Source organism: Orcinus orca, chromosome 1 (assembly GCF_937001465.1).
Source record: "Orcinus orca chromosome 1, mOrcOrc1.1, whole genome shotgun sequence".
Taxonomy (NCBI): domain Eukaryota; kingdom Metazoa; phylum Chordata; class Mammalia; order Artiodactyla; family Delphinidae; genus Orcinus; species Orcinus orca.
The window spans coordinates 193,017,213-193,160,266 of NC_064559.1; the positions used below are offsets into that span (position 1 = coordinate 193,017,213).

Sequence of the window (143,054 nt, forward strand, 5' to 3'; positions counted from 1 at the left end):
TGTTGCGAAGATACATTTCATTATTATTGGATTGCATTTCATTGTATTATAATCCACATTAGAGCATACGGTGCTGTTTTCATTGTAGGCTATCACTAGCACCCTATGAAATCGCGAGGCCTGGGTTTGCGGCACGTGCGTATCTGGGCTGAACTGTGCTCCAGTCAGTCGCATCATTATGTAAGGGGCTCACAGCACCCTTCTCATCCCGGAGGACAGCGCCGGGGGCCTTTTCTGCGGAGCCTGGAGTGCCCGGCCAAGCCGGCCGCGCCTGCCACCGACGGGGGTACGAATGACAAAGCAAACCACACACACACACACACACACACACACACACACACACACACACGGCCTGCCAGCTTCCCGCACACACACACACACACACACACACGGCCTGCCAGCTTCCCGCACACACACACACACACACACACACACACACGGCCTGCCAGCTTCACACACACACACACACACACACACACACACACACACACACACACGGCCTGCCAGCTTCCCGCGACGTGGTGACAGCGCGGCGGCCTATCGGAGGAGGCGCGGGCGGGGTCGCTGCAGTCCTGCCTCCTGGAGGTGGTGTCACAGGGGGCGGGGCCGTGGGTGAGCGCGACGTCGCGCGAGGTTGCAGGGGGTGTGTGGGGCGGTGCGGCCCGGGCTCCACGTACGCAGGGCGGGCTGGGCGGCGGGTTTTGCGGGCACCGCGCCTGCTGGACCCGGCGAGCGTCAGCTTCGGGAGCGTCTCTGCCCCCGGGCAGAGGTCTGGAGATGCGGGGATGCCGGGCCAGCGACCGTTCTCACGTAACATTCCTAGAGCCCCGATTTTGTGCCAAGAACCGTGCTAGGTGCTCTGCATCTATTTGTTCATTTACCCCTGCAACGTAGGTATGGCAAAATAACAATTAGAAAAGACAACAAAAAATTTTTTTAAGAGAAAGAAAAAGATGAATGTATGTCGAAAAGAGGAATGCATGTCATTAAAGAAAACTGGGGAAATGTAGCACAGTTGCTGGGTTGGGGGGAACACCCATGGGTCTCATCACCTTAACACAACTACTGTTAGCATTCTATATATTCCCCTTTCTTTCCAGTTTTCCCCCATGGATGATATATTATTACTATTACTGTTGCTTTTATTATTAAGCAGAATAGTGATCATATTAAATATTCAATTTTGTATTCTGTTCTTTAGCTAACATAAGCATTTTTACATGCTATAATTAATGCATCCTTCCTAAATATTTCTGATGAATGCAAAATCTCCTGTCAAGTGGCTGTACCAACTTAACCACTCACCAACAGTGGGACAGTTAGATGGTCTTACAGCACATTTTAAAAACTTACAGGAAGCAGATGCCGTCTTGTTTTGTCCTGGGATGCGTGGACCTCTCCCTGCCCTGTGATCACCCCCTGAAATAAAAACCCGCCCCAAGAAGGAACTTGTGATTTACACCAAATGCATCATCCTCAACTGCTGCTCTTTTATACTGTCGCAAATCTTCAAGGATCACCCAGTGCCTGAAAGAGAAAACCCATTCTCTCTATTATGGCATCCAAAGATGGTCACAATGGGGACCCACCCCTATTTTCCAGGCCTCCTCAGGCAAGCAAGCCTTATCTATTCACTGTCCTCAAACCCACTAGTGCAACCTTATCTTCCCTCATTCCTGCCTTTACTTCTACAGAGAGCATCTCTGTCAGTATTGTTCCTAACTTGTGGTTTCTTGGGTGAGGCTTGTCCATCCACCTAGATGAAAAGCTTCTTGGGGATGGGATTCATACCCTGTACAGATGCAGTTTAGAAAAATGGCAAGAATACCTGCTTTTTCAGACCAGGATTGAAATTCCAGCTTGGCCACTTACTAGCTTGGGCAAGTTACTGAATGTCTCAGAGCCTCTGTTTTCACGCAGGTTTGTTTGAAGGCTTACCAGATGATGAACTCTCAGGGCCAGGCATGCAGTAGGTAAGAGCAAGTCATTTCTGTTAACAGTATACTTGGTTTTCTTCCTTCACCTCTACTCCAGCACGTTGATAAAGTGTCACTGGGCAGCCAAGGATAACATACTCTGTGAGCTCAAAGTTTCACCAAGGCTGTCCGTCATTGTGAAATGCTCTGCTTGGAACTACAGAAAAAGACTTCAGTTGCCAGGGCAGGTTGGTTCATGGAGAAGGATACAGGCAGAACCTAAATCAATATGACTGGAGGCTGAAAGGCATAGGTACATGGTGAGGTCATGGCTCCAGACTCCATGGGGTTCGTCAACCTGAATAGCCCTCCTCTCCATGACTGCAAGTTTCCAGATTACCTGGGCCAGGGACTAAGACAGTCAACTCTGTGAGGTTAGGGGCCGTATCTGTGGTCTTTTCCACTCCTCACTGGGTCCCTGTCGTCTAGGACAGTGCCACGGCACACTGCAGAATGGGTAGGTAAATAATCCAGAGAAAAGATGAGAGAGGCACTGGGGACACATGCCAGCTTTCTGGAGCTCACTGTCTAGCCTGCCATCAAATAGGTTCCTGACAAGGGCATTCCATGTGGAGAAGTGTGGAGTGGCTGGGTGTTACTGGAGTATGTGGCTGGGAGTTACTATTGGGCAACAGACTATCTGAGAGCAGAGGAAGGGCAGAGAGAATCCCAGGGTTGGCCCAAGATGATGCAATCTGGAGGTCTGGGTTCCAGTCCCAATTCAAATGTCAACTCACTGGTGTCCAGAGTTGAGTCACCCGCCCACCCTGTGCCAAGGTCAACTCTGGAGACACTTCAAGCCCTATGTTTAGAAGCAGAACATGTTAGCTCCATTTTACGGATGAGAAAACTGAAGCTCAGAGAAAACAAGGTCATGCAGTTGGTATGGTAAAGGAATTTGGCTTGAGCAATATGAAGCCTTGATGCTCTGGTGCCTGTACATGGCTCTTGATGGTAAGGATTGTTGATCTAATGATTGGCTGGAGTGGGATGATGGGAAAGGCCTCCTTGTCAAGAGCCCTAGGACGGGCCACAGTAAGTCTGCCCTTCTCCATTCCCTTCCTCTCACACCTCCTGTCCCAGCTGGACCCTGTATTTTCCTGACCGACCATAGCCCAAGCCCCTCTGGCTCTAGCCAAGTTCCAGCCTTTCACCTCTGCAACCTGAAAGGACCCTTTGGGATCCTAAGGGCACAGAACTGGGCTGAGATGAGGCCTGACACAGAGCTCCTCAGTTCCCCACACTGCCACCACCAATCAGGAAGCAGGGGAGATCAGCAGTGGCCATTTTACAGATGAGTAAGACAGGGAAGAGGAAATCATTTGCTCTCATTCAAAAGACCAAGGGCCAGACAGGAATTCAGGGCTGTTCCTCCTCTTCTCCTGGGACTTTCTGATGGCCAAGGGGTTGGGATTGGCATGTGAGCTTCAACTGAGCTCAAAATAGCTCAGAATAGCCTGGAGAGAGATCATCACACCCTATTTCACATATGAGGAAATTGCATACCCACCTCTTTCAGCAGCTTCGATCCCCTCAAACCCGCCAGGCACGGCTGGCCCAGCTCCCTTGAGCTTTGTTCCTGTCCCACGTGAGTCACAGAAAAATCCAGACATTGGACGGCCACCTCCTATACGTGTGTCTGTATCCCCCAGAGAGCCCTGTTAATGAATGATGTTCATAGTATGTTTAGAACAGAAACAGTTTAGAAATAGCCCAGCTATCCCACAAAGGGAGCTGGTCAAACAAATGATCACACATCCTTACTGTGGAAATCGGTGTGCCATGGAGAATGACGACACACAGCACTTACTATGTGCAGGCACTCCTCTAAGTATCATATGCATTTTGATCTAATCCTCACAACAGTCCTATGACAAAGAGATTACTACTGGTGCCACATTACAGGTGAGAAAACTGTGACACACACAACTACTGAGCCTGAGCTCTAGAGCCCGCAAGCCACAACTACTGAGCCCACGTGCCACAGCTACTGAAGCCTGTGCGCCTAGAGCCCGTGCTGCGCAACAAGAGAAGCCACGACAATGAGAAGCCCACACACCGCAACGAGGAGTGGCCCCCGCTCGCCGCAACTAGAGAAAGCCCACGCACAGCAACGAGGAGTGGCCCCCGCTCGCCGCAACTAGAGAAAGCCCACGCACAGCAACGAAGACCCAACACAGCCAAAAATAAATAAATAAATAAATTCATTTTGAAAAAAAAAAGAAAAGAAAACTGTGGCACAGAGAAGTTAAGTCATTTGCCTAAGGTCACACAGTAAGTGATAGAGCTAGGATTCAAACCTAGGCAGTCTGGTGGCAGAGCCTGGGCTCTTATCCACCATGATAGTGTTATAGAAAGATTTTTTTCCTGGCTTGGAAACCGCTTATGATATTCTGTTCATGAAAAAAACAAGTTACTAAACATTTGCTATATAATCCCTTTTGTCGTAGGGGAAGAAAAAAGGCATAAATTCACATGAATAGAAAAAAATATGAAAGGATATATGCACAAAGAAGTAGAGCTGGTTTGGGGAGATGATGAAATCGTGGGTGCTTTATGGAAGCTTTATGCACCTTTGCATTTTTGAAGTTTCCTATGGTAAACATGCCAAGCTTGTGCCATAATAATAATGCTAACATTTATGGAGTGTTTTCTACACATGTGACACTTTATGGGCATTACCTCATTTAATCTTCACAACCACCCTGTGAGATCGACCCTGATTTTCTCCACTTTACAGGTAAAGAAACAGACTCAGAGATATTGGTACTCTTACCGAAGGTCACACAGCTAATAATTTGCAGAGTTAGGATTTGAACCCATGTTGCCTGACTCCAAAGCTCATGTTTGTTAAATGAATAAATTATTGGCTTAGCCACACTTTAACCAGGCATGCCCAGAGCAGGATCAAACCCTTGGTGCGGACAAGCTTCCAGAGAGGAGATGGAGGGCCTGCCTACCTCCTTGGTCGCTGCTCATGACTGAGTTTTACAATACTTGGCTCAGGTGAGGAGGGCCTGGTGAGTATTCTCATAGAGTCCTGCTTTTTACAGAAAACGCATGATTACACGTGAAAGCTGCAGTCTCTCTGACTTGATTCATCACACGCGGGGGAAGCCTGGTCACTCAGAACAGGAGGCCACAGTCATGGTACCACTTGCTCACCTTCATTTCCGAAACACAGGTTGCCAAGCATGCTTACATAGTCTCACATTTATAATAACTCTGTGAGGAAAGCAGAGCAGCTCATCTTATTTGACTCATAAGGAAATTGAGACTGTGAGTTGTCTAGTTAATGGAAGGCAGAATTGCAAAGAAGTTAACAGCACAAGCCATGGCGTCAGATGGATGTGGGTTGGGTTCCGACTCTGCTGTTTATTAGCTTTGTGACTTTGGGCGCTCACATCACCTCTCTGAGCCGTAGTTTTCTCATCTGTAAAATGGGAGCGGTGATGCCTGTACTCACAGGCTTGAGGGGAAGAGCAGGTGAAATAATGTATGCAGAATGCTGGGTCCGGTGCTTGGCATTCCAGAAATGGCAGTTGTTAGTCAGTCAACAGATATTTATTGAGCACCTACTACGGACTAAGCATCAGGTGCTGAGGATACAAGAGTCAAAAGTCCCTGGTCTCCTGTTGCTTGGATCTGGGTCAGCGAGGGCAGGAGCATGCAGATACCTGGGTGGAGGGGTGCTTTTGGCATAGGGAGTGGCAGGTGCACACAGAATATTTTCCCCCCAACATTTTGTTATGAAAAATTTCAAACATATATCAAAAAAGTTGAAAGAAATGTTCAGTGAAAAGCCATTCACCTCCCACCTAGAGTCAACAATTAACATTTGATTTGCTTTATGACATTTCTGGCCTAGATCGCCTGTGCTTTTCTGTACTAGGGACCCTGCCTTGAAGATTTGGAGTCACACTAGCTGGAACTGTCATCAGAAAACAGGGGTCTTTTGCAAGAATTAGAGAGGAAGACAGAAAACTCCCCTTTTGACCAGTCTTCTGGGAGAGGCCACCTGTGGGGATCCCCTCCCTTTAATAAAAAAAGCCTTTCTGTTCACTGAGAAGCTTGGCCCTCTTGTCAAGCGGTCCGTCCCTCACTGAGGCAGGATCAGGACACACAGTGGGTTAGGATGCCTCTGTGAGAACCAGCTGCCATCATCACTGAATTTGCTAGCTGGTAAACGCAACCATCAGGGGCTCCAGGCGCAGGAGCTGGCAGCGACTGGAAACCTTTGGTGTTCATCTGCCTGACACTTGGTTTCCCTGGGCTGCCTGGTTTACAATCTGCTGGTACAGGACCCATGCCAACAGGGGTCACATTCACTTATCCCCCTCACAGGGGAGTCCCTCTTTAAGGAAACCCAGCTCATCAGAAGTGCTGATGGCCAGAAAAGGACCAGAAATCAGAACCAGGGCTGACCATGAGGGCTAATCTCTAGAGACCAGGGCACCTACTCCCTTATTTACTGTTGAGATAGCAGAAGCCTTAGAATCCTACATTCCTAGACTTTTAGAAGTGGAAGAAGACTTAGAAGTTATCTGGACTAAAGTTAAGTGGTTCAACACCCAGGTGCACAAGTCAGACTTCCTGGGTTGAAATCCCAGCTCTATTACTTACTAGCCCCATAAACTTGGGCGAGTCACCTAACCTTTCTGTGCCTCAGCTTCCTCTGTTGTAGTAAAGGCTAATAGTCCCATCTCACAGGCTAGTTAACTGAGTTCATACATGTAAAGTGCCTAGGACAGTGCCTAGCATGCTAAGTGCTTAGTAAATTTTAGCTCCCGAAAATACCTAAAGCAAAAGTAACCAGGTAGTGGTTTGCAGCCATTTTTTTTCCTAGGCATGTCTTAACATACTGTGTCATTAATTTTTTACAAAAGTGGGATCGTACTTACACACTGTTCTGTAATTTCCTTTTTCACCAAATAATATATCCTCTGTGCCATTTTTGAGAAACCTTAAAAGCATTTTCCTCTGGATTTTCCCCCATGTTCAGAACAATCATATGGGTGGCAGATCGTGTGTCCTATAGTTTACTTAACCAGTCTTCTACTATTGGACATTTAGGTTATTCTCAATTTTTTCCCTTCTGTAAATAAAGCTGTGCTGAGCAAGAAGTGACTGATGCCCGTGACTGTATGACCTTGGGTGTGACCTTCTGTGTCTCGGTTTCTTCATCTAAAAACAAAAAGACAAGATTCTACCAGGTGATTAGAATCTCCCTTGATCCAGATATGAATCGCATGCCAGACATCTCTGACAAGCAACCATCAGTTTCTGCTTGCATTCCCCTAGTGACAGGGTGCTCACTACCCCATGAATGGTCAATAAAGTATCCACTCATGTTGGGTCAAAATCTGCCTCCCTGCTACTCCTAGCCAAGTTTTAGTCTCTGGGATCCCATAAATTCAGTCTATACTCAGTGGCCAGTGGCTGGCCAGTGCAGAAGGTAAAAAACTTTGATTCCTCCCTCCCTCCCTTTCTCCATGCTTACTATGTATTAGGTCTTCTGCTGAGCAGATGGATGTGACCACAGGATAAGTTAGCTGCAGGTCAGAACTAGATCTCAGGTGCCCTAAATCCTATTCCAGGGGACTATCCTCCATTGTGAGTTGGGCGTGCTAAGGCCGGTGGCCATCCTCAAATGCATTGCAGTGTTCATGCCCCAGGCAGAGTCCTGGGATGCTCTGTGAGCAAGTGACCAGAATGGGGGACAATTTTAGCCTCACCAGGGTTTTACTAGAGCTGGACCCAAGCCTCTTTTCTTTTCTCCCACCTGTCCTTAAGAGATTTAGAAACAGGTCAATTTAAATACAGTTTCAAATAAAAATAATTTCAACTGTGTAGCTCTGAGGACTTAGTTCTCTGTGGGTCCTGTGTCCTCCCCAGGGCTTAGCATTGCTCTTTGCTTTCATTCATTCATTCATTCATTCATTCAATATATCCTTTTTAAGAGCCCACTTGGTGCCCTCTCTGACATGTGGTAAGGTTTTAAAGAGAAATTTTGCCAATCCAAAGCCCCATCTGAGCTTTAGTTTCTCCATTTGTAAAATAGAGGTGTTGAGTTGATCTATTCTTTGCCATTCTTGCAAGATATAGTGAAGGTAAACGAAGTAAGGGGTAGAGAAGGATTCTCATGTTTGGGGATCAAGTGAACGAATGCCCTCTTTTCAGCTGAGCACAGTGCCTGTAGTAGGAATGTAGCAACTACCTGTTGAATGAATAAGTCAATGAATGATTGAATGAATCAGTTAATGTTGGAATAAATGCATTTTTTTCCTCCTCCCTGTCACTGCCCCTCTGCTCCTGTGTTAACTCCATAGACAGGCCGGCAGGGCCAGCCTTGAAGCCTGAGATAAGGCCTTTGGCGGGTGTCTCCCCTATCCCTCCCCCGAGTGGGTGTGGAGCCGAGGTGTAATGCCCGGTGCTGGTGGAACTGACGCACAGAGACGGACACAGGATGGGCTCTAAGTACCAAAAGTCTGTGCGGGGCCCGCTGACCCTGTGGGCCTTTATGCTGGAGGTGACTCTCATTCTCATCTTCTTCTTTTTCACCTCCTATGAAACTTCTGTAAAGGAACAGAAGAAGCTCATGAGGACCTATCGAGGTGAGTGTCCAGAGGGGAGGTGGTCACAGAGGCAAATAGCAGGGGCAGGGGAAGAGGAGGTCTGTGGTCCTCCAAGGGCCTAGGGGCTCCTTTCCACAAAGTCTCCGAGGAAAGGGGTTCCCTCATCCTCTTCCATTCATTGCACAAAGACCCAGCCAACAATACAGTCTCTTCTTTAGGACCGGTGTCACCATCACCTCTTCCATGAAGCCTCCCTTGATTTGTCAGGGCAGAGGGAGGGGCCTCCTTTTCTGTGTTCCTAGAATTCCCTTTGCCAAATGGTCCTCACAATTCTCTGCTTCTCTGCTCCCCCACCCCCGCTTCTCTCTCCTTAAAAGCAATGAATTTCATGTTGTTGCTGGGTTTGGGGGATTTCGTTTCCTTTTTTTGTCTCTTTTTCGCATTTCTGTGCCACCCTCCTTTTGGAAGCTTTCCTCTCACTTAGGGGCTGGGAAGTCTGCTTTCTGCCTGCAAATCCAGAGCCATAAGCTCTGGCTGAAGGGGAATGTAGGATGGTTGTTATTTTATATGCAGCTAAAAATATTCATAGACTGTGATGAGAACAACTCTAAACAAGACAGACATCTACAGTGGTGTGGCTTTTGCTTTTTTTAAAAGTTGAGAGGAGCTTTCAAGTATATCTGTGGGTCAATATGTTGTTTATGATAATGGAAGGGCCTCCTGGAGTGAAGTCCCTGGGACAAAGCTGAAACTTGAGCCTAGTTGAGTGCTTGCTTGTTTCTAATTGATATTAACTAGTTAACTGCAAGCAAAGGGAAGGCATCCCTGGGCCCTCAGCAGTGGAAAGAAGGACAAGGAGATGACTTGGGAAAGGAAGTCCCTATACTGCTTAATGGGCTAGCCCAGAGAGGGCTCTCAGTGCTGGACAAGTGAGACCTGGGCACAATTTTAATTCATTTCAATTTACTTTAATTCTTTTTAATCCGGTACAATGTAATTCAATCCATTCACTCATTCATTCCCTCAACCCTGTATTACAAACCATGTGAGATCCAAACGCATGCTAATCAGGGATGATATTTATTGATTACTTACTAGGTACCAGGCACTATTCTAAATGCTTTACCATAACTCTACAAGACAGGTACTATTATGATCTCCTTTGTTCTTGTGAGGAAACGAGGCACTTAGACATGGAGTGATTTGCCCAAGGTTGTTCAGCTAGCAATAGCACAGCAGATTTAAACTTAGTCAGCCTTATATTTTAAATAGGTAACCAACAAGGACCTACTGTATAGCACAGTAGGTCAATATTCTGTAATAACCTAAATGGGAAAAGAATTTTAAAAAGAATAGATCCATGTATATGTATAACTGAATCACTTTGCTGTATACCTGAAACTAACATTGTTAATCAACTACACTACAGTATAAAAGTTAAAAAATTAAAAAAAAATTAAATAGATTAAATAAATAAATTAAGGGAAAAAAATAAACTTAGGCAGCATGGTTTGAGTTTCCATGTCCTTAACCATGATGCTTCACGACCCCATTTTACAGTAAGGTTGAGTCTCTTGTCATATAATCAGTAGGCGTAGGAGCCAACATTGAAACTTTGTCGTTTGGGTACAGGGTCCCTCTTCTTTACCCCTAGGCTGTGCTGCTAACATATAATAGATATAAGTGTCCTCAGGTGCTCACTTGGTATGGAAGCACAGAGGAGGGCCCACAACCCATGCAGGGAGATGGTTATGTCAGGAAAGGCCTCTGGAGGGAAGTGACTGCCCAGCCAGGACTTGGAGACTCAGTAGGAGTTACCATGTGAAAATGGAGGGTCAAGAGCACAGCAGGAACCATTGTGTGTACACTCATCAGACTGCACCAATCTGGGGTTTAACAGTGCAGTGCTGTTGGAGCATAAATAGGGAAGCAGGGTGTGGTGGACCCATTGCATTGAGTGAGAAGTTTGCCCTTCATTGTTTTGATCTAATAGGAAGCAGGAGTGTGATCAGTTTGGGTTTGGGTTATGGAGAAAGCCATTCCAGGGCTGGCATGGGGATGGAGAAGAGAGCATGACTTGAGGTAGAAGGCCAGTGTGGAGGCTGTAGTGTAGTATGGACCAGGGGGCTTCAAATTTTTCTGATCATGCACACCATTATTCAAGCATGCACCATATTTATACGTACCGCTATATGAATACATTTTGTACATTATTATACATGTACACAACTTAGAAAATTTGAAAGAAATCAAAAGTAAATATAAAATATTTTCAAATTGCTGATCATAATGGTGTCAGTTACTCTTAAGGCAAGGTCCATTGTTACTGTTAATGATAGTGGATGGGACTTCCCTGATGGCGCAGTGGTTAAGAATCCACCTGCCAATGCAGGGGACACGGGTTCGATCCCTGGTCCAGGAAGATCCCACATGCCGCGGAGCAACGAAGCCCGTGCTCCACAACTGAGCCCGTGTGCCACAACTACTGAAGCCTGCATGCATAGAGCTGGTGCTCTGCAACAAGAGAAGCCAGTGCAGTAAGAAACCCATGCACCGCAATGAAGAGTAGCCCCCACTCGCCGCAACTAGTGAAAGCCTGCGTGCAGCAACAGAGACCCAATGCAGCCAAAAAAAATAATAAATAAATAAATGATAGTGGATGGCAATCCATTCCTCGGGGTCTTCTTAACAATTTCAAATTATCTTGCTTGACTTCTTGTCAGATATGATTAGATTGACTTTTTTTTAAACTCTGAATGTGGCTGACAGAGAGTCTGCACGAGAAGTATCACTCTGCCCTTTTGTTTCTGTATGTTTGGCTGCCATTATTGTTCTGCCTTCAATCTGTGTTTTTTGGCAGGAGTTGTTTGAGCCATTAGTCCATTTTGTGAAGGTTAGTTGAGTTAAAACTAGGAAGCAATCTGTCAATCCACTTAATCTAATCCAGTCCCTGTAAACGATAAGTTATTTAAACCAGCCAATTCTTTTTTTTTAAACATCTTTATCGGAGTATAATTGCTTTACAATGGTGTGTTACTTTCTGCTTTAGAACAAAGTGGATCAGTTAAACATATACATATATCCCCATATCTCCTCCCTCTTGCGTCTCCCTCCCACCCTCCCTATCCCGCCCTTCTAGGTGGTCACAAAGCACCAAGCTGATCTCCCTGTGCTATGCAGCTGCTTCCCACTAGCTATCTATTTTACATTTGGTAGTGTATATATGTCCATGCTACTCTCTCACTTCGTCCCAGCTTACCCTTCCCCCTCCCCGTGTCCTCAAGTCCATTCTCTACGTCTGTGTCTTTATTCCTGTCCTGTCCCTAGGTTCTTCAGAACAATTTTTTTTTTTTTTTAGATTCCATATATATGTGTTAGCATATGGTATTTGTTTTTCTCTTTCTGACTTACTTCACTCTGTAGGACAGACTCTAGGTCCATCCACCTCACTGCAAATAACTCAATTTCATTTCTTTTTATGGCTGAGTAATATTCCATTACATATATGTGCCACATCTTCTTTATCCAGTCATCTGTCGATGGACACTTAGGTTGCTTCCATGTCCTGGCTATTGTAAATAGAGCTGCAATGAACATTGTGGTACATGACTCTTTTTGAATTATGGTTTTCTCAGGGTGTATGCCCAGTAATGGGATTGCTGGGTCGTATGTAAACAAGCCAATTCTTAAAAAAGACATTTTTAAGACAATCTGGAAACTGGAATAAAACATGAATATTATATTATATACAGAAATTATTGTTAGTTTTGTTAGGTGTGATAATAGCATAGTGGGTGGTTTTTAACCTATTTAGAAACAGGTTTAACAATTTAACAAATAGTGAGCCCTATTTGTTAGAGAAGCATATTGAAATGGAATGATGTCTAGGGTCTGCTTCATGCCAAAAAAAAAAAAAAAGAAGAAGAAAGGAAACAAGGATAATAAAAACAAGATTGACCCCATGTGACAATCATCAAAGCTGGGAATGGGTACATGAGGTTCATCATGCTACTCACTCTGTTTTTGTGTATGCTTAAAATTTTCCATAATACAGAGGTAAATTAAAAAAAAAACAAATCCCTGTTGTTAGTTGCAACATGACGAATATAGAGAAACACATGTCACCCCCCTGCTCAGTGGCCCAATATTCCCTTAGAACACCTTCCGAAGCTAGGAGACTAAGCTGTCTGACATCCTGAGCAAGTGAGAGGAGGCTCCTGGGTTCATCTCAACATTAAATGCTTGCAGAGTTGCAAACTTCACCAAGTGTCTTTAGGGGTAGAAGAGCCTAGATTAGTGGTTCTCACAGTGTGGTCCCCAGACTAGCCACCTCAGCATCCCCTGGGAACTTGTTAGAAATACCCGGGCCCCCATCCATACTTACTGATCTGAAACTCTAGGGTGGGGCCCAGCAATCTGTGTTTTACCAAACGCTCTAAGTGACTCTAACGCTCATGGAAGTTTGAGGACTACTGGAGCTAGACTGATTCACATCTTGCCTCTGCCTTTTCTTAGCTGTGAGACCTTGGGCAGATCACTCAACCTCTCTCTGCCTCTGTTTTAACCTCTGTCACATGATGATAGTACTTATTTAGTTGTCAAAAGGATTAGAAGAATGAACACATACCAAGACTGATAAAGAGTATTGTCTTTTCTTATGAATAAACTTTAATTTCTTAATTTTGTTAGTAAAAATGAATAGAACTAGAGTGCTCATATCTCTTCTTCCAGCGGCCCCTGTGGATTGCCTGGGGCATCTTCTGAGGGGTGTGATCCCTACTCTGATGACCACTAGCCTGGATGACCTGTGATGAGGCCAAATGGGCAGGGACAATAGAGGAGAAGTGAAGAGTCAGATTCAAGAGCTACTTAGGAGATAAAATCAGCTGTTCTTGGCAAAAATGAGGGAGGAGTCAAGGATGGCTTCATATGTGAGATTTGGCAGATGAAGGAGCCCATTCCTGAGATGAGAGACACAAGGGGAGGGGCAGATTGTGGGATAAAGGAACAATGATATGTTCATTCTGGGCTTGGGATTCAGGTGCCTGTGAGATGCTTGGGGGAAGCAAGTGCATCCATTATCTATTGCTGCATAACAAACCACCCCCAACCTTAGTGGCTCACAACAGAAATCATCTAACTTGTTCCTGATTATGATTCCATGGTTCAGCAATTTTGGCTGTATTTGGTGATGCAGTTCTTCTGTCAGTTCTACCTAGGGTCACTATGCATCTCTAGCCTGGAGGTGGCTGCATGGCCTCAGATAACCTCATTTGCATGTTCGTCAGTTAGTGCTGGCTGGCAGCTAGCCCATGTGGTTCCAGCAGACTAGCCCAGACTTTTCACATGGCAGCAAATGTGTTACCACAGTAAGAGAGGGCAAGCCCCAATGAGCAGGTGCTTTTCAAGCCTCTGCTTGTATGGTGTTTGCTAATGTCCCATTAACCAAAGCCAATCACAAGGCTCAACTCAGGTGGGAGGGGTCTATACTGGAAGCCATGATTCACTGGGGGCCATTACTCTGACAACCTATCACACAGAGCCTGCTTGCAAGCTGCCACATTGGGAGACCATCCTGGGCCCTGCACTGTGGCTACCACCCAGTTGCCCCCATATGCCTTAGAAGCAGTAAGCAGAGCTACTAAAAGACAAGAGCGGCTTTGCCAGTGACATATAAATACCCCCAAATCCTGGTACCTTCTATATCTCAGCCTTGACTGCCCCTTTGATTGGGCAATCTCTTTTTCTTTTCCCAGGCTGCTGCAGAGGTGAGGGTGGGGTGAGAGGCTGCGGGGAAGGGGAAGGCAGCATGGGGCTCCGTGGATGGTCCCTGACAGGGGCTGCAGAGGTCCTCCCAGTCAGTGGTGGGGAGCACGGTGTGGAGGCCGAGCCCAGGGCCTGAGGGACAGAAGCTTGGCCTGGCTTCAGAGCTGTCGATGCTGAAGTGTCTGCAGGCCAGAGGGAGGGGCTAGGGTGGGTGGGGACACAGAGTGAGACTCCCAGGGGCAGCCAGGCCGAAGGAAGGGGGAACAGTCTTGCCTGAAGTCACAGCTAACAAGTGGCAGGTGTGGAATAATAGTTACTAACACTTACCGTGCACCCAGTGCTAGGCTAAGCAATTCAAAGGAGCCAGCGAGCTCAGTACTCACAGCAAACCTCTGAGCAGCTGCTCTTGTTTCAGACCATTTTACAGACTAGCAAGCGGGTACACAGAGATAGAGCCAGACTCTGGACTCTGACAACCTGACTCAGAGGCCCACACGCTTCGTTTGACACTATGGAGAGCGAAGAATGTATGGAGAGGCAGGATGGTATAGTGGTTAAGCCCAGAGAGTCAGGATTCAGCTCTGCCACCAACATTTGCTAGCTGTGTGACCTGGGCTAATTACAGTACCTCTCTGTGCCTCCCTGTCCCCATCTGTAAAATGGGGATAATAAATAGTACCTCCTACATGGGCTTGTTGAAGGTTAAGGCTGGCAGGCACTTGGAAGAGTGCCTGGTATGTGGCGGGCACCATGTATGTGCCTGCTGTTACAGTGATGGTAATTATTGTCCTGCAGGACTCCCAGGTTAGACTTTCTCTAAGTCATGGGACTTTCATAAACTTCTGAAGGCCTGTCTTAGACAGTATGTAAAACTCCCCTCTGGGGCCCGGTTGTTGGGGCCCCTGCAGCAATCCTCTCTTTATCACCCCTGGACACCTTAGCATCATTAGCTTATCAGACCAGCAGCTGATGAGGGGCTCAGCGCAGGGTCTGAGAGGCAGAGGCTGACGCCAGTGGGGATGCCCTGAGCTGGGACCCAGCGCTGAAGTTGGGGTCCAGGTCATGAGACATGGGAGGAGCAGGGGTGGGCCAGAGCCCTGAGAGGCTGGGAGAGGAAATGGGAGGATGCATGGGGTGAGAGTAAAGGGACCCTGAAATCAAATGTGATTTACTGACCAGTTTGGGGTGAATGTGCTCTGTCAACAGCTCCCAGAAACTGCCACCCTAATTTCATCCCCCTGGCCGAAGCACAACCCCACCCTCAAGGACACTGTGGGGTCTTGGGAGGAGGGCCCTGAGTGCCTATACCAGGCAGCAGGCATGGCAGCTGTGCCTGATAAAACTCCCCAACCAAGAGGCTCTGACTTTCTATCTCTAGAGCCCCACGTCTGCCGTAATCCTGGTGCCCTTCCCCTCCCCACCCGCTGCCCCCCTCCTCTGAACACACCAGAGTGGTGAGGTCCTTACAGAGTATCAAGTCCGACTCCCATGTGTTACAGATAGGGAAACGGAGGCCCAAGGAGGGCAAGGGACTTGCCCAAGGTCCTTTAGTGCATTGCAGGCAAACAAAAGCAAGAGACAGCCTAGGCTGATGGGAGGGCACTGCACCGGGAGTCCAGAGCTTGGCTCTGCTACTGACATGCTGTGTGTCCTTAAGTAAGTCACAGGCAGTCTCTGGTCCCCTTCTGTAGAATGAGAGGAAAATGCAAGATCCCCCTACTCATGGAAACTTTGATAAATCTGGACCCTTTGCATATAGCATTGCTGCAAGATGGTGGATGTGTTTGTTTGTTCGTTAGTTTATTTGTTTTTTAACAGCAGTGTTTAAGATTGAATTTGAATATCTAAAGTGGGGTTCGCAGTCTCCAGTTGGCCATAGCCCTCACCACTCCCTAGTACACATTGTACCCTTTGTATACATAGTTTCCTGCTCGGCTCCTGAAGGAATTTGAGGGATCCCAAGAGGAGCCCCTGTACAGAATGTGCCCTGCCCACCCCCATTCCACCCCCATTCCTAAGGGGATGCAAGCAGGAGATGGAAACATGGCCTCCCCCTCCCTTATGTCAGAGAAAAAAGGTGCAAGAAGTTGAATCCTCCTGATCGCCCACTTCTCACCCACTCCAAGTCCCCAGCTCCCGTGGAGACGCCCGGGTCTCCTATAAGCCGGTGTTTGTCAGACTGACCTGGGATCGTCAACACCCACCCAAGTCCTATGTGCAAGATTCTAGGTGTGTGTGTTTTTCAATGAAAGTGAATTTAAATGTAAATTGAAGAGGCTTTGGAGAGATCTGCCAATGAGAGCTTCCTTGTTACCAGAGCCAAGGGTGGAGACCAGGTGAGTTCTTATTGCTGGGATGGTGATGATGGTGCTGAGGTTTCTCCATGTGCCAGGCATGGTGCCAAGCTCTTGAACAAAACATTACTTCCTCTGGCTCTCCCAGCACCCTCCGAGGGGGGGAGAATTGCCCATATTTAGCTGATGAGGAAAGTAAGCAACCCACAAGGCCGTGCAGCTAAGAGGTTGAAACATAAAACCCGCCATTTTTATAGGTCAAAATGGTCAAATGTTGGCAATTTAATATGGTTTAACCTAATAGGGAACGATAGAGGTGGAGTCAAACAGAACTGTGTGACCTCAAAGCCCATGCTTTTTCCTTTAAAAAAAAATTACTTACTGTCCACGTGCTGGTTGTAGAAATTTTTAACGCTGAAAATTTTTTAAAATATAAAACTCTCCTAAACCCAGAGATAATCTCCATGGGGCAAAAAATTCCTTCAAGATCTCTCTCTAGGCATTTGTACACATATGAACACAGTTGGTGTTTGTTGATGAAATAGTCTTTACTATTCTGAGCAATTATGTGCCTCACACTGTTTGATTCTGGCAACCTGATGAGAGAGGTATGATTATTTTTCCCATTTAATAGGTGAGAAAAGCAGGAGGGCAGATAGTGTGGTAGCTCAAGGCACAGGCTCCAGAGCAGAACGTCTAGGTTGAAATCCCAACTCTACCAGCTGGAGCAAGTTACTTAACCCCTCTGTGCCTCGGTTTTCTTGTCTGTAAAATGGTGATAATAACAGTACCCGGGACCTCCCTGGTGGCGCAGTGGTTAAGACTCTGCACTCCCAATGCAGGGGGCCCAGGTTCGTTCCCTGGTCAGGGAACTAGATCCCACATGCCTGCTGCAACTATAAATTTGCATACCACAGCTAAGGAGCCCGCCGGCCACAACTAAGACCCGGGGCAAACAAATAAATAAATAATATTAAAAAAAAAAAAAAAACCAGCACCCACCTTGAAGGATGCTTGTGAGAACTAAATGAGATAGTTTACGTGAAGTGGTTAAAACAGTGTTGGCACTTGATAAACACTTAATAAATGTCGGCTGTTATTAAAACTCAGAGACGTTAAATAACTAGATTAAGCCACACAGCTGGAAAGTGCCGGAGCCCTGATATGACCCCAAGCTTATCTGGTTCCAGAGCCCAAACTGTTATCCATTTTGCAAACCTGGAATTAATTCAAAGCATCCGCCTGTTTCCTTTTGCTGGTCCCCTCCGGAACATTAGCTAAGTCCCTTGCGCTCATCTGTCACAGCAGCCCCTGTGCAGGGTCCGAGGCTGGAAAAGGGGAGGATCGCCCATGTGGCTCTGGTGCTTTCTGCTGGCCCACCAGGTCCCTTTCAGCAGGGGTCAAAGGGAGAGAGCCGTTTTCTGCGAAGATAATTTTGGTTCTTGCCTATGAACCTCTAGACCCGCTTCTGCCCCCTCTTCTGCATGACCTGAGCTAAGTCACCAGCTTCTGTGGCCTTATTTTCTCTCACACATGATCAGGAGGTTGAACCGGATTCTCAAAAGCAGGAGTCAGTACCTTGACTGATTGTAAACTATGTGTAAGGACTTGTCCTGATGCTCTACACGTGTTCATATCATTGTGTTTAATAATAACAATAATTGCTGCATTTACTGAGCACTCAGTATGGGCCAGGCCCTGCATTAGCTCAGTTAAACCTTCCCTCAAACCTGCATGGTATGTCTGTGTTATCCCCATTATTCAGATGAGAAAACTGAGGCTCAAAGAGGGGAAGTAACTTGACTAAGCACTCTTCAATGATCTTCAATGTCCCTTCCAGCTGCCATTCTGTAAAACTCCAATTTCACACAACCCTCCACCTTTTCTGCTTCTCCTCCTCCTTCTCGACATCTCTTCCCTGAGCAGACTTCCAGGATGTTACCATCATGGCAGTCCTTGGCTTGGGTTTCCTCAACACATCTTTGTGGAGACACTGCTGGAGCAGCGTGGCCTTCAATTTCTTCATGCTGGCCCTCGGGGTGCAGCTGACAGTCCTGCTGGATGGCTTCCTGAACCAACTCTCCCTTAGGAAGATGGTCCTCAATCTTTCCAGGTAACTGGACGGCCACTGGATCACTTTTGGGTCCTTGGGAGTCTGGGGCCCAAGAGGGCAGATTCTAGAAGAGCTGGCTTGTCCCCTTCTCTTTCCAGCACCGGCACCATGCAATATTCAGGACTTATTTGTACTCACAAATTACTCATTGTTTGTCTAAAATTCAAATTTAACTGGCATCCTCTATTTTATCTGACAACCCTACGCTGTGACATCACAAGGGGCCCAGATCTACAGCCCACCCTGTATCCTTTCATTTTTGTTGATTTTGATTTCATAAACTTATACAATAAATATTAGTTCAAAGAAAAAATTAATAGAGATTAGACAAAAAGAAATAGAAATCTCACACTCAGAGAGAGAGTCTCTTGAAAAGAAGGAAGTACCCTCAGTCCTCAAATGCTGGTGGACAAGAAATAGTCTTGTCTTTAGTTTCTTTAAATTAACTTTGATTTATTTAGATGCCTTTATAAGAACTAGCAAAATTAACCTGTGTTGCTAGAATTCAGAATAATGGTTACCTGAGGAAGGTGGTGTTTATTGATTAGGAAGGGGCACAAAAGAAGTTTACGTGGTGCAGTAAACATTCTCTATGTTATCCTGTGTGATGGTTACACAAGAGTATATATATACACACAAACACATACATTAAGTTGTACATACCTGCAAAAAAAGTCATTCACACTTAATAGGAGGAACCAGGTAAAATTTTTCTATAAAAATTGTTTTTTGGTTTTATCCAATTCTGAAACTTTGTCTTGCCCAGATGATGGGTAAATCCCACCTTAGGTATCTTGGGGACCCCTTCAAGGCCATTCTACCCTCCCCTCTGAGACCCTACTAAACCTCTGGGCACTGCTGTTAAACATCTCTCCATGAACCAGGCTCTGTGCTGGGCACTTCACAAACATTGTTTGTTTAGCCCTTCCAAGTAGGGGTCTGATGTGGTGTACAGGCAAGGAACTAGACGCTCAGAGCTCGTAAGACACTTGCCTAGGGTCACATAGCTAACTGGTGGAAGTGACTTCAGTTTTAACTCTGTAACCTTTCTCACACACTGCAGAGTGGTCCTGACAAGAAACACAGTGTAGCCAGCTCCCCACGGGCCCTGAAAAAAACTCTTCACCTTTTTTCTTTTAAACCATTTTAGAGCTGATCCCCATGGGGATTCAATAAACCACCCCCCACCCCCCACCCCCCCAGTAATCACCTGGGAAGTGACAAAGGGCATTCTGGGGGAACTCCAATAGGGTGGTCGTGGTCTGGTGTTTCTGCTGCCCTGGCTTAAGGTCACACAAGCCTTTGGCTTCCTGAGCCTGAGTCTCCAGGCATCTCCAGGCTGCCCCCGTCTTCTGACGTCCTGCCTGCAGGAATCTGTCAATCCGGAAAGACAAGAAGAGGCCATTTACAGCCCGAGTGAACGCCCCTGCCCTGCCCTGACCACTTGGGTCCTCCCAGCTGTGACCCCCAATGGGGCTGGCTTCACAGATTTGAACAATGGGCTCCTTCCTGACCTTTCCTGCTCTGGCTGGGCTGGTGGGCGGTGTCCAGGCCTGCCTCTCAGACGGCCCTCTCCCTCTCCTACCGCCTCACCAGCTCGAGGCCTGACTTGGCACTGAATCGGTTCTGCCTTGAGTCACCGATGACCAGTCCCTTCAGGGCGGGGGCCTGTCTTATTCAGTTTTGTCCTCCTTTGTTTTCCTCACATAGTAAGGACTTAGTAAATGGTTATTGGAACAAATATGAAAATAAAAAGAACCCTGAAAGTTGTGATATTTTTAATGCTGTATGTTAAAAGGTCTTGGAGGGCCTATCATAGCAATAACCAACCCCCTTACTTTGCTTGACTCACTTTGCCCTCCCAACAGCTCCATAGACCTTGCCTCTCTTATAGATGAGGACATGGAAACACAGAGTGGTTAAGTCATTTGCCCAAGGCCACACAGCCAGGAAGTGGCTGAGTCAGGATTCCAACCGTGGCAGCCTGAACAAGACTGTCCTAAGCACCGTACTTCACTGTCTCAATACCTCCCTGGTCCCAACTGGCCCCTGAGGTCTGAAATCCTCCCACTGGCACAGAATCTCTTGAATTAGGCTTTTGCCAGTTAAATGAGTGCTCACCCAAAAGATAACATGGCCAGCCACAGTGAGCACTGAGTGACCCTTCATTTCAAATAATTCCTGGCCCCTGTGAGGCTCCTTCCCCATACCTTTGGCCTCCTCTGGCTTTTCCTCTGAAGTCCTTGAGCCTTAAGTAGGACACTACATTGGCAGCAAACAGTGGGAAGTCTGTGTCCAGACTTCAGAACACAGGCTTTGGATCCAGGCCAAATGGGTGGGTTTGAACCTTACATTTGTCATTAACTAGCTGTGTGGCCATTACCAAAACAGTCACCTCTTCCAGTCTCAATGTCCTCACCTGTAAAATGGAGGTACTGAATGGTACCCTGGCACCATTTACAGAGGGCTACCTGGAGGATTAAAATTTTAAATGAGGTGATGTACTTGCAAGCCTGTTATACATAATGCTCAATAGATTATTATTATTACTATTATTATTATTACTATCACTATTATGGTGGTGGTGGTGGTTGTAGCATCATCATCATCAGCTCCCAGGGGGAGGGGTGATCTCAGCAAAGTGCCAGAGGAGGGTGGGTTGGTTTAACCACAATGGATTGTCCAGCTCAGTGCCACCTCCTCCAGGAAGCCCTCCCTGATGAGTCCAGTTCACATTGCTCTCTCCCTCCAGTGAACCCCTCTGGCCTCATGATATTGCAGATGGTTTTAATTGACAGGGTCATGATGTCGCTTTGTGTCCCCAGCCTAATCGTAAGTGTCTTGAAAACAAAAATTGTTTTCTCCTTCTGAATCCCTGCACTAAGCTTGCTCACTTGTCAAGGGAAAGAAGGAATCAGTAATAGCACTGAGTTAGTTCTTTGTGCCAGTCATGGTGTGCGAGCCACACATGCACGACTATTCCTTCTAATCCCCGCAACACTCCCATGAGATAAGTATTATCATCCTCCTTATTTTACAGATGAAGAAACAGGCTCAGTGAGATTAAATAGCTGTTCAAGTGGAAAAGCTGGAACTGGAAGCCAGGCTTGTCCTACTTCCAAACACAGTCTCTTTCCACTACAGGGAGAGGGAGAGAGGAGGGTGGTGGTGCCTGAAGGATGGGCGGGCAGGTGAAGAGCGCCCTCTGTTGAGCATCTGTGAGTGATGACAGTAGAAGAGAAGCCCAGGGCAGAATCCTAGTAGTCAGATCCCAGAAGCGGTCCCGTGGGAACAATCAGACATTCCTATGAGAACTTCGGAGCATCCTCAGTACAGATGAGTGTATGCAGATCAATCAGAGTGTGGCTGCCATCCTGAGGGTGGGGGAGGGGATGAAGGAGACCCCAGACTTGGCAGCCTCCATCCCCATGAGAGCGGAAATTTTGTCTATTTGCTCTCCTACTCCATCCCCAGTTTCTTGAAAAGTTTCAGGCAGAGAGTAGGTCCTCAACAAGTGTTTGCTGAATGAGTGGATGAATGAATGGGAGGCATCCTTCCTTCTCAGTCATCCCTGTCTTGCCCCCTCTCCCCAGTATTCAGATATCCACCATGAGCGCTACATCTGTGCTGATCTCAGTGGGTGTCATCCTGGGGAAGGTCAACCTGCTGCAGCTGCTGTTGATGACATTGATAGAGGTGACAGCCTTTAGTGCCACGAGGATGGTCGGCAAGGAAGTCTTCAATGTGAGTCATGGTGCTGTGAGGAGGGACCTCGGGGATGAGGGCAGGTGAAAGGGGAGGGCTCTGTCTCCATTTGATAAAGCTTCTGGGATTAAAAAAAATTAAAGACAGGCCAAAATGGGGTTGCAAAAGTGTGGTCTATGCTAAACATTTAAACATAGCAAGCAAATGCTATGAAGGCGGTTCCCACGGTAAAAACTGTCAAGGAGGACTTCCCTGGTGGCGCAGTGGTTGAGAGTCCGCCTGCCGATGCAGGGAACATGGGTTCGTGCCCCGGTATGGGAAGATCCCACATGCCGTGGAGCGGCTGGGCCCGTGAGCTGAGCCTGCGTGTCCGGAGCCTGTGCTCTGCAACGGGAGAGGCCACAACAGTGAGAGGCTGGCGTACCACAAAAAAAAAAACTGTTAAGGAAAGAGGTCAGTTCTCAGAGATGGAAAGCCCACTGTGGGCAATGCATTATAAGCCTTTTCCTGCTTTGTTATGGTTTTCATAGTGGTTGTTTTAAAAAGCTGCATTAATTCAAAGCCATCTCCTCTCTTCTCTGCAGCTTCAATGTTTTAGTTTAGCTGGTCCGGGGGAGGGTTTGGCACTGACTTTGAGAGTTCACTGCTTCTCCTCAAAAACTTCAATTCAGCCTGGGTTTGTTGCATGGAAGGGCTCAGGGGAAACTAGAGCCAGAAACCAGAGCTGTTCCCAGTAGAGGCAACTCAAGAAATGAATATTCCAAGCTGACGATTCCTGGGGGACCTCAGAGAGATTAGAAATGCAAGACTTCTTCAGTTCTTACAAGGGAATTCCACAGACTTTCATTTTTATGTGTGACTGAGGGCTCCTTACCATTCATTCATTCCTTTCACAAATATTTATTCTGAGCCTATTGTGTACCAGGCACTCTTCTAGGCAGGGGGAAAATGCAGCTGTCATGGAACTTCTATTCCAGAGGGAAAGACTGCCAATAAACAATAAAATAGGCAAAAGATACAGTGTGTTAGATAGTGATAAGTACTATGGAGAAAAAAATAAAATGAGGAAAGCAGACAGGAATAGCTGTGAGGGAGGATAAAGTGTTAGAGAGGTTGGCCAAGGAAGGCTTCCCTGGGCAAATAATTTTTGAGTAAAGAGCTGAAGGCAGCAGGTTTGCAAGTCACGTGGGTATCTGAGGACAGTGGCAGATGGAAGGCAGGGCCGTGGGAGCGGTCTGCCTCTTTCAGGAGGAGGATTGTGTCAGTGACACTGTTTAGAATTGTTGGCACATGATGATAATTAAAAGCAGATGGGCTTTTAGTGGCTTTAATTGTTTTAAATTCTCTACAGACAATGCATCCCCTTATTGCCTGTACCCAGGGTGGACCACTCCCTCCACCGTGCACTCCAGGCAGTGGAACAGATGGTGCAAAGTGGTACTGACGTGGGAGTATGAGTGTGGGTTTGAGGAACAGCAAGGACAGTGTGTGTGGAATGAGTAGGAGGTGGAGTCACAGAGGTTGTGGGAGGGCAGATCATGCAGGGTCCTGTAGGTCCTAGGAAGAACGCTGACTTTGACATTAAGGGAGACATGGAGGAATTCCCACCCCCCTCACTGGGGGATTCTGAGCAGAAGTATGCCATGAGCTAAGATTTTAACAGGGTCTCTCTGGCTGCTACGTGGAGAAGAGTCAGTTGGGGGACAAGGGTGGAAATGGGGAGACCAGTTAGAAGATTACTGCAAAAATTTGGGAAAGTGTTGATGGTGGCTTAAACCAAGGTGGGGGTCAGTGGAGCGTGGTGGTGAAACTTTTGCCAAACCTGGATATTTGCTGAAGGCACAGCTGACAGGACTTACCAGTAGCCCATGAAGTGAGTTATGAAGGGTTACTAAATTCGATATTCATAAAGCAAAATGAACATATAGCTGGAATTTTCTGAACACTTTAGTTCCGTATTATAAAAATTCTGGCTGCTTCATGGTGCAAAGATCACATCACTCATACTCTACGCAAAATTTGAAATTCTGCCAAAATGTAGGAAGCAGTGGGGTACATGTCCGTGTGGCTCTTCCCCCCCCCCCAAGTGGACTTCAGCCAAAAGTGTTTAAAGCCAACCAGGGGGGAATTCCCTGGCGGTCCAGTGGTTAGGACTCGGCGCTTTCACTGCTGTGGCCTGGATTCAATTCCTGGTCCTGGAACTAAGATCCTGCAAGCTGCAAGACGTGGCCAACTAAAAAAATAAAGCCAACCAGAAACCTGTCGGGAATAAATACACAGCAACTCACGGGACTCCTCTGAAAGGGGGGCTGCTGGGCTGGGTCAGTCTCCTGACTTCAAGTCACGCCTCCTACATGAAGCCAGAACTTTCTCCAAGGAACACGGGAGGTTCCCTCCCTGTGGGCAGAAGATGCTGACACTCACTGTTCCCGCTGGGTTTTGTTGCAGATGGACAACCACATAAGCATGATGTACATCCACGTGTTTGCGGCCTGTTTCGGGCTGACTGTGGCCTGCTGCCTCCCGAAGCCTCTGCCTAAAGAAGCGGAGGACAAACAACAGACGGCCACGAGCCCCAGTTTGTTTGCCATGCTGGGTGAGGACAAGGTGGCGTGGGTGGGCTCGGATCTGGGGTGGGCAAGAGGCTCCAAAAGGGCTCTGGAGGAAAATCTCTCTCCTTTTCCAACCTTCTCTGGGTGTCTGAAGCCCCTCGGTAATGATCCATTTCTTCAAGTGGTATCTGAAGAATTCACATCTTTGAATTCCCCTCTAGGGAACTTCTCTTCATTAATATCCAAAGGAGAGGAGAGGCTCATTACATCTCAGTTTAAATAAGGTTATCCAATCCTTTTGTCCTCAACTTAAAGCAGAGAATTGGACACATGAAGAAAACCGGGCCTAGGAGTGGAGGAAAGAATGGGAGTGGGAAGAGAGGAGTAATAGTGGTGTATCAATAGTTTGAAGAGCTCCAGTAAAAGTGATGAACTTAGAGGCTGGGAGAGGCTTAGAAGAAGGAAATCAGGCAGTGAGATCGCCAGCAGGCAACTGAATACCAGGCCATTGGGCCAAATGAAAGCATCCCATTAATTTTTTAAAATAAGCATTTAAGCCATCACAGGCCAGGGTCAGGAGGCCTGGGGTTTGGTGATTTCAACTCTCTGGACCTTAGTTTCCTTGCCTGTAAATTATGTTAGCTGGGCCCTACCAGCTTAAGAATTCAGAGAGGAGACATGATTTGCCCAAAGTCACAGAGCAAGAAAGTGACAGAGATGAGACTTGCCAGGTCCAGAGTTCTCCTGTCTGAAGTCCCCCTGGCTCAGGCTTTGGAGCAGGAATACTGGTTCCGGCCACTGACCCTCTCTGGCCTCCAGGCACCCTCTTCTTGTGGATGTTCTGGCCGAGTTTCAACTCCGCTCTGCTGGACATTCCGGACGAAAAGAAGAAGGCCTTGTTCAACACCTACTACGCCCTTGCTGTCAGCATGGTGACAGCCATCTCAGTGTCAGCCTTTGCGCACCCTCAAGGGAAGATCAACATGGTGAGGAGGGGGGCTGTCCCTTGGGCAGCACTTGGGTCTTCTAGGCCTGACACACATATTCACACCCAACCCGCCGGCCTCAGTGCCAGCCCCACAGGTCGGGAAAGAGCATATCGGGTGATGGGGTCTTGTCTGCGGCATCGTGGGGCATCAGCCCATCAGCACTGCCTTGTCAAAATGGGCCTGGAACATAGGAGACTGTCAAATGAGCAAAGGCCCTCTGGGGGGAGCGATTAAATCTATCAGCCTTGACATCAAACAAACCCAAGTCTGAACCCCATTTCTGGTGGTTACTAAAGCCAGCTCCCATAAGCAAGAGTCAGCAGAGAAAAGCTGGGGTAGAATGAGTCATCCTCTCCCCTTCCCCGAGGAAATTTCAAGAATGGAATAAGCGGAATCCGAAGTAAAGATCTTTGTTTCCCTAGCCATCCGAACTTGGCCAAGCCACTTAAACTGTTTGAGTCTCAACTGCCTCATATGTAAAGTGGGAATTGAGAGATGATGCACGTAAAGGGCTTCATGCCCAGAGCTAATAAGTACTGGGCAAATATTAGCTGCTATTAACAACGTAGCTGCGAGTCTGTGTGTGAGTTTTCGGGGGAGAGATCCGTGAGATGGTAGGCTAAAGACAAAACAAGGTCCCGTGATGATCAGGGCATGAGGTCAGCCAGCCAGACATGATGGGAAAGTCTAGACAGATGGGGCGGGGCGGGGGGTAGGGGGGGTGAAGGGGAGAGAAGATGGCCAAGGATGACAGGTTAACAGCACTAAGGGGAGGTGAGGGTCCCCACAGGTGAGCTCCATGGTCACAGGGAGTCTAGGATCAGACAAGGTAGTGACATCCAGGGAGGCAGGTGTAGGCATCAGGTCGGGGAAGCCCAGAAGCTGGTCCCAGGGCCCAGAGCTCCAAGATCTGGGTAGAATTGAGAGGGGCAGAGAGCAGTAGCATAAGAGCAAGGCAAAGCCCCAGTTCTAGAGGAGGTGAAGGTCATAGCAGAGACATGACCCAGGAACAAGGGCCAGCTTCTTGGGATGGGGTCCAATAATACAGGGTGACATCGGCACCAAGTAGCCAATAATAATAATAGTAAAAAACAATAATAATGGCTTATATTTGGGGGGCATTTACTCATGTTCTATGCCAGGCATTGGGCTCAGAGTTTTATATATGATGACTCAATTTTCACAATAACCGTATCAGTAGATACAATCAAAACCCCATTTTTCTGGTGACAAAGTTAAAGCACTGAGTGGTTAATCGCCCAAGGACACATCACAACTAAGTGCGAGCATGGCTAGGATCCTGAGTAACTGCACTTTCAGGCTAAATGACTCCCAATCAGGGTGACTGCTCCCTGAGCCTGAGAAGTGGGGTGAGATAAGACCGTTGGTGAACTCTCAGCAGAGGGGAGGGGCTGGTTTCAGGATCAGAGAAGCAGGGAAGATGTTACACTGTTTTCTTGCTACCGGCTTACCAAGTAATTTAGAGAGATCCTGTCCTCTCTATGTCATTTCATTCACCCACAAGCTATTCCTCTGCAGACTCACATCCACAATGCGGTGCTGGCAGGAGGTGTGGCTGTGGGCGCCCCCTGTTACCTGATCCCTTCTCCTTGGCTTGCCATGGTGCTGGGTCTCCTGGCTGGGCTGATCTCCATCTGGGGAGCCACGTACCTGCAGGTAAGGAGCTGGGCAATGAACACCTGCTGCTTTGGCTTCCACCAGGGTCCAGGCCCCTAGAACATGGCGGGCCATCTTGTAGTGCCAAGGGCTGCATTAGGCAGCCGTTGGCACCTTCTCAGTTTAGCTTCAGAGCTTGGGTGAGGGATCCACCCAAGTCGGATGGTGCATTTGTTAAGATCTGGGGAGCGAGTATCAGAACATATTCAAGCTTGCTCAGGAATAAGGGGGATTTGTTAGAAGGTTACTGGGGTATCACTGAACCCAAGGACAGGAATGCTGCTGGGAGCCCAGGAATGGCTGGCACCAGGGATGCGAGTCTTGTGGGGAACCCAAGAAATCCCTGCTCTTCTTTTTTTGCTTTTCCTGAACATCTGCTTTATTCTCACTCTGTAGACTTCCTTCTTCTTCTCCTACTCCACATGGTGGAGTGTCATCTTTCTCTTCAAGAAAGCAGCCAGGTGAAATCTCTTGGCCCCAGTTGCAAATTCCTTGGAGAAGGGGCTCCTTGGTCTAACTTGGATAATGTGCCCATCTTTGGCTGGGTGGGAGGTACGGCACATCATACATGCAAGTCTGCTGTCCATGAACCATGTGAATGGGGGTGGGAAGGGCAGCACTCAAAAGAGGGATGCTGGGCTGGTAATCCAGGTCACGTCCACTTCTGACTATTTAGTTCTTCTTCTGAGTGGATGGATCTTTCTTCCTTCAATATTCTACATATACTGGTAACATCAGAATGCGCCATTATAGACGATTTGCCATCACACACTTCTAAGAGAAATATTTAGGAGCAACAGATCTTCATAGGTTTGAAGACCTGATGGAGGAAAAAGGAATAGACTTTTGGGTGACACAAGAAGATGAATTTGGATGAACCGTGGATATTCAGGGAGGCAGTTTCAAACCCAAATAGGAAGAACTTACCAACAGTTCAATGTGACCAAAAGATGGGGTAGTCTGCTTTTCATCTTTGGAGTGGAAGCGTGTGTCTTTCATCTCCTCTGGCTTTGAGATCCTCTGATGAAAGTAGGACATATTCAGCAAAACGTGTATCACAGGAATTCCCTGGTGGTCCAGCGGTTAGGACTCCAAGCTTTCACTGCCGAGGGCCCGGGTTCAATCCCTGGTTGGGGAACTAAGATCCCACAAGCCACGCGGCGTGGCCAAAAAACATGTATCACAAGTATCATGAGGCTCAGTGTCTGTCACTTTCTCTGTGCCTCAGGTTCCTTGAGTCTATCACTGCGGGAAGGATTCAAAGATGATTCACTGATTTTTTCATTCATTCATTCACTCATTCATTCATTCATTCAACACATTTGTTTTAACAGTCTTCCTGCTTCCCAAGCTATAGTGTAGTGAAGGAAACGGACAAATAAACGCAACACAGTGTGTTAACTGCTACTGGAGCACATCTAAGCTGGCCTGAGATGGGTCAGGAAATGCCTCCCAGAGCAGAGAAGGTCTCACCCGAGCATTGACAAAGAACTTATATTAGCCAGGGAAAGAAGTGGGAAATGTACTCCAGGCAGAAGGAACAGTGTGTTCAAAGGCTCAGTGGCAAGAAGAGCATGGGGCCCAACCAGGAAACGGAAAGATGTTCTTTAGGCTGAAGCATAAAGTTCATCAGGGAGTGTGCCTCTCACCAGAGCCTTGGGAGATGGCAGGTGCTCAGGAATACCTTCTGGGCGAGTTCAAGAGTCTGAATTTTTATTCTCAAGACAATGAGGATTCTAAGGAGGGAACTAGCCTGATGAAATTTGCATTGGTATGCACATTTGTTGGCTCCCAGCCATCTGGGAGGCCAAGTGACGAAATGGAAGGAGTACTGACTGGGCGTCTAGAGGTGTGGTCAGATTCTTTCCTTTTCATCAGCCATGTAGTCTCTTGGATGGCTGTTAGGTTTGGTCTAGACCAGTGGGTCTCAATCAGTCCCTGGGGACATTTGACAATATCTGGAGACAGTTTTGGTTGACACACCTGGGAGAGGGGTGCTCCTGGCATCTAGAGGGTACAGGCCAGGGGCGCTGCTAAACCTCCTACAGTGCACAGGAGGGCCCCTGGCATAACACAGAATTATCAGCCCCAAATGTGAGTAGTGTGGACAACGGACCAGCATTGGTGTCACCTGGGACTTTGCTAGAAATGCAGAATCTCAGGCCCCAGACCCACTAAGTCCAACTCTGCATTTTAATGAGCTCCCCAGGTGCTGTGAGTGCACATTCAAATCTGAGAAGCACTTATTTAGTTGAGTCCTAATGCCCATCCCCCTGGATACCCTGGATGCCAAGCGTCTGTGAAAGGGTCGGTAAGGAGTATCAGTCCCACATGCAGATCTGCTGGTAATGGTGTTTGTTCCCAGGTGTGTCTTCAACGAACGCTGGACCTCCATGACACCTACGGCGTGCAGTATACCTTCGGCTTGCCGGGTCTACTCGGAGGGATCACCAACATTGTGCTGACGGCGCTTCAGGTCAAGTGGACCAAGGTTTCCACGTAGGTCACTTGCCTCAGCCCCTTATCACCCCATCCAGCTCAGGAAGGAGTGTGCCCAGAGCCCCTGGCCGGGGAAGGGGGGGTAGTGCCCAGGGCCGGGCAGTCAGAGGCTTCAGTGAATATTCGTTGGCCAATTTATTCTGAAATTCTGCCCAGCCCCTACTGTGTATGGACTTATCACCTGTCCAGGCCCCTTCTTTCTAAAGTAGGCAGCTTAGGTGCAGGGCAAAGGCAGACAGTCCCGGGTCCTCCCCAAATGCAGGCAGAGCAGGCGATCAGGCTCAAGCCAACTGAGCCTGTGTTTCAGTCCCTGGTGGTTTAGGTTGTGGTGAAGTGTGCCGTGGGGTCTTGGCCTCTTACTAGCTGGGCCATGCTACCTAACCTCTCTGAGCCTCTGTCACCCGATGGTAAATGAAGATAATGATAATTCCTCCCCTCCTAGGGGTGTTGGGTGCTACTTGAGGCCAGGTACTGTGTGGTTAAGAGGATTTGATATGTTAATGTAGGAAAATGCTGAGTACAGCCCATCCCTGAGACCCAGAGAGGGAAGGAGCTTGGCTAAGGTCACGCAGTGAGGTGGGACCGTGGGTCTCCAGACCAGAGTCAGGTCCTGTGCCCCCCAGACAATGGACAGCAATGATCAGAACCCTGGCCATCACCTTCTGGAAGTTATCTTCTTGTTTCTTTCCTTTTTTTTTTTTTTGCGGTGGGGGGCAGTTGTTTATCTTCTGAATGTGACTCACATATAATGGAAGAGTAACTTGGGCACAGGGATAGATTTTTCCAGATGAACTGAGTTAGTGATAACAATAATAATATTACTGATGACAGTACTGTTTGACTGCTTTCTAAATGCTAGGCATTATGCTAAAATCATTACGTCATCATCTCATTCAATCCTCACAACCACCTGGTGAGGTATTATTAGCTTTCCCTAAGAAATGATATTTCGGGGGAGTTAGTTGTCCAAGGTCATGTGGCTGAAACCTGGCTGTAAAGGTTATGAGCACCTGCGGTGGGTGATGAGAGCTCATCGTTGTGGAGGTATCTCAAAGAAATCATGGAGGTCTGCATCCCTCAGTTCTAACAAGAGAGACGACCATAGCCCCAAATTATAGGAATCTTCTGTGAGCAGGTGAGATATACCTCCATGAGCTGCTTGGGGGTGAAGAGGATCCCATTTGGGGGTGGGGAGGGGATGGTCTGTGGGAGGCAGTGCATCTCTGTAATGGACTCCAACGATGTGCCTGCCACTGCTTCAATAGCTGTGCGACTCTCAGCAAAGCTTTTTCCTCTCTCTGGGCTCCTGAGTTCCCCTCTGTAAAATGAGGGGTTGATCTAGCAGGGTCCTACACTCAGATACCTGTAGGGACCAGGCAGGTAAGGTTAAAACTGAGACTGGTGAGGGGAGGAAACTATGGGCATTTGCTCTTCAGTGCCGGGCAGCTAATACCGTGCAGGGTCCCAGGATAAGTGTTGCCAGATCTAATGACTTTTCAAAAGTCAGAAATCCAGAGTTTTGCATGTACTTCCCAAGCATTGGCAAAAGATTCAAAATCACTAGAAACATTGTGTGGGCCAAATTCTGCTCGTGGGCTGCCGACCTGGAACTTCTGCACCACCTACCCTTCTATCCCCCAAATTCTGTGATTCTGTTGCTCTCCTAGAACAGTGGCTCTCAACAGCATCAGCATCACCTGGGAACTTGTTTGAAATGCAAATCATACCCCACCCCAGACCCACACAATTAGAAATCTGGGGGCAGGCCCAGCAGTCTGTTTTAAAGAGTCCTCTGTGTGATTCTCATACAAGCTCAAGTTTGAGAACTATTGGCCTATAGCAAAAAAAAAAAAGCAAAGCTGTCAACCAGCAGTGTGCTGCTAAAGGATGAACAACTGGCTCTCCAGGGAAACAAAGCCCTGACTTAGAGCATTTGCTGATTTCTCCCTGTGGCCAATTTCAAGCCATCAAGGTAACACCCCTGAACGTGGAGTTGAGAAGAGCTGAGAACCATCGGCCTCTGTGTCTGTGTGAGCTGGCTCCAGCACCCGTCCACAAGCCAATTCTCATCAGGATGAGACAGCTGAGGACCAAGAAGTAGTCCTCTCTCCTCTGCGGGAACCTGGCAAAGGGAAGGGCACAGTGACAGCGATGACCCCTCTCAGGGTGGCCTCTGGTCTGCTGGAAGCAAAGGGCACACAGACCAAGGTCACATTTACCAGTTGTGTGACCTTAGGCATGGTATTCAAACTCTCTTTAAGTCTCAGTTTTCTATCTGTAAAATAGGATAATAAGATCCATGTCCCAGGGCTGCTGTGAAGATTCAGCAACATATAATAATTAAAGGGCTCGGGACAGTGCTTGGCATGGAGTAAACACCCAACACATGGCCCCTTTCTTTATGATGGTTACTGATGCTGCTGCCTCCGTAGGAGGGGCATCTGGATGTAGTGGAAAGATGGGGAATGGATTGAGCTGGCAGTTAGAGCGCTTTCTGGGAAGTGTGGATCAGCTGTTTTATTAGCTCTGTGTCATTGGATGAGTCAGTTGACTTTACATTCATTCCACAAACAATATTTGTCGATTTCCCATTTGGGTGAGCGAATGTAAATCAGTCAGATGCTGTGCTTGGAGGCTGGATGGAGCATTTTTCACAAATTGTGGGATTTTAAAAAAATAAATTTATTTATTTATTTTTGGCTGCGTTGGGTCTTCGTTACTGCGCGTGGGCTTTCTCTAGTTGTGGCGAGCTGGGGCCACTCCTCGTTGCGGTGTGCAGGCTTCTCATTTCGGTGGCTTCTCTTGTTGCAGAGCATGGCCTCTAGGCACATGGGGTTCAGTAGTTGTGGCACGTGGGCTCAGTAGTTGTGGCTCACGGGCTGTAGAGCGCAGGCTCAGTATTTGTGGCTCACGGGCTTAGTTGCTCCACGGCATGTGGGATCTTCCCGGGCCAGGGCTCGAACCTGTGTCCCCTGCGTTGGCAGGTGTACTCTTATCCACTGTGCCTCCAGGGAAGCCCCTTGATTTTTTACTTTCTTAATGGTATCTTTTGATGAACAATAGTTTTAATTTTATCATAGTCCAATTTATCATTGTTCCCTCTATGTTTAGCTCCTGTGTGTCACGTTTAAGAACTTTTTGCCTACTGCAAGGTCACACAGGTGTCCTCCAAGGGCCGCTTAATAGTTTAAAGTGAAGCCCTGGGTTGCCTTGAAGGAGAGAGGACAGGCACATATGTCCAAGGGGGTAGGCAGGGGAGATGGGTCTGATGGCCAAGCTGTACCCCATCTCGCCCTGATAGAAATAAAACCTACATCTTTAATTGCCTAATGAGGAAACTCAGGACTGTGAGAGTTTAAGTGCCTAGGGTCGTGCAGCTAGTAACAGAACTGGGACCTGAACTTGGGTTTTCTGACTTCTACTCTAGTTCATCGTTCATGGGGTCTGAGAACTAAAGTAAGCCAAAGAGGATCTTGAAATCCCTTCTTCCCCTTCTACATGTCTGCATAGCTTTGTGGGAGAATGACGGGAATGTACTGCCTAGGGAGGGGACATTTGTTCTCCTGGTGGCCCTTCCTGACAGCATCACTACTGTTGCAATCTTTTCTGTCCCCAATGACCTCTGCGGCCTGATGCCCAAATGTGACCACCTCTGCTTTGTCATTTCTAGGCTTGGCTACCAGATACTCACTGACTCCGGGGCATTCAGCTTCACCATCATTATGGGTGTGGGATCTGGTCTTCTGACAGGTCAGTGTGAGACCACCCTTCTTCCACCATTGTCCAGGGCACAGGGCCTGGGCCTAGACTGAACCTGCCCCATCCCTGGACGTGTATGTGCCCATGCCCTTCCCCCTGAACCCACCCCCTCAGCTCCAGCCAAAGGAGGCAAAGAGCCCAGACCTTGATTAAAAAATAAAGGAACACAGAATTACAAACTTTCATAATTGGAAAGGTCCTCAGAAGTCACCTGGACACTGCAGCCTCTTGAGCCCAGGACTGGTGATTTCATCAAATTTTGCACAGAAGACCAAGGAGACCCTTATGCTACAGAGCTTACCTTTTACTCCCTGAGAACACCTAAATACTATTTTGTTCAGCAAATATTTGTTCAATATCTGCTATGAGCCAGGCACTATTCTTAGGTACTCAGGATACAGCAGTGAACCAAATTCCCTGGCCTTATCGAGTTGACCTTCTAGATGGGGAGGGGGCTTTTCCCATAAACAGAAAAAAATAAAATAAAATAAAATGAATATATATGTGCTATGTCAGATAGTAATAAGCACTATGAAGGGAAATAAATCAGGGTAGGGGGAACGTAGAGTTATTGTGAAGGTGGGCTGCTCTTTTAGAAGGGTGGTAAGGAAGGCCTATCTAAGAAGCTGACTTTTAAGCAAGGACTTGAATGCAAAAAATGAGGGAGATACCATGTGTTTATTTGGGAGAAGAACATTCCATGAAAAGGGACAGCAAGTGCAAAGGCACTGAGGCAGGAGCATGCATTGCGTGTCTGGGGAACAGCAAGGATGTCAGTGTAGCTGATGTGGGTGGAGTGACAGGGAGAGTGGCAGGGGTTGAGGATAGAGTGGTAGCAAGGAGCCAGATCATTCTGAGACATGGGAAGGCATTAGAGAACTGTAAACAGAGGACTGATGTTCTTTTGCTTCTGCAATATGACAGACCTGCAAAGAATCTTGGGGAGATACCAATTTGCCAGTCTTACATGCTAGGTGAAAACATGCATTCTGTACAGAACTGCTCACTGTTATTCTACAAGCAAACAGCTTTTATTGGTTAGATTTTCATATATTGTACCTCTAAGCATGGAGTGAATGCCAAATAAGAGACAAAATAGCATAAGTAGACACTAAGGAGTTGTGTGATCTTGGGCGTGTCACTTTGGGCATTGGCTGGCTTCTCTGTAAAATGAAATGATTATAGTAACTAATCATATGGCGTCCTTTCAGCTCTGAAACATGTATGAAAGTACCGTTCGGAGTTTTAGAGAGTGAGATTGGCTAGAATTGCTTTAACGTAACAATTGGCCTCAGCTTCCGACAGAGTCTGAGGTGATTAATTAAATACAGATAAGAAAAATGTCTCCAGCCATCACTTTACATTCTATTCGTGGTGGCAGTCCAACCCTGAATAGGGTTGCCAGATTTAGCAAGTGAAAACACAAGGCACCCAATTTGGAATTCAAAAGGAACTGAGCATCTTGTATTTTATCTGGCAGCCCTACACCTGGCCTCTCACACCATTTACCACTCGCCCCAGCGTGCGGAGGCTTTCTGTGCTTCACTGAAGCCAAGAAAGAGAATAGAGGAAAGACACTCCTATCATTCCTTTAAGAGTTAAGACCAACCAGCTTTCCTCTTCACATGTTGCTTTCCACATGAGGGAGCCAGTGATAAAAAAGGACTTGGACAATGGAGGCGGAAAGAGGCCTCCGAGAGGCCAAGATGGCAACAAACTGACCCCTTAAGCCAACCATTTTACATGTGAAGAGACCTCGTTCCGTGGAGCCCGTCTATAATATATGCACTTATTTAAGAAACCATCTTATCAAGCATAGTTATGGGGTTTCCCAGGTCAGGCGGATTAGAAATAGCAGATTAGAGGTGGATAGGTTTCTAGAGGCAAGGCACCCTCGTAGAAGTTAGAAGTGAAAGCAGAGAGCCTAGCAGGAGAAGAGAATTTCCTAAAACCAGTCACAAGAACATGAGAAGCTTGGGCTGCTGGAGAACAGGCCAGTAACCTTCAGCAGCTGTAGCCCTTCTCCACGTTACACAGCACATTTCATAAAAGGATGTTCCTAGGAACAGTTCTGATTTTTTTTTTAAAGTCTAAATGTGTTCTGTGTTGTCTCATAAGACAAGAAAATATAATAATTTTAGAGGATTTGCATCAGATGAGTAAGCCTCAGCTATCTGGAAAATATATGTAGGCGACAGGGATCATTTCTGAGTAATTCTAGCTAAATGAGGTGTGCTGATTGCACTCTACATGCCAATATCAGTTAAAGGCACACACTATAAGATGAAAATATGAATAAGCACACACCTACTCTTGTTAATCTTACTATTTAATACATTGGGACTGATCATCATTAAAAATACACAGATAAACCTATCAATGGCATTTCCCTGCTTCACATGAAAGGTAAACACTACTTTATGTACTGGAAATTTGGCAGACTTTGAGCGACTGGGGAAGGCGTAGGGCCCGAGCTCTTTGGGCGGAGGACGGATGGGTGAAAAGAACAGGCACAGACGCAAGTTGTTATAAACTACTTTCCTAACAAGTGGAATCTTGAGCTGAGGTCACTGGGACTTTATTGGAACCAGTGAGGATGGACCTGCAGGGGCGGCTATTTGAGTCGCTCTCCATGGTAGCTTTTGCATTTTAAATAGACCAGCTCTTAAGAGGGGCACCGTCTAACAGGGTCCTTCTATTCCATCTTGGGAAGTGTGTTAATCCATGACGATCATATACCTCCCTGCGTAACCTAAATCCTTTGGATGTAATTGTTCTTGCCAGTTCCTTTTGAAAGATGTCTATAGAATTAATTAAGCTGGTCCAGGAAGGACAGTGCTTCAATTTGTCTATCTCCTGGTTGTGGGAGAAAAAAGGATTTCTGCTGAGATACCATAGTTGACTTATAATATTTTGATTAATTTTGAGATAACAAATGCAATCATCTAAGTGTGTAACATTTAATTATGAATTTAAACAGGTATGCTCTTAAACCTCAAAATATGGAAGTCACCTCACGTGGTTAACTATTTTAATGACCAAACTTTCTGGAAGGTAAGCGTTTTAACCTATTAATGTCTAAGGTTTTGAGTGAATGAACTTAAAAATATACTGGGTATATATGTTAACTTGGTGTTTATGAGAGTAAAGTAACAAACAAACAAATCCAAGATGTGTGTGTGAGCGTGTGAGCATGCGTGCGTGAGCATGTGTGCATGCGTGCGTGTGTGAGCGTGTGTGCATGCGTGCGCGTGCGTGTGTGTTGGTGGGGGGGTGAGGATGTAGTAAATGTTCCCATTTCCCTGATTCCTCAAAATCACTGAGGGTCAGGGATGCAAGAACTGTCACTGGCCACATGTCTCCTCCCCACCTGGAGTCACCAAAGTGGGCGGGCGAACAGTTTGACGTTAAGGTGATGGAATCCTGCAGTGCAAGAGCCAGAAGGACCATAGGGGCCAGAGAGTCCAATCCCCTCACTCGATAGACCTCCAAGTGGAGCCACGAGTATCCAAGTTCTCACAGGGACTGAGTGGCACAGCTGAAGAAATTAGAGCTAGTGGACACGAGAAAACTTGCAGCATAGGTGTCTGGGGTTATTTAGTCAGGGGACGTAAAGTTCAAACAACTCAGCTGCTGCTGAGGGTCTGTGTGACATTGTAGTGTTTGTTGTCATGACTGGGCTAGAGAGGAGGTCAGGGCTCATTCCCTGAAACCCCACTGCCCTCCTCCCCTTAACCTACACTCACAGTTCACAAAGCATTCTGATGTGTGTCACCTTAGGTAATCTTCCAATTGATGCTGAGGTCGGCTGGGCAAGCAGGGACCCATATTGCCAAGTTATAAATGGGAAGTGGGGGCCGACAGAGGGCAGGCTAATGCCCAGCATCATGCCTTTGTGAGTGGAAGCAGTCCTTCTGAGTCCCAGGCCAACCCTTTCTCCACCCAGCAGACCAAGATACTGACCACTAAAGGGACAGAGAACCAGCCTTACTATAGGCCTTGGCATTTGTGTCTGTAGGGGCGAAACAGAGAGAACCTACGGAGAAAACCCACCTCGTCTCCCTTTCCTTCATCTCCGCGCTCTCTTTCCTCCTCTTCCTCTTGAAACAACTTTCTAGAGGTATACTTGACAATGAACTGCACATATTTGAAGTATACATTTTGATACATTAAACATGTTTATACGCCTATGAAACCATGACCGCAATAAAGGTAAGAACATATCCATCACCACCAAACATTTCCTCCTGACTCTTTGAAACTGCTCCCTCCTGACTCCACCCTGTTCCATCCCCAGGCCACCACTGAACTGCTTTCTGTCCTATAGATTAGCTTACATTTTCTATAATTTTATATAAATGGAAGCACACGGCATGTACTCTTCTTCGTCTGGCTTCTTTTGCTCAGTGTAATTATTCTGGGAGTCATCCATGTTGTTGTGTGTAATCTGCCTCATCTTGCACCAGCTTCTCTCTATATGGCTTCTCCCAACAGCTAGTCTCTCCCAGTCCCCTGCAAGTATTCTTGCCCCTTTAGCAGAAACAGGGTGATCTAGTGAAAGGATTCAGAAAATTGGCTTCATCCATCCATTCATTCCACAAGTGCTTATTGAGCAACTATTATATACCAAGCACTCTGCTCATTAATGAGAGATACCACAAATAGGACAAATATCCAGCTGAATTATTTGAGTTGCAATAAATACTTGCTGAACAAATGAAGGAAACCTGAGGAACCCCCGCCCCCAACACTAGCCCCTTGCAGCAGCAGGTGAAATGGAGATTGTGTCCCTGGAACAAGAAGACCTGGATTCTAGTCACCATTCTGCAAGGTCTGATGTAGGCAAGACCCTTGACCTCTCTCACTGGTAAAATAAGAACAGTAACCTTCGTTCTACCTCACTGGGTTGTTTTGAAGACCAGGTGGGGTCATAACATATGTGACCACATTATGTAATATGCAAACTGCCATGTGAATGTGAAAGTTTATTACTAGGGGTTTAGACAACCACAAAGGAATGTGTAAGCCTAACAGCTATCATTTATTGCAAGCCTATTGTTTCCGATTCTGTGCTGCATGCTTTTCAACATTATCTGATTTTATCCTCGCAAAAACCCTGCGTAAGAATAAGTCTCCCCGTCTGCAGGTGAGGAGTAACTTGTCCAAAATGACAGACCTAGTAAATGGAACAGGAGGAATTTGAATCAGTGTCTGTTTGGCTCCAAAGACACAGCATGTATGTGTTGTGGGCAGCTACTGGAGAATGGTTATGTCTCCCCTCATCTTCTGATGTATATTTTTTTACAGCTGAGTAGAACTATTGATTCAGCAGTGTAACACTTATAGCTTGCATTTAAAAAGCAAGAATACAAACTTCCAAAGCTGATAAATCCAGAGGTGATTTTTTTTTTTTTTTTGGTAAACCATCCCAAAAGACATTTAAAACATTATGGAATGCCCTTTATTGTGTGTCATAGAAGCAGACTACTGGGGGTTGGAAGGGACATTCCTTCACTGGTTGCCCAGACCATGCTCAGCACTTCCTGGGATGGGCACTCACCACCCCACAAGAACACCCATGCCATCCTTGGATGATTTTCTTAAGATGTACTTGTTCATTCACTCATTATTAATTCCATAAATATATTAGCTAATATGTAATCAATATTGTATGAAGAGCTGGGGAGACACATCTAAATAAAATTTAGTTCTAGGTCTTAAGGAGCTGCATGTACTAACCCTTTGTCTTCTTGGAAATTACAGTGATCCTCACCCAGATACTGATTTACAAAAATCCAATTTATAATTTTTCATATGTCTTCTGCCTTCACTAAGAGGATAAATTCTTTCAACTTTTAATTTCAATTTCATAAACCATGGATTTTATTTCATGCTTTCCAAGGCACAAGGACCCACTGACATCCATTTATTAAAATGAAGAAAGGAACTTTGTTTTGCGAGTCTCCCATGGACAAGCCCCTGTTCTGATTATTGTGTGGATGCAAACAGAGAAAATAGGGGTCTAAGCACTTAGAAGAACTGGATCTTTACCTGTGCACAGCTCTATCTATTAGGTACTAAATAAGTAACCCTGGCAGTAGCTGCTAGTCGAACCAGCGGAGGCAGAGGTCACAAGCTTGGGGAGGTCAGGATTCGCTGGACGTGGCTAAGTGACAGAAACTGGAAGACATTCCAAGAAAGGGGAGGATTGAGAGCAAACACAGGAGAAGCATGAAGCAACTGGCTCAGGGGCGAGTTGGTGAAGAGGAGGATGAATGGTGGGCAGAGTCACTTGAATCATCCTTCAGGCGATGGGAAGCTCCCAAGGTTTATGTGGGGAAATGGTACCATGAAATGAATGTTCCAGGGGTGAGCAGTATGACAGGGTTAAGCACGTAGGATGGATTCTGAAATGACTGCGGTACACCCCAGGTCATCCGCTGCTTTCTGAACACGTATTTGTAGTTTATTTTTTACAGGATTGTATTGCCAAAAAATTTAAACACCACCGTTTTGGCACAAAAACACGACAAAATGCGTTGAGTTCCTCTTGCTGTTTTATGCAAAACAGTATAGCCTTGTCACACTGGTGTCACCCCTGCTTCTGATTTAAAATAATGTTCTAGACACACAGTAAGGGTCCAAAAAATGCTCGTTCTGCCAAAATGAGGAGAGCCGGTTTTTAAAGCAAAGTAGGAAGACAGATCAGGAGCCTGCTGATTCCTCCCCTTTGGGAGAGGCCCAGTGGAAACAGCCTTATCTGGGCGGCAGATCTGAACTGAGTCCTAGCTCACCCACCACAGGCTGGTGCCCTTGGGCAAGTCACTTTACTTCTGTGGGGTGGAGGGGAGGCTCAGTTCCTTCATGTGTGAAATGAGATCAAATTCGACGTTCTGGAGTCAGACAGATCTGGGTTCCACCACCTCTAGCTCTGTGATCTCTGAAATGGAGATCTCTCACCAGGTTGTTGGAAGGATTTAAGGGAGGTAACATGTGTGAAATGTTAGCACACTGATCCATAGAAAACACCGCATAAACTTTAGCTACTCTGATTTCTGGTTCTAGAATTCTGTGATCCAAGGCTACTCAACATGCAGTGATGTTGTATGGCAGGGTACCATATGGCACAACCAAAGAACTGAGGATTGATTTATTTAGCTTGCAGAAGAGAAGACCCAAGGGAGACCTAAGAACAATCTTCAAACACTTGAGAGACTGTCATGTAGAAGAGGGAAAATATTTTTTTCTATGCTTCTCCAAAGAATTTAACTAGTCCCAGTGGGTGATGCAGTATAAATTGCTAACAATTTGAACTGTCTGCAAAACGGAATAAACTACTTCATGTGGTAGTGAGTCTCCTGTCACTGAAGGTGTTCAAACAAAAGCCAGGTGACCACTAATGATCCATGTAAAGAGCTACATGAAATGAGATCTACCTATCTAAGAGATCTTCCAATTCAGATTTTATGAAAGAACTTCTAAGACCTTTGTGATGAAACAACATTTGGGGCAACATAAGTTTCAAAAGATCAAGCCAGAATCAATATGTGTACAATATTAAGCATATAATAAGGCTTCATCTGTAATAAAAAATGTTTGCTTTCCTTTTACAGTTTCCACATTTGGCTGCTGGATATTAAGCGAAAGCATCCAAGAAAAACAAGGGCTGTTTGAAAACAACTTCTTTTCACTGTTGCCCATTTTTTTGTGTGTGCGACACTCATTACAGCAAAGTCTCATGTACAATGAAACAGGTCAGAGATAGATTTGATATTAAAAATAAAAGACTAAAAACATAAGGGATAATTTTATATTATAATAATTTTAAATAATTATGTTTGGTTTCATAAAAGATAATGGTATCATTATTTTCTTGGGTGCAGACACACAGTTCACAAAATTAAGGTTTTGGTTCAATTTTATTGACAATTTAGATCCTTTCTTGCGCTTAGTAAAGTATTAAGCTATCAGTTAACTCATCTACATCAGCAAAGCAGATGATATAAAACAGGGGAAAACTAAGAACTCACTTAGATTTAGCCCTTGCAGACACTGTGCTTTTATTCCAGTAGTTTTACGAGGAGTTCCTACTCCCTGAGCATATCCTGAATTTAACTGTGGGGAAGACATTCGTGGTCAATGGTGGAGATACGCTGCCTCAAGATTTAAAAACTAGTTCTATGACCTTGAGGAAATCATTTAAATTGCCATGGTCCGGGTTCCCTTATCTGTAAGAAGAGAAGGTGAACTTCAACCCCTAAGATCACCTCCACTTCTCACATCCTGTGGATCTAAAACTTCACCAGGAGTGATTTGCTGTGAGATGAGAACAACACAGCCGTTTCTTTGAATAGTTGATGACCAGGCAACATTCAAATTGTACACACTGGGAGAAAACGATGGCTGACATAGAAAGGGGACCACTGGGACTTCCCTGGTGGTCCAGTGGTAAAGAATCCGCCTTCCAATGCGGGGGACGAGGGTTCGATCCCTGGTCAGGGAAGATCCCACATGCCACGGGGTAACTAAGCCCGTGCACCACGACTACTGAGCTCGCGTGCCTCAACTAGAGAGCTCGCGCACTGCAATGAAGATCCCGCGTGCCGCAATGAAGATGCAGCTAAATAAATAAATTAATTAAATAAATAATAAACTAAATTAAATAAATAATAAATATAAATAATAAACAAACAAACAAATAAAAATAAATAAATACTAAAAAAAAGGACCACAATTTAAATCTAAGTGATATTTGGCATTTAATGAATGGCTAATTGTAGCAAGTTTTATGAAAGAAAACATTTCAAGCTTTAGTTCTGAAGAATATATATCCCACAGTTAGCTAGTTTATTAAAGAAAAAAAAAATTCCCATTTTGCCAAAGAGGGGAGCCTGGGGGATAACAGAATTCCAAAGAGGAACAGACTAAGAATTCCCAGTAGTTAACATTTGTCATTATAATTGACCCTGCTGGTCTATCTTGAGCTTAGTGGTTCAGTACAGAGATACAATGAAACGGAATCCAATTTATTATCAAACCGACAACAGAATTAGTCATGTGAGTAAAGACCAGTGTCAAGTCCCTATCCTCTTCCTCTTTCCTTCCATGGTGGCTGTGGAGTGATTGTCAGCGTCCCACCAGGACCAGGTATCACAGCTGAGTTATTACTCACCCCCTTCCGCCCCCCCAATCACTACCACTGAAGGGACACTTTTGAGGAGACTGGAGGCAGGATTGTGGGGCTACTCTCTTTCAACATGTTCACTCATCCCTTGGGAGATGCTCAATGGTTACTTACACTGAAATATTTACAGAATTTTTGGCAAAACCATATAAACCAAACACAAAGTATACTGAGAAATAATTCTGACCACTGAATAGTTTTTTAAAAACAACAATATGTTTATATTTCATTTAACATTTGACACAGAAGAGGCCACATTTAAATAAACACATTAAATCTTCAGAGAACTTTAACTGCAGTTTTGCACCTTGGATATGACAAATACTCATATAAGATGCTTCCATAATTTCTTTTGTGATTTATTTTTACAAATTATACCATGATAAAACATAATAAAAATTTCTCATATGAAATATTTTTAACATTTTACAAGTTAATCAAATGCATACCACAATAGATTTTGCTGTTGTTGTTGTTGTTTAAATAGGGAGTTCTCATGATTTTAGTATTATACAAATTTAAGTTGAGACTACACTCAGAAAGAAGTTTAGAAAATGGCATTACAAAAGACTGGGAGTGAGCAGTGAAAATAAAAACCAAACCCATGCAGGACTTCTCTGCAGTAATAAATCAGATGTTTTCACTGCCACAAGTCTTCAGTGCGGCCAAACTTAAAAATGAGTCCTCTGTGAATAAAATAAGAAACATCATATGACTAGCTGAGTTTGGTAAAAGAAAGACTGTGTGAGATTTAGAATCGTGGGAAACTAACAATAAAGAATAATTGATGAGTTGTATGGAAAAAACTCATGGGATGTATCAGAACAGAAACTGATCATTCTAAGGTAGTAAATTCTTTCACTGTGCTCAGCTGTGCTATTTACCACTAGCTTCCCTGCATCCTTAACTTCTAAGTTTGGAGACATATGTCCCTCCTAAAAAGTTAACCAATGTTTAGCATGTAACCATTATATGTCTGATTTTATCTAATTCATTCAACAAGCCTTTTTTTCTTTTAACATCTTTATTGGAGTATAATTGCTTTACAATGGTGTGTTAGTTTCTGCTTTATAAAAAAGTGAATCAGCTATACATATACATATATCCCCATATCTCCTCCCTCTTGCGTCTCCCTCCCACCCTCCCTATCCCACCCCTCTAGGTCATCACAAAGCACCGAGCTGATCTCCCTGTGCTATGTGGTTGCTTCCCACTAGCTATCTATTTCACATTTGGTAGTGTATATATGTCCATGCCACTCTCTCACTTTGTCCCAACTTACCCTTCCCCCTCTCCAGATCCTCAAGTCCATTCTCTACATTTGAGTCTTTATTCCTGTCCTGCCCCTAGGTTCTTCAGAATCATTTTTTTTTTTTTAGATTCCATGCATATATATGTGTTAGCATACGGTATTTGTCTTTCTCTTTCTGACTTACTTCACTCTGTATGACAGTCTCTAGGTCCATCCACCTCACTACAAATAACTCAATTTCATTTCATTTTATGGCTGAGTAATATTCCATTGTAATATGTGCCACATCTTCTTTATCCATTCATCTGTTGATGGACACTTAGGTTGCTTCCATGTCCTGGCTATTGCAAATAGTGCTGCAATGAACATTATTGTACATGTATCTTTTTGAATTATGGTTTCTCAGGGTATATGCCCAGTAGTGGGATTGCTGGGTCACATGGTAGTTCTATTTTTAGTTTTTTAAGGAACCTCCATACTGTTCTTCCATAGTGGCTGTATCAATTTACATTCCCACCAACAGTGCAAGAGGGTTCCCTTTTCTCCACACCCTCTCCAACATTGTTTGTAGATTTTGTGATGATGGCCATTCTGACTGGTGTGAGGTGATACCTCATTGTAGTTTTGATTTGCATTTCTCTAATAATTAGTCATGTTCAGCATCCTTTCATGTGTTTATTGACAATCTGTATATCTTCTATGGAGAAATATTTTTTTGAGGATTTTTGCATCTATGTTCATCAGTGATACTGGCCTGTAGTTTTCTTTCTTTGTGACATCTTTGTCTGGTTTTGGTATCAGGGTGATAGTGGCCTCATAAAATGAGTTTGGGAGTGTTCCTCCCTCTGCTATATTTTGGAAGAGTTTGAGAAGGATAGGTGTTAGCTCTTCTCTAAATGTTTGATAGAATTCGCCTGTGAAGCCATCTGGTCCTGGGCTTTTGTTTGTTGGAAGATTTTAAATCACAATTTCAATTTTAGTGTTTGTGATTGGTCTGTTTATATTTTCTATTTCTTCCTGGTTCAGTCTCGGCAGGTTGTGCTTTTCTAAGAATTTGTCCATTTCTTCCAGGTTGTCCATTTTATTGGCATAGAGTTGCTTGTAGTAATCGCTCATGATCCTGTGTATTTCTGCAGTGTCAGTTGTTACTTCTCCTTTTTCATTTCTAATTCTATTGATTTGTCTTCTCCCTTTTTTTCTTGATGAGTCTGGCTAATGGTTTATCAATTTTGTGTATCTTCTCAAAGAACCAGCTTTTAGTTTCATTGATCTTTGCTATTGTTTCCTTCGTTTCTTTTTCATTTATTTCTGATCTGATCTTTATGATTTCTTTCATTCTGCTAACTTTGGGGGGTTTTTGTTCTTCTTTCTCTAATTGCTTTAGGTGTAAGGTTAGGTTGTTTAATTGAGATGTTTCTTGTTTCTTGAGGTAGGATTGTGTTGCTACAAACGTCCCTCTTAGAACTGCTTTTGCTGCATCCCATAAGTTTTGGGCATGTTTTTCTGTTTGTTTTTTTGTGATACGTGGGCCTCTCACTGTTGTGTCCTCTCCTGCTGTGGAGCACAGGCTCCGGATGCGCAGGCTCAGCAGCCATGGCTCACCGGCCCAGCCGCTCCGCTGCATGTGGGATCTTCCCGGACCGGGGCACGAACCTGTGTCCCCTGCATCCACAGGCGGACTCTCAACCACTGCACCACCAGGGAAGCCCAGGTTGTCGTGTTTTCATTGTCATTTGTTTCTAGGTATTTATTTATTTTTTTTTGGCAGTATGTGGGCCTCTTACTGTTGTGGCCTCTCCCGTTGCGGAGCACAGGCTCCAGACGCGCAGGCTCAGTGGCCATGGCTCACGGGCCCAGCCGCTCCGCGGCATGTGGGATCTTCCCGGACCGGGGCACGAACCCGTGTCCCCTGCATTGGCAGGTGGACTCTCAACCACTGCGCCACCAGGGAAGCCCTCTAGGTATTTTTTGATTTCCTCTTTGATTTCTTCAGAGATCTCTTGGTTATTTAGTAGTGTATTGCTTACACTCCATGTGTTTGTATTTTTTATAGATTTTTTCCTGTAATTGATATCTAGTCTCATAGCGTTGTGGTCAGAAAAGATACTTGATACAATTTCAATTTGCTTAAATTTACCAAGGCTTGATTTGTGACCCAAGATATGGTCTATCCTGGAGAATGTTCCATGAGCACTTGAGAAAAGTGTATTCTGTTGTTCTTGGATGTAATGTCCTATAAATACCAATTAAGTCCATCTTGTTTAATGTATCATTTAAATCTTGTGTTTCCTTATTTATTTTCATTTTGGATGATCTGTCCATTGGTGAAAGTGGGGTGTTAAAGTCCCCTACATGATTGTGTTACTGTTGATTTCCCCTTTTATGGCTGTTAGCATTTGCCTTATGTATTAAGGTGCTCCTATGTTGGGTGCATAAATATTTACAATTGTTACATCTTCTTCTTGGATTGATCCCTTGGTCATTATGTAGTGTCCTTCTTTGTCTCTTGTAATTGTCTTTAAAGTCTATTTTGTCTAGTATGAGAATTGCTACTCCAGCTTTCTTTTGATTTCCATTTGCATGGAATATCTTTTTCCATCCCCTCACTTTCAATCTGTATGTGTCCCTAGGTCTGAAGTGGGTCTCTTGTAGACAGCATATATACGGGTCTTGTTTTTGTTATCCATTCAGTCAGTCTATGTCTTTTGGCTGGAGCTTTTAATCCATTTACATTTAAGGTAATTATCGATATGTATGTTCCTATTACCATTTTCTTAATTGATTTGGGTTTGTTATTGTAGGTCTTTTCCTTCTCTTGTGTTTCCTGCCTAGAGAAGATCCTTTAGCATTTGTTGTAAAGCTGGTTTGGTGGTGCTGAATTCTCTTAGCTTTTGCTTGTCTGTAAAGGTTTTAATTTCTCCATCAAATCTGAATGAGATCCTTGCTGGGTAGAGTAATCTTTTTTTTTTTTTTTTTTTTTTGGGGGTAGAGTAATCTTGGTTGTAGTTTTTTTCCTTTCATCACTTTAAATATGTCCTGCCACTCCCTTCTGGCTTGTGGAGTTTCTGCTGAAAGATCAGCTGTTAACATTATGGGGATTCCCTTGTATGTTATTTGTTGTTTTTCCCTTGCTGCTTTTAGTATTTTTTCTTTGTATTTAATTTTTGATATTTGATTACTATGTGTCAGCGTGTTTCTCCTTGGATTTATCCTGTATGGGACTCTCTTTACTTCCTGGACTTAACTATTTCCTTTCCCATACTAGGGGAGTTTTCAACTATAATCTCTTCAAATATTTTCTCAGTCCCTTTCTTTTTCTCTTCTTCTTCTGGGACCTCCGGAATTTGAATGTTGGTGTGTTTAATGTTGTCCCAGAGGTCTCTGAGACTGTCTTCAATTCTTTCCATTCTTTTTTCTTTATTCTGCTCTGTGGTAGTTATTTCCACTATTTTATCTTCCAGGTCACTTAACCATTCTTCTGCCTCAGTTATTCTATTGATTCCTTCTAGAGAATTTTTAATTTCATTTCTTGTGTTGTTCATCACAGTTTGCTCTTTAGTTCTTCTAGGTCCTTGTTAAACATTTCTTGTATTTCCAAGATTTTGGATCATCTTTACTATCATTGCTCTGAATACTTTTTCAGGTAGACTGCCTATTTCCTCTTCATTTGTTTGGTCTGGTGGGTTTTTACCTTGCTCCTTCATTTGCTGTGTGTTTCTCTGTCTTCTCATTTTGTTTAACTTACTGTGTTTGGGGTCTCCTTTTTGCACGCTGCAGGTTTATAGTTCCTGTTGTTTTTGGTCTCTGCCCCCAGTGGCTAAGGTTGGTTCAGTGGTTGTGTAGGCTTCCTGGTGGAGGGGACTGGTGCCTGTGTTCTGGTGGATGAGGCTGGATCTTGTCTTTCTGGTGGGCAGCGCCACTGTCTGTGACCTTATTATGATTTTAGGCAGCTTCTCTACTAATGGGTGGGTTTGTGTTCCTGTCTTGCTAGTTGTTTGCCATGGAATGTCCAGCACTGTAGCTTGCTGGTCCTTGAGTGGAGCTGGGTCTTAGCGTCGAGATGGAGATCTCTGGGAAAGCTCTCGCCGTTTGATATTATGTGGAGCTGGGAGGTCTCTGGTAGACCAATGTCCTGAACTCGGCTCAGAGGCAAAGGCCTGACACCCGGCCAGAGCACCAAGACCCTGTCAGCCACACGGCTGCTGCCATTTTCCCCCGGCCAACAAGCCTTTTTTAAGTCGAGGTGCTAGGTGCTAGAAGCTAGGGCTATAAAAGTAAAGATACAGTCCTTGCTTTCAAGTTGCTCATGTTCTTGATGACACAATGTGGTAGTATAGGGGGTGGGGGTGGGGAGACACATATATAGCACATGTTAAGGGAGCAGAGAACATATGGGAATTTATTTTGCCTGAATATGTTAGAAAAGGATTTACAGAGGAAGTAATATTAGATGAGTTTTGAAGGATAAGCAGGAGTTTGAATGGGAGGTTGGGAGGAACAGGAGCTAGTGGGATGATGAAGGAAGATATTTCAGGGAGAGGAAAAGGAAAAGTAGATCAAAAGGCAAAGAGGAATACAAGACCATGGGGCCTCAGGACAAGCCCAGGAGATGGATGTGTCAGGAAATGCCCTCACAGAGCTTACACTCTAGGTTTTAGTTTGGGAAGTATCTATAGTTGTCTTCAAGGCTTCAGTTTAAGAGGGCAGAGTGGAATTATATGCATATGTATACACACACACATATATATCTCTCAATATAAATATCTGTGGTGTAGTAAAGCAGCGGAGAGTCCAATATGGCGAGTATAGTTGAAGAATCAAGGAGGATGAGGAACGGCAGTGGCCGGATTTGGCACGCCAACTGACCAGGGTGGCAAATTGCCCACAGGGGCCTTCGGTGCCTGAGATGAGTCAAGGGGGCAGGCACCAGCCTGTGATCTACTAAGGGGGCAGCTGGTACTCGGGCCCAGGCAATGCATGAGATGGGATTATGCAGAGATGCATCCCCCATTAAAAGAAACAACTTTAGCTCCAGCAGATTGTTGCTGAGCAGGGCCCAGGGTTGTCAGATCCTCTAGTTTTTCAAGAAAGGCCCCAAATTCCAATTTTTGATGAAATCTCTTGATATTTAAATGTCAGCTCAATAAAACAAAAAATACTGTATAGGTTAAGTAAAACAGAATTGTGGGCAGAATTTGTTGGATGGTCATTAGTGGTGACCTCTTCTGTAGACAGCTCCGAGTTTTGAAAAATTTTAAAACAGGACATGACAGGCTTAGAGCTTTGTTTTAGAAGGAAACCTGACATAGGAAAACTGGATCCAAGAGAGGTATCAGTCAAGGATGTGAAGTGCTCAGGAAGGGATAAGGACGACCAAACATAACAATGGAAATAGACAAAAAGAGAACAGGTTTAAGACAATTCAGAAGCAGACTCATCATCAGGGCTTGGATGTGGGCAGTAAGTGCAAGGGAGAAATGAAGAGAGGAGTGGACGCTTCAATGACATCTGCTGGTTTTCATATCTGTTTTCCAATCTCCAGTGTATACTCAAGGTTAAACCCTCAATCAAAATGGTTGATTTAAAACAGGCTTCATAGGGAATTCCCTGGCGCTCCAGTGGTTAGGACTCTGCGCTACCACTGCAGGGGGCCCAGGTTCGATCCCTGGTGGGGGAACTAAGATCCCGCAAGCCTAGCAGCACGGCCAAAAAATTAAAAAAACAGGTTTCATAGGCCTTTACAAAGGTAAACACCTGAGTGTTTTTTGATGAAAACAAAAATGCAACCAGGAAAAAAAAAGTGCAACCAGAAAGTCATCTATACCTCTCTTGGAAGTATATGAATTTCTCTTTATAAAGGATTTCATAAACCTCCAAAAAGTGATTTGATCTCTGCTCTTCCAAGTAATATCAAACCTATTGCTGCAAAAAAAGAAAAACCAAAGTTGGGTATTAGGGACCCTACTCTCCAGAGAGCTTAAAAGAGATGTGGTAACTTCAGCACACTAGTCACCAGATGTAAACTATAATCTCAATAGTTTCTTGGGCAAGAGCCAGTCCCTCCTACATTGTCAGATGGTCACCTTTGGTACTGACATCTGTTTCTGAAACAGTAATTTCTAAGTGTTGCTGAGAATTGTTCTGTTATAAATCAAAATGGTAGGCAATCTGCTACAACTATTCTAACAATGGTGTCTATTAGTTGAATTTAATTTCGATTTGCTTACAGTATTTTCACAAAACCAAATTAGTTTTTAGACTTAATAGATAGAATAGTAGTAAATGAGAAATTAACCAAACTCGTTGCATAGAAAAGTAATTTATTATAACTAATTTGAGACAATGACAAGTCATTGATCGGTTTCCAAGGTTTTGTGAAATGTGCTAACTACTATATGAACTTAACATGTTTCTTCCCTCATTGGAAAAGATAAAAGTTTCCCACAAATCTTCTCTCAATTCTCTGGTTCCTCCCTGCTGTGACAGAGTAACTTCTCTGCCAAAACCAGCATCTCAAGGTGGAACTTACTTTATCCTCTACCTCTGCCAGAGAAAATAATGATTAAAATAAAGAAGGCTGCTGTTTGCCCTTCCTTGGCTGGTTCTCGTAAATCCCCTCCCTACCACTCCGTCCTGAAGCTTTTCTAACCCCTGCCTCTGACCCTGTTACACTGCCTTCCTTTGGCTGAAGTTGTGGGGCACTGAATTCCCCCGAGCACCTCTAACCCTGTGGAGATACTGGAGTAGTGAGCTCAGGGTGCCTGGTCCTTCTTTAAAGATGCCCAAGCCTTAGCATTGCAGCTTGAAAGGAAAAGAAATCATAAATATCAACACTGTCCCTCTCATAAACACATGCTATATTACCCTATAAAATAACAAACTTACCCATATTTACCAAATTTGCATAACCTGCGGAGTGAGGTTTGTTCACTTTGTATTTTTCAAGTACAGTGTTATACTAAGCAACTGGTTGAAGATTCAGCAAAAGGATAAAATGTCAATTAAATTCATTCCAAATTTCAAATTTCACCCTCATAGTAGCTGGAGACTGAACTTTGAAGTCAGATAGCCTGAATTTCAGCCACATGATCTCAAACATGAGCTCTGTGCCTGTTTCTCACATATAAAATGGTGATAATAATGGAGCCACTTTCCGAGTTGTGTTGGGGATTAACTGAGAGCACACATGTAACACTAAGATGATGCCTTGCCCATAAAAAGTGCTCAATAAACTTTGGTCATTATTATTTTCTGCACAAAAATCAATGGCCCTTTTTTTTTTTTTTTTTTTTTTTTGCGGTACGCGGGCCTCTCACTGTTGTGGCCTCTCCCGTTGCGACAGGCTCCGGACGCGCAGGCTCAGTAGCCATGGCTCACGGGCCCAGCTGCTCCGCGGCATGTGGGATCTTCCTGGACCAGGACACAAACCCGCGTCCCCTGCATCGGCAGGCAGACTCCCAACCACTGCGCCACCAGGGAAGCCCTGGCCTAACATTTTTAAAAAACCCTTTGGGTTTTTTCCACTAGTCTCAAGATGCAAGGTATGACCCGAAGAGGCTGTGGATCTTGCCACATTTAAGTTCACATTTTTCTTATTTCTAAACTGATTTTATAAAATGGCAAAAATGCTTTGTGGTAGAATGGAAAAAGTGTGAATACCAACTGCTGACTATTATTAAAGGGCAACTGTTAGCATTTCATGAGTGGTTCAAGTAGATATGGGGCATCTATTTCCTTTTAGGAGGTGGGTGGGAAGGGACAGGGAAGGAAAAGTCCTAGAATAGACTGTCCTAGAATATACAGCATATAAAGAAGATACAGAATATAAAGGTTTTTTTAAAAACCTTTTTTGGATTAAGGACATCTTTGAAAATCTGATGAAAGCCACAGACTCTCTTCCCAGAAACAAGCAGAAACACCAATGTCTTGCATACAGAAACACCTGGTGGTTTCCAATCTTTAGCAGCCTACCCATGGAAAGGAAGTTAAGAACTCCTGATACACAGGATAAAGAGAAGTTTTTGTTGTTGTTGTTGTTTTGGGGGGAGGGGTTGAGTGGGAGGCCAGGGATAGGGGAAAGAGCAGGCCCTAAGTGTCCAGGAAAGAATGAACATTAGAAAAGACTAGTGATGAAAGTATTAAGGTCTTAGCAATCTTTTAATTTGTCATTGCATCAGAAGGATAAAAAAAGGTCAGGGCTTTTCCTCTACCCCTCAAATGTCACAAATTCTTGTGACACCAAGGATAGTAAGAACCATAAAATGCATTCAGAAACAAAATTTTAAGAAGAAATGATTTTAAGCAGGCTTTCATTAAAAGCAACTGTTAGAGATACAGATTTTAAATGAACAGTGCCAGTGTTATGTAACTAAATCTACACAAATCACAGTTCTTCGTTAAAGGGGAGGTGGTGGCAATTTAAAAAATCGATGTATGTTCCCAAGGTGGGCAGCAAGCCAACCCACGTAGTACAAATATCTTTCTCAGTCTCGTTCTTCGTATTTTATGACACTAACATGGGGAAGGGGCATTAGACGGTGAAATTAAGCAACTAAATATAGTAAATGACATAAAATAAACCATAATTTAAAAAAAAGATAGGATGAAGAATGCAAAACAAACTTACCCAAAAAAGATGAAGGCATTTTGGAAAAATACAGCAATTCCAGGGTATACTATGGCTTTTTCTGTAAAAGTAATTGTAACATTTAGAGGTTTATGATCTCAACACATTGTTTCTGATAAACTGGTGAATATGTTTTCCTGCCTAACATAATTGATTTTTCTGGTAACTATGGTTGGTGTGGGCATTAAATGACATAATACATACGACAGAGTGTAGCGCTGGTAGCCTCCTTCATTTATTTAACAAATACTGAGTACATATTACGTGCCAGCACTGTTCAACGTGCTGAGGATACTGCAGTACATAAAACAGGCAAAGTGTCTGCCTTCACGGAGCTAGAGAATACCAAGAATAAATAAGGAGAAAAAGCAGGAAAGGTATAGGAAATGTAGTGAATGATGATATTTTATACAGGTGGCCAGAAAAACCACATGAGAAGGTGACACTGGCATAAGGACACGAAGAAGGAAGTGGGGGCAGGAGCCATGCAGAAGCAGCAGAACAACAAGTGCAAAAGCCCTGGGGTGGGAGTGGTCTGGTACATTAGAGGAATGGTCACGTGGGCCAAAGAGAGAAAAGCAGGAGACAGATCAGAGAAGTACGAGGGGCAGGCTGGGAGGTGCAGATCCTCTAGAGCCTTGCAGTAATGGTGAGGACTTTGATTCTCACTCTGGGTGAGAGGAAAAGCCATTGGAGGGTTTTGAGCAGAAAAGTGACCTGAGCTGACACATTTCAATAGGATCCTGCTGGTTGCTGTGCTGACAGTAGACTAAAGGGAGGAAGGGGAGAAACAGAAACCAGTGAGGCGGCTATTTTAAGAAATCAGGCCACAGACTATAATGGATTGAACCAGGGTGGGAGCCATGGAGAAGGTAAAAAGTGGTCAGATGCAAGACCACTTTTTTAAATAGCAGAATCAACAGGATTTGCTGATGGACTGGGGTGTGTGGGATGTGAGAGAAAGAGGTGTCATCCTTGACAGGCCTTAACCACCCAGGTTTTGGGCTTAAACACCTGGATGGAGAAAGCTGCCCCTAACTAAGATGGGCAAGACTGCCAGAGGACAATTCTGTCCCCATTTTATCCTCGACTGAGTTGAAATTCTCATAAATTTCTACTATTGGAACTGTTAATCATCACTGCCTAATTGACAAACTGAGGCATGATGAATAGATGAATAGCAACTTTTTGTCATAATAGTTTTAAATTAATCTGATTACCATAGCCACTGGTTTGTACAGGCCTTCTCTACTAGAAGGCCACATTAAATATTCCACATTAAACAACTATTGACACTAGAATGACTCATAAAGATCCTATATAAAGGCAACTTTATAAAATTCCAGATCTGCTGCTAATAATTCTCAAAGCATAACCTGGCTTCAGAAGCCTTTAGGAAAATAACTTAAAAGTCTATGAGATGAACACATTCCTACAAAAAGGGGCTCTGTATTAATAGTTGTATCTAGGAAAGAAGAATTATCAGTAATTTTAGTTTCCTCTTTGAGTTTTTTTTTTTTTTTTGGCGGTATGCGGGCCTCTCAACGCTGCGGCCTCTCCCGCTGCGGAGCACAGGCCCCGGACGCGCAGGCTCAGCGGCTACGGCCCACGGGCCCAGCCGCTCTGCGGCATGTGGGATCTTCCCGGACCAGGGCACGAACCTGCGTCCCCTGCATCGGCAGGCGGACTCTCAACCACTGCGCCACCAGGGAAGCCCTGAGCTCTTTTATATTCTCAATTTTCTACAATGAGAAAGAATTATGCACTGCACATGATAAAAAAGTAACATTTTTGTTTCTAAAATATGATGGTGATAGATTTTATAGCAGCAAGAAAACTATTTATGATATCATGTTAAATGCAAAAGGCTAGGTTCAACATCATATTTATGCTATGATTATAACTACTTAAAAAACGCAAGATACCAAAGGAAATATACCAAAATATTTAAGAGTAGAAAGATTATTATAGTTTTTTTCTTTCTTTTCTACATTTTTAGTAACATGGTTTTATAATAAATTATATAAATAAAAGAAAAATATATAAATATTTAAAATTGCCTATCATTCCTATCTGTAAGATTAAAACAATTTTAATAAAAAATCAGGAAACCAATGATTTCAATCCAAGAATTACATTTTATTCAAAGAAATAAAATGTTAAAATATGTGCTGGCTTAAATCTCTGCTGGTCTAGTTTGGCAAATCATTAATATTATATTTTTACTATAAGCATCGTCAATTTTACTCAGAACATTAAATGGATTTCATGTTTTTCTGGGGTCCCTCAAGGCAAAATTTCAGCCAGGGACCCAAAAGCAGGTCTTTTCCTAGCTTGCCTTAAACTGGCCTTATATAGCAGATACGCCTTAAATGTTAATTTGCTTTTCTGTCTAAAAGAAGATGCTATCATATTATCAGGGAGCTTTAGCTCAATAAATTTCAATTCTAGGATGTAAGAGCTTTGCCTGGATATTATTCAGCAAGTCAAAACTTGCCAAGTAGCTGGACAACATATGTGCTCTGCTTTTGAGGTTTTTGGAAGCCAAAGAGAAACAAGGTATAGAGCTGTGTCCCATTCCTTCCAGGCTCTAGATTAGAAAATACAGAAGAAAGGCACACTAAAAACATAGCAAACAAACAAAACAAATACAGATAGGGGGAGGAGAGTTCCCAGGCACAAATGCCTTGTTAGTATGAAGAAAGCTTTATTCTAAAACAAACCAACTTTAACACAAAATTTCAGTATTCCATTGAAGTAAAATAAAAACTGCGTTTTCTCTTACCTTTAGCAACATACCCTCCAAAAAGAATCCACATAGATGCGATCAGAGAGCCAAAGGCCAACATGAAACCAATGAACAGCCAAATGCGAGCACCTTAAGGAAAATAATATTTTACCAGAATTGTTTCTCAAATGGCAGCAGTCAGTTCAATTAACTTTTCAAAGAGAAGACAAAAACGCAAAGAGGAAAAAAATGTGTAGTTGCCATTAAAGTCTAAAGCAAGAACAGTGAAAAATGTGCTGAGTATCATCAGTGTGGACGTTGGCTCTTTTCCTGTTGGTTGGTTGGTCTGTATATTCTAAGTGCCTATGCTTACTTTCCCCAACTATGACACTGAGAAAAACTTTACTCTCCCTTCCTATATAAATCTCATGAAATATGTTTCACCATATTTAGAAGCTCATTCTCCAAGTATTTTTAGCAATTGTGCTCCAAAGTTTAAAGCCCTCCAAGAGAACTTTCAAACAATAACATAGGCATACTTAACAAAAAATTCATATTCAGTGATATGTGAACCTAAACACTACCGTATTTCCCTTTCAGGCAAGTCAGGCAGCAAAGCAAATTCAAATTTAGTGTGGCTGGCACTTAGGACTAAGCTGCATTAAAATTATGTTAACAGAGAAAGACAACCAACTTATAAATCACATTATACAATATTTCTGAAGACTTGATATGAAATAAATGGAGTCATTAGATGGCCTAAAATGAATACTGAGATGAGTTTGTTTAATTAGCACAAATACATTTTAATAAAAACACTGCCCTGCTCAATAAAGCACAGCAAATAGAATGTTATAAATTTCTGATTTCATACCCAAAACATAAAATAGTTCTGAAATAAGCTGTTACTCATAGATGAGATACTAAAACAAATACAACTAGCTCGGGACCCCCAAAGCTGTGCTAGCTAACAAATTTTATTTATGGATATGATTGCCATACTCTATCTGGTCTTAGCTCAAGCTATTATTGGCTTATTATTACCAACACTAACTGCTAACGCTCATCTCTTTGTTTAGAGTTTAGAAGGTTGTGATATGCCGGTATTTCTGTATCTTTTCTACTTAAGTTGATCTACAAAGAGAGTGAACCAAAGGAGAGTCTGAAAGCATAGACCAGAGCTGACTACTGCAGTTCCTCCTGTTTCATTAGGGAAAGAAAAAAAAAGTCACCTGAAATTTGCCTATATCCAGGTTTATTTTTGTATGGAGATAATATTTCACCATTTAAACTGCTCAATAAATATCCGTCCTCTCAAATCTCTGACTAAATTGCACCCTATAGGAAGCTGTGCTACACGTATCCTGTATTCTGCCTACCTTGGGTACATGGCCATGGGGTTAAGGGGATATGAATTCCTTAGTTGAGCAGGGCAGGCCTGGGTGAATCTAAGCACTAAAATTCTATTATTCTATTCAGTCTTGCAAGATTAAAAGAGTTGCACAACAAAAATGAATGCACCTACTACTGAACTGTACACTTAAAAATAGTTAAGATGGTAAATTTTATGTTGTGTATTTTAAAACACACGAAAAAACTATGACTCTAAGCTATTTCAAAATGCTAATTCAATCAAGTAAGGTTGGCAAAAAAGGGAAGAAAATAATTTATATGGTATAGCTTCTTAAAAAAATAATAACAATTAATTAATTAATTTGGCTGCGCTGGGTCTTAGTTGCGGCACGCGGAATCTGCATTGCTGTGTGTGGGATCTTTGTTGCAACATGCAGGATCTTTAGTTGCGGCATGTGGGCTCTAGTTCCCTGACCAGGGATCCAACCCAGGCCCCCTGCATTGGGAGCGCCAAGTCTTAACCACTGGACCATCAGGGAAGTCCCGGTACAGCCTCAAGTAGCAGAAATTCTATTTTGCACATGTATTCTTTATTATATACTGTTCTTTACTGTACTCTGTATACATTTACATCCACATATTATTGCACAGGGTTATATATTCAAAACTGTGCATATATTTAAAAATACTATTCGGCAATCTTTGATCAAATGCGACTTTTACCTTAGGCCTTGGAACCTATGACCTCTCCTTGGAACCTATAACCTATCTCTGATCTGAAGGAGGCAGACAAGTGGACCTTCCATGCATAATTCTCATTTTAAGGGTGTATAGTAAGATGTTGTTTGCACCTATTTACCTGTTTGACCCAGGCAACCTTCACTGTAACTATCACCTCGCACTTGTCCATTCGATACTGCATTAATCCTGTGTGAATACAATAAAACCAAGAGATCAGGGTCTCTGACTCTTAACAGGAAATTATCCATGACATCAAATTACCAGGTACAATAAACTAGAGTTCTGCAAATTTAAGGTAAGTCTTCATAAGTCTTGAGTAATGGGTTTATACACCTTAGGCAAATCCCCTCAACCAGATATCCTGTAAAGCAGTGGCCATAGTCCCCAGACCAGCAGAATCAGCATCACCGGGGAATTCTTTAGAAAGAAAATTCCCCGGCTCCACCCCAAATTTACTGAAGCAGAAACTCTGGGTATGGGCCCCAGCAATCTGAATTTTAACAAATCCTTCAGGTGATTCTGATGCTTGTTAAAATTTGAGAGTGAAATTCTCAAAATTATATCTTGCTACGATTGGAAGGATCTTTAGCTTGGTCCTATCTAGTTTTCCATTTGTACACATCAGACATACTCAACATGAAGAGGTCCAAGTGGTAAAATCTTGTTTTCTCAATCCCTGTTACACGTTCCAGACATAAGAAGTCTTTTGCTGACTTTCACAGAATACTAAATTGAGATAGCCTTGCTTTCTTTAGAAGTATCCTCTGAAAATTTTAAAATATCATGGGAAACTGTTCACAAGACATCAAGTTAAGAAGTTAGAAGACTATATGTGTGTGTGTGTGTGTATCTCCATTTAACTGTGTGTGTGTGAGTGTGTATCTCCATTTAACTGTGTGTGTGTGAGTGTGTATCTCCATTTAACTGTGTGTGTGTGTATCTCCATTTAACTGTGTGTGTGTGAGTGTGTATCTCCATTTAACTGTGTGTGTGTGAGTGTGTATCTCCATTTAACTGTGTGTGTGTGTGTGTGTATCTCCATTTAACTGTGTGTGTGTGTGTATCTCCATTTAACTGTGTGTGTGTGTATCTCCATTTAACTGTGTGTGTGTGTATCTCCATTTAACTGTGTGTGTGTGAGTGTGTATCTCCATTTAACTGTGTGTGTGTGTGTGTGTATCTCCATTTAACTGTGTGTGTGAGTGTGTATCTCCATTTAACTGTGTGTGTGTGAGTGTGTATCTCCATTTAACTGTGTGTGTGTGTGTGTGTATCTCCATTTAACTGTGTGTGTGTGTGTATCTCCATTTAACTGTGTGTGTGTGTATCTCCATTTAACTGTGTGTGTGTGTGTATCTCCATTTAACTGTGTGTGTGTGAGTGTGTATCTCCATTTAACTGTGTGTGTGTGTGTGTATCTCCATTTAACTGTGTGTGTGAGTGTGTATCTCCATTTAACTGTGTGTGTGAGTGTGTATCTCCATTTAACTGTGTGTGTGTATCTCCATTTAACTGTGTGTGTGAGTGTGTATCTCCATTTAACTGTGTGTGTGAGTGTGTATCTCCATTTAACTGTGTGTGTGTGAGTGTATCTCCATTTAACTGTGTGTGTGTGTGTGTATCTCCATTTAACTGTGTGTGTGTATCTCCATTTAACTGTGTGTGTGTGAGTGTGTATCTCCATTTAACTGTGTGTGTGTGTGTGTGTATCTCCATTTAACTGTGTGTGTGTGTGTATCTCCATTTAACTGTGTGTGTGTGAGTGTGTATCTCCATTTAACTGTGTGTGTGTGAGTGTGTATCTCCATTTAACTGTGTGTGTGAGTGTGTATCTCCATTTAACTGTGTGTGTGTGAGTGTGTATCTCCATTTAACTGTGTGTGTGTGTATCTCCATTTAACTGTGTGTGTGTGAGTGTGTATCTCCATTTAACTGTGTGTGTGAGTGTGTATCTCCATTTAACTGTGTGTGTGTGTATCTCCATTTAACTGTGTGTGTGAGTGTATCTCCATTTAACTGTGTGTGTGTGTGTGTGTATCTCCATTTAACTGTGTGTGTGTATCTCCATTTAACTGTGTGTGTGAGTGTGTATCTCCATTTAACTGTGTGTGTGTGAGTGTATCTCCATTTAACTGTGTGTGTGAGTGTATCTCCATTTAACTGTGTGTGTGTGTGTGTATCTCCATTTAACTGTGTGTGTGTGTATCTCCATTTAACTGTGTGTGTGTGAGTGTGTATCTCCATTTAACTGTGTGTGTGTGAGTGTATCTCCATTTAACTGTGTGTGTGAGTGTGTATCTCCATTTAACTGTGTGTGTGTGAGTGTATCTCCATTTAACTGTGTGTGTGTGAGTGTATCTCCATTTAACTGTGTGTGTGAGTGTGTATCTCCATTTAACTGTGTGTGTGTGAGTGTATCTCCATTTAACTGTGTGTGTGAGTGTATCTCCATTTAACTGTGTGTGTGAGTGTATCTCCATTTAACTGTGTGTGTGTGTGTGTATCTCCATTTAACTGTGTGTGTGAGTGTGTATCTCCATTTAACTGTGTGTGTGTGAGTGTGTATCTCCATTTAACTGTGTGTGTGTGTGTATCTCCATTTAACTGTGTGTGTGTGTGTATCTCCATTTAACTGTGTGTGTGAGTGTGTATCTCCATTTAACTGTGTGTGTGTGTATCTCCATTTAACTGTGTGTGTGAGTGTGTATCTCCATTTAACTGTGTGTGTGTGAGTGTGTATCTCCATTTAACTGTGTGTGTGTGAGTGTGTATCTCCATTTAACTGTGTGTGTGTGAGTGTGTATCTCCATTTAACTGTGTGTGTGTGTGAGTGTGTATCTCCATTTAACTGTGTGTGTGTGAGTGTGTATCTCCATTTAACTGTGTGTGTGTGAGTGTGTATCTCCATTTAACTGTGTGTGTGTGTGAGTGTGTATCTCCATTTAACTGTGTGTGTGTGAGTGTGTATCTCCATTTAACTGTGTGTGTGTGAGTGTGTATCTCCATTTAACTGTGTGTGTGTGAGTGTGTATCTCCATTTAACTGTGTGTGTGTGAGTGTGTATCTCCATTTAACTGTGTGTGTGAGTGTGTATCTCCATTTAACTGTGTGTGTGTATCTCCATTTAACTGTGTGTGTGTGTGTGTATCTCCATTTAACTGTGTGTGTGTGTATCTCCATTTAACTGTGTGTGTGTGAGTGTGTATCTCCATTTAACTGTGTGTGTGTGAGTGTATCTCCATTTAACTGTGTGTGTGAGTGTGTATCTCCATTTAACTGTGTGTGTGTGAGTGTATCTCCATTTAACTGTGTGTGTGTGAGTGTATCTCCATTTAACTGTGTGTGTGAGTGTGTATCTCCATTTAACTGTGTGTGTGTGTATCTCCATTTAACTGTGTGTGTGAGTGTATCTCCATTTAACTGTGTGTGTGTGTGTGTGTATCTCCATTTAACTGTGTGTGTGTATCTCCATTTAACTGTGTGTGTGAGTGTGTATCTCCATTTAACTGTGTGTGTGTGAGTGTATCTCCATTTAACTGTGTGTGTGAGTGTATCTCCATTTAACTGTGTGTGTGAGTGTGTATCTCCATTTAACTGTGTGTGTGTGAGTGTATCTCCATTTAACTGTGTGTGTGAGTGTATCTCCATTTAACTGTGTGTGTGTGAGTGTATCTCCATTTAACTGTGTGTGTGAGTGTGTATCTCCTTTTAACTGTGTGTGTGAGTGTGTATCTCCATTTAACTGTGTGTGTGTGTGTGTATCTCCATTTAACTGTGTGTGTGAGTGTATCTCCATTTAACTGTGTGTGTGTGTGTGTGTATCTCCATTTAACTGTGTGTGTGTATCTCCATTTAACTGTGTGTGTGAGTATCTCCATTTAACTGTGTGTGTGTGAGTGTATCTCCATTTAACTGTGTGTGTGAGTGTATCTCCATTTAACTGTGTGTGTGTGAGTGTATCTCCATTTAACTGTGTGTGTGTGTGTGTATCTCCATTTAACTGTGTGTGTGTGTGTGTGTGTATCTCCATTTAACTGTGTGTGTGTGTGTGTATCTCCATTTAACTGTGTGTGTGTGTGTGTGTATCTCCATTTAACTGTGTGTGTGTGTATCTCCATTTAACTGTGTGTGTGAGTGTGTATCTCCATTTAACTGTGTGTGTGTGAGTGTGTATCTCCATTTAACTGTGTGTGTGAGTGTGTATCTCCATTTAACTGTGTGTGTGTGAGTGTGTATCTCCATTTAACTGTGTGTGTGTGTGTATCTCCATTTAACTGTGTGTGTGTGAGTGTGTATCTCCATTTAACTGTGTGTGTGTGTGTGTATCTCCATTTAACTGTGTGTGTGTGTGTGTGTATCTCCATTTAACTGTGTGTGTGTGAGTGTGTATCTCCATTTAACTGTGTGTGTGTGAGTGTGTATCTCCATTTAACTGTGTGTGTGTGAGTGTGTATCTCCATTTAACTGTGTGTGTGAGTGTGTATCTCCATTTAACTGTGTGTGTGTGTATCTCCATTTAACTGTGTGTGTGTGTGTGTATCTCCATTTAACTGTGTGTGTGTGTATCTCCATTTAACTGTGTGTGTGTGAGTGTGTATCTCCATTTAACTGTGTGTGTGTGAGTGTATCTCCATTTAACTGTGTGTGTGAGTGTGTATCTCCATTTAACTGTGTGTGTGTATCTCCATTTAACTGTGTGTGTGAGTGTGTATCTCCATTTAACTGTGTGTGTGAGTGTATCTCCATTTAACTGTGTGTGTGAGTGTATCTCCATTTAACTGTGAGTGTGTATCTCCATTTAACTGTGTGTGTGAGTGTGTATCTCCATTTAACTGTGTGTGTGAGTGTGTATCTCCATTTAACTGTGTGTGTGAGTGTGTATCTCCATTTAACTGTGTGTGTGAGTGTATCTCCATTTAACTGTGTGTGTGTGAGTGTGTATCTCCATTTAACTGTGTGTGTGTGTGAGTGTATCTCCATTTAACTGTGTGTGTGTGTGTATCTCCATTTAACTGTGTGTGTGTGAGTATCTCCATTTAACTGTGTGTGTGTGAGTGTGTATCTCCATTTAACTGTGTGTGTGTGAGTGTGTATCTCCATTTAACTGTGTGTGTGTGAGTGTATCTCCATTTAACTGTGTGTGTGTGTGTGTATCTCCATTTAACTGTGTGTGTGTGTGAGTGTGTATCTCCATTTAACTGTGTGTGTGTGAGTGTGTATCTCCATTTAACTGTGTGTGTGTGTGTATCTCCATTTAACTGTGTGTGTGTGTGTGTGTATCTCCATTTAACTGTGTGAGTGTATCTCCATTTAACTGTGTGTGTGTGTGTATCTCCATTTAACTGTGTGCGTGTATCTCCATTTAACTGTGAGTGTGTATCTCCATTTAACTGTGTGAGTGTGTATCTCCATTTAACTGTGTGTGTGTGAGTGTATCTCCATTTAACTGTGTGTGTGTGTGTGTATCTCCATTTAACTGTGTGTGTGTGTGTGTATCTCCATTTAACTGTGTGTGTGAGTGTGTATCTCCATTTAACTGTGTGTGTGTGTATCTCCATTTAACTGTGTGTGTGTGAGTGTGTATCTCCATTTAACTGTGTGTGTGTGAGTGTATCTCCATTTAACTGTGTGTGTGTGTGTGTATCTCCATTTAACTGTGTGTGTGTATCTCCATTTAACTGTGAGTGTGTATCTCCATTTAACTGTGAGTGTGAGTGTCTCCTGCTAGAAAGGCACAGGGGCTGTGTCTATCTTATTTCTCACTTTTAGTCTCAGTGCCTAGCACAGGGATTGGCACATAGTAGGTGCTGAATACATGAACCCTAATTTTTTCACAACAACATAAAGTCTTAATTTATTCATTCAAATCTAAGTTTTAAAAAGAATGATCAAAATACTCTTAATTATTTTCAGTGATCTCTTGTAAGTTATTTGGTACATAAAACAAATACATTCTAAAACAAGTTTCATATTTTTAATCAATGCAGATGTTCTTGGGCTAGTGGCTATTGGCTCTGCTTTTTCCTTGCTGAGCCACCTGAATACACTTCACAGCTCTCTGTGGGACAGCCATGACCCTGCCTCGTCAGTCTTCACCACTAGGCACATCCTCGAATGAACAACCTCTTTTTGTTCTCTGGTATTACCGGTTTTATACATATCTCAAACTTATAGAAAAGTCCCAAGTATAGTTCAAATAAATCTGTTTTCCTGAAACATTTGAAACTTGCCAACACGATGACCCATAACCCCAGAAATTTGTATGTATTTCCTATAAATGAGACAGTTCTACCGAACAATACAACCTTCAAGATCGGGAAATTAACAATGATCCATTCCCATTAGTTAACCATCACACCTCATCCAAGTTCCCCGGTTGTCCCAATAATGCTCTAAATAGTAAAAGGATCCGGTCCAGAACCATGAGGGACATTTTGTTCTCCTGTCTCTTTAGTCTCCTCAGTCTGGACAGTTCCGCAGTCTTCTCTTTTATGACCTTGACCCTTTACTCCAGCCATGCTGGTCCCCTTGCCATACAGCCTTTGTGCTTGCTCTTCCGTCTGTCTGGAATGATCCTCTCCTACGTATCTCCATGACCGGGTCCTTCACTTCTTCAAATCTGTACTTAAAAATCACCTTCCAATAAGGCCTTCCTTGACTCTATTTAAAATTTCTGCACCCTCTGCTGACATCTCATATCCCCACCTCTGCTTTTTCTCTCTAGCACTTATCATTATCTTACATGCTATATATTTAATTTATTTCTCTTTAGTTACAATCTGCCTCACTCATTAAGGTATAAATTCCATAAAGGCATGGATTTTCCTGTTTTACATACTGTATTTACTGTACCTAGAGCAGAGCCTGGGAATATAAAAGCTTAATAAATATTTGTTGGATGAATGAATAAACAAACTCTTAGACAAAGTATATGGTTTCTGACGTGAAAGTAAAGTTATAAACACTGACAGCCTAGAAATAAAAGGATAGCTGACAGAAGCTGGGAGACAGAAGTGGGAGAGGAGAGGTGGAAGGAAGAAAAGAAGCCTCCTGCTTTTCTTCAACAGTCCTTCTCTATGATTTGACTTTTTTTGTTGTCGTTGTTGCGGTACGTGGGCCTCTCACTGTTGTGGCCTCTCCCGTTGCGGAGCACAGGCTCCGGACACGCAGGCTCAGCGGCCATGGCTCACGGGCCCAGCCACTCCGCAGCATGTGGGATCTTCCTGGACCGGGGCACGAACCCGTGTCCCCTGCATCGGCAGGCGGACTCTCAACCACTGCGCCACCAGGGAAGCCCTATGATTTGACTTTTAAACCATGTCCCATATGTTAATTTGGTTAACACTTAAAAAATTTAACTCTACTCAACTGTATGTAAAACATTTTTCTTTTGTGACAATCTGTAAGTCATGTCACTAACAATGACACTTACATTAGGAAGGCTATGGTTGCTATAACACCACAGGCATGGTAGGAGTGGTTGAACTCGTCCATACTGGGATAAATGACAGCTGCATCTATGATAATCCACCAGCCTGTAAAAAACTAAAACAAACAAACCACAAAAACGAGAAATTACAGTTATTTCATATCTTACTGGATAAAAAGAATGCAAGGAATCTTGCTTTCCAGCAAAGAAAGCAAGAAATCAAGCAAAGAATCTAAGTGAACAGATCCTTTCTAATAAAGTCCAAAATTTTCTTAAATGTTCCAGCAGTTTCTTGCATATAATTAGTACATGGCTTAATAGCTGATGAAAGATTAGATACCCTAAAGTCCCACAGCAATTATTATTTATTAACACTTCTTTTCTAAGTCTACTTTAGTCATTATTTTATGTTGTCATATTAAAGTCTGTAATCTAATTTTGTGAACTAGAAGTTACAATATTTCACGGCAGGAGAAAGGAAAAAAGTGATTCAGCCTCCAGCTGACAGGAGGAGTGGCCTGTTGCCGATATATTATAAGCCTCCAGGAAGATATTATTGAAAATGAAAAAAAAAGTATTCAAAATAATATAGGGAATAATTATCGTTGATAGAATTTTAGCTAGCCTCTTGGTGTTGTGAAATAAACAATGGCTATGCAGTACTGCTTTCCCTTTTGATGAACTATAGTGCAGTCTACAGATGGTTTCAGAGATTATGCTAAATTCAATTTAAATACCAAATTATAATTTATTTTAATTGCATTTGGTTCTGGACACTATCAAGGGCAAACATATAATGAAAAAACATTAAAACTGCACAAATATTTTTTAATCACCTGAGCAGAAACTTACAATAAGATGATATTAAGCAAATACTGACAAGTAGCTTAGAAGGTTTGGAAAGTAACCCCCTTCTCTATCCCCACTTGCAATCCTGACCTAGTTCGCTCTCAGAATTGCCATCTTCAGGGAATCATTTTAAAATAACTATTTTAGGCTAATCAAATTATTTTTATCAGGTTACAGACAGATCCATACTCCATTAATGACTTTTTTACTAGCTAGTGCAAGTACTCTTTCACTGGTTTTTTTCACCCTTAGCTCAATGTATTCAAGATATTTTCTTCATAGATTAAAATTCAAAGCTTTTTTTTTTAAGAGAAGAATTTCTACAGTAGTTTTATATTTTGACATTAGTTTGGAAAAATAAAGGATAATTATTTTTCATAGATTATAACTGTCAGAGACTAGGCAAAGAGGACATATTTAGAGTTTTGTTTGTTTAAAATTCACTGTTTAGAGCATATGACAACATTAGAGGACAAAACAAATATCAGATACCTTGAAGGATCTGTAATGTAAATAAGAATTTTATACTATAAATTACTTCTAAGCAATATATTTTTATGAGTTCTTTCTTTCTATTTTCTAATGAGATTGAGAAGAAAGTTAATGCTGGATCATGGAGAAATGCAATCATATCTCTTGAATGGTTTTGACCTGTTTCTTAAACACTTCTTAGTAACTTAATGTACTCATTAAGAGGAAGCATAATCCATGCTATGAGTAAGTGTATAAAATATACTGTCTTACTATACAATTTTTTCATGCAGTTAAAGTAAAATAATCTAATCAAATTTCAAGCCATAATGTCAACTCTTTAGATGGAATAACTAAACCCTCTCATAAATAAAACAAAATATCAACATTTATTTTTAAAAATTCAGTAGCAAAGATAAAATAAATAGCACTTACTTAAAGACATCACACAGAGCTTTAAATACATAAAAAACAAACACACCAAAATAATGAAGGCCCAAATTATCAAGGACACTTACTAGGATACCAGCAGCAATGGAAGCAATAGTATTGCGCTTTTCCCCCCAATCAATGCATTCTGAGCATCTCAAGCCTTCTAGAAATCCAGACATTTTTTTCAGGTCACTTGAAAAAACAAACAAACAAACAAAACCAACTAAAGTACTTCTATTGACTTGCTTCTAAGCTGACTTATGTTTCTAGAAAATAATTAACAGTTTAGGAATAATTTAATAAAAGCGAAGTTACAAATACTTTATCTGGCTACATATACTTCAGAATATTTGATTTAGGTTTTGATGAATTTCCACATAACTTTGGAAAACAAAATGTGGACTCATTTAAGTTTCTTTTTTTTAATTTAAAAGATGGTTTTGGTATATTTTAAGCAATGTAAACAAAAGCGGGCATCCCAATATTGAAAAAATTTTATACTGATTATTAATTCCAAACTAAGTTATTATGTGACTTAGATATTTACAGTCCAGCAGCACTAGCATAGCAGAGACAAGTGATAAAACTTTGGTTCTGAGTTAAAGCATGGACTCAGATGAAAAATATTTCTCTTAACAATTTACACATTTTGTCATAGAACATGTTTCTTCACACTCAGATTAAGAAATTAAACACTGCACCCGCCTCACGTCCCTTCACTTCATTGTTTTTTCCTTCTCCATGTCTGTCTGTTGGCGTCATTTCTATGTAAAGAACACCCATTTCATTTTAGTAAGCTCTATCTCTGACACTAACATGTTTTCCAGCCAAAAGAAAGCACAAAATTGAAGTCAATATTAATTCAGACCATAAAAAAAGAAAGAAAAAAAAAAGAAAGGAAGGAAGAAATTAAAGAAGGAAGGTAAGAAAGGAAAGAAAGAAAGAAAACGCACTGCTATATTACCATGGATAAGTTACCATAGACGACACTTACATAAAACATTCCTTAGAGCTGGGCCATACAAACCTGGTCTGATACACATCCATAGGATCTCTATTTCAGAATATGAAAAAGCCTGCATTAAGTGTAAATTGTTAATAATCAAGCAAACATCCAAACTCCTACAGTGAATCTTAACCTGTCCATGAAGCTACTCTGTAGCCAGCAACCATGGTTGTTCAAAAACATATCCTAGAAAAAAGCAATGAATCCAGTTGGAAACTCCCTTATAAAAATTAAATTTAAAACCGTGATTATACCCAGTGCTAATATGCCTTTAGGACAAGTCCAATTATGAAAATTCACTCGTTTTATTCTTCCCTGGGAGGAACGGCAAGCCAGTATGTTGTTTTCGGTTCACCCCAATGACGCCGCCCCGAACCTGTTTTTCTTTGGTTTATTACCCGCACAACTCGTGCCCAAACTCCGCCCTCCAGATTCTGGGAATCTGAGGTGGAGAGTGGCCTGCGACTGGGAAGATGTGGAAACTAGTTCTAGCTCTTGTGGCTCGTCCATCTCCCTCGCCCAGGGAACCAGCCGGCTTACACTCCTTCCGGGGTGTCAGTTTCTGCAGCTCTAAAGTAGGGGGGCATGCTGAGTTTCAGGGATCCTGTGACGTGTCGGGGAGGGCGCTGGCCGGACTGCGGAGACGGTCATCCTCTCCCGCCGCCGGCCGGACACGAGTCAGCAGGAAGTGGCCAGGAAGTGGCCAGCAAGACACAGCCTGAGCCTGCAGCTTCCCAGAGGGTGGACCCAACGACTCAGGCAGCATCAGCCGGGCAGACACTCCTAGGTCCCGGCCTCATCCGGCCTGCGGCAGTTCCTCCCCTTCCCCCACTCCTGCCTGGCACTTACGTCCAGCCCCGCGCGTGCAGTCGGTCCAGAGCCCGGTGTCGCGCCGCGCCGGGCCGCCTCACTTTCCCAGTTCCAGCCAAGAAAACAAAACTGCCACAGGCCGCCGGATACCCGGATTGAGCAGCACCGCCCCAGGAGCTCGGTGGCGCATGCGGAGAAGGGGCGGAGGGAGCGGTGCGGGGAGAGAGTAGGACTCGCTGAGGGAGGGCCAGAGAGAGCCACGCCCACCGCGCCGACGTCTCTGCGCATGCTCCGGGCGCCAGCTGTGGGGACTTTCCGCAGCGCTCAGTTCACATGTGAACGTCGGAAGTGGTACGTGGGTCCGGCATTCCAGGGTAGGTGTGGGAAGTTGCTTTCTCCTAAGCTTTCGAAAGAAGGCGTTTGTTGGGGCTCTGTATCCGTCTTCAGTGAGGTGGTAAAGTTTCTATTGCTGGGGTGGCTCACACAGTTATCTCAGGCATGGGTCCCGTGTGGTGCAAAAGGTAGGTCCGGGTTCGCGGCCCCACAGCACTAATAGAGGTTTTAAAGTCCCGTTTATTTTCTCAGAGCCTGGCCCCGTCCTCGCCGTAGCTTCGCCTGCGTGAGTGGCGGGGTCGTTCCCGGGAAGCGGGGACCTCCCGGTTCTGGAAGCGGGCTACTTGGGCGACCCAGAGGGTCCCAGCGCGGTGACCCTCTTCTGAGACTTGACCTTTTTTTCCCGTTTGCATTAAGGTAGGGTTTCTCAGCCTAAGCACTACTGACATTTTGGGCCAGATAATTGTTTTTTTGGGGGGGGGGAGCAGTCCTGTGCGCTGTAGGGTGTTTATCTGCATCCCCTTCTTTCCTCCAGTTGTGACAACCAAAAATGTCTCCAGATTACCAGACATCCCCTCCCGGGGAAAATCGTTGGGAGATAGGATTAGGTTTAGGAGATACTCTGGGTTTTGGGGAAGTGACCCTTTTCAGAGCCGGCATCAACGATGTCTTAGCTACGTGAAGGAACTTGTGGCCGGGCTCGCCCGCTCTTCCAGACGCTCTCGTTCCTGTTCCAGCGTCTCGCTGGAGTCGGTCGTGGTCCAGGAGTCAGAGCCCGCACGGGAGAAGGAGCAGGTCACGACCTCGGTCCGGAAGGCGCCACCAGAGAAAGTACGGGCGCCACTCGCAGTCTTCCTCGCGGAGCGGGTCGCGACCCCGCAGGAAGTGCCGCTCTCGGGGAAGGTCGTATTACAGAAGGGCCTTCTCGAACACGCGGGGTGACAGTACTAGGGCTTTGACCCTGTAGTGTACCCACGCGGGGTGACAGTACTAGGGCTTTGACCCTGTAGTGTACCCGAAAGAACACAGCACTTGGAGGGAGAGATCCAGGAAGAGGTCGCAGAGCAGAACCCCGTTTCCTGTAAGTGAAGAAGGTGGGTGGGTTATTTGTGCTTAAGAGAGGCGCACAGTTTCACCTCTTTTTACATGTAGGGCGACAGTATATGAGTAGGCTAGGGAACCAAGGTTGTTGTGTGATTTAATTTCTTTGATTTCTTTTGATGTATGAAATCTCTGTAGCTTTGGGTTGGGGGCGGTATTATCTTTTCTAAAAAATAAATTTATTTATTTTATTATTTTATTTTATTTATTTATTGTTTCTGGCTGCGTTGCATCCTCGTTGCTGCGCATGGGCTTTCTCTAGTTGCGTCGAGTGGGAGCTACTCTTCGTTGGGGTGCGCGGGCTTCTCACTGCGGTGGCTTCTCTTGTTGCGGAGCATGGGCTCTAGGCGCGCGGGCTTCAGTAGTTGTGGCTCGTGGGCTTTAGAGCGCAGGCTCAGTAGTTGTGAAACATGGGCTTAGTTGCTCCATGGCTGCTCCATGGCATGTGGGATCTTCGCGGACCAGGGCTCGAACCCGTGTCCCCTGCACTGGTAGGCGGATTCTCAACCATTGCACCACCAGAGAGGCTTGTGGGGGCGGTATTATCTGATTAGCAGACAAAACTATACAATCGCAATCCATAGCCTATTTTTAAATGGACATCATTCATACCCCTCGAGATTAAAGATTAATTGTCGCTTTAAATGGCTCAGGGTGGAGGAAGCTAGTGCAGGCAGTTCTTAATGGAAACTTTTAAATGTCTATTAATGACAACATTAGTTTACCAGCTCTGAGCAGTTTTTTTTTTTTTTTTTTTTTTTTTTTTTGCAGTACACGGGCCTCTCACTGTTGTGGCCTCTCCTGTTTCGGAGCACAGGCTCCGGATGCGCAGGCTCAGCGGCCATGGCTCACGGGCCTAGCCGCTCCGCGGCATGTGGGATCTTCCCGGACCGGGGCACGAACCCGTGTCCCCTGCATCGGCAGGCGGACTCTCAACCACTGAGCCACCAGGGAAGCCCAGCCCACTTTTTTTTTTTTCTTTTTTGGCTGCACCACACAGCATATGGAATCCTAGTTCCCCTACCAGGGATCGAACCTGCGCCCCTTGCATTGGAAGCGCAGAGTGTTAACCACTGGACTGCCAGGGAAGTCCAAAAACAGGCCACTTTTAGCAATCCAGTTGCCCTATAAAAGAGAGGTCTCAACTCCCAGATTCTTGTGATGACTGTCAACAATGATAAGGCTCCAAGAAATTGCCCAGTAAGCTACTTTCAATAATTCCTTTAACTCAAGGATGAAAATTAAACTAAACTTAAATGGAGAAATTTCTACCATGTTGATAGATACCAACATGGTATCTACTTTTTCTTTCTTTTTTTTTTTTTTTGTGGCTTTGCCATGAGGCTGGTGGGATCTCAGTTCCTCACCAGGGGTTGAACCTGAGCCATGGCAGCGAAGGCCCCGAATCCTAACCACTAGGCCACCAGGGAACTCCCTTCCCCCCATCGCCCCAACTCTGTTTACTTTAAAACCACCGTGATACGTGAAGAACCTCCTCAGAGTAATAAAAATATCTTAGTAGTGGGAGTTTCCAGTCAAGTTCAAAGAGTTCCTTTATTGGAACCCATAACTGTTGGCTCTTTCTCTGAAAGTCATACTTTTCTATTATGCATTACTACCCCTGTGAATTTCCTAGGTAAAGACCTGCTTTCTATAGCTATTTACTATTTATAATAGCCGAGACATGGAAGCAACCTAAATGTCATCAACAGATGAATGGATAAAAAAGATGTGGTATGTACACACACACACACACACACACACACACACACACACCCACCAATGGAATATTACTCAGCCATAACAAAGAATGAAATTATGCCATTTGCAGCGACATGGATGGACCTAGAGATAATCATACTAAGTGAAGTAAGTCAGACGAAGAAAGACAAATATAGTATGATATCACTTATATGTGGAATCTTAAAAAATGATACAGGGACTTCCCTGGTGGCGCAGTGGATAAGACTCTGCGCTCCCAATGCAGGGGGCCTGGGTTCGATCCCTGGTCAGGGAACTAGATCCCACATGTGTGCCACAACTAAGAGCCCTTGTGCTGCAACTAAGGCGCCTGTGAGCTGCAACTAAGACCTGGTGCAACCAAATAAATAAATAAATAAATATTTTTTATAAAAATGATACAAATGAACTTATTTACAAAACAGAAATAGACTCACAGACAGAAAACAAACTTATGGTTACCAAAGGGGGAAGGGAGAGGGGAGGAATACATTAATAGACACACACTACTATATATAAATAGATAAACAACAAGGGAACTACATTCAATATGGCACAGGGAACTACACTACTATATATAAATAGATAAACAACAAGGGAACTACATTCAATATGGCACAGGGAGCTACATTCAATATCTTGTAATAAATAACCTATAATGGAAAAGAATCTGAAAAAGTTATACATATATAACTTTGCTGTACACCTGAAACTAACACAACATTGTAAATCAATTATACTTCAATAAAAAGTTGGTTGTTTTGGGGGGAGAAAAAGATCTGCTTTCTAAATTACAAGGCCAAATAAGATTTTCCTCAGGAGAAATAACCTTAGACTTTCCAGACTCATCAGACACTGAAGCATTATGTGTTCTCCAAGCCCAAATTGATTGTCCAGAGGAGACTACTAAATTCCATAAAAGTATAGATGTTATAGATCTCTCTGAAATCCCTGATACTTTTTATCAGGGATAAAAAGTATTAAAATTCAGAATGATCATTACAATTCAGAATGATCCTTCTAAATTGCTTCCTAACTCACCTCAGTACCCCTTAAAGCCTGAAGCCCTATAAGGGGTCACCCCTATAATAGAAGATTCATTAAGGCAGAGGGTAATTATCCCCTGTATCAGTTCTTGCAGTGCTCCTATCTTGCCTTTAAAGAAGCCCTGTAGATGGGGATGGAGATTTGTATAAGACCTTAGAGCCATAAGTCTGTGATACTGACGTTTCCAGGGGTACCAAACCCAAGTACTTTGTTGGCAAATATACCAACTGAATCCAAATGCTTTACAGTTGTGATCTTATGCTCTGCTTTCTTCAGCATCCCTGTGGACAAAGTAAGTCAATATTTATTTGCTTTTACTTGGAGAAATCAAGTCGTATCGGACAGTAATGCATCAGGGATTTACTGAGGCTCCCCCACACTTTTCACAAATTTAACATCAGGGTTTAAACACTCTGTTGCAATTTCTCAGAAATTCTACCTTGATTTAATATGTAGATGATTTAATATGTAGGAATCGATTCAACATATCTGTTACAACGACTGGCTTATAAAGGCTGTAAGGCCTCAAGATAAGCTTCAGTTACCACAAGAGATGGCTCATTATCTAGGTCATGACTTCTCTGCAAAAGGAATCTTTCTGTCTTTAGAAAGAATAAATACCATTCGGGACTTCCCTGGTGGCGCAGTGGTTAAGACTCTGCAGTCCCAGTACAGGGCACCCAGGTTTGATCCCTGCTCAGGGAACTAGATCCCACATGCATGCCACAACTAAGAGTTTGCATGCCACAACTAAAAGGTCGCATGCCACAACTAAGGAGCCCACCTCCTGTAACTAAGACCCGGCACAACCAAATCAATAAAAAGGTAAATATTAATAAAGTAAATAAATACCATTCAAAATTTTCCTAAACCTGTAAGGATTCCTCGGACTTGCAGGATATTGTAGGTCCTGAGTCTCGTAGTTTTCTTTATTGGCTTCCCCACTCTATGAACTAAAAATAGCACTCAGGAATCTCTTCCTTGGGAAATAAAACATAAGGAAACCTTTACTGAACTCAAATGGGCTTTACAAAATCCTCCCACATCATTGCCCCCCAAATGTACTAGACCCTTTGTATTGTTCATCCGTGAATGGAACAATCTGGCTTTAGGAGTCCTCACTCAAGAACATAGAGGAAAAAATAGACCTATAGCCTATTACAGCCTGCAGTTGGACCCAGCAGTCAGGGCATATCCAAATTGTTTAAAAGCAGTAGCTGCAGCAACAAAAAATTGTAGAGTCTTCCTCGGAACTTCTTCAGGGAAATGATTCATACCTACAGGTTCCTCATGCTGTAGAAAGTTTGCTAAATACTGAGCATTCACAGCATTTCTCAGTCAGGAGACTAACATCTTATGAGATTCTGCTCTTTCCTGTGTTCTTCAAACCTATGCATTCTTTGCTATAACTCTTTAAACCCTGCTACCCTCCTGCCTTTACCCAACAAAGGAGAGACGTATAACTGTGTTGAATTGGTTCCTCAAAGTTTGACTCCTAGATTAGATTTACAGGAAACCCCACTAACCAATCCAGAATTAATACTCTATGTTGATGGCTCCTATGCCAAAAATTCTGCAGGAAAGTATCAGGCCCTTATGTTGTTACTGCCCCCAAATGAATGATTAGAAAGGAAAGTTCTTCCCCAATTTAATTCAGCACAACCTGCAGAGTTAGTTGGCTTGACTCAAGCCTGTGAGTTAGCCAAAGATAAAACTATAAATAAGTATGACCAATAGAGAGTATGCTTTTGTAGTAGTCCATGATTTTGGTATACTGTAGAAACAGAGGGAATTCCTAACATCAAATGGCATGCCTATAAAAAATGGACCTCAGAGTGCTGAGCTCCTCTGCACTATTACAGCCTTCACAAGTTGCTGTCAGAAAAGTTGAAGTCAGACCGTGAATATCAAGGAAATGTTATAGCTGACTTTTATGCTAAGGTTGCAACTCAAGAGATTCAAAATGTACCAAAACTCTGTAACGAATTAACTCCATAAAATTGATCCAAATTAATCACTTATGATAACTTACTTAACAGACAAGCAAGTGTATCTATATTAGAAAACAAAAGTGGCACTAAGTAGGATGAAAATTTGATATAAAAAGAAGACTGGGACGCCCTGAGTAGCCACCTGGTGTTTCCTGAATCCCTCAAGTTGCCACTTTTGCGAGCGCTCTATGACTATTCACCATGGAATTGACAAAATGATTCAAATTATGAAAAAGTATTGGTGGGGTAACTGTTTTAAGATGGTGTGAAGCATCTCTAATTAATGTCTAACCTGCCAATCACATAACCTGGGTAAGTCCATTATAGTGGCTCCAGAACTGCTCCCTCACCATCTGGACCATTTGAACATTTACATTTGCACTTCATTCATTTGCCTCCTTCTATGGGCCATCAGTATGTACTTAATAATAGTATGTCTGTTTTCTAGATGGGTAGAAGCTTTTCCATGTTGGAAAGCTGATGCCACCACTGTAGCAAAGAAATTATTAGAAAATGTTTTTCCCCTTCAGGGAATCCCAAACTTAATTTATTTTTAAAATTTTATTTATTTATTTTTCGCTGCATTGGGTCTTCGTTGCTGTGTGCAGGCTTTCTCTAGTTGCAGTGAGCGGGGCTACTGTTCGTTGCAGTGCGTGGGCTTCACTTGTGGAGCATGGGCTCTCGGCGTGCGGGCTTCAGTATTTGTGGCACGCGGGCTCTAGAGCACAGGCTCAGTAGTTGTGGCTCCCGGGCTTAGTTGCTCTGCAGTATGGGATCTTCCCGGACCAGGGCTCGAACCCCTGTCCCCTGCATTGGCAGGCAGCTTTTTAACCACTGCACCACCAGGGAAGTCCCCAAACTTAATTTCAAGTGATAGAGAGATTCACTTTACTGGACAAGTTATAAAACAACTAGACAAGGTTATTCAAACGTAATGGCGCTACCACGGTCCCTGTCATCCTCAATCTTCAGGAAAGGTTGAATGCACCAATAGCATTCTAAAATTAAAATTGACGAAATTAACTGAGACCATAGGATTACCTCGGCCTAAAGCGTTACCTTTAACTCTTAAGACAATAAGATCAACACCTTTTGGAAAATATAAGTTGACGCCTGATGGATTTATATATACTAACAAATGTAATACAGATAGCTAGTGGGAAGCAGCCACATAGCACAGGGAGATAAGCTCGGTGCTTTGTGACCACCTAGAGGGGTGGATAGGGAGGGTGGGAGGGAGACGCAAGAGGGAGGAGATATGGGGATATATGTATAAGTATAGCTGATTCACTTTGTTATAAAGCAGAAACTAACACACCATTGTAAGGCAATTATACTCCAATAAAGATGTTAAAAAAATATAAGTTGACGCCTGATGAAATCATTACTGGGTGACCCATGCCCTTAATGATAGAACCCCACCTGCTCATCCAGCTCTTGTGAACTCTGATATGACCAAGTACTGTAAGGCTCTAGTGCAATATTAGAAGCTTATTTCCAGGAGGTCAAAGAGGCCTTTAGAGACCCTCAACCTGATGAGGACTTTCTACCCCACACTTTGGAACCCAGTGACAGTATTCAGGAAAACACATCAACCAAAAGCTGCACTTGAACCTTGATGGAGTCCCATCAGGTTCTTTTAACCTCTCAGATAGTAGTCAAATTACAGAGTGTTGAACCGTGAGTTCATATCTTTCAACTAAAAAGAACTCCCTCAGACTCTTGGACCTGTCAACCTACAGCCAACTTAAAATTGAGGATACCAGGGAAAAATTTTCCCCAGAAGCAGACAACCACATGATGTAGACAACTTTCCCAAGTCAATGGAGCAAGACCACTGGTGCCAAAATTAACGTGCTTTTATTATTAATAATTCTATTAAGCTTTTACTAATGTTAAGTATAAACACCTCTTAATTGACACTGTACAAAAAAAAAAGCATCAGTGACTAAGTAGAATGTTGGATATGTACCCAGATTGATGAAGAACCTGATGTATTCTTACAGTTATATCTTGCTAACAAAACAGTTTGGTATCAACCCAATGGATTATGGACACATTCCTAAAGCCTAACTAACCAGTTCTTCCCAATTATATTTCCTATTCATCCTCCAATAAAAGAAAAATTTCCACTTCATATTTTCAGTAATCAAATAGATTGTCCCTCTTTGGGACTTATCACTCCTCAATAGTGTAATGAAACTGTTCGGATTAGACTTTCTTAACAAAACCCTAAAAGATTCTCTACCTATATTCATTACCAATACTATGACCACAATAAAATTTTCCTGACTGGATGTTCTCCAATCCCTAATCCCATGGCGAATTCTTCCTTCTATTTAAATTCAGTAATCGAAGCATTGCTTGCTCATGGTTCTTGTTTTTGTTTTTTTGTGGGTTTTTTTGCGGTACGCGGGCCTCTCACTGTTGTGGCCTTTCCCGTTGCGGAGCACAGGCTCCCGATGCACAGGCTCAGTGGCCATGGCTCACGGGCCCAGCCACTCCGCGGCATGTGGGATCCTCCCGGACCGGGGCACGAACCCGTGTCCCCTGCATTGGCAGGCGGACTCTCAACCACTGCGCCACCAGGGAAGCCCGCTCATGGTTCTTGAAGAAACCTCAGATAACCAATCCACAAATTGCCCAAGCCAATACCGTCAAAATTTAACTCTGTCCCTAAGAGGAGTGGGGCTTTATTTCCAATGCAACACCACCCTGTATCAGGAACTTCCCCTAAACTTGAATGGTCATTGTGGGTTAGAGCTATTAACTCCCAATAGTCAGAAACAAAAAAAGTATCTGCACATGAAACCACCAATCTTGATTCATTTATTCATAAGATACCAGTTCATAAGAGAAATCCATGAAGCACCAAAACCCTCTACACACAATGCTGGATTCCTTCCTTTGTCAGAGCATTAATTCTTCATATTGGCACCTGTAAATTAGAAAAGACTGTTTTATATATCCCTAAAACTTAAAAAAAAAAAAAAAAAGCTTCAGTGACACAGCTAATTCTCTCCAAGCCTTAGATACCAAGGTTTCCAGCCTTGCTTCAGAAGTCTTACAAATAGAAGAGTCTTAGGCACCGAACTGCCCAACAAGGAGGTGCGTGTATTGTCATTGGTGAAAAATGTTTCCATGTTAATAAATCAGGAATTGTTACCCCCAAATTTAAAAGATCTTAAAGGTCAGATGTTCATCTTTCGCCAAATAGGTGACATGGTTCATCCATTGATTTCTTTAGTTAAATCTTGGCTCCTGGGAATCTGTGCCCTAGGGAATTTTTCAGTCCTTGGTTATTATTCTCATAGTCATCACATTAATTTCCCGAGTGTGTTGCATCTTCTCAAGATATTTAAATACCTTTCAGCAGCTACTCACGCATCAAATGATGTCCATCAGGGTTAGGCAACTAGAAGAACTCAGTGATCCAACCACCCACGTCTACCATGACTATACAACTGTCAGTAATAGTGACTGCACACAATCCACCCCCCCCCCGCCAAAAAAAGAAAGGAATTCCCTGGCGGTCCAGTGGTTAGGACTTGGCTCTTTCACTGCCAGGACCCGAGTTCAATCCCTGGTTGGGGAGCTGAGATCCTGTAAGCCTCGTGGTGCGTCCAACAAACAAACAAACAAACAAAAAACCAATCCATCCTACCAACATCAACAGTGGTAGCCAAGAGTAACCCTATACTAGAACATATACAGGAACAAGAACTTGCTGAGAGTATGACCAAAAGTGGAGACCAGCCTTAAAAATCCCCCGAGCAGGGACTTCTCTGGTGGTCCAGTGGCTAAGACTGCACTCCTGATGCAGGGGGCCAGGGGTTCGATCCCTGGTCAGGGAACTAGATCCCACATGCCACAACTAAGTTTTCGTATGCTGCAACTAAAGATGCCACATGCGGCAACGAAGATCCCAGGTGCCGCAACTAAGACCCAGAGCAGCCAAATAAATATTAAAAAAAAAAAAAAAAATCCCGTGAGCAGACAAAACCAATTAGGCCATGAAAGGGAAACTTAATCTAGCTTATTTCATGAATGTAAACGAAATTCAATTTATTTCTTGTAAATGCCTCTGATAATCATAAAGGAAATTTAAATTGTCTTCCTAAAATGGTATAAGATAATCGCTTTTAACCAATCGCCTACTGTCTGGAAACCCCTATTGTAATAATCAATCATTGTAAAGATTGAACAACTTCCTATTCTCGTGTTATAAGCCATCCCGTAGGGACATGCCTCTGAGCTTCTTGCCACTTTCTATCTGAAGTCTACCAGTCTGCGAACTCTTCTTTTGTATGCGCAGTAAACTCTTAACATTTTACTTTGATCTGATTTTATTTTTGACAGGTCTTAACAGAAATGAGGGCGGCTTTCTAGAAAAAGGAAGAGTATTAGGAAAAAGTACAGAATTAGAGAAGTGTAGGCATGTCAAAAGAAAAATGAGATAGATTAATTTGACCTCAAAGGTCAGTTGAGACCAGCTCATAAAGGGTTTTTTGAAAGCCCAATTTGAGTTAGTAGGCAATGGACTCCCCTTAAAGTTCCTTTGCAGAGGAGAGGGAAATCATCTGAGCTGACCTTACGAATACTTTGGAATCAGTTACTAGGTTACACTGAAGTAGGATTAGACTATCAATCCAGAGACCCCGAAGGTACTTCTGTAAAGATGTAGGCAAGAGGTGTTAAGGAAGCATGGGATCCCTACAGAGAGAACAGGATGACTTTGCACTGAGTATTACAGGGAGGATCTTATGGGAGAGATAAAAGACATAAACAGAAGAAACAATCAATAACCAGAGGAATCTATCATAAAATACAGGTATAGACAATTAGAGAATGAGGGCGACTCAAGCTACTAACAGTGTGAGGTATGAACCTTCCCTCATGGTAAACACAATACCAGAAATAATAAAAATAATACTCTTGTCTCCAATGTTCATTGACAAGGAGGCCATTAAAAGCTTTGGCTTTAGAGCTAGACACACCTGAGTTTAATGCCTGGCTTGGATACAACTAGGTCTATAATACTGAACAAGTGATGTAACCTCTCCAAGCTGCAGTTTTCTCAGGTCTACAGCACTACCTCTTTCACTGTGGGCTGTGATGAGAATTACACGAGTATGGAAAAGGTACTGGCATAGTTCCTGGTACCTAGGAAAAGCTCAATTCATATTTGTTGAATGAATGAATATGAGCTAGTAATCTTAAGAGCTCTCTGGGGGAGGTAAGACCTTGGAATATATGTGAAATGCAAGGGGAGAAGGGGTCCCACGGACACTAACGGAGGGACAATAAAGCAGGGTGGATAAGGCATGGGCTTTGGAGTCAGGTCTGGGTTCAAATATCAGTTCTGTCACTTATAATACTATGAGGAAATCATCTAATTCTAAACCTTGTGAACAGAAAAAAAACTGAAGCAAAAATGTCACACATCTTTTTTTATTGCAATAAAATGTACGTAACATACAATTTATCATTTTAACCATTTTTAAGTATATGGTTTTGTGGCATTAAGTATATTCACATTGTGCAACCGTCACCACCAGCCATCTCCATGGATACATGGATGTAAGTTACATTGTTGGTTTTTTTTTTTCCTTTTTAACTTGGATTTACAGAAAAAATAAACAGATAGTATAGAAGGTTTCATATTACACCCCCCACACAGTTTCCCTATGAACATTGCCATTAGTGTGGTACATTTGGGATAATTAATGAACCGATATTGATGCATTATTATTACTGAAGTCCATAGTTTATAAACTACAGATTTCCTTAGTTTTTACCTAATGTCTTTTTTCTGTTCCAGGATCCCATCCAGGACAGCACACTACATTTATGTCTCCTGAGGCTCCTCTTAACTGTGACAGTTTCTCAGACTTTCCTTGTTTCTGATGCACAGATTTGAGGATTACTGGTCAGGAATATTGTAGGTGTTGGTTATTTTTTGTATGTAATATTTCATGATTAAAAATTACTCATCGGGGGACTTTCCTGGTGGTCCAGTGGTTAAGAATCCATCTGCCAATGCAGGGGACACAGGTTCCATCCCTGGTCTGGAAAGATCCCATATGCCGTGGGACAGCTAAGCCTGTGCACCACAACTACCACAGCTACTGAAGCCTGCATGCCTAGAGCCTGTGCTCCACAGCAAGAGAAGCCACTTCAGTGAGAAGCCCGTGCACCGTAACGAAGAGTAGCCCCACTCGCCGCATCTAGAGAAAAGACTGCGCACAGCAATGAAGACCCAGCGCAGCCAAAAAAAAAAAAAAGAACCTAAGAGTGGTGATCATTAAAAAAAAAAAAGAAAAATTACTAATCAGGGACTTCCCTCGCAGTCCAGTGGTTAAGCATTCGTGCTTCCACTGCAGGGGGCACAGGTTCAATTCCTGGTTGGGGAACTAAGATCCTGCATGCCATACGGCGCGACCAAAAAGAGAAAAAAATTACTAATCGTGATAGCAATACCTGTTGGGCCTACCTTAAAACACACACAGACACACACACACACACACACACAACACCTCCATGCTATCAATTTAGTGCAAGCCAGCATCATTTCTCACTCTAATCACTGCAGTTGTCTCTCTGCTCTATATTGGGCCTCCACTCCCCCCATCTTTTCTCCACACAGAAGCCAGAGAGGCTTTAAAATATAAATCAGCTTCTATTTCTTCTGGTCTCCAGATGCTTCAGTGGCTTCTTTTCTTGTAGACTAAAATACACTACAGGATCCTTCATGCTCTCATCACTTATCACTCTTCCCCCGGCTCACTCTGCTCTGTCACACTGGCTTCCTTGTAGCCCCTGAAACACACCGCACTCCTGCCCTAGGACCGTTGCACCTGTCCTTTACCTGGAACGTTCCTCCCCCGCACAGCCAGAGGCTCACTCCTCCACTCTTTCTAGTCTCTGCTCAGATGTCACCTCTTCAGAGAGGCATTCCCTCGCACCTTAGCTTGCAGTCCGCCCCCCACAAGTTGTCCTCTTTCTCCTTAGCTTTTTTTTTTAATTCAAAATATCACTACCTGACATTGCATTCTACATCTTAATTTGTTTATTGTCTGTCTCTTCCATTAGAATACAAGTTTCACGAGGCCAAGCACTTAATACAATTTGTTTATTGCTGTACCTTAGGCTCAAAGTTAACAAATATTGGTTACATTAATTAGTCAATAAAATACTTCTTTTTTTTTTTTTACAAGGAAGTTGGTTGTTAGGTAAGGTGGTTCACAATCTGGGACTCCTGAACTCCTAGATATCTTTGAAGGTGGCAGTTTTCTGAATTTCTAAAGATCTGGTCAGACTACACGTTACTTACAGGGGGATGGTTCATTAATGGATATATCTCCAGAACCTGGGATAATTCCTTGAATACACTGAGCACTCAATAGAGATACCCGTATTATAATTAACTGGAATGAAATTGGCAATGTGGCAAAGCAAAGTCTTTGTGATGGCAGCATATCTGAAAGGCAGAGGAATACTGAGAAAGTTTATGTACAAGGACAATAATCACACATTAAAATTATATAATGTTTGTTAGTAACACTGTTATGGACTGAATTGTGTCTCCGTGCCCCACCCCTCCCCCTGTAGCCCTAACCCCCATTATGACTATATTTGGAGATAGAGCCTCTAAGGAAGTCATTAAGGTTAAATGAGGTCATAACAGCGGAGCCCTAATCTAATAGAACTAGTGTCCTTATAAGAAGAGGAAGAGACAGGTGTGCACAGAGAAAAGGCCATGTGAATACACAGTGAGAAGGCCACTACCTGCAAGCTAGGAAGAGGTCTCGAAAAACCAACCCCTCTAGCACCTTGATCTTGGACTTCCAGCCTCCAGAACTGTAAACAAATAAATTTCTGTGGTTTTAAGCCACCTAGTCCGATTTCAGTCACTATGAGTGGTATCATCTTAGAAGGTGAAGGACAATGGAAGGAAGACAAGGAAGACACCCCATCCCGTGTTTTGGGGGTGGCTTCAGATTCATTGTTTTATGTACTATATGGGAAGATATCTATGAAATAAAATTGTATCTCCGTTGTAAATAATCAATAGATTGGTTCTCTTTCATTCAAATAATGTTCATAATTTAAAAGTCCTGGAAAAATAAATTCACAATCAAATTTTATATGTGCAACTACATTGATACAAGTTAAACCTCGGTAATTGGATAGCTTGTTCATTTTTTTAAGTGTTATGGAAACATAAATGATCTTGGTCTGTCAGAATTTTCATTAAAAATAATACTTCGGCCAAACCAAGATTCCCCACAGTAATAACCTACATACAGCCATATTCAGTGACTAAATTGTGTTTATGCTTTTCTTAAGCAATGGCGTTCATTTTGACCATTTATCTAAACAAAATGCGGCAAACAGCAATAGAAAAGACAAACGTAACCCTGGGTTGCATTTGCAATCAATGCACAGAGCTGTGGCATTAGCTTTTGGAAGAGTATTTAAACACTGCCACACAGTGTCCAGCTGTGTGTTCTGCCCTTGGTCTCAACAGAAGTCTGAATTACAAGCACTACCAGGTTCACAAGATTGTTAATTCTGTAAAAACACCAAATGGACTTCAAAAAGGGAAGTATAAAAATCTTAAGACTCTAATAGTGTATCCTAGCTAAAATTCCATGAAGCACATGACTGTAGTTGTGACAAAGTGGTCTTTTTTTTTTAACATCTTTATTGGAGTATAATTGCTTTACAATGGTGTGTTAGTTTCTGCTTTATAACATAGTGAATCAGCTATACATTTACGTATATCCCCGTATCTCCTCCCTCTTGCGTCTCCCTCCCACCCTCCCTATCCACCCCTCTAGGTGGTCACAAAGCACCGAGCTGATCTTCCTGTGCTATGCGGCTGCTTCCCACTACCCAGCTATTTTACATTTGGTAGTATATATAAGTCCATGCCACTCTCTCACTTCGTCCCAGCTTACCCTTACCCCTCCCCATGTCCACTACTGGGCATATACCCTGAGAAAACCATAATTCAAAAAGAGTCATGTACCACAATGTTCATTGCAGCTCTATTAACAATAGCCAGGACATGGAAGCAACCTAAGTGTCCATCGACAGATGAATGGATAAAGAAGATGTGGCACACATATACAAAGTGGTCTTATGAGCATGTTTACTGTTAAAGTAGAAGCCCTGCCAGAAAGACTTTATATATAGTGTGTTAAACTTATTAATGTTTGAGCTTTTTATTTTACAAATTTCATAACATTTTCTATTTATCAGTGCTAATTTTACGTGATGGTACATAGGACCAAGTTCTCTAAAAGAATTTGTTCAAATAAAAGTATATTTGCCTCGGGAATTCCCTGGCGGTTCAGTGGTTAGGACTTGCCACTTTCACCAATATACTTCGAGTTAGGAATCATGTTTAATTGAGTTTTGTTTTCCCTGTAACTGGTAAAAAAGGATATATGGAGAAAATGCTTGTTGAATGAATTAACAAATGGATAAGCACAGTTCAGAATTTTAGAAAGAAATTTCTAGAGAATACCAGATCATACAGCTACTGTTTACTTCTAGTTTCCTCCTTTTCTGAAAATAACATGTAGATGGACAAATTCAAAACTAGCTGTCAGTTTTAAATCCTTCTTTATTCAGCAATGTCATCCTCAAGAGAAATAAATGTACTAAAATGAAATCCTTCTTTAATCTAATTACCTTGATCAGAAAAATTAAACCAGGATGTGCTATTCTTTGCTCTTATGTGGTCTTTAATTTAAATAAAATCTGGCATAAAGCATTTCTCTTTGTGCATGCAACATAAACTCAGTATTAACTCATTTTATTTTTTATTCATTTAAATACTGAAAACCTCTATGGTAAGAGAAGATCAGATGTTGGAGAAAAAAATAGTACTGACTGGTCTTTTGAACTCATGATCACTAACTTCAAGTGATGCCTAGCTGTCCTACTCTGTCTAGTCAATTTCATCCTAAAAGATTACATTGGACCTGCTTCTTTCTCTTCAGATCTTTAATATCTCCTGCCCCTCCTCAATCTCAGCTGCTCATGTCACTGGGGTAAAAATCACAAAAGGATTTCCACAAGTGCTCAGCACTAAGCTATCATCTTACCTTCATTTGTATTCCTGCTCTGCCTTCCCACCTGTTTTAGTCCATTCAGGCTGCTATAACAAAGTACCACAGACTGGGTGGCTTAAACAAAAGTTCACTTCTCACATTTCTGAAAGCTGGAAGTTCAAGAACAGGGTGCCAATATGGTCAGGTTCTGGTAAAGGGCTTCTTATGGGTTGCAGACTGCTGACTTCTTGCTGTGTCCTCACATGGTAGAAAAGATGAGGAATCTCTCCAGGGTTCCTTTTATAAGGGCACTAATCCCAATCATGAAGCCCCACCCTCATAACCTAATCACCCCCAAGGGCCCTACCTCCTAATTTAATCACCTTGGGGATTAGATTTCAATATATGAACTTGGGCACCAACATTCAGACCACAGCACCACCATATTGGGTAAACTGTCTGTGCTCCCATTTAAGGCCAACTCTTCCACTTGTTCTCTGGACCTACCCTCTCTCCTACTCAAGAACATGGCTCCACAACTGTACAATCTCTCTCCTACATAACCCATTTTCCCCTCTCTACTAGATTATTACCATCAGTATACAAACATGCTATAATATATCCCATCTGAAAATAAAAAACAAAAACAAAAAAACCTTGAGAGAACCACCCTCTCTAGCCACCAGCCCAATTCTTTGCTTCTCTTTACAGCAAAACTCTCTAAATTTATATCCACTATGATGATTATAATTTTTTTTAAAGGAAAAATGTTGGCAAGGATGTAGAGAAATTAGAACCCTCATACATGCCTGGTAGGAATGTAAAATGGTGCTGTCACTGTGAAAAACAGTTTGACAGTCCCACAAAAAGTTAAACATAGTGTTATCAAATGACCCAGCAATTCCACTCCAGCAATGTACTCAAGAGAACCGAAGACATTTGTTCACACGAAAACTTGTACATGGATGTTCACAGCAGCATTATTCATAATAGCCAAAAAATAGAAACAACCCAAATGTCCATCAACCAGTGAATGGATAAACAAAGTGTGGTATATACATACAGTGGAGTATAATTTAGCCATCAAAAGGGATGAAGTATGGTTGCATGCTACAACAAGGCTGAACTCTTAAAACATGCCAAGTGAAAGAAGCCACACACAAAAGACCACATGTCGTAGGATTCCTTTTATATGAAATGTCTATAATAGGCAAATCCATAGAGACAGAAAGTAGATCAGTGGTTGCAAGGGACTGAGGGGAATGAGGCATGTTGCCAATGGGTAAGGAGTTTCTTTTTGGGGGGATGAAAGAGTTCTGGAATTAGTGGTTATGATTACATAACCTTGTGAGTATACTAAAAACCACTGAGTTGTATACTTTAAAAGGATGAATGTTTTGCTATATACATTATATCTCAATTAAAAAACTCCTCTAATTTGCCCAAACCTACTATCTTGACATCCTCTTTTCTTATTTTTTTTTTCTTGAGTCTATTCCAGTCTGGTTTTCATTCCCAGTAACCCATGGAAACTGCTATTGTTGATGTCAACGATGCCCTGTTGTTTTCTGTACTTTTAATCAAAACATTTTCACAGAATGTCAAGGAAAAATAGTTTAAAATTCCTTTAGTGAATGAATTTGTCCTCATGACAGAGGATTCTGAAAGTTATAGAAAGGAAGCTAAAGGTGTTCATTATGGGCAGGATTTTATCGTTGCATTCTATAGTGCATAATAAGGTGTGAGATTATGCATTTTTATAGTATAGCTGACTGTTTTAGGTGTCTGTTTAAGGGGAGCATATGTTAGGGTTAAAAGCCTTTTGAACCCTATTCCCCAAATCCTGCAAGTGTTTTCTTCCTTCCAATCAAGTAAAGCTATTTACCATCTCAGTGTATTCAGTCAGCTTTTGAAAGGTAGATTCAGTATTTCTGACAAACTAGGACCCTGCTGCTTGATAAGCAGATGTTCACATTCATGGTTCCCCATAATCTGCCCCCATTCTACATCTCCAGCTTGATCTTCCAAAATTCCACACCACAAACTCGTTGCTCTAGCCAAGCTGGTTTGTTTTCTGTCCCCAAGTTATAAAATGGGCAATTCTATTTCTATCATTTTGCTGAGAACTTTGTTCCTGTCTAAAACATTCCCTTCCTTTCCAGAATTCCCTGGTGGTCCAGTGGTTAGGACTTGGCGCTTTAACTGCCATGGGCCTGGGTTTGATCCCTGGTTGGGGAACTAAGATCCTGCAAGCCACGTGGTGTGGCCAATAAATAAATAAAATAAAATAAAATATTTCCTTCCTTTCCCTCTGCCTGCTCTTCAAGATTTATTTGAGAGTCTATGCCTTTTGCTTATTCAGTAAACATCAACTGAGTGCCTTCCATAGGCCATGTACTGTCTGGAATACTGGGGTACAATAAAAACAAGCCTGTCCTTATGTAGTTTATATTCTAGCAGGAAAATGACACATTACAAAATGAATTAAAATGTTATTACAGTTGTGATAAATGCTAAAAATATGAGGCACAGGAAAATAGGATAACCTATACTGGGGAAAATTAACTGGTCTGGGGGATCAGAAAGGCTTTCTCTCAGACATTGTTGCTTTTTGGAAAGCAATATGGCAATATATTAAATCACACAAAAACTTTAACCCAGAAATCCCACTTTTGAGACTTTATCATATAACGATAAAAGTACCAGTACTTAAAGTGTGACTCTGACTCCTAGTAAAATTGCGAGCATTATAATGTATAATATCCCACCAAGCCAGGCTGCCCAAGAGGTCAAATCTCCAAGCCAGACTGGTGGATTGAGGAAAGCAAATGCAGGTAACCCAGTAAGTCATTAAAAAATATTCAGGTGGGTGGACTCATCACGAGATGCTTAGAACATTCCAGATAAATCAGATTTAGGTCCAATCGCATAATACAAAGTATCCAGCACCTGAAATCTTGCTATAAGGTCCTGATGGAAGTCTCCCAGTAAAAGTTTATCCATTAATGGGGTTTGATGAAATGGTTGTTGAACATGGGGGCGATGGCTAGTTCTGGCTACCTGGAGCACATTTTTCTTATTGGCCAAACTGGCTGATATGTATGGTCCTTTGCCTATGGGAGGCAGATTGCTGTATGAGATCCTGTTCCATTGGTAAAACATCACAGTTGCATTGCATTGTACCTTGAAGTAAAGCTCACCTGTTGTTAGATTGAGAACAGAATAGTTTACCTTTACATAGGGCAAGACAAGTGCTGAGTCTCGTGAGATAACATCTGTGATTATTTGGTTGTTGAGCCAAGGTTGCAAAAATTGAGTATGGTCAAGTAAAGGCTGTGAGAAGCTTGAGGGAGCAGGACACAGAGTAGATTGCATGACATGTATCCTTTGAAAAGGAAGTCTCGTACAGAATCAATAGTGTAGCCTTGTGCAGTATTTCTCCGTTTTCTACGCTGGACCCATCGACATTCTCGTTATTACATTGCCTCTGACTGTGCCTTTACTGAAGTCAAATTCCTTGTGCAGGTTTTATAACCCACAGACGTACAGTTAGTTATGGTTCCTCTGATGTTCAGGTGGGTATGGCTGAGACGGCTCATCTGATTGAGGAGCAGTGCTCTACTGAGCAAAGGTGTGCACTGAAGAGTTATATTGCTGTGCAGAGTAGAGCAATCCTCAAACAAGCAATACAGGTGGCCATTAGGCATGGACACAAATGTCACATTCTTAGTTAGGCAGAGGCACCGATCAGTCCTTATATTGTAATGACACCACTTTTGTGGGTTATTGGGAATGCTATTGACAGGTACACATCTGGATTTGTGTGCTGTTTGCTTGCTTTTCCTGGCTTCTGAGTAGACACCCAAAAGCCAAATGACATGGTACAGGAGACTTCCTAACACCTCTCGATGGTGGCTGCAATGGGGACACGGTGGTCAGCTTCCATGGTGATACTGTAGATAACATCCTCCTGTGATAAGTCTTCATGGCAGGAAAGAGCTGTGTCAAGCTGCTACATCGAGGGGTGCCTCCTGCATAGCATTGCAAGCCTGGTATTTCCATGCCAGAGCCACCAACCCAAGAAACATTCATCTGGAGGAGCAGCAGGAATAACAGCCTAGTTATAGTGAGGCTCAGTAATCACAGGCAGTGGAGTGGCGAGCCCACATGGGGTGATGTTTGAATCAATGGCAGGAGTTCCTTGGGACATCTTGGAAGACAGGAATGTCACATCAGGCTGGAGTTTATTGATCTCTGTGTTAACTGCCTTGAATGCTGCACTGGTTGACTGTAGCTAATGATTCTATAGCAGCTCTAACAACAGAGATGTCTCATCTCAACTCATCTCTGATCTAAGATCAATGAATATGTCTTCTGTGTCAGAATTCCTCTTTGCAGCTCTTACTCTCTAGATGAGCTCCGTGGTTGCATGTTCATCTTATCCTGTCGTCTGAGAGAGCTAAGCTTACTTCCTGAGCTACTATCTCAGGTACTTTGGAAGTAACTCCTCCAGTAGTGCTGGAGTCTTCATTGCAATCAGCTGCTCCAAGTTGTATCCCGGACATGGCTCTGTTGACCTTGAAACATGTATTAAGAGCCAGTGGAGTAGCTCCACTCTGCAACTGTTCTTATGTTTTTGGAATCTGACTTTGGTTCCAAAGCATAGTTTTTAGTGGTGGAAAAACTGGATACCACATGAATGTCCATGAACAAGCAATAAGGGATAAAAGATTAATTTCTAGACAATGGAATATTAGATAGCTGATTGGAAATAAATTAGATCTAAATGGTTTGTCTTAAAGGATCTTGATTATAAGAACAAGTTTCAAATCAGTTTGTTTAGAACGAGCCCATATTCATAAAAAATACCATATGCTTGTATATTTGAAAGAGTTTGAAAATGTTAACATTGGTTACTTCTAAGTTATGGGGAAGAAGAATGGGGACCTCTTTTAGAGGATTCCATACTTCTAGGGAATGGATTATTAACTTTTACTTTATATATCTTTGGATTTCCTCACCTGTCACAAAATTAGCTGTTATTAAAATTAATGAAAGAATTTAATTTTGGTAGGGGAAAGGACTACTAAATTTTTCTTAACCTATCCTACACCATCTAATACAGTAAACATTCTATAAATATTTATGGAAGGAGATATGGGGGAGGAGGAACCGGTTAAAATATGTTTCAAAACATATGTTTCAATATGTGCTAAAAAGATAACCCTTAAAGCATTAATTGTATGATGAAGCATTGTAGAACCTCTAAATGAACAGTAGGAGGGAGGAAGAAAGAGATACTTGATTAGGCTGGCAGAATAAAATGGGAAGAAGTGAAAAAAGAAAAGTATTATAAAATAAATAATAGGCACCAATGGAAAAGATAAGATCAATATTGCAGTTACTCCAAGAAATGTAAATGGGTTGAATTTACCTATCGAATGAAAAAATCTTTCATACTGGGTGTAAACACTCAGGTAGGTGTTATTCACCTAACTAGATGTTGTGTACCTTTCAAAACACATACAACAAAGTGAACCTTTAATAAAACGTGATCTCGGGTGGCCTTGGCCTGCAGTGGCTTGCAGCAGGATTTTGGTGTCCGGCCTGAGATTGAGGTTGGGCAGCGGCAATGAGAGCACTGAATCCTAACCACTAGACCACAAGGGACCAGTGACCCGGAACAAGGCCCTGGCCCGTCAGCTGTGTAGAAATGAAGTTCCACATGGAGACGGAAAGTAGTGAAGCAAGTAAACTGTTTATTAGGAGGAAAAAGACTACAGTACGTGCGGATAGACACACGGGCGGGCTCAGAGAGAGAGTCTTGCCCTCCTGGCAGTTTGAATCACTTTTATGGGACATTTCCTCCGGGTTTCCTTTGACCAATCATCTTGCTTTGCCTGGTTCTGAGTCCGTATTTGGTACCTCTCACCATCCTCCCCTGTGTGCGTGTGCCTCTGTTAGCCAAGATGGATTCTAGTGAGGAGGCCTATGTGTAGTTGGCATCACTTACTATGAGGTGGCGCCCCCTCCCTTTTTGAACTCCAAGGAACCTTTCTGTGCATGTGTAGTCGGTGAAGTCTCCTTGACTTCAAGAATGAGGAATACGTGGTCTTTTATCTCTTTTCTGGGCAGGGCCCAGCCTCCTCCATTAACCTGCTTTTATGGAGTTTCTGCTATTATGGAGTTTCTGTCCACAGGGGAGAAACTGTTCAGCCTGGGGCTCATCTATCTTCTGCCTCAGAAGGATACTATTTGCAAGCCACAAGTACCATCAAAATATTTTAGAATACACCTAGCAAGACAAGTACAAGATGTGTATGGAAAAAAGCTACAAAATTTTGGTGAATGTATTAGTTTTCTATTGCTTCAGTAACAAAGAGCAACAGACTTAGTGACTTAAATCAATCCCAATTTATTATCTTACAGTTCTGTAGGTGACACGTCTCACTGAGGCAAAGTCAAGGTGTCAGCAGGGCAGAGAGTGCATTCTTTTCGTAAACCTAGGGGAGAATCCCCAGCACTGCTCCTTCAGGTGTTGGAGGAATTCACTTCTGAGGTCATTGGATTGAGATCTGTTTCCTTGGTGCTGCCAGCTGGGAGCCATCCTTAGCTCCTAGACATCTCTCAGGGGTCCTTGTGGAGACCCCACATTTCAGAAGCAGCAATAAAATGTGGAAGTCTTCTCGCGCTTTTAATCTCTCAGGTGATTAGATTAGGCCCACCCTATATAATCCAGGATAAGTGATTTCCTATCTACCTCCCAAGAAAGTAGCTTTTGTAAAAATGCCTGCAAAGCAGCATTGACTTGCAAAAGCAGCTCATAGGACTAATGCTCCTTACATAAGTGGTTAGTTCATTCGATGAAAAATTATTTCAAGGCAATTGTCATGCTTTATTAACAACAATAAATATGTCTAAAATGTATCCTACTTATAAATCCCTAGAAATAAGAGTCACCATTGTCTAATCCTTAGCACCAAGAACACTGTCCTCAGAATAGACATCTCAGACGTCATTCTGAACCTTTAAACTAACTTAAAGGTCAGCTATGAGTGCCCTCTGCATTCTGTCTCCACCTTTCTGACTTTTCCTAGCCAAAACACGGGAGTGAAAACCGTTTTCTAAGATAATGCATTGACAGGCATCCTGTGACGTCCAGGGGAAGGCGGCCCGCCGGCCGGACATGGGTCAGGAGGAAGTGGCCAAGAAGGGTCCAGGGAGGCACAGCCCGAAGGGGAGGAAACGACCCAGTTAACATCGGCCAGGCACACAGTCCCAGAGTCCGGTGTAGCCGGCGCGAGGCCGCCTCGTTTTCACCCGGTTTCAGCCAAGAACACCAAAGAGCCACAGGTTGCTTCCCGGATGAAGCTGCGGCTCCCCTGCCCACCTTCCGTGCTAGGGCGCGCATGCGCATCCTGGAGGCCATTGGGTGAGGCGGAGGGTGGGGCTCGGGGTGGAGAGAGGAGGGGAGCGGCGGTTGGACGAGAGGGGAGCCGCGCCCACCACGCAACGTCTCTGCGCAGGCGCGGGGCGCCAGCTTCTGGTATTTTCGACACGTCTGCGGCGACCCCGTTAAGTTCGCTTTTGGACGTTGGACGTCGGAGGTAGAGGTTGTGAGTCCGCCGTTCAGGAGAAGCAGCGAAAAGCCTCTCTCCGTCCTTAACTTGAGAAGGAAGGCGTCCGTTGGGCCTTTCTCTCCTTGAGTGAGGCGTCGACGGCCCGTGGTGGGTTTTCTGGTGACGGGGTGGCCCTGCGGTCGGTTACCTCAAGGCGAGCGTAGCCGGGCCCTGTGGGCCCCGCGGAGCGTGGACGGGGACGGTGGCGGGGCGGGAAGGCCGGCAGCAGACGGCGCCACAGCCCGGAGTTCCGTAGGCCGGGAGGCCCGTTTCTTTTTCGGCCCGAGGCTGCCCGCGCGGCTCACTTCGGGACTTCACTTGTATTTTGTTTCCTCTCGTTTGTTTTTAGGAACTGAGTTCTCGGGCAGGGGTCGTCAAAGCAAAGGAAGCTCGGAAGCTGCCGTCCGAGATGTCCAGCTACGTGAACGACCTGTGGCCGGGCTCGCCGCACAAGGCCTCCCCCTCGTCGTCGCGGTCGGGCCCGTCCAGCCGGCTGTCCTCGGCGTCCGGGAGCCGCTCTCCCCCGAGCTCTCCGTCCCGATCCATCGTCTCGACTCGGTCGTGGTCGCGGAGCCGCAGCCGCAGCCCGCCCCGGCGGAGGAGCAGGTCGAGGTCTCGCTCCCGAAGGCGCCACCGGAGGAGGTACCGGCGCTACTCGCGCTCGTACTCGCGGAGCCGCTCGTACTCGCGGAGCCGCTCGCGCCCCCGCAGCCGCCGGTATCGGGAGAGGCACCACGGCCCCTCCAGGAGGTCCTACCGGTCCCTCAGCCGCCCCCGCTCCCGAGGCCGCTCGCCTTACCGGAGGGCCTACGCCTTCGCGCGGGACCGCCCGTACTACGGCTTCGGCCGCACCGTCTACCCGGAGGAGCGCAGAGGCTGGAGGGGGCGATCCCGGACCAGGTCGCGCAGCCCAACCCCATTTCGTCTGAGTGAGAAGGGTGAGTCGTCGGTCGTCTAGAGAGGCGTTAGGGGAAAGAGGAAGGACTCCAGTAGGTTAATAGTTAAAACTACACTGTAGTGGGCGCCCAGTTTTAAAATGGACGGCATGCTTTCCCCTTGGGAGTAAGGCTGTGCACGTTAAATGGCTTGGTGGAGGGCGGTTCTGGGTGGAGCCTTGAAATTGTCAGAGAGTTAGTTATTTACCCACCGTGTGCTTTTACTTGTTGATCATTTAGGGATGCTTGTTTTTCTCAGCAAAATAAGTAGAGTTCTTTTTCCATCAATAGAAATATATCTTACATGTGGAAGTACCGTGTAAATGTCTAGATACTACTAGTTTAAAAGCACAAACATAGGGCTTCCCTGGTGGCGCAGTGGTTGGGAGTCTGCCTGCCGATGCAGGTGGACGCGGGTTCGTGCCCCGGTCCGGGAGGATCCCACATGCCGCGGAGCGGCTCGGCCCCTGAGCCATGGCCGTTGGGCCTGCGCATCCGGAGCCTGTGCTCCGCCACGGGAGAGGCCACAGCAGTGAGAGGCCTGTGTACAGGCAAAAAAAAAAAAAAAAAAAAAAAGCACAAACACAGTTTGTGATTTTTGAGTTTTCTGGAGAAATACTACAGGATAAATGAACACTTTGTGTTTCTTTTGTAGATCGAATGGAGCTGTTAGAAATAGCAAAAGCCAATGCCGCAAAAGCATTAGGAACAGCCAACTTTGACTTGCCAGCCAGTCTCAGAACTGTTTCTGTATCTAAAGAAACCAACCGTGGAACAGCTGTACTGAATGATGGTGCAAAGTCTGAGGTAAGTGTTTTAGATTTATCCAAACAAAATCTTCAGGAAACTACTACCAGAAAGATCTGATTAGCCATTTTTATTTGATTTGCCTTAGACTGCTTCCTGGAAAGGCTAGCTAAATATAATTTAAAATGACAGATCTGACAATACTAGATAGTCTCCCCCCGTGAAAATGGGAGACTAATGAACTTTATTTTCAGTTGACACAGTACTAATTACTTTCATAATTGTAGCTGGTACTTTGGTGATTTCTATGTAGTTACCAAGTTTTTCTAGCTAGTTTTTTACGGAGTATTTATCTGTAGCGCTCATTTGCAGCATTATGTTCCCACAAGTTCCGTACTCAACATACAGTATAGTTTATCTGCTTTATTTCTGTCTTATAGAAATCATGAATGTGGTCTCCAGACATTGATGAAGAAAATCTGTTGGTAATTGATACATGTGCAAAAGCATCAGAGGTTTAACTAATTTGAAGTTTATGTTGACACACTGAAAACTTAGTTTTTTGTTGGTAGATCCCTATGCATGCTAGAATTTGGGACAGGTAGTAAACTAAACAAAAGTGTACTTTGTAATGGTGGGGCATCTGATATAGATGTCCCTTTCATAATATATGCAATATATTCCAGATGTTTTGAGAGATTACAGAAGAAGAGGCCTGCTTCACTTGCAGATAAGTTTATTACAATTCTCCAGAAATGTGCAGCATAAAATTCATAGCTTAAAGTTTTAAGGTAGTTAGGAATTGATAACATTGAGTTAACATAGGGAAGATGGGTTATCTCCTGTCATTCAGATCCAGATGTGGGTTTGCCTAAGTATTAGTGGTGGACAAGAAAGATCTTAGTTCAGTCGCTTTTTCAGACGGTTAGGTTCCCAACTGGATGGGCAAATGCCTTAGTTCTTTGAAACTAGGTGTTTTCTGGTATGACTTGACTTTCAAAGTTACTTGAATTTGCATCAGGGGGATACAATACTCCTTTATGGGGAAGAGTGTCTTAAGCCTATCATTGAATCACTTTTGTTATGGGGAAAACTCAACAGAGTACTATGTTATTTATTTTAGGATGTTAACTATTTGGTTACATCCAACTTGATTTGTGTCTCTACCAGTGAATTTGTAATACAGTTGGGCTGCTTTTTATACCTACAAGGGTATGGTTTTTTAAAATTTACTTTCTCTTACCTGTCTAGCTGTCGGATAAGTTAATAGAAGATGAAACAGAAAATCCCAATGAGAAGTCTTCCCAGCAAAAAAGCATAGCTTTTAGCTCTAATGTAAGTATATCTAAGCATTGACCACTCAAAAACTGGCCTTAAACATATTTCTGTTATGTGGGTTTTTATTTTTGTTGGCTCATTGTTTTTATGCTGATAATTCGAGGCCTACTAAGCCGCTAAATAAATAGAATTAAAAGAAATTTTTTTGTATGGTTCTTACAAGTGACCAATATAATGGGCTCCTACTTTAATATCTACATTCTCAGTCTCAATATTTTGTCCTCCTTTTAATTATTCCTGTTTTCTTTTTTAACTGTTAAAATATTCAAAAAACAAGTCTCAGAATATCCTGTAGTCAGAATATTTTAAAATGAGCTAAGGGCTTAATAAACAAAATTTCAAAACTATTTTTAATACTTCACTACTGCAATAGTGACATATGCCTTGCATATGTCTGATTTGATTGAATCAAGTTGCAAGTGCAGTCCGTGGGTTTGCATTTATTTGGTTGGTGTCTCTTTTAAGTTCTAGTCTTAAATGGAATTATTTAATGTATTTTGTAAAAAGCGAGTATTTTAAATATGTATAATAATATTTGTTTGGGAAGCTGACTTAAGAACTTGTTCTCTTACAGAATTCTGTAGCAAAGCCATTGCTTCAGAAATCAGCTAAAGCTACTGCTGAAGAGACCTCTTCAGGATCCCCAAAAATAGATAAGAAGAAAAGTCCATATGGACTGTGGATACCTGTCGAAAAGAACATCAATAGCTAAGGTTGCCTGAAATGCATTTTTTTTTTTGCAAGTTTGTTTCCAGCATTATTCCATTCCTTTGAACCATTTAGTGATAATTGTTGCAATTACAGATGACAACACAGAAAGATGTAAATACTTAATATTCAAATATTAACATTTTAGATTTCTCTTGCAGATAGGAGATAGCACAAATGGACCAGAGGTTACGCACAGGTGGCATTCTTGTATATATACTTGTAAATGTTTTATATAATATGGATTGGTTATGTAGAAGTGAAATTTTTAAGACAAACAGTAATTGAACTGTTTGTGTTGTATATATTTTATTAATAAATTTGTTTTTATTTTAGTTTCACTTTATTGTATATATTTTATATAATAGGTTTTTATCTAATGAAGAAGAATGAGGTGGTATCTCTTGTTTAAAGCCTTGCTAATCCCAGATCCAAATCCATGAACTGACAGCATAGGGCTCTGTGATCTTACCTGAGAGTTTGTGAGAAATGTTGAATCTGAAATCTACCCCAGAACTGAATTAGAAGCTGATTTGTAAAGTACTCCCGGTTGATGTAGATACTCATTAAAATTTGGTAAGTTTGGCCTAAGACTTAAAAGAATACTGGCATAGTGTTATCCTGGAAGAATTGAGCTTCACGGCAGGAAACTCAGCCAGAGAGGGGTTGAAACAATGCCTCACTGGGTTATAAAATCAGAGGTTTCGTTGCATTTTTTTCTTATTATGTTTTAAAAAGTATTTATTGATTTGAAATTCTTCATTGCTTCTTACTGTAGCTGGGAAAGACCTTAACTAAGCACATAAAAATTTAGAGATGAATGTTACACTTAACTGAAAGGTCTGGGCAGTTGGTTTAAACGTTAGCTGATTATGGATTTTTGTGGTTTTGCCTGTTAATACATTCTAGTGGATACCAAAACTAGGAGGATTTAAGCCAGTTTTAGATGGTCTCTCCAAGTGTTAATTTGACTTAATCAGATGTTTGGATTAAACATAAAATGCCAGCTTAATGAATTTATTTTGCCTATGTGCTAGGCTTTAGCAACAAAACATGTCTTGCTAGAACCTAAGCAAAAAATAAAAATCCTAGTAGATCAAAAACATGCACGAGGTTTTATTTTAGTGATGGGGGTGGGTACTATTGATTGCTTGAATGTTTTTCTTTTCTACTCCTTGGAATCTTGCCCTAATTTTGAACAGACTCTTTAGTTTGGGAAATAATGAAATAGACTTCCAATAGGCAGGGATAACAAGTTAGAGAATAGGATGAGGAGAATATTAGTGGCAAGACAAAAAACCTGGGAAAACACAAACACCCAGAAATTAGATAATAGATGAGCAGGCTTAAGTCCTAAATTTTTAAGTAGAAGTTGACTTTAAAAAGATGGTGAAGAATCCTCAAGTGCAATGTAATACTGTATTAACTAAAGCTGTGCTGTCCAGTATTTTACCTGCATTTCCCATGAAGACAGCCACCAGCCACTGTGGCTATTGACCACTTGAGAAGTTGGCTAGTATGACTGAGGAACTGAATTTTAAGTAACCACTTACTGGAAAGTGCAGATAATAGAATAATTCTATGGTAGAACATTGTATTGGATAAGAGCTGCTCTTAAATTTGACCCTATGAAAAATTTAAATGTACAAATTTAGACTTGGATATATACATTCCTGGACATATAATTTCTATTCCTATAGTAAAGCTATAGAACTCAAGGATTTCCTTGTAAGGGAGACTTTTGCAATGAATTGATGACATAATGCTAAGATCATTTTCACCTTCACTTAGCTGGTAACAGAAAAGCACCTGCTTTGATTATGACCTTATGTAAGAGGTTTGGCTAGTTGCTATGGATATGTGCCACTTCTGAGATTTCACTTCTACAGTGGTCTTTTCCTTCAGCCTTGAGACTTGCCTAATTTCCCTTTATTAGTTCATTTTCTTTTTACTACCCAGTATCCTGAAAAGAATGTACACTTTCTCCATTTTTTTTTCTTAATCACCCCATGAAGTCCTGTCAGTCCTTGTCTAACCTGACCTTGTCGTTTGTGTGTGGCCAGGACAACTGTGCTCAGTCTCTCCTAGGCTTTGTAACACAGAAGATAACTCGTTGTGCATATTCCCAGACTGCCTGTCATTACATAAGTGGGATGCAGTTGCCCAGGTGTGATACCACGTCATTACATAACCTGTGGACAATATAGCAAACAGGCGCTGACAGTGAGAAATTGTACCAAGAGACTAGATTTAGTGCTGTCCAATAGAAAGGAGAGCTTCAATGAAAACTAAAAAGGTGAATTCGTTTTTTACCCCAGTAGATGTTAAAATATTTAAACATATAATGTAGAAAAGTGGTATTTTACTTTTTTTGGGTAGGTGTTGTGATTCAGTGTGTATGTTACACTTAAAGCACACCTCAATTTGCCCTAGTCACATTTCAGATGATCACTAGTGACATATGGTGGGTGGCTACCATTTTGGAAAGCACAGCCCTAGACTGTAGGTTCAGGTGTGTAATGCTTTGCTTTTTTTCTAGAGAAGCCATGATTACTGAACCAACCACAGCATGCTGTCCTTTGGTTTTCTTTGCTGAAGCACTTATTAAACTTACCTAGCAAAATAAAACGTTCTTATGCGGGCTCACTTTTCACTATTTCTTCATGGAGTCCTTTCTCAAATTTTTCTGTCATTCAGGCAGAGATTTCCATGCATTTGTCTTCTTTTCTTTGACCTCTTCCATTATCTACAGTGGCTTTTTGTCCTTTGCCCACTGTTAGGATTCTATCCTTAGCCTACTCCCTCTACAAGCTCTTTTGCTAATTTCCTCCACTCTGTCTTTAACTACCATCTACTAACTGAAGAGTATCAATTTCTGAACTCTAGTTTCTAAAGCTTGCCTCAGCTCTTCAAAATGAACCTTTCCCATACTGAGCTAATTACAGTATTGCCTGTTTGAATTAGTGGCTTTTACCATCCACCTAGTCACCTTCAGAGTAGTCTTCAGATCATACTGACATCTGTTTTTTTGGTTGGCTATTGGGAGCACTTTTCTCCTCTGGGGAAATCCTATTTGTCCTTTAAGCCCAAGTCAGTATGATGTCTTTGAAGACCTATTAATTTTTCCCTCCCCTCCTTTTCCCTTAGTAGAAAGGTATTATTAAATGTTTCTTTGAAAATACAGAAGAAAAAACTACTGGCATGTTATTACTCTTGATAAGATTGGGCAGCATGGGTGTGTATTTGTGACAAATTATTTTTAAAAATAAGTAAAATTACCACATCTGTTCCCATTCCCAGGAGCAATCACTGTAAATAGTATGGTGCACATCCTGGATTTTATTTCTATGCCTGTACAAACCTCTTTATATAGGTAAGAGCATCTTTTCATGTTAGATCTGTCTCATTCTGTAGTTGTATGACTGTACCACAATGTTAAAATTTCCCTATTCACAGTACACTGAATATACCTTTATTATTAGCATTTATATTACCATCTTTATAAACTCGTCATTAGCTAAATCGGAGCTTCCTACTCGTTGATCAGTAAGTGTGCCCAGCTTATACTGATCTCAAGCCTAGGCATGTTTTTATTCACGTAACATGGCACAATCTTCACTTTCATGGGATACTCCTGACTTCAGGTTTTCTAGCCTCTGTTTCCCATAATTACTACTAAAATCGCATGTCCTAATTTTTTAGTTACAGTTGAAATAAGTTTAGAATTCCAGTTAGCCTTTAAAAAAAAAGATTGTATTATGTGTATTTTAATAATATTTTCACCAAGTGTTTTAACTTACCTTCTTCCAAGGGATATTTGCTTTTTGAAGGATGGCATATTTGTAAAATGCTACTGGAGAATCAGTCTCCCACCCTCTATGCTTGCCCCATAAATGCACCTGGGCCATGGGATACAACATGGGACAGGCAAGCACCTGCTAATTGTGACCTCTTGGAGCAGGGAGGGATTAGGTTGAATTTCCAGTGACCACTGCCTGCCTTTCACTACCTACCATAGCTTATAGAAGAATTAGTGCCAATTTAGCAACTCACCTCTGAAGCTCCCAAGATCAACTCCAGGTCAAGTCAAATGTATGACAGATTTCAGCATGATGATGACTTGTGTTCGTATCTAAGGATTTTAAGCCTAGCAGAGTGCACACATTAAGCACACACTTCAAACACAGAAATACAAGACATTTTTCTAAAACAAATGAATAATAAATAAGTATGAAAATACACAGATTTGTAGAACATGTCTTTACAAATTATAAAAGGAAAGAGTCCTGATTTACTGGTACAATTTGGCAGAACAGGTCCTGAAGGAGATTAGACAGCTGTTCTTTCCAAGTTTTGTTTAATTTCAGCTGTATATTTCCCATAGAATCTTTCTGCCTTGTTGAATTTGGCATTCCTTTCATTAATGTAGTCAATATCTGCATCATCATTATAAGGACGTCTCCGGCTGTATTTGTCTCGTTTTTCAATTCTGTAATGGAAACAAATATACAGAATTCAAAGCAGCATTCCTTTTTTTTTTTTTTTTTAAATTTATTTATTTTTGTGTTGGGGCCTTGTTGCTGTGCGCGGCCTTTTCTCTGGTTGCAGTGAGCAGGGGCTACTCTTCACTGTGGTGCACGGGCTTCTCATTGCGGTGGCTTCTCTTGTTGCAGAGCATGGGCTCTAGGACCACGGGCTTCAGTAGTTGTGGCTCGCGGGCTTAGTTGCTCTGTGGCAAGTGGGATATTCTCGGACCAGGGATCGAACCCATGTCCCCTACGTTGGCAGGTGGATTCTTAACCACTGTGCCACCAGGGAAGTCCCTCCTCTTTGTTCTTAATAGTTAAGCCTGAAAGCAATATCTTTAGAAAGCATCCTACAAGGATATATGTTCAATGAGCATTCTTCTTGAATTTAATCTTAACAGTATCATCAGATGATCTGGTCTGAAGTTTGGGAAATTACCCAGGTTCACGCTGAAATATGAGTGGTCACATATTACGTTGAGAGAATTTTTATACGTACTCTGTAGATTCTGCCTAGTAGTTACCCATTCAAAACACATAAGCAACGTAAGTGTCCATCGACAGATGAATGGATAAAGATGTGGCACATATAAATGGAATTCTACTCAGCCATAAAATGAAATGAAATTTGAGTTATTTGAGGTGGATGGACCTAGTGTTTGTCATACAGAGTGAAGTCAGTCAGAAAAAATACTGTATGCTAACACATGGAATCTAAAAAAAAATGGTTCTGATGAACCTAGGGGCAGGACAGGAATAAAGACACAGATGTAGAGAATGGACTTGAGGAGGAGGGTGGGGTGGGGGGAGGGTAAGCTGGGACGAAGTGAGAGAGTAGCATTGAAATACATACACTACCAAATGTAAAATAGCTAGTGGGAAGCAGCTGCATAGCACAGGGAGATCAGCTTGATGCTTTGTGACCACCTAGAGGGGTGGGAGAGCGAGGGTGGGAGGGAGACGCAAGAGGGAGGGGATATGGGATATATGTATACATATAGCTGATTCACTTTTTTATACAGCAGAAACTAACACAACATTGTAAAGCACTTATACTCCAATAAAAATGTTAAAAAAAAACCACACACATATAAAAGTGGTGGTGAATGGGACCATTCTTCAAACTAATAATTCAAATGTTCCTTAACTTCAATCCAGTTGCTACACTTCAAGACCATATAGTTAATTTTGTTATTAAGCATGAATCACTAAAACTTTAGGCTGCATTTGTAGTACTTACTGCTTTTCCAAGTCTACGACCATCCTATCAGTTTCCTCTGTGGAAGGCACGTGTGTTCCGTGAAGAAGACTGTTAGATGTTGGGTAGAACTCCTCTCCACTGAAAAAGAGTGAAGTGGTGAGTAACACAAAAAAAGATCCTATACCTTCAGAACTGGACAATGTTTAGTGGTCAAAAGTGGAAAACTTTGAGATACTTGATTTCAAAGAAATAGAATTCAGACCAAAAATATATATATTTAAGAAATATCTACTCCTCGGACTTCCCTGGCAGTCCAGTGGTTAAAACTCCACGCTTCCACTGCAGGGGGCGTGGGTTCGATCCCTGATCTGGGAACTAAGATCCTGCATGCTGTGGCCAAAAAATAAAAAACCTCCAAAGCCCAAATGAGTTAGCTGAGGACCACAGGTTAATGGAATTAATGAAGTTCATACAGTAGGAGAGCTTGAGTAACATGCTCAATTGAGGGCACAATTTACAGCCCTCTCCATTATCTACACTATCACTATTAAAACAGTCTTGATCTTTAGCACAGTACCTGTCTTACATAATTAGGTAAGGAGTATAGTTTACCATTGTTTACTGTGCATGACGAAAGAAAGTATTACTGTGTCCCTTACCTGTGGATAAGGGTAATAGCAACAGTAATAATCAATGATAACAAATAATAGCCAATACATATACAGTGCTTTCTATGTGCCAAGCACTGATTGAGGGCATTGTATGAATTTATTTAATCTTGATAATAACCCTGTGAGGTGGGCACTGTTGTTATTCCCTATTTACAGATGAGGAAACAGAAAAATAGTGTGACACAGCTACTAAGTGGTGGAGCCGGGACCCAAGGCCAGGAAGCAAAGCTCCAGCACTCTTAAATTCAAGGCCTTTCAGTAACATACATAATGTATGCTTTTAAATCACATCGACCTACTGCTTTTCTCTCAGTCTCTCATATGTTTCCATGTCAGGTCTGATCTGCTTTGTCAACCTATGATACTGGTGTCATTGGGCAGCAGCATAATCTGAAAAAATGAGAACCCATACTATTTTAGACGTTGGGTGGGGCATTATTAGACTTGTTAAATGGGCCATTAATAGGCCCATTCAAAAGTAAAAGCCATTTTTACCTGAAAATCCCAGATTGGGGTTTTTCCTCCTCTTTTTCCTCTCCCATTTTTCTGCATCTTCTGCACTGATCTCGAGCAACTTCACTTTCTTATAGTCTTCCCCTCTTGCTGTACATTCCTAAAACGAGGGGAAAAAACAGCTTTATTGCCTTATACAATTCCTTAATTCCTTTCAAATCAAAGGCCTAAAGACTGCCATCAAGACAGTAAAATGGCCAGTTTACAAAGAAAATTGTGGAATCTGCTGTATCTGTAAGAATACATCTATAAAACTGACACCAAAAATAGCTGTGGGGGACACATTAGATGTCCATCAAAATCCTTGCTTGCCTCCTTTCTGGGCTCATGGCCGCCCATTTCTCAACGTCCCTTGCAGCTGCATCAGGCCAGGTGACTTGGGCTGCTCAACTGGGAACTGATACAGGAGAGGCTCATGAGCTTTATCTTTTCTTATTGTTGGAGCTTTTGTTACTGTGGCTTAACCTTTTACCTAATATCCATTATGTGGCTGCAACTATGTGTCAGGCAGTGTTGTAAATGTCTTCCATATTTTATTCTCAAAACTCTCTAAGGTACAGATGAGGAAACCAGAGCTGGAATGCTTAATGCTTAACTACCATGCAATATACTGCCTGAACAAAACACAATATAATATTTGAATCCACAGCTTATGAAGGTGGCAGGAGTGTACTTACTTTTTCTTTTCTTTTTCCTGCAATTCCCATTCCAAATGAGCTTTCTTAGCTTCCCAATTTGCAGGTAATTTAAGTCTTTTATCTTCCTCCACAACTTCCTGGTGATTTAATTTTCGAGCTTCATTCTACCACCAGGACACAAAGTTTGTCAGCAGAGGTATGGAAACAAATCCAAATAAATGTTACCTATCTTGTATGGTAGGCCATCCAAAATGGACTTATGGATTTTATCCTGAAAGGAAGGGAGCCACTGGAGAAGTTTGTGTGAGAGTGTGTTTGTACTGAAGAGATTTCATGTAGGGGGAAGAGAGGTAAACACCAACATCTATACCTTTAAGTATTATTTTACTGCCTTCAAGGAACCATGTGGTAAAGATGGAAAGAGCAATAGTTTGGGAGTAAGAAGGCCTGAGAAATATACTGATTTGACTACTCTCTAGCTGTGTGATGTAAGCAAGTCGCTTAGGATTGGATTGAAACAGCATTTCCCAAAGTATGAGTTCCACTGTACAGAGGTACTTGAGATGATTTTAGATACTACTGAATGACACAGTCACATACTGAGAAAGTGATTCCATTTCTCATTCCTTTTTAAATTCAGATTGGGTTGAAGACAAAGTTTCAGTTTTAACACGTCTAAAAACACCTATCTTAACGCCTCATTTAGTCTCCCTTTAAAAACATACAGAGGGGGCATTCCCTGGTAGCGCAGTGGTTAAGAATCTGCCCGCCAATGCAGGAGACACGCATCGAGCCCTGGTCCGGGAAGATCCCACATGCCTTGGAGCAACAAAGCCCGTGTGCCACAACTACTGAGCCTGCGCTCTAGAGCCTTCGAGCCACAGCTACTGAGCCTGCGTGCCACAACTACTGAAGCCTGCACTCTAGAGCCCGTGAGCCACATCTACTGAGCCTGCGTGCACAACTACTGAAGTCCACGTGGCTAGAGCCCATGCTCCACAACAACAAGCCACTGCAATGAGAAGCCTGCACGCCGCAACAAAGAGTAGCCCCCGCTCACCACTAGAGAAAGCCCACATGCAGCAACGATCACCCAATGCAGCCAAAGATAAAATAAATATTTATTAAAAAAATAAAAACACTGAGCAAGTAGACAGGTGGTCACACTTACAGTATAAACCATGAAGGTGGTATGAGAAGGACTACAATCTAATTTTCCTATTATCTATGAAGTTCAGAAAGTTTTAGGTGACAGAGTTAGTGGCAGAGTTAGCCCAAGAACCCAAATTTCCTGATTTCTAGCTGGTTTTCTTTTCTACCTATAATATTGTAATATCTCTAACCACAATACCATCAGCACACTCCCCAAATAATTCCTTATTATCAAATATCTTGTCAGTGTTCACATTTTCCTGATGGTCTCATAAGTGTTCATTATTATTTTTACAATCTGTTTGAATTGGAATTCAGACAAGTCCCACGTGTTGCGATTAGTCAATATGTATGTACACCTCTTAAGGTTTATTTAATGTATAGTTTCCTTTTCCATCTTTTTTATCCATTGCTTTTTTGAGGAGTGTGAAAATGACTGTGTTGACTGTCCTATTGTTTCCCAAAGTGGCATCTGCTAGTTGCCTCCCTATAATGTCCTATAACATATTTTTTGACCCCTGTATTTCCTGTAAATTGGTCAATAGATCTAGTGGCTTCATCCAATTCAGGTTAGATTTATTTTGTTTAAGATTTATTTATATTTATTTATTTAATTTTATTTTTGGCTGTGTCAGGTCTTAGTTGCAGCATGCGGGATCTTCGTTGAGGCATGCAGGATCTTTCGTTGTGGTGCGCGGGCTTCTCTCTAGTTGTGGCGTGCGGGTTTTCTCTTCTCTAGTTGTGGCGTGTGGGTTTTCTCTTCTCTAGTGGCATGTGGGTTCCAGAGCGCGTGGGCTCTGTAGTTTGCGGCACACGGGCTCTAGTTGAGGTGCGCGAGTTCAGTAGTTGTGGCGTGTGGGCTTAGTTGCCCTGTGGCATGTGGGATCTTAGTTCCCTGACCAGGGATTGAACCCGCGTCTCCTGCATTTTAAGGCAGATTCTTTACCACTGGACCACCAGGGAAGTCCCCAATTCAGGTTAGATTTATTTTTAGCAAGTCTACTTATATGAAACTGGTGCTACATACTTCTATCAGGAGACACATAATCTCTGATTTTATCCTTTTTGTGATGTTCACAGCCACTGACTGTGATCCAGTGACTCATTAAAAACTGCAAAAGGGGGATGTTTGAATTATATCATTGCTTCTTCACACATCATCCGGCCTCCTATTTTTTTTTTACAGTATTTCAAGTGAATTAAGTATGTCCCACTAGTTTTTAGATTGCGTTTTTCTGCGCAAATAGAGATAACTACCATCCTCACACATACCTCTTGTCTCCAGCTGCCTGCTGACCTCCTATCCTAATGAGGACTTTTCCTTTGCTCTTGTTCCTACTGCTCTATACCACTTCCCCCAACTCCTTTACTTGTCTAATAATATCCTACCCATTTTTCAAGCAGCGTAGTTGTCATCTTAGTCTCTAGTTGTCAGTCTTCTTCTCTGCACTTCTGAGGCACTTTGTTCCTCCCTCTAACATACCATTTACCAAGTCGTGAAGTAATTATTTGTTACGGATCTGCCTCCATAACTGGGCAGAAGCCTTACCATATTTACCGCTGTATCCACACCATCTGTTGATAGTTGGCTACAGCACACTAGAGGCCATTAGGCGAGGGGCTGTTTTTGGATGAATGACGCCAACTTGCTGCGTGACAACAGACAAGTTACTTTCCATTTCTGGTCCACGGTCTTCCCCTCCATGAAAAGAAAGGTTTGACAGAATCACTTGAGCTGAGAGGAGGGTGCAGGGAGAGGATGCTTAAAAAAATACCAATGTCTGTGTTTAGAAACTGATCAAATCAGACACCCTGGAAGTGAGGCCTAAGCATGTCTAGCTTTTAAAAAGTCTCAAAGTGACTTCAGTGTGATTCCAGGTTGAGAACCACCGGGACCGAACTTTCATCTAGCTCTGCAGGTCTGTCACACGCGCTGGTGCGGCTTCCTCGTCGCTCCACAAACGCGCACGGGCCTGGCCACGTGACAGGTCTCAGCTGGCCTCTGGGGCGACTCACCCGCTTCAGGTGCAGCTCCCGGAATTTGCGCAGTCTCTGTTCGCGCTTCTGGGCGGCCAGCTCCTCGGCCGCCGCAGGGGGCTGCCGCTCCTCTGCGCCGTCCACCGCAGCCGGCGGAGGACAGGCTGGAGGCGGGGCCGGTTCGGCTTCTTCCCGGACGGCCCAGGTGATTCCCCGCGGTTCCCGACAGGCCGGGCGCCCTCACCGCTGACCCCGACCCCGACCCCACAGTGTCTGCGCCCCCGTCTCTGCCTCCCTGGCACTACCTCTTTGTCTAGCCGCCGTCGTCTAGCCTACACTCCCAACCGTTGGGCAAGACCAGCCCCACCCACCTCCTCTGCCTTAGCCTTTGCCGCCATCACCCGGTAGCGCTTTTTTTTTTTTTTTTTTTTTTTGCGGTACGCGGGCCTCTCACTGTTGTGGCCTCTCCCGTTATGGAGCACAGGCTCCGGAGACTCAGGCTCAGTGGCCATGGCTCACAAGCCCAGCTGCTCCACAGCATGTGGGATCTTCCCAGACCGGGGCACGAACCCGCGTCCCCTGCATTGGCAGGCGGACTCTCAACCACTGCGCCACCAGGGAAGGCCCTCGGTAGCGCTTTTTCCCCAGACTTCCTGCGACAACTTTTCCGAGTCTCCAGCTCACTTCCGTCAGCCAGCAGCCACAGGTTTCGGGACAAAGCCCCACCCCTTTCTGCTTCCCCAGCTGAGGAACCAATCCCTTGGGCTGTATCCGATTGGGCCAGGCTTGGGCCCAGGCGCAATGAGTGGAGACACGAGGGCAGCGCGGCGGAATCGTCTGAGGAAGAGGGGTAAAAGGAAGAAAACGCCACCAAAAGTGTGAGAAAGCAACCCAGAGCACAGATTGTGCCCATCAAGTGACCAAAGTAGGCCCACAGTCACCATCACAGCATCCTATCTTAATCTTTGCGTGGCGGTACAACGCCCGGTACAACGGAAGCTCCAAGAGAACAGGATATATTTCTGTCTTGTTCAGAGCGGATTCCCTGTGCCCCGAACTGTTTGAATGAAGAAAGGAAGGAACAAATTGACTGAGGGTACTCGGGATCTCTTCCTCAAGCATCTCCGAGATGCAGAAAGATTTCTTGGATTAATGTGAGATTTTGACTTTCTTCTCAGAATTCTGCATAGGACACCATTCTTCGTATATCTGTCCATTCATTCAGTAATGAACTGTATAACCATTCTCTATTTAATTCGTCTATTCTTTGGTTCATCATCTATGAAAAATAAATAATAATACAATACCCATGTTACAGAGTAGTTTGAGGACAACTTCGACAATATTTGTGAAATATTTGTGACTTGTGCCTGGCCCATGGCAAATGACCAACATACCAGTTGGGATTAGGTGTGTCCTCCTCCTAAGATGTCTTTAAATGTTTTTCTTCAGGGGGCCCTAACCTTCACCACCTTAAGGGTCAGTTTCCCCTGTTACAGCTTTTCATACTTTCTTCTTTGTGGAGCCTACATAAATAATTAAATAAGCATGGAACTGACTGTTTAGTGCAGTTAATTTAAATGAGACAAGTTTCTTAACAACTATGAAAGCAGCAAATCTAGCAGTCATAAGCTTATATTTTTTCTACATTATGATTTGACAGAGCAGTCGTAACACGTATTTTTATTCTTTAGGAATACAGAAATGTCAGTTATTTTCAGTATGATCACTTAACCAGAATTACACGATTTGTAAAAATATTTTATCCGTCAAAGCCCTACATACTCAAACCAAGTAATTAAGGAGAGTTTAATAAAGGGACTGTTTACAGAATTGTAGACTGGGTTAAGAGAAACCAACAAAAGAGTGAAGCATTCCAGGGCTAGCAACAAGAGGGAGCCATTGCTACCCCTAATCCTAATAAGAAGGAAGGCAGGATAGGATAGGAGAAAGTCTTCAGACAGAAGATGTGACTAAAGAAATGCAGCCAACCCATAATCCAGTCAGGGAATAGATATCCTGACCATTTATTCTCTTCTATTCTAGAAAGCATCACTTTCCCACTAAATCCACTTGTGAACTTTCTATTCTGTTCCTTTTTTTTTTTGGTGGCCCATATGGGGACTGAACCCATGACCTTATTCTGTTCCGATTATGTGTCATTTTCTGTGCCAATGTTTTTACTGAAGTCTCTTATTAAGTTTTAATTCCTAGTAAGATAAGTTCCTTCTCAGTTTTTTTTTTTTTCCAAAACTACTCTTGGCTGTTTCTGTAAAAAATTTTTAATTTTGGAATTGGAAATATATTAATATGATTCGACGTATATATGTATATATATAGTAAATCCCCCAGATTGTCACTTGTATTAGCTTCTTGCAAAGCAAAAATATGTTCTTAGTAACCCTAACCCTGCCCATTGCCTCTTAAATATAGCATACTATAACCATATACAGTTCTGTACCTTGCATTTTTCATTTAGTATACTTTGGAGAACTTTCCAAATTAGTATACAGAGAGCTGCCCCATTCCTTATTTATTTATTTATTTGGGCTGTGCCGTGTGGCTTGTGGGATCTTAGAAGCCCGACCAGGGATTGAACCCATGCCCCCTGCATTGGAAGCACAGTGTCCTAACCACTAGACCGCCAGAGAATTCCCTGCCCCATTCCTTTTTACAGCTTCCCCCGAATGTACCATAATGTATTTAACCAGTCTTCTATTGACAGACGTTTGAGTTGTTTCCAATTTTTTGCTTTTACAAAAAACTGAAATGAACAACCTTGTACATAAGTCAGTTTATGCCTGTGCAATTGTACCTGTAGGATAAATTCCCAGATAGCTGGGTCAAAGATTAGATGCCTTTGTAATTTTTATAGATATTGCCAAATTGCTCTCCCTAAGGATTGTACCAATTTTCAGTCCTACTGAGACAGGCTGGGACCTGGGACCACAAGGAAACAATAAGGGACTAAAAATAACTGGGTACATGAGCAGCTGGGGCAAATTACGAACCACACAATACAAAAAGGCCCAAAACCCAACTGTCACTTCTGAGATGTCAGGAACAAAAGCAGTCTACTGCAGCATGATCCCTGAACACAGCACCACCAAACAGGTGGGCAGACCACCTAAGCCAACCCTCTGGCCCAACCTATGGATCCGCCCCTACCATTTAAAAGGACCAGCTAGCGTGTCCCCTCTCCACCACTCCCTCAGGGAGCTAACAAGGGCACCTGTTACCTGTTTTCACTCCCTCCTGCTGCAGCAAGAGTCCCAATTCAAACCTTGCTTGAATTCCTCATCTGGCCTCATCAATTTCTATTGATTAAAGAGTCCACGAACCCTGGCTGGTAACACTTCACAGGCTCACCGATAGTGTTTCACTGAACTTTTAGATTGTTGTCACAATATTTTACAGTTCCAAAAAAACAAAAACAACCGAGATTGATGGAATAATATTACATTTATACTCATTCGAGATACTCATTTGTGATATTACATTTTTCTATTGTCTTCCAACCGGAAAATCATCACTTACTGAAATTTAATTTCTTTGTACTTTATTTCGTATTTTTCTTCACATTACCGTTTAAATCTTATACCCAGGTATCTTTTCATTTGGGGGATTACTTTTTCATTTCCACATCTAATTAATGGTTTTAGTGAAGAAAAAAATTATTTTCATGTATTTCTCTTGTATCCAGCACCTTAACTGAATTATATTAATAACTTTAGCACTATTATTAATTCTGGCGCAGTTTCACCGCTGAGCACGGAAGAACGAACAGGATGGGACGGGTCCTGCTCTCCTGCAGTTTACAACGTCGTTGGGGAAAAAGAAAACGAACAGACGAGAAAAACACCTTACATATATTAAAGAGAAAGAAAACGGTAACATATGACAGTACTAAGGGCCTACGCGATACAACGTAGTCAGGGGAGACCTGCCTCGGAGGAGGTGACACAGGTTAAGCGCTGAATGGAAAGCACTTTTCGCTCAAGGGTGCAGCACACAGTTGAGGTGACTTTCCACGAGGCTCCCAGCTCCACCATTCCTACCTAGCCACCCTCTACCGAAACCCCCCCGCCAGCGCTTCTCTCTCAGCCTCCACCCTTCCGGCCCCCGCCTCTGCGGCCTTTTGCGGCTGCGCGAGGCCCTGCCCAATTGAAAACGTCTCACTGCCAAAAGGGGCAGGGATTGGTCCTAAATTCCTGAGGCTGACAGGAAGGGGCGGGGCTTATAGTAGGCTATTAATCTGTATTGACGCCGCAGGTCGAAGGCCGGCGGAAGTGCTCTGGGTTGTTGCCGGAAGTGGGCGAGGAAAGGTTGTGATGGCGGCTGCGACTGTAGCAGAGAAGGTGAGTGCTGCCGGCTCTTTCCAGGGATTTTAGTTGGGGAGGGCTCTGAGGGACGGCAAGGGCGAGAGGTGGAGGAGGTGCTTGTGTGCCGGGCCAGGAAGGCGCAGATACTTTGGGGCCTGGGTCGGCGGTGAGGGCCCGGCCTGGGCTGTCGGGACCCGCGGGTAATCCGCCTGGGCTCTCCGGGGAGAAGCCTAACCGGCCCCAACTCCAGCCTGTCCTCCGCCACAGGTGCCGGTAGACGGCGCGGAGGAACAGCAGCCCCCTGCGGCGGCCGAGGAGCTGGCCGCCCAGAAGCGCGAACAGAGACTGCGCAAATTCCGGGAGCTGCACCTGAAGCGGGTGAGTCGCCCCAGAGGCCAGCTGAGACCTGTCACGTGGCCAGGCCCGTGCGCGTTTGTGGAGCGACGAGGAAGCCGCACCAGCGCGTGTGACAGACTCGCAGAGCTTGATGAAAGTTTAGTCCCGATGCTTCTCAACCTGGCAAGACATTGTAGTCACTTTTGGAAAGGGACATGCTTTCACCAAGCTTTCTTTCACCCCCATCTGTTTTAACTTAGTTGGGCTAGTTTGGGGGTCTCTGTTACTAACCGCCTCCGTCCTGTATGATTCTAGTAAACTCTTCATTTTACGTAGGGAAATATGTGGAGCTAGAGACTGGAAGAAACTTGTCCAGTAAGAAAGCTGGTTGCCTCTTCATTCAAAAATAATCAGCAAATCTCGGGAAGTCTATAGGGTCAGTGGTTCAGCTAGTAGGTGGGGAACTAGATGAGTAAGATAAGTCCTCTGCTCTTAAGTAGAGGAGACGTTCTAGATAGAAATTGTATTGTGATAAATGCCATGCTTGAGTGAGGAACAAAGTGCCTTGGGAGTGCAGTGAAGGAGAGATTGGTATAGTTTAGGGGCCCCCAGGGAGTGCCTCGTATAAGAGGTGACACCTAAAGTACTGCTATAAAGATGAGTAAGATGTTACCAGAAAAATAAAGAAGTTTGAGGAAGAAATATCTAAGCAGAGGGAACAAATGCAGAGGAAGAGAATTCACGTGAAGGCTAAGAGCCAGCAAACAACTGGCTGCAGTTGGAGCTGAGAAACAGAAAAGCAGCTCTTGACTGTCACCTCAAGGGGGCCTGACTGGTAGCTTGGCCATGGTTTCACAAAACTCCAACACCACTCTGACTGTCACAGTGCGACGAAAACAAAACTGTTCAAACCACAGAAGTGACCACACAGCACCCACTTCTGCAAACACCAGTGACAAATACAGCACTAGCCTCACTCCATTAGTTCTGCTTCCTGTATAAAAACTGAAGATACCCAGTCATAGAATGCCCTGGCTTTCTGACAGTGCCTAATCCAGGCACAACCATGCTTCCTTGAACCTTTCCCTCCAGTCACCTGATACAAACTCAAATCCTGTCAGTGGCTCCTCCTAACACCCTCTCACTGAAATGCCTCCAGTTCCCCATGGTTTGCTGTTTCCTTCAATGCAATACACACAACTTTGTTTGACTACACATGTGTTCTTGGTGTCTTCAACTGGAGGGCATTGTCAGAGCCAAGAGTATGTGAGGGATGGTTGTTGAGACGAATGTTCTGGGTTTTTCTCTTTTCCCAGAAAAATTTAATAAAGAATTCAGCACACTTACATATTTACTTGGAGGGACTGTGTAAAGAACATGGGGTTGGATTAAGAGACATGTCTTCCTGGACTAACGGCCACCAGCCTGTAACTCAAGAAACATCTAACTTAAGTTGTCCCTAAGATGGTATACTCATTTTGTTTTATGCAGTTATTTTAAAACAGACTCTACATACAGTAATTTAAATGGAAAATGCCTTTCATTTGACATGATGTAAACTGCTAAAATATCTAAAGAGGAGGGGGGACTTGGGAAAGGTTAGAGATATTATGATAGGTATTAAAGCCCCCAGCCCCAAATTGAGGCTTCTTCTTTGCATCAGTCAGGATTAAAAGAGAATTGAAAGTAGAATATCTTTCTCATGATGTGAGACATTAACGCCCAGGCCTTTGGCACAGCAAACTAGTGCAGCTCAACACATTTCTTGACTGTATACAAATGCAGCCCTAATTAGGCCGTTTCCTTGCTTAAAATCCTCTGATGGTTCTCTTGCTTTTAGGGTAAAATGGAGTCCCCTTGTTAACGTGTCTTGACCTTCCTCAAAGAGGGAAATATTTGTTTGGATTTATTTTCATGTTTCAGCCGATAGCCTTTTTGCGTTTATGGTTTTAGAATGAAGCTCGTAAATTAAATCACCAGGAAGTTGTTGAAGAAGATAAAAGACTTAAGTTACCTGCAAATTGGGAAGCCAAAAAAGCTCGTTTGGAATGGGAACTACAAGAAGAAGAAAAGAAAAAGGTTAGGAACTACTCCGCTATTTTCATAAGTGGTTTATTCAATCTCTCTAGAGTATTAAGGCAGTAAAAAATGCTTTTTACCAGCTACCAAGCTTTGGGTGAGTAATTTAACCTCTCTGTGCCTATGTTTTCTCATCTGTAAAATGGGACCTGTAATAATTATTTGAGTTAATTATGAATTAAATGAGTCAATGCATGTAAAACATTTAAAAAAGGGTCTGACACCTGATAAATGTTGAATAAGTATTATTTTTTAGATTGATGTACTCACTTCTTATATACCATAGTAGATTATCAAATTTCCTTCAAGTATTAATCATTATTTATTTAAAATAGGTCAAATAATTGCTTGAATCATTTGGGCAGGCATTAGCTTTTTTCCTTTCTTTTTCAGGAATGTGCAGCAAGAGGGGAAGACTACGAGAAAGTGAAGTTGCTAGAGATCAGTGCAGAAGATGCAGAAAGATGGGAGAGGAAAAAGAGGAGGAAAAATCCCGACCTGGGATTTTCAGGTAAAACTCACCTTTACTTTATTGAATGAGCCTGTGAGGTAAGCGTTGCCTTCAGTGTTTCTGGTTTTAAGAAAGGATATACCCCTTCATGGAATATTCTCCAAGAGGCTTACTCCCAAGAAAAATACAGACATATCTCATAGGGTAGAAGTAAAAAAGGCTGTGCTTGAGGCAGCTGGATCCCTTTACTCATTGTGCTAAAATTAAAGCCTATATTATCAGCATCTTCGGGATAGAGGCTCTGCTTAGATTAGTGCGTATATTGCTAATAATAATTTTGATTTTTCTCTGAATAGTAATGACCAAACAAGGAAATATATCATTTCCGATTCTCATTTTATTTTTAGATTATGCTGCTGCCCAGCTTCGCCAGTACCATCGGCTGACCAAACAGATCAAACCGGACATGGAAACATATGAGAGACTGAGAGAAAAGCAGTAAGTTGACAGGACTAATGCCAGTCCTTTTTCATCCTGAAGTGATTTTTTGTTTAAACATTACACTTTATTTATTTATAAATTTATTTATTTATTTTATTATTTTTGGCTGCGTTGGGTCTTTGTTGCTGTGCGCAGGCTTTCTCTAGTTGCGGCGAGCGGGGGCTACACCTTGTGGTGTGCAGGCTTCTCATTGCGGTGGCTTCTCTTGTTGCGGGGCATGGGCTCTAGGCGCGCAGGCTTCAGTAGTTGCAGCACGTGGGCTCAGTAGTTGTGGCTTGTGGGCTCTAGAGCACAGGCTCAGTAGTTATGGCGCACAGGCTTAGTTGCTCCACGGCATGTGGGATCTTCCCGGACCAGGGCTCAAACCCATGTCCCCTGCCTTGGCAGGCGGATTCTTAACCACTGCGCCACCAGGGAAGCCCTTCAGAAGTGATATTGATGTACTTGTGCATGTATATAAACGTACATAACATAAATACAAACAGACTGCAGTGCTTGGGTATGGGTTATCCACAGCTGTTTAAGAATAGTTTCTGGTCGTGATGACACTATTGCTCATCCACAGCAGTTAAGCTAACCACCTGGTTATCTTTCTAGCTGGGCATACTATGACTGGGTGTTGAGAGTTTAATACCCAGATTATCATAGTTATTCAGATATTTTGGGACGCAGAATGCTTTAGTGCCAGGATGGGTGAACTTCTGCTGTAAAGGACCAGATAGTAAATATTTTAGGCTTTGTGGGCTATGTGTTCTCTGTCATAGCTACTCCACTCTGTCCTTGTGAGTGAAAGCAGCAGCAGCCTGTAGAGGAGATATAAACAAATGGACTGTGTCCCAGTAAAACTGTTTATAGAAACATGCTGCAGTTTGTTGGCCTGCTGTAGTGGAAAGAGAAATATCCTGAGCCTAGAAGCAAGTCCTTTAACCTCTGGCCCTGGGCTCTTTCATCTGTAGAATGAAGGTGTTGGCGTAAGTGATTTCTTACTTCTGTCCCTTCTAATTCTGTGTTGTTTTTTTTTAAAAGGTAAGGTAGTATCCCATAGTATAAAGATATGTATGTATTTTATCTCTCATCGTGATGGTAGTTTAGTTTGAAAATGTGGAGCACTTGCAGTGTTATTCCAAGTCCCTGTTGCCATCTTTCCAGTGAGGAAGAGTTTTACCCAACATCCAACAGTCTTCTTCATGGGACACATGTGCCTTCCACAGAGGAAATTGATAGGATGGTCGTAGACCTGGAAAAACAGTGAGTACTCCGTGTAGCAGCCTGAAATTTTAAACGTTTAATGACAAAATGGACTTATTATGCTTAGAATGAATTGAGAAGACAGATATTATACTTCCTAATTTCTGACCTAGCATCTCTAGTGGTTTTGGGGACAGACAGTAAGGATGGGTTGAGTCCCTATGATTTGGAATGAAGAAACAAAATATTGATGGAATTGAGTTGTTATAATTGAAAATTATAAAGAAAGTTATTCTTTAAGAAATTATTCTTGTTTTTACTTTAACAACCATTCCACTCTTTGATTTGAAGAAGTACAAATGTTCTAGTAAATCTATCTTTGTATATTTGTGTTTCTTAATACTGATAGGAATGTGTTTCCTGATGGTGATCAGGCAGAGCAAAATGAATTTATATTATAGGAGCTAATACACTTAAGTATTAAGAATAGTGTCTAGTATATACTGTGTACTCTGTTCATATTAGCTGTGGTTATTATTAATATAATTACTGTTGTAATTATTTTCTGTTAAGTGATACTTCATGTGTGCAGTTCCTAGCAGTGTAGCATTGCTCTTCTAGAAACATTCTAAAGATGAGTTTGTATTTACTAAATTTCATGGTTCATACCCAGGGTTGTGCTGTTAATTGGCAGTTTCAACTTCATCTTGATGAAACTGGCCTTCCTCCCGCCCCTTCCCAAAGTGCTAGTCTTAAGTGTACTGATTCTATTCTATTTGACCATGTTTTATTAAGATCAATAAAGAAGGCAGTTTTGAATTTTATAAATTATTTTCTTCTCCCAGAATTGAAAAACGAGACAAATATAGTCGGAGACGTCCCTATAATGATGATGCAGATATTGACTACATTAATGAAAGGAATGCCAAATTCAACAAGAAGGCAGAAAGATTCTATGGGAAATATACAGCTGAAATTAAACAGAATTTGGAAAGAGGAACAGCTGTCTAATCCCTTCAGGAACTGTTTAGAAGCTTGAGAATGGAGTGAAAATTTCTACTAGCAAATTGAAGTTCTCTTCAGAGTTACACCAGTAAACCAGAACTCGGTCTATGCCTTCCCACTCAGCATTTAAAAATAAATGTTTTTTCTTAAACTTCTACTTCCATGTATATTTCCACATTTTTGTGCTTGGATATAAGATGTATTTCTTGTAATGTACTTGTTTTGTAAAAATCTACTTTGTATAAATTCTATTATTTTTCTATGTATTTTAAATGTGTATGACTGTTGAATCTTTGAAGCATTTTGGCTTTAAGAATGCTGGCAGCATACGTAAATGCAGTCATTGTTACTTTGAATGTTTGTATGAATTTGACAAAATCTAGAGCTGGACTCAGGAACTATTTGGGGTTGTAGACTCCGAAGCTAAGGACGGTGATGAGGAAGGGAGCAGTGGCTGCTGGAGAGTGGGTATAGGCTCTACCCGGGCTGCTTAGGACCAAGTTCAGGAAGTAGCAGAACTGTCCTCCCATGAATACTGACTATGCACAGTTCCCTTTTAAAAAAGGAAATGTCTTGTGGAATAGAATCCCTACTAAACAATTTATCATTTAAAACAAATATTTGTATTTGTACATTTATATATACACAAATATACACATACATGCTTCCATTCCACAAACATTAAAAATTTTTCTATTATAGGAAATTCCAAACATATTCAAAAGAAGACAGAATAGTACAATGAGTCCCATATACCCAATGCCCATCTTCAATAATTATCAACTTAATGCCAATCTTCTGTCTTTATTTCTATCCACTTTTCCCTGTATAACTCCTGTGTTATTTTGAAGCAAATACTAAATATATAATTTCGTCTATAAATATTTCAGTATCTGAAAGATAAAAACTTAAAAAAGGCCACAGTACCATTATCGCAATAATAGTTTAATAAAAGGAGTGAGAGATTGGTATAATTTTTTTCTATGTGATGGTAACAATACTAAGTACCTAATTAGGACATTCCAAATTAAGAAAAATCTGAAATTCAGAGAAAATTTCACAAATATTTCAGCTTTTGTGTTTAATGAACATTTAATACCACTGGTAATTGTTCCCTTTTAAAATTCATGTAGTACTTTCTATTTCTGCTCTTATTTTGTTTCTTCTAGCATTTAATCTATGTGCAGTTAATCAGGTCTGATCATAGGGCTTTGATGCTGCCTCTGAAAATAGATATGTTTCTTTTCCCATTTCCACAACTTTAGTTCAGGTCTTTAGTCCTGAGTATTGCAATAGCCTTAAACAAAATCACGTCAAGAAACATTGTCAAATAGAATCTGGCAAGGTATTTAAAAGAATAATACACTATGAGACAGCAGGGTTTATTCTAACAATGCAAGAGTAGCTTGTAGACGTGTTAGTTACCTGTCCAATATCAATTCTCTTCCTCATAACCAACCAAACCCTGATTTTTTTGGTGAATTTGTGGTAGAATTTCCAGCTAAACATTTGTTTCCCCAGACCAACTTGCTGTTACAGGTGGTCAAATGTTAACAGTTCTGGCTAATAAGACACAATCTAATTATTCTGAGAAATCTTTTGCTTTCCCGGTAAGGGAGTTGCCACTCCCTCCCCTTCCTTCCAGCTTGGATCACATACGTGAGGCCTGGAGTTTTAGCAGCTGTCTGTGCCATGAAGTAACAAGCATGAGGATAAAGTCAATGTGCTGAGGAGAGTGGAGAAGAGCTTGCATTCCTTTTGGCATTGCTGAGCAGCTGCACCGGCACTGGATGCCTGCCTCTCATCTTCCTGTTCCTCGCTGCTGAATAAATTTATGACCAAGGCATATTTCAATTTCAGGACAAATGTTACATACACAAAAATCAATAGTTTTTTCTCCACTGTAGAAATAAATACATAGAAATGGAGATGGGAGGAAATAGTTACAATAGCAATAAAAGTAAGAATCTACTGAGACACAAATTTAATGAGAAGTCATAGGAGAATCTACTGAGACAAATGAGGAGTCATAGGACCTACGTGAAGAAAATTATAAAATCTAATGAAAGAATTAACAGGAGTATAACTGAGTCACTTTGCTGTACAGCAGAGACTGGCACAACATTGTAAATCAACTATACTTCAGAAAAAAAAAAAAGAGTTAAGACTTACTTCCAGCCAAGATGGAGTGACGGGGTGGATTTACCTTGCCACTTGAAATGTTAAAAAACAGCAGTTTTCAAGGTAATGGAAATCAAGGAAGGCCAGTGGTTCCTAAGAGAGGAAACAAACAGGTGTAGCCCTATGATCACCTCAGCTTACTGTCTTTAGCGAACTTCCAGCCTGTGGCGCATGGCGGAAGAACCCAGGCAGAGCCCAGGGGCGCCCTTCGTTGAGGAGATAGAGCTGAAAGTCTGGGGACACCACAGTGGCAAGATCTTACAGTACAGAGTGTTGGAGAGGTGGGAGCTGCACACAGAACTCTGAAAGTCCGCAGAGGTCTCTTCAAGTATCAGGCAGAATACATGTGTGAGGAAACGACTCGAGGCTGAGGGGAGAATAGCACCTGGCCCTCACGTGTGGCCAGGAATAGTGTTTTCCACCAGCTGAACTGGAAAACTTCATAATTCATGGAGTAGTATAGTGAGGTTTTGCCTCAGTAGTGGAGAATAATTAGTCCTAGACTAAACACTGCTTGGGTCTTGCCTAAAAATCTTAAAAGTTAAGACCTGAAAGAAACTGTTTCTGAATAATTTAACTACAGCCTAAAACAAAGATTAAGAATCATTGTAAAAAAAGACAGAAATATCCAGTACCCAAAAACATCAAGTTCACAATGTCCAGCATCTAACAGAGAAACAGGAAAGTAGGACTCATAATGAGAAGAAAAATCAATCTAAACTTACCAAGAACTGACATAGATGTTTGAATTAAGAGAAAAATCAGGGAATTCCCTGGCAGTCAAGCGGTTAGGACTCTGCACTCTCAGTGCCGAGGGCCTGTGTTAAATCCCTGGTTGGGGAACTAAGATCCCACAAGCTGCGCAGTATGGCCACCAAAAAAAAAAAAAAAAAAAAGACAAGTCAAACAGTTACTATAGCTGTACTCCACATGTTCAAGGAGTTAAGAAGAGACAGGAAGATATAAAAAAAGACCTACATCGAACTTCTCAACATGAAAAGTACATGTCTGAGATGAAAAGTATACTGTATGGGCTTAATCGCAGATTAGACATCATGAAAGAAAGTAGTAAACTTGGAGACACAACAACAGAAACCTTCCAAAAAGCAACATAGAAAGTAAAAGAATTAAAAAGTGAACAGGGCATCAGTAAGATGTGGGACCCTGTATGTGTAATTTGGATTTACCAAGCAGACACTGCTGCCCATGGAAGGCTCTGGGTCTGAAGTCTGGTCTCTCTTTGTTCAAGTATGAGCAAATATGAGAGGCATTATGAAAGGCATATTAGCACCAAGCCTTTTCCTTGACATAGTCACAAGGTTGAGAAAGATTTGAAAAGGGTCTACCTGTCTCAGGGGTGCCCACCTGCGAGACACATCTTGCCCTTTGGAAAATGCTGTGCCAGCAGAATGGAGATGATTTATGTCAGTCCTTCCTAACCCATCCGTGGGACTGATGAAATTGCGTGCCTAAAAAAGGAAGCGAGGCCTATTTGGGGGGATGTAGAGGGTGTGGCTGGAAACAGAGGCAATGTGAGCAACCCCTCTTTGACCCCAACCTGACTGCTGCTGAGTCCCCATTAGCCATTGCTTATTCAAAGAGAGAAGGAGCAAACAGTGGTCCTGTGGCCCTGCTGCAGCAGTCCTGGATGGGTATGCCCCTCTGACAGTGCTCCTTCCTACCCTCTCCTGCCCATCAGGGCAGAGCTGCCTCTCCACTGGCCCTTTGTCTTCAACACTGTGCTATCTCAGTGGGCACACCTTCCTCACTGGCTCATAATTCTCACTTGGCTCGACTGTGTTCTCATACTTGGGAAACCCAGTTGAATAGTTTTTGGCCAGGTGGTGAAGCTGACCATAACAAAATGATCGCTAATAGTTATAATTAATTGTGGTATAGCATAGTGTTCACAGCTGGCTCTGGAGTGAGTTTGCCCCCACTGGATTCCTCCTAAGGCCTTAGTGAAATGGGGGGTGGTGGTTAATAGCAATAACCTCACAGGGTTGTTGTTGGTATTAAATGGATAATCCATGCAAAGCACTTAGCGAGGTGGGCTGGTGCAGAGTAAATGCTTGCAGTTCCTGTGGTCACCGTCATGTTCTCCAGTGGAACTCTCCTTTCTCAGGGCAGTAGACACTGTACAATAGCCATGAAAAGCATGGACTCAGGTGTCAATACAGTCTGGATTCAAATCTCAGTTCTTCCATTTACCAGGCAAAAGATCTTGGGCAAGTCACTTGCACTGTTCACTAGGGCTTCCACAACAGAATACTACAGACTAGGTGGCTTAAACTACAGAAATTTATTTGTTCACAGTGCTGGAGGCTGGAAGTCCAGGCTCAAGGTGCTGGCAGGGTTGGTTTCTGGTGAGGGCTCTCTCCTTGGCTTGCAGACAGCCACCTTCTTGCTGTCCTAATGGCATTTTCTCTATGCATGTGTATTCCTGGTGTCTCTGCCTCTTCTTATAAAAACACAAGTTGTATTGGATTAGGGCCCCACCCTTATGACCTCATTTAACCTTAAGGACCTCCTTAAAGGCTCCATCGCCAAGTCTAGTCAAATTGGGGGTTAGGGCTTCAGCATATGAATTTGGGGGGACACAATTCAGTCCATAACATCAACCACCTACTCTGTGCTTCAGTTTCCCCAGCTCTAAAACTTGTTAATAATGCCTGCCTCTGAGGGTTGCTGGGAGGATTGGATGAGTGTAATATGCTTAGACATGTCTGGTTTATAGTAGGTACTATGTGAGTTATAATAGTAATAATGAAATGAATACGTACTGTCCTCATGGATATTTCCTGTACTTTTCTCACTTCCAAATCAAGATAATGCCAAATTGAACATTCAGAAATCTCCAAGGGAGGTAGGATTTCTGTGTGACTTGCTCCCTGCTCCCAAAAGTCTTTGGCTTTTTTTTTTTTTTTTTTTAGGACCAGCGGAGACTTCCTCTTTCTGCCAATCTGAAGTTCTGAAGAGATAGGAAACCCAGGAGCTTTGAAGTCACCCTTCCCCAGGCCTTTCCTGGGGCCTGCATGCTGCAGCACTCCTCCTTGCTCTGTTGGCAAGCTCTCTTCAGAAGCTCACCGCTAATGCAGATTTAACCTTGAGCTCTCCTTGGGCTGCTTCTCCAATCCAAGGCAGTTAGACTCAAAGTCCAGTTTCTTTTCTTTTTTTTTTTTAAAATATTTATTTATTTATTTATTTTATTTGGCTGTATCGGGTCTTAGTTGCGGCACGTCATGGGCTTAATTGCCCTGCCGCATATAGGATCTCAGTTCCCCGGCCAGGGATTGAACCTGTGTCCCCTACATTGGAAGGTGGATTCTTAACCACTGGACCACCAGGGAAGTCCCCAGAGTCCAGTTTCTGACAAACAACAACTACTTGCAGAACCCAGGGATCTGAGAATCAGAGGTCCCTCCTGGATTTTTTGCTACAGTAGGACTGGCACTTATGGTCAAATCATTAAAGCCAAAACAAACAAACAAAAAATCCTTATCTATAAAAATGTTCACTTTTTGAATGAAGAGTTTAGCTTTGGATCCAGTCTTGTCCCTGCAGATGAGGTTGTCGGATTTTTGTTTGGAAACCTGCAGGCTGTTGGGAGCTCAACAGGCTGGAGGGACCACGAGAAACTGGGAGATACTGACAACATCTCACCTGGCTGAAACCTGTGTGTGTACATGCAAGTGTGTGGTGTGTGGTGTGTGTGTGGTGTGTGGTGTATGTGTGGTGTGTGTTGGGAGGGGCAGGTGTGTGTTTCTTTGGCTAGAAATGACTCCTTGGGGAAAGATGCAGAAAATACCCCACAATCTCAGAGGTATACTCTACAATGTATGGAGTCTTCCATACATAGGATATCGGTCACCACATGTATGTAAAAGTAAAACACCTAAAACATACCACAATTTTTACAAAGTCCTGCTTTGGCATTTCTCATTCTTATTAATGTAATAGAAGCCCTCAAATAAGGAGGGGTCTGTCTCTCACCTGTTGCTTAGAGGCCCATGTGCACAGGGACAGAGCCTGAAAGCAGAAAGGGGTGGGGAAGGAAAGCAGGGACAATTAAAGAGCCCTTTGGAGTGATCATGGCAGCTGTTTAGCTCTCCCTTGTGGGGTTTGAGAAGCATAGTTTCAAAGTCAGTCGTACTTTTTTAAACCCAAGAAGAAAGCATTCGGCTGTTTCCTAGTTATAACATTAATCCATAGTCATTTTAGAAAATTATTTCTTCTAATTGGGAGGTGGGGAAGGAAGTATGGAGTTTGATCAGTTTATGAAATCCTTAAGTATGGGAACCACAGAACTAATTTAAACCTCTTGTTAAAAAACTAGGTATAACTTACATAAACGCACAATCTTAAGATGAATTTTTACATATTTACAACCAGGTCAAGCCTAGAGGGATACCTCATGACCTCTCACCATCAAACCATCCCCCAGAGGTAACCATTATTCTGACCTCTATCACCTCAGATCAGTTTGCCAGTTTTGAGCTTCCCGTAAGTGGAATCATATAGTATCTAGTTTTCAGAGTCTGACTTTCTTAGCCCAACATCATGTCTAGAGTGAGATTTGTCCAGGTTGTGTGCAGGGCCAGCTTAAACTTTAAATCCCTTTCCAACTCTGAGATCATCTAGTTCTATAAGGAGGGAGGAAATGAGGGAAGAATACAATTTGAGAGAGACATTTGATGGAGTTTAGAGTTGATAGTTTCAGGCTCTCAAAGAATGAGGATGACGAAAAGGAGAAGATGTTAATGACCTGTTCCCCCATTGCCTGTGGCCCGTAGGGGTGGGTAGATAACTGGTTTATTTAATTGACGACACTTCAGATCCAGAGGAGCTGTGCTCCTTGACTGAACTCCAGAAGTCTCAACTCCATCTGGACCTGATTTATATGATAAGATCCTGGACTTTAAGCTGGTGCTGTAATGGGATGAGACTTGGTGGTTTGCAGGAGGGGACTAGTGCATTTTGCGTATGGGAGAGAGGTGAATTTTTGTTGGCCAGGGGATGGGCTGTGGCAGGTTGGAATTTCCAAAGATGGCCACACCCCTAACTACCCCATTCTGCAAGCTCTTCCTACAATATGATGTTGATGATTCTCCATCAAGAGGTGGTGGATTAGTTTCCTAGGGCTGCTGTGATAAAGTACAGTCATCCCTCGGTACCTGCAGGAGATTGCTCAAGTTCCAGGGTTGGCCCTCCATATCTGTGGATTCCGCATGTGAGGATACGGGCTGATAGTACCACAAATTGGCTGGCTTGAACCACTGACCCTTATTGCCTCACAGTTCTGGAGGCTGGGAGTCTGAGACCAAGAACAGGCTGGTTCCTCCTGTGGTCTGTGAAGGAGAATCTCCTCCATGCCTCTTCACTAGCTCTGAGTGGTTTTCTGGCAATCTTTGGCATTTCTTGGCATGTAGAAGCATCACCCTGATTTCTGCCTTCATCTTCATGTGGTGTTCTCCTGGGTGTGTGTTAACTGTCTTCAAATTTCCCCATTTTATAAGTATACCACTCATACTGAATTAGGACCCAACTGAATGAGCTCATTTTAACTTGATTAGCTCTCTAATGACCCCATTTCCAAATAAGGTCACAGTCTGAGGTATGGGGATTAGGACTTCAACATATGAATTTTGTTGGGGCATATGTATTAGAGAAACAAAACCAATACACACACATACGCATGTATATGTAGTTTTATGTACACGTGTATATATACAATCTCTATATAAATCTCTCTATGTAGATAGATTTATTATAAGAAACTGGCTCACATGATTTTGGAGACTGAGAAGTCCCATGATCTGCCATCTGCAAGCTGGAGACCCAGGAAAGCCAGTGGTGCAATTCAGTCTGAGTCTGAAGGCCTGGGAACCAGGGGAGCCAAAGGTGTAAGTTCCAATCCAAGGGCAGGAGAAGACTGATGTCCCAGCTCAACAGGACGGTGGGAAGAGGATGGATCCTCCCTTCCTCCACTTTTTGTTCTATTCAGGCTCCCAGTAGATTTCATGATGCCCACCCACACTGGGGAGGGTGATAAGCTTTACTGAGTCCACTGATTCAAATGCTAATCTCATCTGGAAACACCCTCACAGACACACTCATAAAGAATGTTCAATCTGGGCACCCTGTGGCCCAGTCAAGTCGACACATAAAAGTAACCATCACAGTGCATACTGCGATCCATAATTGGAAGGGACTGTGTTTCCTCTACTTGAACTTGGGTGGACCTTTGTAACTGTGATGGAAGTGACGCTGAATGACTTCTGAGGCTCGGTCACAGAGGCAATATGGCTTCCATCTGGTTCTCTCTCAGGAATCCAGCCACCACATCAAGAAGAACATGCATAGGCTGTGTGAAGGTCTCAATCAACAGGCAGCATCAACTGCCAGATGTTTGAGTGATATTTGCTATTTCAGTCCCCAGCCTTCGGGTCTTCCCACTGAGGCACCAGATGTTATGTAGCAGAGTCAAGCCATCCTGCCCATGTCTTAGCCACAGAAACTATGAGAGCTAATTAGTTATGGCTGTTGTTTTAAGCTGCTAAGTTTTGGGATGATTTGTTACGCAGCATAGCTAACTAATACATGCTACCCACCTCATAGTGTTCTTGTGAGGTTTAAATGAACCAGCAGCTGGAATAAATCTGGTATAATGCTTGACATATAGCAACTTAGAAAAAACTTATTAGTAGATAAATTAAAAAGTGGGACATTATAATTTTAAAGTACACAGTAGTTTCTGTTACTACATGTAATTAAAAGAAGAAAAGGGAATTCTAAAAGCCATTTAACATTTAAACATTTCACTAATTCTGATCACACTTTTGCTCTACTAGACTGATTTTTTTTTTTTTTTTTTTTTTGCCAGACGTGCTAAGAGATGGGATTTTATTGGCTGAGAAAACAATGATCTTTTCCTTTGTTGTGGATACAGCCATTCTAAATCAGTGACATGTGAGTTAACCAGGTTTTCATAATATTTTGTATATTATTAGGGAGAAAAGAATTTTGGTTTCATAATGCAGCCTCACAAAAGTTTTCAGCAAAATTAGACTATATAAATAAGATCAAATTTATGTCTGTACATTTTTCTAAAGAGGTTGTACAAATGGCCAATAAACACACAAAAAAGATACTCAAAACCATTAACCGTCAGAGAAATGCAAAGTAAAACTACAAGGAGATACACTTCACACCTGCTAGCTATAATCAGAAAAACAGATAATAACAAGTGTTGGTGAGGATGTGGAGAAATTGAAACTCTCCATAAACCACTGGCAGGAATATAAAATGGGGCAGCTGTTTTGGGAAACAGTCTGGAAGTTCCTGAAAAGGTTAACATAGAGCTTGACCCAAAAATTCTACCCCTGGGTATGTGCCTAAGAGAAAAGAAGACATATTGCCACACAAAAACTTGTAAGCAAATGTTTGTAGCAGCATCCTTCGTAATAGCCTAAAAGTAGAAGCAATCAAATGATGAATGGATAAAGAAAATGTGGTATATCCATATAATGGAATATTATTCAGCAATAAAAAGGAATAAAGTACTGATACCTGCTACAACATGGATGAATCTTGAAAATATTTGCTAAGTGACACAAGTCAGACTCTAAAGGCCACATATATTGTATGGCTCCATTTATATTAAATGTCCAGAATAGGAAAATCCATAAAGCCAGAAAGTAGGTTAGTGGTTGCCAGGGGCTGGGTGGATGGGGGAGGGAGTGATGGTGAATGACTGTTGATGGTTATGAGGTTTCCTTTGGGATGATGAAAATGTTCTAAAATTATATTATGGTTGATGGTTGCACAATCCTGTGAATATGCTAAAACCCACTGAACTGTGCACTTTAAAAAAGTGAATTTTATGGTATGAGAATTATATTTCAATAAACTGTTATGATTTCTATTTGTAATCATATCATGAGAAGACTTCCATTGAGTTTGGAAGGTCTGTTTAGTGTGCAGCCTTCACAAAATTCACTTTGGTGTGATTTCCAGGAGGCTTCTTGAGAAGACAAAGCAGATTCCCAAGAGACACGTGTGATGGCCCATCCAGAGAAATATCAACACCTCAATTAAAAATTTCATTTAACAAGCTCTACTGAGCACCTGTTATATGTTAGGAAGTGTTCTAGAAGTTTGACTACATCAACAAACAAAATTTAAGCGTTGATTTTAGTTAAGCTGCTTCTCACATGGACAACTCTAAACTGATCACTCCAGGAAGAGTGGCAGCAGTTATCAATTGACTGATATTAGCAAGAATTTGTGACTTCCCTCCTGCTATTTTGGAGAGGTTTGACCAACTTAAAGAAAAAAGAGGGAGATGTGAACATATAGCTTTTGTAAAAGTTCTTCTTTGCCATGCTTAAGAGAGTCAATAGCAGTTAAGATAGGCTTTGGCTGTAAATAATAGAAATCTCAACTAATGCTGGCTTGAACAAAGAGAAGATTGTTTGTCTCAAAAAATGTGGAGGTAGGGCTTCCCTGGTGGTGCAGTGGTTAAGAATCCACCTGCCAGTGCAGGGGACACGGGTTTGACCCCTGGTCCGGGAAGATCCCACATGCCGCGGAGCAACTAAGCCCGTGTGCCACAACTACTGAGCCTGCTCTCTAGAGCCTGCAAGCCACAACGACTGAAGGCCGCGAGTCACAACTATTGAAGCCCATGCGTCTAGAGCCCATGCTCTGCCACAAGAGAAGCCACTGCAATGAGAAGCCTGCGCACCACAACGAAGAGTAGCCCCCACTCGCCGCAACTAGAGAAAACCTACGCACAGCAACGAAGACCCAATGCAGCCAAAAATAATAAATAAATAAAAAAATAATGTGGAGGTAGGCAATTGTTCAGTGGCTTGAAAGATCGCCAAGGACCTAGGATCAGTCCTTTTTTCTACTTTGGCATCCTTAGCGTATTGGCTTTTTGTGTTTGTGTTTGTTTCCTGTGGTCACCAGATGGTGCCTAGCACTGGGTACAATGTACTCTTACCAGTGCCCAGGGAGGAAGAGAGGGGTAAGGTCCAAAAATATTTCTCCTCTGGAGGCTCAATTTATTCTAGAAACATTTCCCAGAGTATCATGGACTAGAACATGATGGTGAGCTGTATCAGTGCATGATGTATGCAACCAGTGGGGTGGCCGGGGTTTGATGATTAAGTCTGGGTTCAGCTGGGCCTGGCTCTGGGCTTCACTCCCGTCTGGGTTGGCTCCATGAATCTCCTTCTGAGGCCCATGAGGACAAGGGGGTACACCAATGGCACAAGCGCATTTCAAGCCCCAGCTTGGATCACATGGTGCAACATCCCATTGGCTGAAGCAAGTCACATGGCCAAGCCCAAAGTCAGGGGACAGGGAGACACACTCAGTCCACCATGAGGTCATGGTGGCGGGTGAGATATAATCCTACTTCTGGGGAGGGAAGGCCACACCTGCCTTGCCCTAGACCAGTCAATAGGGCTTGGATTGCCATGGATGGCTTAGACCAAGCCGGGCTCATGAAGTCGTAAGGTGTAGTTGTTGAGAGCATGGCCTCTGGAGAAGGACTTCGGGGATCAAAACCTAGCTTCTCCACATACCAGCTGCTTGATCTGGGGCAATCAATTTCACGTCTCAGATTGCTCAACTGTAAAATGAGGATAACAATAGCCCCTGTTGTAAAGACTACATGTGCTTCTAACAATGCTCAGCGCACAGTAGGTCTGCATAAATGTAGCTCTGATACTCTGGGGCCAGGGGAGGGGAGGGTCTTGCTGCTCTTGCTGTCCCTGGAACTGTAGGTTTGCACGTCTTTCTCATTCCTCCCAAACAGCTCACCAGCTAATGCACCGCGATTGCTTTTTCATTAGTAGCCACAGAATTCACATCCAGTAGCTCTCGACCACTGAGGTTTGCAGTTAATGGTGGCCTCATACACGAAAAAAACGAAGCTGCATGATTTACTCCAGATTTGTTAGTCTGGAATCGGCCACTGGAATAAAGACTGCCATGCATTACCTGCTCTTGGGCCAAGCAGAAGAGAAAAAGACTGTCTTCACCAGATGGTCCACGTGCTGGGCCTCCAGACTTCTCAGGGGTTCCAAGTGTGTTCATTCCAGAGAATTCTCAATCAAAGCGCAACCCCAGGCAGACACATTTTCACACTAGCATGCCCACAGCATGTGTGGGAAAAAAGGGGAAGATCTGTGTAGATCTAAGTCAAACTAATTAGCTGTCAGCTGCATTGCATCTGGAGATCAAATATAAACTGTTGGCATCAAAAATCGTTCTGGTCCCTGTCATTTCCGTGCTCTTGGTACCAGGCCATCCTTTGTAGCACAGCCCTAATGTGTTTCTTCACAATGACAATGATCCAGCAGCCCGCCAAGCATGGTATCCCAAGTCATCTGCTATTGGCAACTGTAGCGCCCCTTCATTTTGTGCCAGGTGGAGTTAGATGAAACTAACGGGGATGAATAGGTGGGAGTGGGTCATTGCATTGTCAGTATGTTGGAATGCAAACATTTCCACAGTTACCCATTAACAGGGTCCTTTACCATTGCTACTGTTCTGTGTGTGCAAAGATCACAAAGTCCAGGGTCTGAAACAGGTTCGTTTTAGCTAATCTCCTGCTGAATTTCATCAATTACACCAGGTCGAAGTGGTTCATTCATCGATAGGGGGTTGGAGGGCTGGGGTGTGGATTTTGCCTTTCAGAAGAGGTATGTGCATCTGGACAATGGGAGAGTGGCCAGAGAACAGAGCCAGCAGTGGTTTTATTCTATTTAGATATTTTAAGTGTTTTTCCCCCTGTGGAAAATAATCTGTTTTTAGTTTAAGTTGATTTAAAATTGCTGCCATGTTATCGTAAATAAAGTGACATCTCATTTCTTTAAAGAAGCTTGGAATATGGTTATGGAATCCCAAGTACACAAATGACAAATTGGCTTTATGAATTAGATTCTTCTCCATGGCAAAAGATGTGTAATTTTTAGTACACTTTAAAAATCAAAGAATAGTTGGTGTAGGGTACCACTAAGAACCATCCACTAGGTGACAGTATACCTCTAGGTTTTTAACATGTAACCCAGCAGTTCTCAAACCATGGTACCTGGACCAGCAGCATCAGCATTGCCTGGGAATTAGTTAGAGAGGTGAATCTTTTGGTTCCACCCCAGACCTATTGTATCAGAAAGTCTTGGAATGGGGCACAGTAATTGTGTTTTTAAAAGTCCTCCAGGGACTTCGCCGGTGGCGCAGTGGTTAAGAATCCCCCTGCCAATGCAGGGGACATGGGTTCAAGCTCTGGTCCGGGAAGACCCCACATGCCTCAGAGCAACTAAGCCCGTGCGCCACAACTACTGAGCCTGCGTTCTAGAGCCCGAGAACCACAACTACTGAGCCCACGTGTCACAAGTACTGAAGCCCACGTGCCTAGAGCCCGTGCTCTGCAACAAGAGAAGCCACCATCATGAGAAACCCACACACCGCAGTGAAGAGTAGCCCCCACTCGCCACAACTAGAGAAAGCCCATGCTCAGCAATGAAGACCCAACGCAGCCAAAAATAAATAAATAAATAAATTTATAAAAAGCCCTCTGGGTGATTCTGTTATGCTCTCAAGCTTAAGAGCCATTGATCTAGTTAAGCTTAGGTCTTTCTGTGATCTGAAAATGCCAGCATTGCAGGCGACAAAGCCTGGTGGGCTTTAGCCACAAGTATTGTGATTGAGAGACACTAAAAGGCACCCATTCTTAATATCTTTTATACTGGACTTTTCCCAGTGTCTAAAATGTCCCCCATGAATCGTGACTTAGGGTTAAAGTATAAAAAGCCCCAGAAGGAAGTGAGGAAGTGAACCTCTAGATCCAATATATTAACCATTATAATCCCATAACACCAAAGAACTATTTAGATTCTTGGGCCAAATCAGGCCCATCGGTTGTTTTTGCAAATAAAGTTTTATTGGAACACGGCCACACTCACTGGCATCTTGTCTATGGCTGCTTTCACACTGCAGAGGCAGAGTTGAGGAGTTGTGACAGAGACTGTATGGCCTGCAAAGACTGAAATAGTTACTGTCTGGTCCTTTACAGAAAAAGGTTTAGGTTTAGATAGAGTTATCTAGCAAGGCCTTGCGGGATTGGGTCACCAGACGCAGGACAGATGAGGGACCCAAGGTGGGAGACCTTGAGTAGTAATATGGGCAAAAGTGTGAGGGGTAAGGAGAAGAAAGGAGGAGCAGTATGGGGGAGAGGAGGGGGCTGCGTGAGGGTTGCAGGGACACTGAGATGCTACAAATGCCCCCAAATCCAAATACCAGCCAGCAAATCTACTAACTAGAATCATTTTGACTCATCTGCAAATAACTATTTATTCATTTATAATCAGCTAAAATGATTCTTATGGGGACTTTTCATTCACTTACTTTCAAAGGACTTGGAGTGGGCAAGCAGGTTAAAAGCACAGTGAAAAATAAGATGTTTGCTGATAAAACAGAATGGACCATGTTCATCAGACCTCTTTCCATTTATTTCCATTCTCAGTACAAGCTATTAGGCTGGAATTTCTTGAGCAATGTTTCCATGCATTTTAAGCCTATTTTCTGGACAGTTTTCATGCATGGCATCTACTGGATTTCCACAACAGCACTGACAAATATACCTCAACCCTTCCATTTATTGAGAGAGGAAACGCTCAGAGAAGGCAGGTAACTTTTAGGTCAAATAGGTGGACCCTGGACTTGAAACCCCATGAACTAAGGGCGGCCTTAGAGCTGGGTCCACTGTTTCATGTTCCCTCTGTCTTGAATGTCTTTCTAATTGTGCTATTCTTGGTGTTCTTTTTATGATCTGGCAGCTAGGCCTTGCAGTCTTATTTAAATTGTTATATTATTACCTTCTTAGTAAGACTCTAATTAATTAATCATATAGAAATGGTTCCCTGTTTAGTCCATTAAGTTAAATGGAGGTCTTTAGCAGAGCCTTGTGTGAGGCGTGTCGGTCTCATTGGTGGCTCTGACCAAACATCTCAGAGACACTAGCCAGGGGCGTCAAAGGCAAGAGGCCGGTATTCAGAACAGATGCACCTGCAACTTGCCACCGTTGGACAACAGGAAGAGAATCAGACAAAACCAAGCTCCGTGGGCCAGGATAATTTGTGAGACCCTGTTCTAGGTCTTGACTTTCAGTGTCGGCCTGTGGAAGAACAAATTACCTCGGCCTGGGAATGGCTCCCCATCTCCAGCCTCAGACTGGCTTTGGCAGCTGGCAGAGTTCCTTTTGGTGAGCAGAGAATCCTACAAGGGCATCTGGAAATAGATGTGCCAGGGAGCACATTGCTCTTTTATTCTTTGGTGTTTAGTTTGTTATCTTGGGAAGTGTTGACAGGTGTACAGATCAGAATTAATAAGTGTGGGTGCCTTTGGAGAAACACCCGCCCTGAAGGTCTCGATCTCCTCCATCCTTATTTTTTTCAGGAGGTACTGAAGGCGGAGTAGGGTCATGGCTTATACAGCATCAGGTACGGGTAATTGGACACTTTCATGACCTAACACCCTCCGGCTTCCTTCCCAGTCCGGCCACACTATTGGAGGACACAGGTCGGTGACATGGTCTTTAGGATCACATCACCTGGAGGTGAGGCAGCTCAGAGGACATGTTCCCAGGGGATTTAGTTACCTGTGAAACTGACCTCTTGGAAGGCTCCAGAGGACTTGTTCCCAACAAGTGACCTCCAGCCTGTATGGGTGAGAGGTGGACATGGAAGCTGATGACCTTGAGGGACCTGGGAGTTGCAGAGGTTGTCTGCTGGCTGGGCAGGTCCATGGGGATGGAGTGAGGCATGGGAGAGCAGCACACACTGATACAGTTTTCACAGAGAATGGACTGATGGGGGTAGGAAGATCACAAAACTTAAAAAAGGTGGAGAGGCTATAAGAAGAGGCCTAAAGATCTATTCCCTGTAGAGGAAACTTCCCACGCAGGAGCTCACTTAGTGTGTTTGCAGCCCCATGAGTGGGTGGTGTGGTTAAGGACCCAACCACCAGCCACAAGTCTTCTCAACTTGGCCTGTGTGCTGAAGCTCGCCTCAGAGGCCCAGGCTCCATCTTTCCCTCTCCCTGCGCTCCTGCCGTCTGTCCGGAGTCCCTGCCTGTCAGATCGGGTCCCACATGGTACTGACCTTCTAATGGGCATGGCTTCGCCTGGCTGGGCCCTGCCTGGGAGAACTCTGATCTGCTGTGTCCCACATGCATGCCGGCCCCGTGGCAGTGTTCTGGATGCTTCCTGGCGTGCAGAGAGCTGGCCAGGGTCTTTTTGGGGTCTCGGACTGGAGCCGGGGCCCTCACGTTCCTGCCGCTTGGCAGAGCTGTCTCCGAACGCCTGTCAGCCGGTGAAGGCAGGAGTTGGGCACAACAGCTGCAGAAATCAGGCTGGGTCAAAAGAGCTTAGCTTGCAGATAAAAGAAAATTGCTTTGGAAAGAAACAAGCTACAAATAACTTATAATGACCAGAGCCGGGCCCCGACCGCTTTGCTCTGGGTTTAGTGAAACATCGCAAGATATATTTTCAAAGCCCTGAATTTGGCCACACCTGAAATGTCCTTTGCCAAATGCTTTCCTCCTCGCCTTAATTTTTAAAGTCGAGTCTTTGGAAGGCCATCTCCCCTGCGGTTTCAGATTCACTTATTCTTCACACGTCACGAGGCTGTCTGGTGAGTAAGAGCTGTGAGTGGGAGCAGATTGTAGGGATCAGAGGCCAAAGCAGGAAAGATTTGGTCCATCCCCTAAGCACATCCCCCTACACAGAGAGAAATACATATTCCTCCATAATACATATTTCTCCAGAAATTCTTCCACATGGAGAGAAAGTTCTGGAAACAAGTGACAGGTTTGGGATCCTTAATGCAGGTGGGAGGTACCTCTTCAGTCACCCCTGGGGCACTGTAGTAACACGAAGGACCCTTTCTGGTGCCTGAAATCCTCTTCACTTTGCTCTTCTCTTGGATTCTAGAAATGCTCCGGAACCCAAACCCCAGACTCCCAGAGGCCTGTCACACAGTGAGCAGCTGGGATAGAGTTCACATTGATCATCTTCTTCCCCAACCCCTCCCCAGCTCTTCCCAGCATCCTGGCTTTTGGGGGGTCCTGTGATTGGCTTCCGTGGAGCTGACCCAGGAGCCTCAGCTCTGGAATCAGGCCCAGAGCTCCAAGGTCCCCCAGGGACACAGAAATAGAGTCCTGAAGCCTTTGGCTACTGGTGTCCAGCTGCCCCCCCGGGATCCTGCCTCACTCCCCGCTGGACTCTGAATCAGAGGTGTAAGAGCAGACAGGGTGTCATTCAGCCACTCAACGGCGATGACTTGGAATTGAACTTGGGATCAAAACCTTGGGGTTTGCTCCTCAACAGCAATGCAGGGCTGGAGATGACGGAGAACAGTATTTCACACACACACAGCCTCTTTCTTTTGGCCTCATGTTGGAAAAATCTGCAACAATGCCTTCTGAGTCAATTCCACTGGGGCTCTGGTGACAAACCACTCTGGTTGTGTCTGGTGGTTTACAGTGTCACCAGAGCCCTTTGATGGAATTGTAGCTGTTGCTCTGTGCCGTCATTGTCTCCCGCCTCTGTCTCTCTTGGCTTCTGGGCCTCTGTTTCTCTCTCTCTCTCAACATGGCATGAGCTGCAACCAAATTGGAATGTGTACTTGGGCAGCCTCTGTCCTGAGTGACCATAGGCTGGCGTGTCTTGGCACAGGTGCCCTGGTGGAGCCAAACAGATGAATGGGTAATTAAACAGAGTGTTTCTTTACTGATGCTCATTTCCCTGGTTCCAAATTTATTGCTTAATTAAAGGGCGTTCACAGCCAGCCAGAGATGCTAGCTCTTTCTTTCCTTGTGCCAATGGATAGTTCATATAATACCCCCTTTTGCCTTTAATTCCCTCTCTCTCTCTCTCTCTCTCTCTCACACACACACACATGCACACACACACACACACACACACACACGGAGTCTTAGATCAAATAAAAGCACTGGCTTTTGGTAATTTGAGATTACTCCCTGGATAAGACCTGGATATTCTTTGCCCCAGCACAAGGCAAGAAGACTAGCGCTAGCTCCTCCCTTCAATGGCCATTTAATGGGCTGGCATTTGGGTCCAGGGAGAAAGGTGTCGAGGGGAGGCAGCCCCGACCACACTGTGGCTGGCAGGGCCGGTGGAGACACAGAGGACCCGACTTCCCGGAGGTTGCCCCCAGATCTGCATTGCCCCACAGGCTGCTCTCTGCTGCTGCCTTGGACGCCCTCCTGCCTCCGCCGCACCCCCCATTGCCCTCATTCCTTCTGCTGCCCCATGCAAGATGAGCCTGTATGCTTTGGAACACAGCAGACTATTGTTCCAAAGACAATAAAAAAGATTGGGAAATGCAGTGGCTCCCCTGTGCCCCCAAGTTAGAATTCGACGTGTGTGTTCGAAATTCTCTGGCCATCTCGTGGGTCAAGGTAGGACAAGCGAGAAGGAACAAGAGAAAAAGGAAAAAGGGCTGCAATCAGGCACCCCAAAAATAAGATGAAAAGAGACAGCTGCTCCCTTAACCTCCTGTGACTGATTTAAAGCTTCAGTAGTAGCCCGCGTGGAGTTCTCGAACAGCGTCTGCCTCATCATCATGGCCATTAAGCCGAGCGCAAATGACCCGGGAGGGCCCTCAACCCGTCAGGCCGCTGTCACCAGCGTGGTTTATGGCTTCTGAGCACCAGGTCCCCCATGGGCAACACGATCCCTTTTTCCCTCGCCAGTGAATCTGGACTTGTGAGCTCGTAAATTCAGCAGGGTTTCCCAGGGGCAGACGGACATCTCCGTGGTACGGGGTGAGGATTTACGGCTGAGTTACCGGGAGCCAGAGGTGACCAGTGGAAGCATTGGAGGGAGGATGCTGACTCACCTGCCCAAGGCAGCAAAAGGTGCCCACGCTGGTGGCTCCAAAGGAGTGATGCTTTGTCGGCGTGATTCGTTACTGGGCCCAGCTGACATTTATGGAGGCACTCGGCACCTCCCGTCAGGGGGTTGAGCCAGGATTCAATCTCAGCCTGACTCCCTGGCCTGCCTCTCCCCACAGGGGCAGGTGGCTCCTCACTGCTCACCGTGGGCCCTTTCCCTGCTGCTTCACTCCCTGGGCTGCCTCTGCTCCGCCTGGGGCTGGCTTTGCCCATTTAGGACAACCTGGGGCTGAATGTATCAACACAGAGGTGGACGCCTAGGGTTCCCGATGGGCAGCTCACAGGCAGGGGCAGGGCATTGCCTCCTCTCACCCACCCAGATTGCTCCTGCTCTGTGCGAACGCCCCCAGTGTCCCCTGAGTGGTCCCCATCTCCAGTCCTCTGAATTCCCATCGTTGCTTGTATTCCTTTTCTGGAGCCCCCCTTCGAGGTTCAAATCCTCTCTCTGTCCTTACCAGCTCTTACTGTCCTTACCAGATCGAGACCTTCAGGGCGGGTGTTGAACTTGGATATATTACTTAACCTCTCTGGGCCTCAGTTTTTCATCTGTAAAATAGGGGTTTTTACAGAGTGCCTTCGTTGTAGGGTTGTTGGGAGGATTACAAGAGAATCCCCACGTGTCTGGCCCATAGTCCATGGTTGATAAATGTCAGCTTTTTATTGATGTTCTCATCACCGACTCACCCAGCACACACCTGCCAGGCGTAGCGGTGAGATCACCTGCCTGGTGTCACTTTGAGTGTGTGTGTCTCATTCCTGGAAGCCCTCGAAGACTGGATCCCACCTCTGTAGCCCTAGACAGGCCCCCCTGTGTCAGAGGAACCACAGACGAACTTCAGTTGCAGACTGACCAGGGCGGGGCCAGGTCCCCCGAGTCTTGTATCCTGGGAGGTGTGTTGATCCGACTTCTCAGGAGACTTGAGGCCACCTAGGAAACCTTTGTCCTGATAGTGACTCCAGAGCTGTTTAGGGGGGGAGGGCGTGATGATCTGAAAGGCTTCTCTCCAGCCTGTCCTGGGTGCTCTGGGGCCTCCCCAGTGCCGGTTCCCCAGGGTTGTCATGCTGCCTGCTCCCCAGCTCCGTGATTTCACCATCCGGACCCTGCGTACCCCTGCCCCTCCTGTGTCTCCCGCTCCTCCCGGGCAGGGGGTGCCCACATGGCCCGGAGGTATGCCAAGCTCCCCTGCGGGGTGGGGTGGGCCGCTTGTGCTTCCTGCCGGCCCTCGCACACATTGTTGGTGTAGACAAAGGGAATGGAGTTTTGGTTTCAAGGTGTGATCCAACCAGGCACATCCATCAGGCCCGGCTGTCGCCCTCTTTCTTTTTCTCCCCTTCTCATTTCCGCTTTGGGCTGTGGAGGGGAAATAGCAATTGTGAAAAGGCCACTTGTCAAGATAAAAATCACAGTGCTCGACAGCGCTGCTGCCTCGGGCCGGGCAGCCCAGCCAAGTGCCAGGGGGCAGCGCTAAGTGTCGCCGCCCCAGGTGGAGGTGGAGCTGCCCTGCCTGGCTTGCAATCCCTGCCTCTTCTTGGCTGTGCCTCCTAATGGCTCTGTGCCTGTTTCCTCATAGGTCTAATGGGGATAATAATTCCTATATCACAGGACTGGAAAGACTGGAAGGGAGAATTCAACGAGTCCCTTCATGTAAAGTCCCCGGAGCAGTTCCTGGCGGAGAGTAAGCTCTCCATACAGCATGCCATTTTATCAGGAAGCAGAAAGGGGCCACGATTTTTGTGGGAAAGTCCAGCATCCACTGGGAGTTTGGATGGGAGCATTTGCACCCGGGATGGATGTTTCCAAACCCAGCTGTTCATCAGGATCACCCAGGGAACTTTAAAAACTTCATCCCGGGCTTCCCTGGTGGCGCAGTGGTTGAGAGTCTGCCTGCCGATGCAGGGGACGCGGGTTCGTGCCCCGGTCCGGGAAGATCCCACATGCCACAGAGCGGCTGGGCCCGTGAGCCATGGCCGCTGAGCCTGCGCGTCCGGAGCCTGTGCTCCGCAACGGGAGAGGCCACAACAGTGAGAGGCCCGCGTACCGAAAAAAAAAAAAAAAAAAAAACAACTTCATCCCACCAGAGTGTCTACTATTTCATTCATGGACGTGATGTTTAGAAGCTCAGGCTTGCGGGGGGTGACTGGCCTGGGTTCTACTTTGGGCTCCCACCACTCAGAGGCTGATCACTGGACAAGTAATCTGACTTCACTGAGACTCAGTTTGTTCATCTGCAAAATGGGTACCCTTGGGGCTGCAGCCAGGATCCAATGGGATGAGGTAGCTAATTCTGCGGTGACTTAGTTCTTCACTTGGTTCCTGGGCAAGGTACTGGGCTGCAGCCATGAGAGGCAAACCCCCGGCCCCCCGGGACAGCAGACAGAACAGAGGCTTTGATGCTGGTGTTTCTCAGGAGTCCTAACTAGTCATGAGTTTAAAACACCTCATGGATGCCGGCACTCCTTTTGAGTTGCTGTGACCTGAAGACCAAAAGAAACCGAGGCCTTGGCTCTTCCCCCTGGTGGCCTCGCATCTGTCACACGCCAGAGGAGCCACTTTGGCCTGTGCTGCTCATGGGCCCAGCAGCTCGAGAGCTGCGCTGGACGGCGGTGGAGGCCTGGCAGGCGCTGCTCTGTTCCCTGCGCGCTTCCCTTTGTTCCCCCACCAGACCAGATGCCACAATGATTACAGAGAGCAAATCCTCCTTAGGTTCTGTATCACCCAAGCAGGGTCTGCGTCTGAGGAACAGGAAGGCTGGTTCCCTAATCCAAATTAGATCGGGGTGTGGAGGGGGGCCGTGCGGGGCTGACTGCAGGCCCCGCGCCTGGGTGTCCTCGGCGCTATGGCTCAAAGACGGGTCCCAGGAACCACCCGCGGGAGGGGGCGTGTGAGCGCGTGTGAGAGGGTGTGAGTGTGTGAGAGGGTGTGAGTGTGTGTGAGGGTGTGAGGGTACGAGGCTGTGTGGGGCTGTGTGAGAGGGTGTGAGTGTATGAGGATGTGTGTATGAGGGTGTGTGAGAAGGTGTGGAGGTGAGAGTGTGAGTGTGCTTTCGTGAGTGTGAGTGTATGAAAGAGTGTGGCTCCATGTTTGTGCACGCGAGCTGTGTGATAAGGTGTGTGAGTATGTGTGCGTGTGTGCTGAGGGTGTGAGAGGGAGGAGGGAGCTTGGTCAGAGCCCTCCGCTGGGGATGGGGGACAGAGAGGCCCTCTGTGGATTTTACCACGGTTCCTGCAGGTCCCAGAGTTGCTCCCCCGTGCCCGCCGGCACCTGAGGTCCGGCAGCAGTGCTCCCTTTGTCCCCTCCTCCTGCCCCCTGCCCTGTAGGCTGGGGACGGATGTTCTCAGGCTAAGCTCTCAGGACCATCTCTCCTGTCCCCTCTAAGGGTGACGTGTTACATTTGCTCCCACCTACAGGGGCCCCTCACGGCCAACCTGTCACCTCTGCCCCCAGTGCCCACTGCTGAGTGGGCGAAGCCACCAGATCATTTTGCAAGTGGGTCAGGCAGTGGTGGTGTGGGTGCTTCTCTCTGGAATTCGTCGGGGGGCCACCCCCAGGTAGACAAGGGAGAGGCAAGCGTGGTGCCTGGGCGGGGGGGCCGGGAGAGCGGCGGAGCATCAGGACACGGGGGATGTGCGGGGGTGGGGATCTGGCTGAAGGGAAGCAGCCAGGCCCCCCAGACTTCGGGCCTTGTGGATTGGTAAGGGCCACCTCTCTCAATCTTGAGACCACTTGGGGTGACAAACTTCTTATTTTGCCAGTTGAGGATGTTAAAACTGTGGCCAAAAATAGACCACCATTATCATATCATAAAAGGAAGGACATTTTAAAAAAGGGAAGTGACATAGTCTCATGTTAAAGAACAGTATTTTCCAAGAAAGAACATTTAGTGACTTTCCTAGAACATGTTTTACCTTGGACCAGTGAGAGTCCAAGTGGGCAGAGAGTGGGGGGGAGGCAGGTTCTGGGACCCAGGGGTTGAAACCACTGATAGGGTGAGCGCAACAATGAGGAGGGACCACCAGCCCTGCTCCTTCTGCCCTGGGTGCTGGGACATTGTGTGTAGCAGTGAGTCCGGGTCTGAGTCTACGGGAACTAGCGGGGGAAAACAGGGTGGTGTGATACCTGAAACCACCTCAGGGGGTGGGGATGTCCAGCTTGAGGATGTTTCCCCTGTTCAGGTCCTATGCCATGACTTACTAGCTGTGTGACTTTGAGAAGTAACTAAACCTCTCTGGGCCTCCATTTTTTCATTTGCATGATGGAAGTGCCCATCTTCCATGGTTGTTGGAAGGATTAAATGAATTAATACACCAAGAGCCTCAGAATAGCCCCTGAGGCACAGAATTCAATCTGTGTCAGTTATTATTATTATTATTATTATTATTATTATTATTTTTGGGGCTCAGTCCACCTTTTTGGACAAATCTCATGTGCAGAAGGATTCAGACCTTCTCTGTGTGGCTCTGGAGGACAAAGCCCACATGAATACCTGCTGTGAGCCAGGCTATGTATCAGACAACTTTACACATGATATTACAGGGGGCTCTTATTTTTTGGGTGAGGAATCCGAGTCTCAGAGGGCGAACAATTTCCCAAGGTCACATAGCTAGGATGATGCAGGGCTGAGAGAGGGGCCAGGGTGGTCAGACTCCAAAGCCCCCAGTGTCATTTTGTAATGAGTCGTTGGAGCAGACTTTAAGTTTCACCTTATCGGGAATCACAATGTCCTGTTCAGGGCTGTCTGGTCAGCACCTTCTATAGCGCCTGGCACAGAGAGGGCACTCAGGCAATCTTCTGTGAATGAATGATGGGAGGTCATGAGTTCCCCAATGGCAGAAGTCTTCAAGCAAAGAGCTACCAAAGATGCCATATGTACATTAGGGACCCACCGGGCATCTGGCCCTGGATTCTGTGAGTCTGTGGTCAGACACTCAGGGCATGAGGGCCTTTCTGAAGTGTGTGCACAGCCAGAAGCCCCCTCACTTAATATTCAGAGGCGCTCAATCCCTCTGAGGCCTCCAGGGAGTAGCTGACTAGCTCCTTGTTAGGGACCCCTGCCTTAGCACAACCTGTATTGCCACCTACATCCGTGTCTGATAGGTGGATTCAGTCACCCTCTCCTGCTACCCAGCTCTGGTCCCACATCCAATCATGGGGCCTTGGGTCACGTGGACACTTTGTCTTCAGTGGCATCCTCCATCTTCTGCCCAGTGGTGTGCTGGTACCAGACCGAGATCCACTCCTTAAATCAGCAGGAATTTTATGAGCCAGCCATCATTATAAATTACATTATATAAGCTTACAATTATATTAAAAACAAGGACAAGAAGTATTCAAAACTCACCACTTCCTAATTATTTCCCTATATTTTGTTATTATCTATGGTCTTGAGGTTATTTACAGCTGTTGCATCTCTGGTGGAAACACTATACGATGCTACTGTGCATCTCTTCCCAAGCCTGTGCCCAAAGACTTCACATTAGTAGTTTGATGTTGGCCGTGGTGAGAGTATTTATACCCCAGAAATCGGCGAACACTGCAACCAGGATGGCCCCACCCCAGGAGCCGGTTGTTAAACACTCACCAGCTCACCTCTGTTTCTACCTGTACCAACAGGAATTTAGGGTTTAGGAATCTTATCGACGGGGGGGGGGGGTAGGTGACGAGGCCCCAGAGAAGCGCTCAGGATTGGGAACCTACTGGGCTTCACCCAAACATTTTTATTTCCAGCTTCCTGGACACTATTTTATTGTGTTAAAATCATTTTTCCCCCTCCTTGCCTTCACTTAGAAATAAATTTGAGTTGGGCCTCTAGCAGGCAGCATGCCTTACATTCTGCACCCTGATTTCATTTCTAGCATTTTTTAGTTTTCTACTTGTACTTCCTCTTTGCTTTGTCTCCCCTTCTCCTTTTGCCAGTAAATTGTTTTACAGCTTTTTTGCGGTATAATTGACATGGAGTGAGCCGCACGTATTGAAAGCGTACAGTTTGACTTCTAACATATGAACGCATCTGTTAAACCATTGCCACAATCAAGATACTGATCATATCCATCACCTCTGAAGGTTCCCTTGGTAATCCATCCCTCCCATTCTCCAGGTTACCACTGACTTGCTTTCTATTACTATTGATTAGTTTGCATTTTTAGAATTTTGTATAAATGAAATCTGTAGTATGTACTTTTTTTCTTTTTGAGTCTGATTTTTTTCACTTAGTATAATGTCTTTTTGAGATTTATCTACGTTGTTCACGTACTAGTAGTTTCTTGCTTCTTATTGCTGAGTAATATTCCATTGTAGGGATATACCACACTTTGTTTATCCATTTACCTGTGGATGGACGTGTGAGTTGTTTCCAGTTTGGAGCTGTTATGAATAAAGCTACTATAAATATTTGGGTACAAGTCTTTACGTGGACATATGCTTTCATTTTTCTTGGGTAAGTATCCAGGGGTAGGATGGCAGGGTTGTATGTTAAATGTCTGTTTAACTTTTAAGAAACTGCCAACTTCAGTTTTTTTTTTTTTTATCATGCTGTGTGACCTTGGACAAGTGACTTAACCTCTCTGGGCCTCAACTTTGTTGTACAACTCCATGATGCAATTCCTGTCCGTTTCTACCTTCACAGAACTCATTAGGACAGACACGACTGTCTTTGTGAAAATGTTTAGGGCTCTCAGGAAGAAAAGTGAGCCTGAGAAAGCCAGGGTCTTACTTCCACCATCCTCAAACTCTCAGGACTCTTTAATTGGATCGCTCATCTCCCCTGTGGACCTGAAGGGGATGCTGGGTTGGGGTGGGGGGCACTTTAGATTCTTACTAAATTCAACGCTGCCCAACTCTTCCCCCAGCCTCTGCCAGTGTTGATGCTGTCATAGATCACAGACCTGTGAGCTGCCAGCTGAGAAGGCCCTGGTCAA

The 143,054-nt window shown here is 43.6% G+C and overlaps 4 protein-coding genes and 2 long non-coding RNA genes across 15 annotated transcripts; 4 read left to right on the plus strand and 2 right to left on the minus strand.

The window, feature by feature from the left end:
• The first annotated feature begins 8,442 nt into the window (after positions 1–8,442).
• Positions 8,443–41,714, plus strand: LOC101284306 (RH-like protein). The gene is made up of 10 exons (XM_004266673.3): positions 8,443–8,590; positions 18,538–18,724; positions 22,318–22,468; positions 24,878–25,025; positions 25,801–25,967; positions 27,510–27,647; positions 30,013–30,146; positions 33,817–33,896; positions 36,886–36,959; positions 41,519–41,714. Exons 1-10 carry the CDS (start codon positions 8,443–8,445, stop codon positions 41,543–41,545), a joined length of 1,254 nt encoding a protein of 417 aa, XP_004266721.1. The 3' UTR covers positions 41,546–41,714.
• A 1,569-nt stretch (positions 41,715–43,283) lies between these two features.
• On the minus strand, positions 43,284–69,089 carry TMEM50A (transmembrane protein 50A). 2 transcript variants are annotated; one of them, XM_004266674.4, is made up of 7 exons: positions 68,826–68,985; positions 67,057–67,162; positions 65,222–65,334; positions 57,908–57,975; positions 55,753–55,845; positions 52,968–53,028; positions 43,284–43,775 (listed from the first exon to the last, which is right to left on the minus strand). In XM_004266674.4, exons 2-7 carry the CDS (start codon positions 67,147–67,149, stop codon positions 43,730–43,732), a joined length of 474 nt encoding a protein of 157 aa, XP_004266722.1. In that variant the 5' UTR covers positions 67,150–67,162; positions 68,826–68,985; the 3' UTR covers positions 43,284–43,729. The 2 variants fall into 2 exon arrangements, with proteins under 2 accessions (XP_004266722.1, XP_033278425.1); XM_033422534.2 differs by lacking the exon at positions 67,057–67,162 and having other exon boundaries at positions 68,826–69,089.
• A 133-nt stretch (positions 69,090–69,222) lies between these two features.
• LOC117200201 (uncharacterized) lies at positions 69,223–83,065 on the plus strand. Its single transcript, XR_004481681.2, has 2 exons — positions 69,223–70,200; positions 80,820–83,065. It is a non-coding gene; the product is annotated as an uncharacterized LOC117200201 (long non-coding RNA).
• A 9,532-nt stretch (positions 83,066–92,597) lies between these two features.
• RSRP1 (arginine and serine rich protein 1) lies at positions 92,598–96,750 on the plus strand. 7 transcript variants are annotated; one of them, XR_007470718.1, is made up of 6 exons: positions 92,598–92,789; positions 93,031–93,619; positions 94,272–94,423; positions 94,804–94,848; positions 95,050–95,698; positions 96,276–96,440. XR_007470718.1 is itself a non-coding variant. In XM_012531867.3 (5 exons), the coding sequence occupies exons 2-5, from the start codon at positions 93,091–93,093 to the stop codon at positions 96,411–96,413; spliced, it is 903 nt and encodes a 300-aa protein (XP_012387321.1). In that variant the 5' UTR covers positions 92,602–92,789; positions 93,031–93,090; the 3' UTR covers positions 96,414–96,750. The 7 variants fall into 7 exon arrangements, 1 of the variants encoding a protein (XP_012387321.1); XR_007470720.1 differs by having other exon boundaries at positions 95,615–95,698; positions 96,276–96,400; XR_004481683.2 differs by having other exon boundaries at positions 94,272–94,848.
• Positions 96,751–100,688: 3,938 nt separating this feature from the next.
• On the minus strand, positions 100,689–107,492 carry LOC101286011 (uncharacterized). Of its 3 annotated transcripts, XR_007470737.1 has the most exons (6): positions 107,127–107,492; positions 106,660–106,809; positions 103,998–104,122; positions 103,303–103,420; positions 102,176–102,274; positions 100,689–100,898 (listed from the first exon to the last, which is right to left on the minus strand). It is a non-coding gene; the product is annotated as an uncharacterized LOC101286011 (long non-coding RNA). The 3 variants fall into 3 exon arrangements; XR_007470736.1 differs by lacking the exon at positions 106,660–106,809 and having other exon boundaries at positions 107,127–107,487; XR_007470735.1 differs by having other exon boundaries at positions 106,660–107,486.
• Positions 107,493–111,359: 3,867 nt separating this feature from the next.
• On the plus strand, positions 111,360–117,235 carry SYF2 (SYF2 pre-mRNA splicing factor). The gene is made up of 7 exons (XM_004266677.4): positions 111,360–111,445; positions 111,677–111,787; positions 113,699–113,824; positions 114,218–114,335; positions 114,683–114,773; positions 115,926–116,024; positions 116,810–117,235. The coding sequence occupies exons 1-7, from the start codon at positions 111,419–111,421 to the stop codon at positions 116,973–116,975; spliced, it is 738 nt and encodes a 245-aa protein (XP_004266725.1). The 5' UTR covers positions 111,360–111,418; the 3' UTR covers positions 116,976–117,235.
• The last annotated feature ends 25,819 nt before the right edge of the window (positions 117,236–143,054 follow it).

Excerpts from the sequence above, each read along its gene's own strand:
- LOC101284306 (XM_004266673.3), top strand. The coding sequence starts at position 8,443 with ATGGGCTCTAAGTACCAAAAGTCTGTGCGGGGCCCGCTGACCCTGTGG. Across the intron at positions 25,968-27,509 it reads CTCAAGGGAAGATCAACATG|ACTCACATCCACAATGCGGT; the intron begins GTGAGGAGGGGG and ends ATTCCTCTGCAG. Across the intron at positions 36,960-41,518 it reads ATGACCAAACTTTCTGGAAG|TTTCCACATTTGGCTGCTGG; the intron begins GTAAGCGTTTTA and ends TTCCTTTTACAG.
- RSRP1 (XM_012531867.3), top strand. The coding sequence starts at position 93,091 with ATGTCCAGCTACGTGAACGACCTGTGGCCGGGCTCGCCGCACAAGGCC. Across the intron at positions 94,424-95,614 it reads ATGATGGTGCAAAGTCTGAG|CTGTCGGATAAGTTAATAGA; the intron begins GTAAGTGTTTTA and ends TTACCTGTCTAG. Across the intron at positions 95,699-96,275 it reads GCATAGCTTTTAGCTCTAAT|AATTCTGTAGCAAAGCCATT; the intron begins GTAAGTATATCT and ends GTTCTCTTACAG.
- SYF2 (XM_004266677.4), top strand. The coding sequence starts at position 111,419 with ATGGCGGCTGCGACTGTAGCAGAGAAG. Across the intron at positions 111,446-111,676 it reads CTGCGACTGTAGCAGAGAAG|GTGCCGGTAGACGGCGCGGA; the intron begins GTGAGTGCTGCC and ends CCTCCGCCACAG. Across the intron at positions 116,025-116,809 it reads GTCGTAGACCTGGAAAAACA|AATTGAAAAACGAGACAAAT; the intron begins GTGAGTACTCCG and ends TTCTTCTCCCAG.
- TMEM50A (XM_033422534.2), bottom strand. The coding sequence starts at position 69,074 with ATGCGCAGAGACGTCGGCGCGGTGGGCGTGGCTCTCTCTGGCCCTCCC. Across the intron at positions 57,976-65,221 it reads GCAACCATAGCCTTCCTAAT|GATTAATGCAGTATCGAATG; the intron begins GTAAGTGTCATT and ends GTATTCACACAG. Across the intron at positions 53,029-55,752 it reads TGGAGGGTATGTTGCTAAAG|AAAAAGCCATAGTATACCCT; the intron begins GTAAGAGAAAAC and ends TTACTTTTACAG.